The sequence below is a fragment of the Amia ocellicauda genome, chromosome 4, assembly GCF_036373705.1.
Source record: "Amia ocellicauda isolate fAmiCal2 chromosome 4, fAmiCal2.hap1, whole genome shotgun sequence".
Lineage (NCBI taxonomy): Eukaryota > Metazoa > Chordata > Actinopteri > Amiiformes > Amiidae > Amia > Amia ocellicauda.
This window is the reverse complement of record NC_089853.1, coordinates 15,588,191-15,732,369: the sequence shown is the minus strand read 5'-3', so window position 1 is coordinate 15,732,369 and position 144,179 is coordinate 15,588,191. Positions and strand designations below refer to the sequence as shown.

At 40.2% G+C, this 144,179-nt stretch overlaps 6 protein-coding genes and 1 long non-coding RNA gene across 20 annotated transcripts in view; 5 read left to right on the top strand and 2 right to left on the bottom strand.

Annotated features, from left to right (window-relative positions):
* Positions 1-5,889, bottom strand: part of LOC136747844 (GTPase HRas) — a 36,467-nt gene extending 30,578 nt beyond the window's left edge. For 2 of the 4 annotated variants that reach the window (XM_066701096.1, XM_066701095.1), the window contains exon 1: positions 5,623-5,888. The gene's annotated coding sequence lies outside the window, so the exon portion shown is untranslated. Of the gene's footprint in view, positions 1-5,618 lie in introns of all 4 variants that reach the window. The other 2 variants (XM_066701098.1, XM_066701094.1) reach the window with 2 other exon arrangements.
* Positions 5,890-6,428: 539 nt separating this feature from the next.
* lrrc56 (leucine rich repeat containing 56) lies at positions 6,429-31,624 on the top strand. 2 transcript variants are annotated; one of them, XM_066701093.1, is made up of 13 exons: positions 6,429-6,506; positions 8,401-8,563; positions 10,880-10,967; positions 11,572-11,632; positions 19,043-19,139; positions 19,847-20,044; positions 25,734-25,911; positions 26,098-26,313; positions 27,150-27,214; positions 27,969-28,108; positions 28,484-28,680; positions 29,091-29,451; positions 29,987-31,624. In XM_066701093.1, exons 2-13 carry the CDS (start codon positions 8,417-8,419, stop codon positions 30,174-30,176), a joined length of 1,938 nt encoding a protein of 645 aa, XP_066557190.1. In that variant the 5' UTR covers positions 6,429-6,506; positions 8,401-8,416; the 3' UTR covers positions 30,177-31,624. The 2 variants fall into 2 exon arrangements, with proteins under 2 accessions (XP_066557190.1, XP_066557189.1); XM_066701092.1 differs by having other exon boundaries at positions 8,397-8,563.
* A 313-nt stretch (positions 31,625-31,937) lies between these two features.
* On the bottom strand, positions 31,938-47,370 carry LOC136747842 (lamin tail domain-containing protein 2-like). The gene is made up of 12 exons (XM_066701091.1): positions 47,304-47,370; positions 43,175-43,273; positions 41,105-41,203; positions 40,227-40,297; positions 38,815-38,996; positions 38,163-38,277; positions 37,321-37,507; positions 35,690-35,809; positions 34,706-34,890; positions 33,305-33,444; positions 33,067-33,155; positions 31,938-32,465 (listed from the first exon to the last, which is right to left on the bottom strand). The coding sequence occupies exons 1-12, from the start codon at positions 47,307-47,309 to the stop codon at positions 32,331-32,333; spliced, it is 1,428 nt and encodes a 475-aa protein (XP_066557188.1). The 5' UTR covers positions 47,310-47,370; the 3' UTR covers positions 31,938-32,330.
* Positions 47,371-49,866: 2,496 nt separating this feature from the next.
* On the top strand, positions 49,867-97,850 carry rassf7a (Ras association domain family member 7a). Of its 6 annotated transcripts, none has more exons than XM_066701087.1 (9): positions 49,867-49,979; positions 58,484-58,656; positions 66,485-66,564; positions 69,196-69,277; positions 88,510-88,659; positions 89,870-90,717; positions 94,676-94,835; positions 95,667-95,774; positions 97,621-97,850. In XM_066701087.1, the coding sequence occupies exons 5-9, from the start codon at positions 88,557-88,559 to the stop codon at positions 97,650-97,652; spliced, it is 1,251 nt and encodes a 416-aa protein (XP_066557184.1). In that variant the 5' UTR covers positions 49,867-49,979; positions 58,484-58,656; positions 66,485-66,564; positions 69,196-69,277; positions 88,510-88,556; the 3' UTR covers positions 97,653-97,850. The 6 variants fall into 6 exon arrangements, with proteins under 6 accessions (XP_066557184.1, XP_066557183.1, XP_066557182.1 ...); XM_066701086.1 differs by having other exon boundaries at positions 69,098-69,277; XM_066701085.1 differs by lacking the exon at positions 58,484-58,656.
* Positions 97,851-100,147: 2,297 nt separating this feature from the next.
* Positions 100,148-106,563, top strand: LOC136747841 (uncharacterized). The gene is made up of 3 exons (XR_010816547.1): positions 100,148-100,228; positions 101,053-101,182; positions 105,532-106,563. It is a non-coding gene; the product is annotated as an uncharacterized LOC136747841 (long non-coding RNA).
* Positions 106,564-110,057: 3,494 nt separating this feature from the next.
* phrf1 (PHD and ring finger domains 1) lies at positions 110,058-130,214 on the top strand. Of its 5 annotated transcripts, none has more exons than XM_066701081.1 (18): positions 110,058-110,142; positions 113,295-113,412; positions 113,849-113,971; positions 114,320-114,516; positions 115,081-115,164; positions 115,743-115,864; positions 115,975-116,066; positions 116,612-116,793; positions 117,303-117,435; positions 117,636-117,766; positions 118,342-118,535; positions 118,749-118,874; positions 119,805-119,959; positions 120,079-122,781; positions 123,305-123,378; positions 127,039-127,302; positions 127,466-127,594; positions 127,872-130,214. In XM_066701081.1, exons 2-18 carry the CDS (start codon positions 113,319-113,321, stop codon positions 128,025-128,027), a joined length of 4,959 nt encoding a protein of 1,652 aa, XP_066557178.1. In that variant the 5' UTR covers positions 110,058-110,142; positions 113,295-113,318; the 3' UTR covers positions 128,028-130,214. The 5 variants fall into 5 exon arrangements, with proteins under 5 accessions (XP_066557178.1, XP_066557177.1, XP_066557179.1 ...); XM_066701080.1 differs by having other exon boundaries at positions 118,746-118,874; XM_066701082.1 differs by having other exon boundaries at positions 113,846-113,971; positions 116,612-116,778; positions 118,746-118,874.
* Positions 130,215-131,239: 1,025 nt separating this feature from the next.
* LOC136747839 (malignant fibrous histiocytoma-amplified sequence 1 homolog) lies at positions 131,240-143,257 on the top strand. Its single transcript, XM_066701083.1, has 11 exons — positions 131,240-131,536; positions 134,615-135,482; positions 136,100-136,397; positions 136,632-136,818; positions 137,348-137,532; positions 140,084-140,577; positions 141,126-141,277; positions 141,550-141,718; positions 142,131-142,198; positions 142,338-142,441; positions 143,198-143,257. Exons 1-11 carry the CDS (start codon positions 131,449-131,451, stop codon positions 143,222-143,224), a joined length of 2,640 nt encoding a protein of 879 aa, XP_066557180.1. The 5' UTR covers positions 131,240-131,448; the 3' UTR covers positions 143,225-143,257.
* Positions 143,258-144,179: the final 922 nt, after the last annotated feature.

The following is a 144,179-nucleotide window of genomic DNA, read 5'->3' as shown; positions in this document are numbered from 1 at the left end:
GATTAAGACAATCATACTAGCCTTACCAAAGTCTAAACTGGATGGAAATACATGTGATTTGGCTATTTTTCACTGTAGCGATATTAAATGGTTGAATGCTTCACTGACTGAGTGGTTTACTATGAAGAGGTATGGCTAGCAATGGAAGATGTAAGGTTCTTGTGTAGAAAATTAAATACAAGTTAGCTACTATTTGGTCACTAATCTGTATTTCCACTTAGGACTGTGCGATATGACGATATATATCGTATGACGATAGAAAAACGTCTATCGTTTCATATTATGCTCTATCGTATATATAGTAGTGTCGCAAATCGCACTCTTTACGGCAGTATTTTTCGTTATTAGGACGCTTTGCGTTCTTCCCGGTTCTTCCACACGTGTCAGATGCGCCAAGAAATGAGCAGAAAAACAGACAGACATGAGGAGAGAGACCCGACACACAATAACACACACAACCAACAGACACTTTAATGCGCAAGCGCACACGGTCCGCCCCGCTCTGAACTCGATCTGGAAGCAGCACCCCCCCTACCCCCGCTAATTTAGACGGATATCATTTATATAAAAATTAAAGAATAATAGTTTGTTTGCATTTTAATAAATTGCAAAGCAATGCAAACAGATGCAGAAAGTTTCATTAGATGGTTAAGTGGTACAATAGTTGTTAATAATAATAATAATAATATTTATAACTATTTTGTATTAACACGAGACGCGACAGTCAGAGGAGAAATGTCTCTGTCTAGCAGATGTTAATGCGCCACTATAAACCCGGCTGTGGTAAATATAACTGAATCTGTACCTTTACAGCACATGTGTTGCGGGATTACTATTACTTGTGTTATTGTTGTTATGTGACAGTAAATCATGTGTATATGTATGCATGTATGTATGTGTGTATATATATATATCCCATAACATAACACACGTAATAGTAATCACACACCACTTGCGATGTAATATGTTGCATTCTGCATATATTTACCAAGACAGCCTGCATGTAGTATTTGTTATTTTTGCATATTTAATGATTAACGAAATACTGGTTGTTTGAATGTCTTTGGTCTTATTTTGTAGCTTGATTGGATAAGAAAAGGAAAGAGAGATATTTCGTGTATCGCCCACACTTCTAAAAATAGAGATTTTTAAGTCATATCGCCCAGCCCTATTTCCACTAGATAAATTAATTGAAAGAGATTGGAAAATACATTAATTAAATGCTCACTTTATGATTAGATACCACTGCAATGTGAAGTGTATACAGTAAAGGGAGCTTGCATATCAGACAAATGTATTCTTATTGACCTTCCTTTCCATTTAGATTTATAAGGGTACATAAACATGATTGCTAAATTACAAAAGGATGCTTATAATAAAGTGTAATATATTACTGTTTAATTGCTACAGTTCAAGATAAAGGTGATTTAAAAGAAGTAAGTGTATAATTTGTTAATTTGGTGAAAGAATGCCTCATCCTGAATATCCATGTTAAACTCATTGGCACAACTAGGATGACAGATTAAGCTACCCGTTTGGCATTAAAAGGCAGCTGCTTAATTATATTGGGTAGTGAGAATGATCCTGCTCGAGAAAGGCACTTGTGTTCAATATATAAGAACAAAAAGGCAAAACGCCATACTTATCATTCTAGACTATTCAGAAATTAAATTCAGACAAAGTCTCTTGAAATCACTTGCCATTTGTTCCTGATTTAGCAGCAATCTCAAATCCTATCTCCGGTCATAGCCAGGTTCGAAACCAGGATCAGAATGCAACAGGAGTTCACTGACTCGGAAACCTCTCACTGCCTGGCGATAGCACTATCCAGGAGGGTCACCATTCCAGCACCACAGATGGTGGGGAGATGTTATGGATGCATTACACTCATAAACATGGTCATAATAAGAGCCCATAAGTATTGGAAGGAAGCTAGGTTTGCCACCTGGCCCAATAACCACAGGAGACTAAGACAGCATAAGCTTCTAATGTGAGGTTTTTCCAACGTTTTTCCCCACTGTGTGTGTGCTCGTGTGTGCGTGTGTTGTCCATTTCAGTAGCCAATTTAAAATGTCCCTTCATTTCTGTGACCCGAAACCCGAAAGAGTACACATTCACAAAGCCAATGAAACACACTAACATTTCTAGATTTGCAGATTGGGATAAGCACACAAAATCAGCATTTCGTTTATTTCCTGTCAGTCTCAGAATCTGATCAAAAGGGTTTTCGTTCCATTTCCCCCTTCTTAAATACTAAACAGCAGTATGGTGAGTCAACCCTTCTGGTCACATGAATTGAAGGACTAGATCATATACATACTGTTATTTTTTAATGTACGGATATATTCAAAAATAAAAAATATTGTAAACAAAATTCTACAAAAGAGGATTGTGCATACGTAGTAGACAATGCTCTCCATGTAGGTCTACACTTCCTCCAAATCAGTTAAGTATTTTGATGTAACTTGTTAGAACAGCCCACTAACGAGTCTAACCAAACAAAAATAAATAAAAGATCACAAAAAAACATTAATATGGAAGACATTGAGTTGCCCAGGTTATCATGGGCACTTGGAAAAGATCAGCATACTTTATTTTGTGTCATTACCAAGTTAGCAGCGTCATCCTGTCTGCTAGACTAGAACCACCATGAAATAGCCTAACCCCAACCAAAGCTATATGGTTTAAAATCACAGCACAAAACTGAGCAAAAACTATGATGTTACAGTGAAAAGTTTTGGTTGCAATAACTGTTCTTTATTACTTAAAGGCAGATTCGAAACAACCAGTACACAGATTTAATACATGATAACTGTCTTGCTAGATTGAGTTTTTCTAACAATCCAAACAAAGAGTTTCAAAGCCTGAGATTATACACTTTCACTGCAAGGCTGTGAAACACCAGATGCATGTAAATTGTATCCAATACACCAAGTTAAAAGGAATTGATGACAGTCAGTCACTTCAATATAAAATATGTACATCTCCATAAACCACAAGCAAGAATGTGGTTTTATTTTCTCACAGTGTACTGCAGAAGTCAGGGTTTTGCCTGGGTGCTTTTCATAGGCCTGTAACCCACAACTACAGCTAAACAATTGTCAGCACAAAACCTTTAAAAAACAAAAAGAAAAAGGAACTACTCTTCCTGTACACCACACAACATCTTGACAGACAGGAGGTTCGCAGACCTGAAGTAGATAAAACAGATTCCCCCCTCCTCCACCCACTGTCAGACATCAGGTGCTGTATGAAAACCAAAAACAACTACTTTCATACAAACCCGATACATCCCAATGAAGCTCAGATATGCAGCGGGGGCTATATAAATACAGCTGCCTCATCAACTCTTCTTAAGAGTAAACTGTCACACTAATACAGTTTATTTAGATAAAGTACATAAGGGCACAAAATGCCTTTTTATGGCACAAACCTAGAGGAGTGATATCACTGCATGATGCGTGATGCTCCCCCCGTCAAACCTCCGCAGTGACCACGGAGACTGGGAGCATCACTCCGAGATCGGAGTCACAGCAGCACTGCAGCACACGTTTGGTCTCCAGCTGCTGTCCTGGGCACACCTTGGCATTCCTTGAATCATGCATTGCAGACTGGCACCAAACTCACTAAGCCAAAACAATACTGGTGTAGGGGATGTGCACACTCTTCAAAACCCAGGGCAATGATGTCAGCACAACACACGCCGGTACATGATGAGTCCTGCTCTGCATCTAAATTGCTTTGTCATCTCCATCTACACTTCAACCCCTCCCACACAGCCCTGAGCAAAGCGCTGGCTAAAAGGAAAGTATTGTTTTTCAAAATGACAACAAATATGTATGCAAGGTTCATTATATACCTTAAACTAAGCATTAGATGCTAGGATAATAGCATGGGGGAAAAGTACTATCAAAGATTCATGTTATGCTGTGAAATCCAGTCGACCTCGAGCTTCTCTTGGTATATCATATTCAAACCTAGTCTTGAATCAAAACCGAAGAGAAAGGAAATGGAGACTTTACCTAGTTGCCCTAGTGGCAAACCAAATGGAAATAATCCCACTTCTGACCTGCCACAGTCATCCTGCTTGTAGAAAGGACAGAAATTGCAAGCAGATTGAACAAAGAAATAGAAAGCCAATGTTGAAACACATAATTGAATAAAGTGTACACAACTGTCATGTAAAACATAAAATAAATACTGTGCTGACAGTATAAAAGAGTGTTGTAAATATTATACTTTAGTGTAAAATGACTCAATATTTTCATGAAAGTCTCAGGTGAATGGGGGTCTGACTGATTTGCAAAAGGAAAGCAACATTTAATTCTGTATTTCAAGGAGTCTGGAATCCATTCTTCTAAAATTCATGCTGAACCGTTTCTGTAAAGAAAATCTATAAAATAAAATAAATAAAAATATGAAATGAGTAGGCATTTCAGTTTTGAAAAAGTAAACAGCACACTAAGCTACCAACCGAATATTGGTCATGTGTGTGACTACAGCACTGAACCTGTGACGACAAATTACAAAGGGTGCTGAACAAGATGTTACTAAGCATCCATTATCATATGTTCCCCAAGTAATGACCCAACTATGAATGAATAATGCGAATAGCTGTATTGGCTGGGATGCGTCTATTATATGATGTGGTGTAAACTTTCATCATTCCAAATTATAGCCAGACTGCAGAAGGCTTCACCCAATTTTATAACCCTCCCGTTTCTTACGGTATTATAATTCATAGCATGCAAGGTGCAGATACATTTAGTTAAGCATTTTATATTTAATTGTGACACAAATCTGTGCTACAACGTAATCGATTACTAATACATTTCACCGCCCAAGTGTGTGGATTTCTGGACATGTCACATTATTGTTGCCATTGATCTCGGTGCGGAAGCTACATAGTGAACATCAAAATAACGGAATCAATTGGAAAATCAAAAATCCAATGCTAAGTGTAGGAATGCGACTTCCGCAGTGCTACAATAATAAGCTTTCAGTTTTGCTCTGGCGGGGCGTCACCCTGCTCTGTGCGCTACTAGTGCTACTGTGCACATCCACTGATATTATAAAGCCGCATAGGGACAACATGCAAACTGGCCGTACACACAGATGTGTCGCCGCAATTCAACAGATCATCAATGTAATAACGGTAGAAATGAAGTGCGTTTGATTTTCTACCAACCGTGGCTTGGGTTTTGCATTGAATGTATGCAGCCGGGGGTTGTAAGTTGTAACTGCTGTAGCGCCCCTGCCAGCGCAAGTTAATTGGAGCAGTGAGTGAATTCGGAGAGCATTTGGTTCAATTTGGTGCTTTTAAATGACTCTCAAGCCATCTACCCAAAACTTGTCTCGTTTATTGTGCATTACAAAATATGCAAGGTCAGGTGCGCATTAAACAAATACATAAATAAAGGACATGCGAAAATGCACGGTGTAAATGGAGGCGTTATCTCTCAGAATTAAAAAGGTGCGCCCTCCTTCCTATGCCCGTTTTGATTTTGGCGGATTCCCGGTTCCCCGACGCACAGAAATCCACATTTACCAAGATAAACAGCGAAACGAAGATGCCTTGTGTAGCATCATTAGCTCACAGACACAACAACAACACTTACTTACACTCAGCAACACCGTTTTCCTGGGCACCAGAAGCGCTGCGGTCCCCTGGAGATCTCGGAGTCACAATGTTTAACTAGTAATCCAATGCCAATGGCCGAAGGGTTGCTCCGGTCCTGTTGTTTGTCTCGGCAACGAAGAGACGCAAAGCGCACCGGTTCCGTCCTCTTCTCTCTTCCCCGCCGATGCCCCCGTCCCCGAGCATTAACCCGTGTGTGGCACTGAGGTGTTACAATGTGGCTGAACAATGTGCAAAGACACCACGACAGCCCACGCCCAGCCCGTGACGCGTGGCCGCCCCCACTGGCACATCAATCACGCCTTGCGAGCCGCCGTAGGAAACGGCACCATTGGCTGGTTCCTTTCTGAATTAAAAAGCGGCACAAAGGCGGAGGGTTCAATTGGGCGTCTCCTCATGACAGGGGTAGTGCCGGTTTTAAAGCCCAAATGCCACATTTTGTAAGCTGTCGGTTTGTAGTACATCCCGCAGCCTCGCCTTTGACGTCCGTTATTATTACAAAACATGTTGCATCATATTATCCTGTTTCATTTAAAACTGCGTATGTATCATGCAGGCTTTTATCATTTTTGTCCATTCATTTAATTTTAGGTTCACCAGTCGATCAATGAGACTTTCATTCGTGTTCATGTTTTGTAACACTTCCTACTTGATACGGTTGCTAAAACGCACAGCTATATTTAATTATGAGATCCAGAAAATCGCTTTCTTCATCGTGCATTGCTGGGTGTAAGACTACACCTCCCATGAAGCATTGCGTGCCCCAGTCTCCAGGAAGTCAAATCCTGTTGCTAACCAAACGAGTATAGCCACACATCTCATACTGATATGACAATAAAATGCGTTAGCTTGACTTTGAATTTGTAAGGTAAGACAATTGTATATGTCTATTTTGTTTAGTAGTATTTCATATTATGGAGCAGATGTGCAGATTTCGTGACTGGCAGTAAGCACTGCACGCCACATGTGCTTCAGGGTTCTTGGTGAACTGTGTACGTTCATTTGTTTTTTGATGTATTGTTTCTCATAAATATAAAAGCAATGCGGAAAATTTAACAAGTCCTTGTGTCATGTATTCTCATGTAAGCTATTCATAATACGCAAACAAAGAACATGTTAATGATCAAATTTAGATTGGTGTTTGCTTAAAATATTAACATGTTACAGGCAATGCGCGTCTAATTTCAGTTTGATTGATATGATGTAATGATGTGTGTATAACTGCGACATGTATGGTATATGATCGGTTATGTTGGCTGTACACTAGTGTCCCTATTCTTATGTGAAACACTGATATATAGTTATCTGTTTTTGTGAAGAGCATTAAAAGTGTCATTTAAATTAATTTCACTTACTTATTACATCTACTTAATCACACCTACTTATTGTCGATTTGGAATGGAATTTAAATGGAGAAAAAATAGTTTTTCTTATCAATATAATGTACCCATCATTCATTTACATATATAATCTGATGGTTTCCTTTTTTCTTAGCAGCATATACACAAGATGATTGATCCATTAATCAGATCAATCCAATGGTAGTGATCCATCTGAGAAAGAACCAGATTTTTAAATCTCCCAAGATTATACCACCAATATTGGTATACATTGTTTTAGGCTATACACATACAGGATTCATCACCTGTGAGCAGGAAAAAATAATCTTACCCAGCATTCCTAAATTCCAAATAGACAAATGATAAACTGTGTGCAACTTTGGAATAACAAGACAAGAATTTGATGCCAGAGATTTACCTGTATTTCTTCATTCTTCAAAACCATTAAATGATTTTTGGAAGTCATTACTGTTTATCAATCTATATTAAACAACAATATAGAGCATTTGACCAGTTTTATAATGGATATATAACAATCCAAATAATTCTATTTGTTTTTACGCTTTGGGAAGCATCTGGGAATGGCAAACGAAACTGACTTGTGCAAAATCAGCAACGACCTACACATCATCACACAGTTAAAGCTTCTTATTTTCAAATAATCAGGATCTCATAGCACATGCTTTCAGATTTAATTGGTTTAAGTGGTGACTTTATCACAGTACATAGACACTTTATTTTTCATTTTCCAGCGATGTTCACGATAACCATAATGTTATGTGATATTGAGAAGCTGAAGTGCTTTGTCAAGGTTTAAAAGTATTATTCACAGTCATAGGCCTGTGTTCTTCAAATTCAGCCCTTGAAGGCCACAATCCTTCAGGGTTTATATATATATTTCAGTCATGACCTGCATTAGACTTAGGGGTTTAATTCAGTCATGGTTAGCAAGTATTTGCTTAAATGAATCCATTAATAGCGGAATGAGATACAGAGGATATTCTAAACCTTATGACCTTATGCAAGTTTATCCTGGTTTTACAGTGGCTTCTTATGGTTTGAACATGCCTTCAGTGTACTTAACCACAGTCTGCCATGAGTAAACCATGGACTCCCATAGCAAACATGCCTTAGTTCGAAGTAATTATCATGGAATTCCCGGGGTCCAGTGTTGTAAAGCACAGTGATGCCATGCAGAACATATAGGATACCAGTGTAAACTATGATAATCCTACAGTTAAACCACATTGGAAGTTCAAGAATCCTATGGCAAATGTACTAGGGTAAACCTACATAAGGGCGGATTAGAAAACAAAAAAACATAGGCTTTCTTTTTGATGGAGATTTTGTATTCCTTGGGTAAATGTTGCATAAAGACGCATGTGTCTGAGTTACCCCGTATTTTTTATTGTCCAAAGACAGGTACTGCAGTAGTGTGATGCAGGATTGTCTGTCCACTATGCGGCCTGTCACAGCACGGATGAGGGTGACAGAGTTCACGGGATCAGACCGGCTGAACCCCAGCCCTCTGGTTTACGAAGACACCGACCTGCTAGTGGAGCAGTATCTGACTCCAGACAAACTGGTAAAGATTGAACAATCCCTTCGTAATCCATGAACTCATTTAAACTACTGACTGGATTGATTATATTTAGAGTAATTTACCCAGGTAGAACGTTTATTGTTTATTGCTTTTTTTGTGTCCAGTATTATTTCATATGAATTGTTAAAGATCCAGCACCCAAAGTAAGTGCTCACAACCGCTGTTAGAGCAGCCATCTTCTGGCCCCGATCTGGAGATCTCCAATTCAGTTAGTTTTATAGACCCTTAATCACCCTATCCATGGACTGGGAACACACATTAATGATTGATCAAGCAGGTGACTTGTTCAAGTCAAGCTCTTGATGTAAATGATCTCTTAACATTTGAGATTTAAATCTCATCAGCATGTGAGCAGTGAAAAGAAAACTCGTAGGTGTTGGCAAAAAAGCATTATTGTTTCACAATCCTATTTCTGTTGTGAAAATTGAGCTATTTCTCTCATGGTAACTCTTCTAAAAAGATCTTCTTGGTATTTTGCCACCATTATCCAAAAACCATAAGATCAAGCTAAATCTGTTAAACATATTAGAGTTACAGTGTTTGAACACTACAGCGGGATTCCTTACAGTGGTGAAGTAAAAAAAAAAATCCATTAGCCTTTTTACCTATTTGTCTCACGGGGGACGAAGACACTCAAATACAATGTTTGGCCAGTGTATGTCTGGGATTATCATTTGTTAACCTTGAAGCTGTAGAAAGTTACATTAAAGCACTGGAAAACTGCTCTCCCCATTAATGTATTATAATAATATTCAACGGAGGTGAAACGACATACTCTTTCAGCCTCTTTCAGTACACTGATGTTTTAGTGTGTTTATTTGTCCCCTTTTCTATTAACAGAGATCCCTCACTGTCTTTTTTAAAAAAAAAATCAACTTATGAATCAAGTTCAGAAGTGCTGGAGTGGGGATGCCATTAGCCACTTGTGTAAAATTGCTTTCTGGGGACTAAGGACAGCTGAGTACAGCGATAGAGATCTGGGCATTTAGCCGTTGGGCGATGTGATTTATTATCAGTCCACTACCTTGCTCTGCCGATAGCAAGCCGTAAGGCATGCAGTACTGTTCCACATTAGTGAATGAATCTTAAAAGGCACAGTAGGCTGATATATTTCACAGCAAGGATTTATTGTCTTCCAGTGTCGATTTTAGAAATTAAAGTCTCTCTTTGGAGATTAATATTTCTGACAGCTAAACGATTGGTGGTGGGGATGCAGGTGCGATTTGTAAATATTATACTACATGAAGAATAAAATAATAATAGTCAAGTCGCAGCTGTGAGCTTCAGTTTGGTAACCTCCATTCACAGACTGCACTATGGTCTATAGAGTAAGTATTTCCAGTGGATGGATGTCAAACTTGGAACTTTATTTTGTGTTTGCAATATGATTAAATCAATTTAAGTCCACTACTGTTTGTTAATATCAATTGATTTACCGTTTTATTAACACTTCATGTGCTCCACTGGTTTGTACCAGTGAATAATTGCATTAATTCCAGGAATATATTCAATGTTATTTATTTATTTATTTATTTATTTATCTGACCCATCCATGCCTTTTCAATACATGCTCTATCCAGTTCAGGGTGAGCCAGAGTCTCACCTGGAAGACACAGGGTGCATGGGAGGGTATACTATGTACAAGACACCAGTCCACCAGACTTATTGATTTGTCTATTAATTTAATTTTAAGCTTTCAGTGGTCAACAGTATTTCACATGGCATAAACCAATAGCAATCTGGGTAGGGGTAGTATGGGTAGAATCAATGTGTAATGTAAAACAAGACCTTTTATTTGCCATAAGTGACAGTTCAGTTTCATGTCCATAAAAAATGGAAGCCTACATATTCAATTACACAAAGGAAACATTCTGTACAATGTAACCTGTGTACTTGAATTAGGTGTAGCACAGAATATCCGGATACATTGAGGAGCTGCAATCACAATAGTCCCACTGCATTATAATGATCTAACTAACTGAAATTGCACCACTATAGTAATGAACAAACAATGCAATTTAAGAATGATAAAGTAAACAAACATTTAAGCACACCAGAGACATTTCAGTACTACTTTATGGAATGTCAGGGAATTTCTAATTTGCAGATTTTTAGTGGATCCTTAAGTATTAGTATCCTTTCATGGGGATGTAAACAACTTTTGCTGTTTTTTGTATTTATTTTTGTTTTTCACTATAGCAATGACACATCGATGATCAATAATATTGCAGCAACTCAGCAAACCAGTTCATGACTGCATCTGTTTTCATCTGTATCTGTATCTGCTCTCTTCCTCAGCAAGCCTTGACAGGGACAGAAGATCTACAACAAGTAAAAGTCCTGGACATGTGTGTGGACACCCGAGAAAACACTCTGGGCAACTTTGGTGAGAAATATCCCCAGCTTTATTTTAAAACGTAGAACGAGTCGAAGACTACATGTCTTTGGAGGAGCAAGACAATACCTGCATAGCTTTCAGAATACAAAACATTACTTTACAGTATAGATCCCTGAAGCACTGTATAAAACCCATTAAAAAGTTACAATGTAGGCAACATTTAAGGCAATAAGGTTTGAGAGACAAGAAGAAGAAGAATGTTTCCAACATCCAGTGTTTAATAATGTGTTTTATGGGTAAAACTGTTCCCTTTATATGAGCAATATTTTATGTTATGGAAAATGTAAACCTGGAAATGAGAATGAATATAAACAAATTTTGGGTTTTGCTGGTGAGGTCACCTGGCTCCTATCTGTTACTGCAAACTGAAGAAAATGTTTTGTTTGTTCCACCTGGACAAACAGGAAAGATGCAGATGTAAGAGATTTACTTTAATGGTGCAATTGGTAGTAACTTGGTCTATTTCATGGTGATCAAGATGTGCAGGCATCTGAAGAATGTATAAAGAAATGCCAGGGGTGATCTATTTTCACTTGAGTCATTGCGTGTTTATGATATTTAAGAAATGCTTCCTGATCTTGAAATCTTACAGGTATCTATTTGCCCAGCCTTATCCAACTGAAGATGAACAACAGTCTGATAGTGTCTGTGAGGTAAGATAATCACGGAGCATTCTGCTGAGAGGCACATTTAGTTGCACCTTAATGATCCACAGAGGTAACACTTGGGGACTATAAATCCCTAAAGTGGAATCCAGTAAACTAATGTTAATGGTTATTGAGGGCCTATTGTTAATGACTCTTAGACTTTGTAAGTGAAGTAACCCAAACTAAATAAAAATGTAGCATTTACAGTATGGTTTATATTTATCTGAGAACACATGCCTTTTAAGTAATTTTTATTCACAGAATTGCATCTTTACTTTCTAGAATATTTTTTTGCTCCTTATACTACAAAACATCTAATCCCACAAAAGCTGATCCATGTTATTTAAACAGGTTTTACTATGGACATTAACTATACAAAAATTTGCAATCTAGCCGCTTTGGAACTATATTGTCACCTGTATGCAGTGGCTAGAAAATAGAATTTTCTGGGAAATCTGACATAGTTTTATGAAGTGTAGTTGTTGGTGTCCCTCTGTACTGTCTTTATGAACCGATTCATGTTTGAGAAGTTTTCTACAAAGACATGAACTACTCTGGCAGCTCTGAATGAGTGTGAGCTCTCTGGCCTTTCTCAAATACTTGTACACTATTTTTGACATTAAACTGATGCATTTGTATGTTGCGTACATAAGTTAGAAATTAAAAAAAATCATTGTGGTTTCAGTTGGACAATAACCTACCTGTTCAGAAACATAATAGGGGGAACCACAGAAATATATTTTGTTTCTGAGGTAATCCATGAATTGTGAAACATAATGCGCTTTCAAAAGTGTCTGTGATTTTTTTATTTTATTTTGTTTTACCAATCACTCTGTTCAAGACCAGACACATTCTCCCAAGGCAACCACATTCATCATTTGCACTGGAGCCTCAATGCGCTTTTTGAGATCCCAGGAACGTTTTACGTGGTTTTTGGCCTTTAAGAAAGCTAATGGCATAAACGCAGTCTGCGGTCTTATCGTGACTCTTTGTTGGTGAGCGCATGCAGGAATTGTAATGTCTCATTGCAGATGTTGTACAGGTGAACATCAGCACATGGGGGCGAGTAGGGGCCTGTAACATTCTTTGTACAGGAGGAGCAGCTAAAGTAGAATTCTCTTTTTCTGCCTTCTTGCTACACAGCGTACCATAAATCATGTGCTTACATGTACACTACTGTTCAAAAGTTTGGGGTCACTTATAAATGTCCTTGTTTTCCATGAAAACATACATCAAATGAGTTTGAATAGGAAAAATATCTAAATGAATAGGAAATATAGTCATTGACAAGGTTAGAAATAATGATTTTTAATTGAAATAATAATTGTGTCCTTCAAACTTTGCTTTCGTCAAAGAATCCTCCATTTGCAGCAAGTATAGCCTTGCAGACCTTTGGCATTCTAGTTGTCAATTTGTTGAGGTAATCTGAAGAGATTTCACCCCATGCTTCCTGAAGCACCTCCCACAAGTTGAATTGGCCTGATGGGCACTTCTTACGTACCATACAGTCAAGCTGCTCCCACAACAGCTCAATAGGGTAGAGATGCGGTGACTGTGCTGACCGCTCCAATACAGACAGAATACCAGCTGACTGCTTCATCCCTAAATAGTTCTTGCATAGTGTGGAGCTGTGCTTTGGGTCATTGTCCTGTTGCATCAAGCACTCCTCTATCGGCTCAAATTAGCACCATAAGTATCGCATTCAAAAAAAAAATTGTAAACAAAACAAAAACACACACCTCCAATTCTGATAGTGAATCATGTCCTCAGTGGGACGGACGCTTACGGACACGTCCAGCAGCAGCAAGTTAACCGGCCACAAAACACGGCGCGTCCAGCAGCAGATATTTAACCTCCACAAAACACGGCCGCTTATGCCCCGTTTCCTCTGGCTGAGGCTCCGGACGCGCCGTGTTTAGTGGAGGTTCAATATCTGTCCACTGAGGACACGATTCACTATCAGGAGCCGCGGTGTGTGTTTGACTTGAGACACAGGAGGACAGCAGACACATTGTGTCGGAAGATATAATCTCAAGTGCCGAGTGCGATCACGAAGAAATTACAGCTTTATTAGCAGCATGGAGTGAAATCCACGTACAGAGACAATGACTGATACAGTTCATATCAGTGCATTAAACGCTGTGATTCACAGACTAGTTACAATAAACTGAAGGATAATAATCCTATAGTATTAATACTGTATGACAGCTGGCCGGTGTTCAGGCTGTGTGTGTGAATGTGTTCAGGACAATCAGTATGAAGGCGAACACGATTCAGTTAACGTGTCCATTTACAAGATACATTAATGAATAAATTAATACAGCAGATCTGGGTTTCCCTCTAAAACATTAAGGACTGGATTAATAAATGCGTCCATGAACGCCATGACTGAGACGCGCACTTTAGTTCAATTAAAGCTGCTATATTGTATCCGGATGATTAATGTGAAACGTGTGGATTTTGTTTCAACTGTAACTTTCCCGGGTTAAGGACGTCTGATAAGTACATTATTAATAAGACGGCAAATAGCATTACAAATCTGTAGTAAGAGTAATACATTTAGGGAGTCGCGCTGTGCCGTTTAAAATACATCTATACTAGCACAAATGATGACGATAATAATAACAGTACATATTCGCTATTTAGTATTATTGTTCACATGGAAACGTATTCTTATGGGAACATGCTTGTCTGAATATAATGTTGTCTACACTTGCAGCTCTTCCTGGTATCTCTGAACAGAAACGCGTGTTTATTACGCTGCTTACAAGCATGTAAAGCACAAATAATAAAACAGACACACAAGTCCTCTCTCGTCAGGCTGTGTCGCTCGCAGTGTCTCTGTCTCTGTCTTTAACACAAACACAAACTGCTGCTCATCAGAGGGACGGATTCACTGCGGCCTGCTTTACAGACACAGCTCTGCGACTCCGGCGCTTAAGCCAGCGGAACCGAGGCACAAGATCACACAGCGCCAGACTGATGTACATCACGTTAGCAAGAGGCAAATGGGGGGCATCGTATTCATTAAGAGCATGTGATGTTCCAGTTTATGTTTAGGTAAGAAACGCACACACACACATACACACTATATATATATATATATATATATATATATATATATATATATATATATATATATATATATATGCACAGTCACCTACAAAATTACTGGCGCCATTGATAAAGATGCGAATAAAGGCTGTATGAAATAAACACATGTAATATATAGAAAGCGATTGTCCACAACTTTTATTAAAAGCATGCTTTGTTAATAATTAAATTCTATGTAGTTGCTCCACTCAGTCTGGGTCAGTCAGCGCTGAAGTCAGATGTGTTGCAGAGTGACTGTCAGACCAGCCCACCTGATCACTGATTGGGTCAGGAAGAACCGTCACTCAAACTACCTGGACCAATGGATACACGTGATCCACGCCTCCATGGAAATCCCGCCCAAAACAGCGCCAAAACTCGTAAACGAAAAAAAATCAATTGAAAGCAAAGAAACCGGCGGCGAAAACAAAAATTGCAGCATCGCAAGCAAAGACAGCCACTGCAGACGAGTTTTGCTATGGTTTTTTTTTTTTGCTTTCGATACATTTTTTTTTTGTTTACAATTCTATACATTTTTCATTCGATTTTTTTTTGATCTCAACATCAATTTTTTCTCAAGTTTTTTTTGTTTACAACTTTTTTTTTTAATGCGATACTTATGGCGCTAATTTGAGCCCATACTCCTCCATCTTTTCATTTGGTCTGCGTCTCAAGAATGTTGTTCTTTGTGATCCGAACACCTCAAACTTAGATTCGTCTGTCCATAACACTTTTTTTCAGTCTTCCTCTGTCCAATGTCTGTGTTGTTTTGCCCATCTTAATCTTTTCTTTTTATTGGCCAGTCTGAGAGGCTTTTTCATTGCAACTCTGCCTAGAAGTCCAGCTTCCCGGAGTCGCCTCTTCACTGTTGACGTTGAGACTGGTGTTTTGCGGTACTATTTAATGAAGCTGCCAGTTGAGGACCTGTGAGGTGCCTGTTTGTCAAACTAGACACTGTAATGTATTTGTCCTCTTGCTCAGTTGTGCACCGGGGCCTCCCACGCCTGTTTCTATTCTGGTTAGAGCCAGTTTGCGCTGTTCTGTGAAGGGAATAGTACACAGGGTTGTACGAGATCTTCAGTTTCTTGCTAATTTCTCACATGGAATAGCCTTCATTTCCAAGAACAAGAATAGACTGATGAGTTTCAGAATTAAGTTCTTTGTTTCTAGCCATTTTGAGCCTGTAATCAAAGCCACAATTGCTGATGCTCCAGATACTCAACTAGTCTAAAAAAGGCCAGGTGTATTGCTTCTTTAATCAGCTGTGCTAACATAATTGCAAAAGGGTTTTCTAATGATCAATTAGCCTTTTAAAATTATAAACTTGGATTTGCAAACACAACGTGCCAGTGGAACACAGGACTGTATATATCTATATGTTGATATTCCATTACAAATCAGCAGTTTCCAGCTACAATAGAATAAATATACCAGAAAAACTGTATTTCTGATCAATTTGATGTTATATTAATGGACCAAAAATTTGCTTTTCTTTTGAAGGAAATGTCTAAGTGACCCCAAACTTTTGAATGGTAGTGTACACTCACCTAAAGGATTATTAGGAACACCTGTTCAATTTCTCATTAATGCAATTATCTAACCAACCAATCACATGGCAGTTGCTTCAATGCATTTAGGGGTGTGGTCCTGGTCAAGACAATCTCCTGAACTCCAAACTGAATGTCTGAATGGGAAAGAAAGGTGATTTAAGCAATTTTGAGCGTGGCATGGTTGTTGGTGCCAGACGGGCCGGTCTGAGTATTTCACAATCTGCTCAGTTACTGGGATTTTCACGCACAACCATTTCTAGGGTTTACAAAGAATGGTGTGAAAAGGGAAAAACATCCAGTATGCGGCAGTCCTGTGGGCGAAAATGCCTTGTTGATGCTAGAGGTCAGAGGAGAATGGGCCGACTGATTCAAGCTGATAGAAGAGCAACTTTGACTGAAATGACCACTCGTTACAACCGAGGTATGCAGCAAAGCATTTGTGAAGCCACAACACGTACAACCTTGAGGCGGATGGGCTACAACAGCAGAAGACCCCACCGGGTACCACTCATCTCCACTACAAATAGGAAAAAGAGGCTACAATTTGCACAAGCTCACCATAATTGGAAAGTTGAAGACTGGAAAAATGTTGCCTGGTCTGATGAGTCTCGATTTCTGTTGAGACATTCAGATGGTAGAGTCAGAATTTGGCGTAAACAGAATGAGAACATGGGTCCATCATGCCTTGTTACCACTGTGCAGGCTGGTGGTGGTGGTGTAATGGTGTGGGGGATGTTTTCTTGGCACACTTTAGGCCCCTTAGTGCCAATTGGGCATCGTTTAAATGCCACGGCCTACCTGAGCATTGTTTCTGACCATGTCCATCCCTTTATGACCACCATGTACCTATCCTCTAATGGCTACTTCCAGCAGGATAATGCACCATGTCACAAAGGTGGAATCATTTCAAATTGGTTTCTTGAACATGACAATGAGTTCACTGTACTAAACTGCCCCCCACAGTCACCAGATCTCAACCCAATAGAGCATCTTTGGGATGTGGTGGAACGGGAGCTTCGTACCCTGGATGTGCATCCCACAAATCTCCATCAACTGCAAGATGCTATCCTATCAATATGGGCCAACATTTCTAAAGAATGCTTTCAGCACCTTGTTGAATCAATGCCACGTAGAATTAAGGCAGTTCTGAAGGCGAAAGGGGGTCAAACACAGTATTAGTATGGTGTTCCTAATAATCCTTTAGGTGAGTGTATATTACACATTGCATAGGGAAAGCAGAGGAAGCTTGCATTTACCCAGGCTAGTTTTCCTTCACAACCTGATATCGTAGCACTGCTTTGCTTTTTCAGTTCCACAGCCAATTTTAGTTCAATTTCTTTAAAGAAGGGCTGAAATTAGCTGTTTTTTGTATGAGATTAATCATGGCTCCACAAGGCTAGTTCAGGGAGGGGAAAATAGCACATGGTTTCTTGCAAGTCATAAAGTAAGCTTGTATCAATGAGGAGAAATGCATGTCATTAACAAGTATAGTAAGCAGCCTTTTTGAAAAAGCTGACACATACTGAGTAATGCTGGAGGTGCCCAAAAGTAGCCCTATTGCTTGAACTATGCACATGTGAGCTCATCAGTCTCATTGGAAAGCATGGGTGAAAGACAGCCAACAATGCTCACTGCAGACATCTCTCTGTGCCTGTTTCAAAACAATCCCTGCTCTACAGAGATACTTGGGTAATCCAGGAAGATGGTATTGGTATTGCACAAGGAAGCACTTTGGGGAACCATAGCTCACAAAGGACTAGAAAACAGGAGAGGTGCTGCAATGTCACACTCTGGCCTCACTTTTAGTTACCCCTCTTTGTAAATCCTCTTCATTGCTGCATCTGTTTTCTGAGGCAGTCCAGTTTGTTCAGCAGAGCCAATAAGTGGCCATACCCTATCTCCAAGTATGAGCACCCTGAATATTCCCGAAACTCGTTTCCAGTTTAAGTTGGCAATCTTCCTTCCTTGTTGTAATGTTCATTCTTTTGGCCTGTCTTATTTTTGATGGTAAATGAAGTTACCCAAGCAAATGTCATGGTCACCCCATCAGAGATGTCTTTTCTGTTAAGACACTCTTACTGGCTCATATTCTTCTCCCTTCTCCTGTTCTGCTTTGAGTTGTGTCTTTTGTAGAGCCCTTATCAGACTGTTCAACTTTGAAGCTGGTAATCTCCACTTACAAGTGCCATTCATTTCTTTCTTTCACAGTACACTGGGTGTAAGTCTTGTTTAAAGGAGATCTGTCTCATTCAAGCTCCCTTAAACATTCCAAGTTTCCCTAGCTAATTGCTTTTGCCGTGCTGCTATTCCTTTGGGATAAAATAAATACATACATCAAAGAATCTGCGTCAGTTGGGCAGTTTTCTTGTTACACACCAAAAAAGGCATGTGTTTCGCAGCTTATGGCAATAATACACTTCCTTCTTCTAATGGAGAGGTTAATGCCAGTGGGAATGCAGTTCACTGAGCAGACCCAGGTTGTACGAGCAAACAGATGATTAGAGACAATGAACAATACACAGCAGAACCTCGGGCCGCCCCCGTCATCTCGAAGGGGGCAGTGGATAGTGTTCACCAGACGGACAGACAGCCTATCATCTTCTCCAGGACGACCCTCAGAGAGTCCGGTCCACATGCTTGACCGGTGATGTCTTTCCTGCGAAGTTAAATAACAGGAAGTGGAAGAGAGCCCATATGGACGGGGGGGGGGGGGGTATCAATAGGACAGTGTGAGAAGGGAGGTACGTTGCTCATTACTGCAATGTCTCCTCAGGGACCTCGGAACAACCCTCTCCCACCTGCAGGTCTTATGGATGGCCCGCTGTGGCCTGGCTGACTTGGATGGGATACCCTCGTTCTCTTCTCTGAAGGTATTTTGAAGAAGTAAATAGTGCTGTTTTTATGGTGGTCCATTCTCATTACTGCAAAAGTCCCACAGTGTTAATTTGCTCTTATTTATTTCTTAGTAGAAATCTTCTCACCCTCACTCAGGGCAACTTACGGTTGTCACCAAAAATACTTATTTCAACAAAATTGTTTACAACAAAGCAAACTACAGCCTTGATAAGATTTATTTAATGAATTTACAGTAAAATGTTATGAAACAATTGGATCTCTGTCACAACAGAGGGGTTTAACAATAATGAATATGACTATGTTTTAGTGATGACTCCCTTAACTAAGACTCTGGCAATAATTTGTACTAGTGTACATTCAAAAACAAAATACATAAAATAATGTCACTTTCTGACAATACTAATGTGTTAAGGTTTTCTGCTTCTTTGTAATCTTTCGTAATATCCTTTAAATACTCTTGCATTACATATTTTTAAACAATTGATCACACTAGAAATGACAAAGATTTGATTCTCCTCCTAGGCAAAGTTGAGTTTAGTTAGTATTGGATTTTAATTACACAAGCTTCCCTGAGAAACCCGAAACCCAGCTGGGACCTCTCTATATACTATCACTGTCTGTTGGTGTACTGCAACAACTTGCTTCACAAATAGAGCATTTTCCTCTAACCACCGTCTCAAATGTAAGCAAAAGTTGTCTAATGTGATGCTTTACCTGTTAGGAACTGTACCTGGCCTACAATGACATTTCGGATCTGAGTCAGGTGAGCTTACTGGACAACCTGGAGATTCTGGATCTGGAGGGGAACAACATCGATGACATCACCCAGGTTCAGTATCTGGGACTGTGCTGCCAGCTGAACACATTAACCTTGGAAGGCAATCCAATCTGCTCACGACCACATCCAGATTCCCCTGAGGTACACAGCAGCTCCAATATACGCAGTGGTGTAGAGCAATAAAAAATCTACAAGAACGTGGTTGTACACGAGTGTCTCAAAACAGGATGACAGAATTCTGCCTTCTGCAATCATGTCACCCATGATCACAGATCAAAGTGGGAAGTTTAAGATCCATAGCACTGACACACTACACACAACATCTGTGTGCATCTGAACTCGGCGCTGCAGTTGTGAGCTCAAAGCAAGAGTGTGAGTCGACTGTTGTTTTTTTTTAAAGACCAATCTCGACTGCGCATTGAAAGAGTTTAAATTGCTCATAATGTGCTGTGAATCCAGAAGGAACTGTTTCTCACTGCAGGGTGAATTTAGCGCAGACATGTTTAGCTTGAAACTGATTTTTATTTTTAAGAATATAGTGACTACATTTCTCTTGGTCTACTGTATATGCTCACTCTGACTATTCATTTGGTCCCAGCCCAAAATTAGTAATCATTTTAAAGCAGTCCTTGCTCGCAGTTATCGATCAGAGACTGCATGAGATCATCGTGTTTTAATGCTGTGCAAAACAGTCTTCAGCGCTCACAGGGGACAGTTGAGCTGCTTCTCTCCTTTACACACCAGAGAGCGAGAGAGGCTCCGGTGCAGTTTCACAGGACTTGTCTCCTAGACAATAGGCTGACAGAAATGATGTAAAGGCACTTTGCAGCACTTGAGCTGAATCAAAAGGAATCCTGGGTGACATTTTGTTTCTCTGACATGAACTAAACAGTGAACTATAATTTATCTATGGTGGATGGATGTGGACCAGAATCATTATTATTATTGTTGTTGTTGTTGTTGTTGTTGTTGTTGTTGTTATATTTATTGATTGATTGATTTCGCTGCCATGTTTATCTAATAAGGCACTTATAGTATAAATTGATAGGCAGCTTTCAAATACTGTAACAATGTACATGACGGTGATGCGAATATTGGACAGCATCCATCAATAGTAACTGAATGTTTTGTAGAGCGGTGCTGGTAGCACAATGTTGGTAACAATAGTCTGAAGAGATGAGTTTTGAGGAGGAGCACCAGGGTTTTCCAAAGGCAAGAAAATAAGCATATTCCCTCTAGATGTAATTATGCATGAGAGGATGATGACAATTACAGCAGCTTAAGCATAATGGAAAGCGGCTGTGTTAGGAAACACATGACCTTCTCCTAGTATTTGCATGGGGATTTCACTGAAATTTGATCAGTTTTTGTACAGTTTAGTGCATCTCAAATTTTCTAACACATAATTGTTCTATGATAATGTAGTGTGACTGTGAACACAGATAAATAAGAAAAGGTTCATTACGGCACAGAATGGGTTTGTTCAAATAGACTGTAAATACTGCAGATAGAATCTCAAGAATCAGTTTTAACTGATTTAAACACTGTCATTTTCTAATAAAACAATACAGACCTGCTTTGTAAGGAGTCCACCTTATAATGCTTCAGTTCTTATACAGATAAAAACAATACACCAGACTTGTGGATCTGCTTATGGGTTTATTTTGGGCCTTCCAGTGTGCCTGCTTTTGATGCAAGAATCATTTTAGAACCATTTAACCTCTTTCCCTCTGTCTCTTTCCCCTCTATTTCTCTGAAAAAATATGAAAAACAAGAACAAGATCTGTCCATGCAGTCGGAGTCAGTTCCCATTTACACCTACACAGCACTCCAGTACAGAATCTGACAGCCCAGATTTAGACTTCCCTTGAAGGAAGTGATGCAATTGTGGCAACCCTCACTTGGGGCTCTGATTAGCAGGGGCCTATACGAGTGTACCGGCACTCAGAGGCGTTTTTTGTGCACTTGGGAACCAGATGGCTCGATAAAAAATAACAGTTTGAGCCTTGAACACAGAGTATCACTGAGAATTAAACATCCCAGATTGTCGAGATGACATGGAAAAGAGTCTCAGAGCAAGTAGTGCCACGTTGGCTTTGATATTGACGCCAAGCTGGTTTTATATGGGGGAAAAAACAAACATGACAAAACCCTTCTAAAAAAAACACCATACAAGCTTCTCAGTAAGTCAGAACTGAGCACATTGGATGAACTGTAACGAGAATTAATGCATAATAATCCGCTTCTTTGTTAGAGTGTAATTTAGGTGCAAGTGCAGACATAACAGTGAAATTTTCAAAAGGGGGGGCATAGGAGAAGTCACAGTAAAACAGTAGTGCCAAAAAAATATAGCCAAAAAATATAGTAAGCAGAGTTTAATAAAGATATGTGTTGTGTTGCTTTGTGACAATACGCAATAATGCTGTATGATCCACCTCAGAAATGAAACACATTAACAACAACCGACAACAGTTGTTTAGTTTGAGTGTCAGATCATAAGGATCCTGTCAAAATATAATAATCATAGTTTAAATGAACTGGAACTAAAAAATATATGTATTAATCAAAGCCCACCAGAACATAGATTACTATAGTATGTATGATGGATACAATCAACCTTTTCTAGTCCTGCATTCAGAAACCAGTGATTGTGCTTCTGTAGTGGAATTATATAGCCTATATGTTGTGCAGCAGGAAAGTACTGAGATAGTGGGAGGATTGACTTATACGTGAAATGGTCATGCTCAAGTCACGTGATTTATCAGTTCCCTTTTGATACAGATTCTATCACCAGGTAGATGAATATTGAAATTTCAGAATGAGCAGGGGGACATGTGTGACTGGTTTTGAGTGGGAAAGATATGCACTCCATTTTCTACCTTCAGATTGAGTAGTGTTCTAAACATTTCCCAGCGCTGACTCACCTATAATTGTACGCCTCTTTATTATGAAGTATTACCTTTTCAGCACTGAAGGCAGGCACGATTTCTATTAAACACCTTCTTGTATCTAGAGTATGGCTTCTTAGCATTGCCTTCGCCCCCCCTCCCCTGCTGGGTAAAGAAATTGGCCATAAATCAGGATTTTAAAGTATATTTCAGTATAGTTGTCTCTATGATATATAGACTGCAGTCATTGTTCAGATTGGGTGTAGGAGGTCCGAGAGATTTGATATGCTGTCGAAGATTTATTGTCTCGAGTCAAGGATGTTTCCTTGTGTCCTCTTCAGCTCCATTTCTCTGCGCTGGGAAGGCAAAAAATACATACATTTAAAAATCGACGTTCACAAAATCCAATTTTTATTTTTATTTTTACATGAGATGACTGAACGTGCTGAAGCCACGGATGCCACATTCATCACCGGTGGCTAATTTTATATTTTTCTCCAAGACAAAATAAGACTCTGTAAAAGAAAAAACGCACACACACAAAATAACCCACAGAGACTCTTAATCTTAATTTCCTACAAAAGCATCCGACAGGTTTATACAAACCCGCCTCAAACCCCTGAAGAAAAAAAGTGGGCTGCTTCATTAGATTAAAGGCCTAAGCTCACCCATACATCAGCGCACTCTGATCAGTTGGGCAATGAGCTTTTGCGGATACCCTCGTGGGTTTTGGAGATAATTCGCAGAGCGGGTCATCAAAATGCAATTACTCACTTTAGAACATGAAAGCGCTGTCTGATCTGCCATGCAAGTGTGAAGAATCAACTATTCCTGCTTCTTGGCAACTGGCTGCAGCTACACCAAAATTAAACACTCAGATGTTTAGAATTGTAATGTAATCATGAAAAATACATTAAATAAATCTTGTTTTTAGATTACCAAACACAGCAGGTCTAATAATAATAATAATAATAATAATAATAATATGTGATTATTATGCCATATAATAATAAGTCTATCATAATATGAAGATGTTTTGAAGCAATCATTGTTTTCTATGATTACATTTCTGTTATAAATGTCTGTCATTGTATAGCATCTGTAGTTGTTGGAGTTGCACTGCTTGCAAATTTTGCAGTGTGTATGAAATTGATATAATGCAGCATATCATACCCTTCTTCTTGTATTTATCTTATCCTTTGCTTCTTTGGTTAGGAAATGCTTTGATAATAATAAAAGCTATACACGTAATGAAATTGTTATAAATAAATAAAGGATTCCCACATAATAATAATACATTTAGGATAAACAAAAATGAAGGATATATGCAGATTAATGATGAAGATATTGTGAATGTATGTATTGTGTTAAGCAGGCTTCTTATTGAAAATCCCACACTGAACATGATAGGCCTTAGCCTTCCTCGGCCCAAGATGGGCTGTATTTTCAATTTCAAAGGGGAAAGGCTTTGAATATGCATAAGGTTTATGGTGTATAGGAGGCAGAAGTACAATACAATGAGATCGGGTCTTTCTTGTAGGCTCTTGGGTCTCTCAGCCACAATTGGTCACAGCTGCACGGAAGCAGTTTAGCACTAATTCAATCCCAGAGCGCCGTGTCATTAGCAGAAGAAGCCAGCGATGGTGTTTCCATCCCACCTGCTCGGTATTATTGTGAAAATAATGCGTTTAACACTTCCATGCTCCCTCTATCCTCCTGCCATTAATCTAGCGAAAGGCTTCCTTTGTAATAGGGTTGGTTGAGTGTGGTCAGCTCTTACCACAGACGTGCACAACAAGGGGAAACACTAGACATAGGAGTGTCAGAATTCAATGGCAAATCATCAGCTACAGGTTAGAGTGCGGTTTATGACACAATTGACACGTTAACCTAGGAATTAAAAATGGTGTTTTTGTTTGTGATGCCTCTGGGTTGAAACCTTTCAGTGTTCCGGTTCATTTTGATTTGTATTGATTCATTTCAGCCTGTGAATTCGCCTAGCTCTGTTCTTCATGAGGCACTGTGACGTTCCACCATGACAACATGTTTTCTGCCTTTATCATTGGCATTAAAGGACATTAAAAGCAGGGCTGCGACTGTGGAAGTTCACATTTTTTATCTAGTTAAAATAAATTGATATAACCCATCACTCTCAGTTAAGGTGTCTTCGTATTATTAGCTACAAACACATAAACCCTTTTTATTTTTCCTAAACAGTATTTATAGATTTACTGTTGCAGAACCTGATTAAGAAGGGCCCAAAGGGAGTTGGTTTCTTCAGTTTTTCACAAATTGTTCTGGATTTTATATTAAACCACATGCATCTGTTTTAAACTTGCTTTATCATCAATCAAGATTGCATAGACAGTGCATTCACTCACCATGTTCAGTGAACTAAGTTAATGCTAACAGAACATTTGAATGATTCTAAATGTGCTTGTCTGATTGTTTTAGAAAATATACATCTGTACCAGAAATATATTATTATTTTCCTGACATGTACATTAAAATTCCTTACAAAATATGTTCTAATGAATGGTACTGGCAGGGTGACTTTCATAGAACAGATTCTGCCCTCTAGTGCCCATTTAATGTTAATTCTGTAAAAATGCAAATAATTGTTTGGTTTATCTGACATACATTTCTATGTAAATCCCTCTAGATAGTTAAACAAATGATAATTTAATTCAGTGTATTCTGCGCTGTGGTCGTGGGAACCCTAGCATGATTTGTGCTGTTCATCAAGTCAGTCTTAACCCTGAAAACCCGATGAGCAGACTGTCAGCCCAAACTTAGTATTGATCGTAAAGCATTAGCAGCTGACCAATAGGGAGGTGAGGGCTGCTGAGAAGCAAGGGGCTTATCAGCTTGAAACAGCTTAGAACTGCTGTCATTGTCTTCTGATGTGGTGCACCTGGGTTGATTTGTGTTCTTCTGTGTAGTCCCAGCAATACAGCTACCGGGTCGCTGTCAGAGAGCTGGTTCCACAGCTGCAGTATCTGGATGATGTCCCTGCTGATCGCATGGACCTTCTATCCAGGTGCACCACCAGCCAGGACTGGGTTATAGTCAAAGAGTCCATCAAGGACAGCATCTGGCCAGACGGTCTGGATGTACAGGGTAAGAGCACTCTTACCTCTGGAACACTGTACTCTGTGCTGAGGGATCTCTTTTTTTTTTTCCCAGTGGCCATGCGCTGGTGTTAAAGAGTGTGTCAAAAGGAAAGCTTTTCAGACTCACAGGTGATGGGCAGTTATACTGGACAGTGAAGTTCCTCAATGGTGATACACAGTTTTTCCTTCATAGAAGAAGCTGAAGCCACCATCTCTGGCAGGCCCTCCACCGGTCTGCGACCAGGCACCGGTCGCCCCAGCTCGGCCTGCAGGGTTTTGGCGACTTCCAGGCCTCTCAGTGCCAGCCGCCCCAGCAGTGCCAGGCCCCTCTCCTCCCCCAGCTCTCGCCCAGGCTCCTCTGAATCCGACACGGCATCTCTCGAGCAGGATGCCAGCAGTCTAACCCATGGTGAGCGTTCTTTTCAACACTGGACTTAACTACAATTGACCATCATCCCCCATAGGGCTCAGAACATCTGTATGCATGTATAGAATCATTCAGGGACACTACTTAGAACTTCACATTCCCCATAATACTATGAAGCCATTGTTCTTCAAAATCAGTTCTTCAAGGGTCTTCTGGTTATTTGAATTAGTTATTCACTAACAGAACTAAACCCCTTTCCTAGGACTAACACCAATCATGATTTTAGGAGGCATAGAAAACCTCCAGGATTTTGGGACTCGAAGATTGGGTTTGAAGAACTACTACACTTTATTTATTTTGACATATAACATGATTTAAGTTTGGTTGTGGTGGCTAAGTAGCCTACATCTAGCTGAGTGTTTTCCCGCATCATGTTATTGGTTGTTATAGGCAATCTGTAGGTCATTCATGAAACCTAATTTATGAATAATTGTTATACCACAGAGGACATTTTTGCATGGTCAACAGTGTGGCTTCCAGATATCAAAAATGTAAGCAAACTATTCAAGGACTCTTCAGTCTTAACATGGTGGTGTATCATTGTTTTAATTTAGTACTGGTTAAATGAAGAGAGCAATGACTAAAGTGAAAAGTGTGTGCTAATTTCACTGAAACTCTTTAAATATTTTTGCTTAGTCTCATAATGGGCTGAAAATGTCCCTAAAACAGACTTGGCGCTTGTTTTGTGCAGATGCTCATTCATCTGAAGTTGACGGCCAATTCATGTCAAATCAAACCTGAACACACCTGCTGTCATTTGACCACATCTCATTCATTAGACCATAGCCTCTGACGTGTGAATCTTATTTATGCCGTAGGTGTCGGAAGGGTAATTTGTGGCAATCCTGTAAAAGCTCTTTGCGCGCGGAGGCAGAAACTGAACGTAAGTTATGAGCATAAAAGCTACAAATTTAAATCCAGGTTAAGGAGAGACATAAATATCCAAAAATTTAACTTTTTAGACAGCAAATATAAGAAAGAATACATGCATTTTAATTCTGTAAATGCACCAACTACCCTCTGCCTTATTTTATGTGGCAGTTTTTTGGCGTACAAACTTTTTGGGTGGAGCATACTGACATACTGTAATCATAATGAATATGGTTTTGATATAAAAACCTGGACAGTGTCCATTTTTCCTTTTAAGTGTATTATATTCAGCACTGTAAAATGTATAGATGAATATGGTTATGTGTAAAAAGCTAACAGTGTCACAATTAAAGATGATTGGTCATTTTGCATCGCTTTACTGGGATAGTGTGTGCTGCTTTCATTGTGTTTCATTAGAGTACCGCCATTAAGTGAGTCATTATGTATTCCATCTTGACTGAGGCCTAGACCAAATTCGAAACTTTTACCTGGCTGCCGATTTGCAAAATACAAACCAGTACCCTATCGCAATTCAGTTTATTGACAGAAGACACTTTCTACACTTTCTTCTAATGAAATCGTCATGGGGTAGTTGGTAATTCGTGATTTGTGGTAGGTCAATGTTTGGATTTGGTGTTCCCTCAATTCATATTTTTTTATGTCTTTGATTTCACGGGACACCCTTACAGTTTGTAATTCCAATCCATTGTCGTATTACCGCTCTGCGGATAGTCTGACATGTTTTGACACATGTTCTGTGCTCTCAGCTTTCTTCCAGACTTCACTCAGACCCACTGGCACCGCACAAGTATATTCCAGAGCACACCTATAGCATCGAAGACCTGGAAATCAAGAACAGAGAGGATTTGTTTGCCGAACTTAGGACGTGGAGAAAAGAACACATCAAGTACTGTATTTATATTGTTGTGTTTGTACTTATTAGTTCACTTAACTACAAGCATCTAGTTTTCTGTTTTCTGAAGCATTGCCCTTTGTAGAGTGTGCGCTCATAGCCCACCTATTCGGATTTGAACCGCCATCTCTTGGGCACACCTCTGAGCCCACTATGCCAAAAGCCCAGTTCCCTGACATGGGGTTTTTTGTACACTTGTGTGCCAGTAATAGTAACAATGCCTTCCATTGTTTAATTCCCATAATATCTTGGAATTGACACATTGTATATACATATGATTGCATTATGTGTTTCCAGAGCAGGTGGCAGTACCTCAGTATGTCATGTAGTGGCTTCTCTATGTGACTGTGTTTTTGGGATATATAACAGACGTCTAGAAGCCATTCAAAAGGAGCGAGAGCCCCAGATTCTGAAGATCTCCCACAGTCCTGAGGAAGAGGGGGCCGGCAGTCTCAGTGACTGCAGTGAGGAAGGGGAGATCAGCGGAGCCTGCGGCAGTGACTGGTCCAGCAGGGCCTCGCCAGACTCCGCTTTCCAGTCCCCTGAGTGCCAATCCGCTTACCCAGGTAATGTGTACACACCAAGGCTAGGATTGACTCGGAACACAAGCCTGTGGGGATAGACCGAATCTGACACAAACTCTGCAGGTTGCTGTACATTAAAGCCGATTCGCACTCTGAGGGACCAATGCATTGTGGTGAAAGCAAAAGGCAGATTGAATAGTACATGTGTATACAACAAATACTACAAATATTGTTCCCCTGATCGCCAAATTGGGCCAAATATCACTTAAATAAAAACTCCCTTTTAATTTACTAATGCTGTACATTGAGAGTGATGATACACAATAAAATGTTTATTTAAAATATCTTGACAGTAAATATTTAGATTGTTTTTTTTATTTCTATTGGTACAAACTGAATTAATAGGATTTTTTGTAATTACCTATGTATGTATTCTTTAACTATCCTATCAGAGAGAGTGGTCACATCCCCTGAAGTCCTGCGCCAGTCTGTATCGCCGGTGTCCCCAGTGTCTCCGTCTCCCCCTCCCCCCCGCTCAGCGCCCCCTGCAGTCCGTAGGGTCTCAGAGACCGGGGCGAGACGTCTGCGGATCCCCGTCTCACAGCAGGAGCAGAAGAGCCCCCAGTACAGAGACTCTGCTGTGGCCCTGTGCCCAGATGAGGAGGTTACTTTGCTGGAGCCACAGAGAGTAAGCCCAGAGCACAAGACAGAGTGGTACAAAGCTCAGCAGGGCCGGAGAGTGGGGCCTGGCAGTGGCGCTGACTCCCTCAGACCAGAGTCTGGACCAGCAGCTATAGGGGTCAGCAATCACAGGTACATCTCTGATTTGAATTGTCTTCTCAGTGCTGAGGTTACAGTGGATATAGGAACAATTCCTTATATAATCGTAGTACTACTACTACTGCAGAAAAGTGCTCAGGTTATGTATTGTAGAATGATATATCAGAAATACACAACACAATGCACAAATTCAAGGGGACAATGAATCAAGTGCTGTGTGGGGCTGGACGCGGCATCTGGGCTCTAAGGTGGGGTTCAGGAAACACAAAGGCAGGATACCGGGCAAAAACGTGATTTGTTATTGATAGTGCGCTGGTGAAAGTAAAGCAAAACAGACATACACAAAACATAAACCAAAACTCCTCTTTGAGCCTCATCTAAACACATAAAACAGGTCAATCTCTACACACACAACTCATCCACTAACAAACACTAGTCCTTAGTCGATCATCACAAATCTAAGACCAGTCGATCAGTTCTGTTCTGTTCTCATGCCCCACACAACATCACATTTATATCATATGATAGTACTCTAATGCCCGGCCTCTGTGTGTGCTTTGTGTGTCAGTGCTCAGGCGGAGAGATCGTCTGTAAAACACAGTGACCGCCACCAGCCCATTATCCGCTCCTCGGTGAAGACCCCAGAGGGAGCTTTGCCACTGTCCCCGGCCCGTCCTCTCACAGCCAGGGCAGTCCTGCAGAGACTGCCCAACAGAGCGCCACTGCTGCCCAGCCGGGGCAGCACCACCTCCAGCTGAGAGCAGGGGGTCGCCACTCTCTGAGACTGGCCTCAGTCCCCAGGGCTGGGGTACAATACAGAAGTGGTCTCCAGCCCTGGTCTTGGGGAGCTGCAGTCCAGTACGTTTTCCAGATCACCCCTAAACCATCAGCTTCCAAAGACGGGCAACACTTGTTAGTTATTCATCAGTTAAGCAAAGGGGTTGCTCTATAAAGGACACCCTGGTCCCTGAGGGCTGAAGGCACAAATGCAGGTGATCTCTGAGTTATTGAGGTGACCAGTCTTCCCATTAACATTTTCATTTTTCGGTCCATTCAGATATTTGAAGTTTGAAACTCATGAATTGACCCAGTGTGCGTTTCTTTAGATTAGACAGCTGAGCTCTGGTTGTTAACAGCACTCAAATGTACCTCAGTACCTCAAATATATTTATTAAAGTTGCCAAATTTCAGTGATCTGTAACATCTCAGTAAAGGTAACAAACCAAGACAATAGCCTGGATTTAGCTCATCTTGGACCCATTTGTCAGATGATTTACCCAGTACTTGGACAGCTGGTTTCACAGACCCAGATTAGCTCTAGTCATGGACTATCTATCCGATGTTATTACAGTAGTTCTTGAATTGTGCTCGTTGAGCTCTGTGTAACCAACCAAAAGACTTCTAACCCATGGCGATCCTCCATCAAGTACTGGTTAGTCAATGTTTAATTGGCAAATAGGTCCAAATCAGATGATTTTATTTCTGCAGCATAATGGTTCATCCCAAGACTTTTTATTTGTCTTATTTAAGGGTGCGTCATCAGTTCAGAAGCAAACCCTGCCATGGAAAGCTTAAACACATCTGGAGTGTGCAGGGTGACAGGGATTGCAGTCACAGTACTGCTAAAACATTACTTGTCTGTTGGTTCCAATTTATTTAATCGATGATTTTTCGGATTACTTTTACTAATGGTATTTTTATATTTATTGTTGTGACTCATGTTAGTGCACGCTATGTAATTGCTCTGTCATGACCCTGGTAATAAATTTGTAATTTGTCTCATAGAAGTGTGAGAGATTAACTAAAGGATAAGATGTTATTGTTTGTCTTTCATCATGTCTGGCACACTAGTGGTATAAACTGCATACACCTCTCACTTCTGTCTCTTGGAAAATAAATATAGAACAACATCTTCAACAAATGTGATGGATCACCTGTCTATAAATGTTATGACTAAAATGATTTGTATTTTCTGAAGAAGAGTATTGATTTATATATAGATATAAATATTGTATACATATTGTTGTTGGGATAGCTGTGTTAATCCTTTTGAAGGAATTTTAGCATCATTCTAACTGTTAAAGTTTTTAAATTGATCTGAATCGAATACTTTTTGTTTGTGAATGTTTTTGCCCTAACCTGGGTCCAGTGCATGATTTATTTAGAAAACAAAAGTCCCTCAATAAAGAAACATTTTTTTATGTTATTTAGTGGCTGCTTCAGTTGGTGTAAACATGACTTCTCAGAATTTGGATGTGGGGTAAGGAATGTTGTGTGTTTGTGGGTACCATGAAACAGAAATTAAATTACAGTGTATTTTCAGTACTTTTCATTATTTAACACCACAAAAATATTACACAAACTATATTTCACTTGGGAAGCAGGCTCTTCAAAAGCATGCAAAGAAATCTGGGCAAGCAAAATGTCTAGCCTTGTGTCCCTATAAAAACACACACAGACACACACACACAAAAGTAGCACATTTTATTCAATATTAACAAAGATTAAATTTTGTTAACAATTAACAATCTGCCTCCTTAAGTGAAAAAATGTGTTTCTTGTATAAACAGACATTTATTTGTGTATAAATGTCTAGAATGATTGAAGTTGATCTCATTCTAATCCCTTGATCATATCAGCCTCAGCTGTAGAAGCATCAAACAATTGTGAAGCCAGGCCGGGCCTTTCAGATCTCTGGGTGAGGTTCAACTGCCCTTGTTTTCCATTATGGTAGCTAAGTTTGGTGTAAAACAGACCGAGGTCCCTTAGACTGCCTGCATTCTGTACATTTAATGTTTGTTGTGTAAATAAGAAGAAGCACACAGTGGATTTTTTCATAATGTGCTAATAAGCTGTGATGAGCCACGGCATCCTCCCTATCCAATATCAGGAAAAGACAAAGCAGGGCAGGGCTATCTTCTGATAACGTGGATATCGGCAGTGATTGGAGGGTAGCTCAGGAAATTGAAGCCATATTTGGAACGGGCAGTCCTTTGAGCCGTCAGCGCCACTAGGGGACACTTTCTGTTCAGTCTGGGCTGGAACACCTGTAAAGACGACAACGTGCATCGAGAGTGAATGGCAGTCTGACTTTGATTTTATTTCACTATTTAAATAAGAACGGAAGAAATTATGCTTTAAAAGGGAAAATGCCTGCGTTTACAGCAACAATGACTGACCCCAATTCGTTTCCCAATTTGCTGACTCAACCCGACACACCCTCGTACATATGTTGTGTAAGTTTTCACAGCTAGGCCAATGAGCATCATCCTGCCCAGGCCAGATAAGCACAGGAGTGTACTGGAACATTTAGTAGGAAAGAATGTGTGAGTAATATCTTTTATTTAACCTGGTAAAACTAGTTCTTTGGAGGTCAACTAGATGACAGTACCTTACATTCCAGACTTAAAATAAATAAATACAATCTTGAAGGTTGGGTTCAGTCCACACAGATTATAACAGGAAAAGTTTTCAAAACGGCCCAACATCTTAACTGAAGAGCTGCCTATTTTTGTATTACTTATTACCGCACACATCATAATATATGAAGACTTCTATTGTTGTATTATTTGACCCACCTCATTCAGAGCTTTTCCCCCTTCCTTCTCACGAGTATTCATTTCTACCCCACGTAATGAAGACACTTACACTGTGAGCCGTTTTCAAAGCAGATCTGGGTGGTGCCGACCTTGGATGAGAACAAGTGGTCTCTGAAATTGGTCTTGAACTGCCATTGCCTAAATTCAGGAAACTTTGCATTACTTGACATGAAACCTCAGCTGAAATCACTGCTGTAGATAGTCGTCACAGCTACACAACATTTTGAAGAGGCTGTCGAAATGAATGGAGAAACTTGGAGTTCCAGTTCAATGTCTTCAGAGCTTACCTAGCTGTGCTCCAGATGGAAGTGCATTGACAACGGGATCAAACTCTTCCACACTATAGGCATCGTCAACGCTGCGCTCCATACTAGGATCTGAGTCGAGAGGGGAAGGGGCTCCGAAGTGAGAATTGTATTCCTGCATCCTAAGATTAAATAATGGGTTTACAGTCAGAAGAATGTGCACAAACCCACGTGAGAGAGAAAATAAAGGTCTCTCTTTGTTATGGATCTTTATTAAGTGCAGCCAAACTCTGGCCCATCGAGAGGAAGAGTATATATAGAGTTCGGTGTAATCCAATGCAGTGGCAGCTTGTGCACTGTAGGCAACAAGAGAGTCTTTATTGACATATCAGCTGCTTTATCAGTACACTCGCTGAGAAACAGAGCGTAAGGCTTTTAAACAATCACAACGTATTGACAGTTGATTCGAGTAACGCATCTGATAGGGATGAGTTTATTATATTTGCTTATTGAGACCATTGAATCTTGCCATTTTTAAATAACAACACAAGCCACTTTGTATGTGCAATGCAGCCTTCCCACCCTAACGAAGAACAACCGAGACCACAAACATCTGTAAGTGAGCATCCAATGCACTTCTGAGAAAAGTGCGAGCGGCAGTTGGCTTGTACAACACAGCTACTCCGTGAGGTGAAATAAAACAGCATGCCATTCAGGCAGATATATGGGGAAGAGGAGGAAGTGGTCTGTATTTACTGTTGGCAGTCGATGTCTTAATTTCCAACCAGCTGTCACACATAAAAAGAAATCACAACCAGCAAGAAACATGCGACTTTGCCCTGGAGTGCCAATATATTAACATAATTAGCACATCAGCACCTAGATAACGATCTGTCAGATAGATTTACCAATGCGCTCCTTATTAAAAAGAATCAATCACATTTATGTGGCGTCGAGCGGCTCAAATACACAATAACTAATGTCAGGCATTGTTGTTGTGCAGATCAGTCAAAACCGAGTCCTGAATTAAACATTAGGCTTTGGGGAAATTAGAGGAGGCATTTCTAACACTGTTCACACATTGAAAGAAACTTGTTGTTTTGGGAATTACGGCCTATAGCCGGGTAAGCACTACTGATGAGTGGAAATTTGTTTTATATAATTACTAATGAGGCGATTTGCAGACATCCTAGAGACTAATGGGACTGCATTGTTGTCTTAATCAAGAAGCAGGACACTAATGAATGAGAAGCAGTTTTTTTTCTGAGAGGTCAAAGCTAGGATCATTCTTCAGAAGAGGCGTTGGGTGAGGTGGTGGCCTTTTTCTCACCATTTCAGAACACTTCTAGACTGAAGCTATGAGGTCCAACTGGCAACTTTACAATCAGTTACCAGATATCCTTGCTTCAAATGCAGACCAAAGTAGACCCTCATGGGTTTTACCGCTTTGCTTTTGAAGAGAACATGCCCCTTGTGTGCCACTGTTCTGCTGTGACTGGTTCACTGTGTGGGGAATCTGCAGCTGTGGGCTTCTGGCCTCGGCTTCTTTTCACATTGGAAGCCACTGCCGCGCTGTCAAAGGGGAAGAGGCTGGAGGGCTGATGGGTGGGCACGTGCCAAGCGACAGCCTTGTGGGGGAAATACAAATTAAGACAAACTAAAAGTGCGTACAAAAGAAGAGCCCCAAATCCCAGTCGCATTGCATAAAAATACATTAGGAAGTTGAGGAGTTGAGGAGATCTGTGCATTTAGTGACCTATTTACCTTTCTGATCCATTTGTTAGCTAGAACATTAGCTAGACACTGCAGAAGGTTGAAAGTTAGGTGCTCTGTGCTGTACTGACACAGTGTGAGCACAAGGGGGCAACCTTCAGCAATCACTGTTCAGAATTTCAGTGGTGTTGGGTCTATTCTTTACCAACCCACTCCTATGGCCATTTCCCACACTTTAACAAAATAAATATTGCACACTGTGTTTGGTTTTACTGTGCACAAATACCATCCATTTTCGAAACCGCTTATCCTGGTGAGAATCGTGGGAAAGCCGGAACCGATCCCAGCAGGCACAGGGCACAAGGCAGGAATACACCCAGGATGGGACGCCAGTACAAAAGTAATACTGGAATTTATATATATATATATATATATATATATAATGTTTAAGTTATGGGTGTTTTAATACCCTGCTGAGATTGGTAAACATCATAATTCGAGACCACAGGCTACTATTAAATGAAGGAGTCAGAAGTAGTGTTAATCTTAGTGAAATAGAAACCTTTTACCCTCAGAATAGATTTACTACTTCCCCGGCATCATCATATGGAATAATGCATTCAGGCAAGATTGTTTAGAATGCTTTGTGGAGAGCAATGATAGGGTGTCAATAATTGTATAAAAAGGGTATTTTTTCTTGTTGTTGTTTCCCACCTGGCCACTTGGTTTGCACAGGACAGTGGTGCATTCTGTGCCTGTCCGAAATCTCAGAAGTTCTGCCCACACAAGGTCTGAGGGAGGGCTGTGAGACACCCTTGCCCCCCCTGCCCAAATCTGTGGCAGAAAAAAAAGAATACTCATCACTCGTCAGAAACTAACAAGAGACGAGAGCCGAGGCAAATCCCTGGAGGAAGGTCTAGCAAAGCCAAGTCATAATGCAGACAATAGTAACAGTCAGTGAGGGAATGAATGAGGTCACTACTTCATTTTAGGTTTCAATGGGGGGGTTGCTATTCTACCTTTAATACATTGCTTCCTAAAACTTTCCTTTCCTGGGATGACATTTAAATACTGGCAATTTGTTCTCTGATTTTAAAATGTTTCACAAACAGGTTCAACATTTATCTGTCATTAATATTGCCTTGCTGTTTAAACTTAAATTTTACAGTGTTTAAAAACATTTTAACTTGATTTTATATTAGATTTCCAAAAAAATAAGGAAAAAATCGGAAATCCCATTCCCTTACAGTGCCGACCTCAAATGTAGTCAACACCCCAGAGTTGGGACCCACCGCTTTAAAGGTTTCTAGACTGGTAGTTTATTTAACCAAATTCTTGATTGACCTGGTTGAATGGAAGTTAATCCTTCTTAATACTTCTCACGTTCAAAAGAAACAACAATCTCTGCTGGGTTTTACACTGAGAAACCCCTGTTATACTCACTTCATGATTAAACACTGATGTGAACTACAGTACATCAAAAAAACTGTCACCTTCTTTGTGGTCTACATTTCGGAGTGCCAGTACAAACCACACAACAGTCCTCTAACAGGAAAAGTGTGCGGATAATTGGAGAGGCAGAGGTGACACAGCCTGTAGAATCATAGAACTACAGCATTCCTGATTTTGAATAGCACTATTTAAAACAAATGGCTGAAGTATGAGTGTATTGTCTGAACACTGATTTCAGTTAGACATTGACTAATATGTATTCATTACAAAGGCCTCCGTAAGATCAAAACTTTGTCTTACCCATGAACTCTGAATAACAACCATGGCTTTATTTACGAGTTGTAGGAAGTGGCTACCGACACTAAATTAAACCACAATCGGGTTTGTGTCAGCAATCTGGATAGGTCAAAGTTTTGATTTGGTCTAGGCCTTGGTCTTGACAAGATTTAAGCATTTTTACAATAATGAAAACTTCATAGAAGGGGCATAAATCACACTGATCACCCTTGTTGCCTTCAAATATAATCATTAGTGCTATGTTGTGGAGTCTAATGAACTGGGAGCTGCTCCTAATTCAGTCTGACACTGGAAGAGAATCATTCAGTTTAAAAACCCTAAAAATTGCGAGCTGGGGTTGGTTAAATGGCCTGTTCTGCTCATGATGCAGGGATCTTATAGTGCGTAACACATCTCTCAGGGTTTTCCATTGATTCTCATCTGAACTCGAGCATAACAATAATGAACACATAGTCCCCCATAAGATAAATCTGCGGCTCTTTAAAGAAATAGCATGGGGAGGTTTTCATGCAAAGGGAATTCTCGGACCAAGAGCACTAAATGGCACAGGTTCCAGTTTGAAAACCAGCATCCACAAGGTCCTAGCAGTAATATACCGTGATGCACTCGCCAGCGGGCATCCAGGTGTGTTGTGGGATACGGTAGACAGCCACCGGACAGCCCCCTATTCGCTGTTGCAGCATGTAGCCACTCAGATCCAGGTTGCTGTCCACTGAGGTATTGTACAGCCGGACAAAGTGCCCCGCAGGATTCACTTCTGTCACTCGCAGACAACCAGCAGAGCTGCAACAATGCCACGTGTTAGGGATTCGAACAATGCACCAGACATGAGGAGACACTGAAACAGCTGAGGTGACTTACAACACGAGATTTGTTTTCCCAACTAGCTCTCTCCTGGGTATTTGTAAATTATTTGAATCATGATAGATATTGTGTAAAGAGAAATACTGAAAAATGGGACAAACTGCCCTACATACCAAAATAAATCTAACTGGGCGTACCTGCGTCTAACCTATCCCCTGCAGAAACTCCTAAATGAGAAAAGAACCGAAGATTATAGATACGGTTGTTGTAGATGGACATCAAAGGAGGACTTAATTGAATCCTAGACTCCAGGTCTTTCCAGGAGACTTTGAGTGAGTATTTCTACACAGAGAACCACATAAATATGTGTGTATGTATACTTCTGTAGGCCTACAGTGTAGAAACACATAAACACACTCACACCTCTATACACATATAACATTCAAGCATGCATACTCTCACATGACTTTCACAAATCTGTGATCAAGCTGTGCTGTGTGATGGGAATATAATTAAATTAAGTTGTTTTATTGTTGGTGGTGATTTCTGGAAGACGCTATATAACAATCAATTATTATTATTAATCCAAGCAGTATTCCTAGCTCTTTTAGGTCCTTGAATGTGGTACTGTCACCTGGTTAAGGCCGAACCCATGGAGATTACAGTGGCCACACTTCCTCCTGACTCGCTGATGTCATCTCTTGTCACGAGGGATGCTGTGCCGGAGGAGTCCTGCAGCATAGACAGATCTGAAAACAATGTAGCATTAAGAAACATTATTTAAAAAGCTTTAGCCCACAAATAAAATTAAAAAATATATAACAAATGGTAACATAACTTTTTATGAGCGAGGGAGATATCGCTCATTGCAAGTTCCTTCTTATTTTCCTCCTACAATATGTCTGATATAAATATTCTACTACATTTTGTTTATAATTAGATATCTAGTTTTTCCCCATCCCTGTTTAGAACCTGCCCCGATGTTGTCAGATGTGAGAAGAAGTGGTGTTTGGACTGGATGGAAGTTGTCTGTTGAGAAGACAACATTAAACCATCTATTTTGGTGAGTCAGAAGAGGCTAGGGACCCTGCTTTTCTGAGATGTACCAAAATCTGTGTCCAGTCATTAATTTAATTCTGCTTTAGAACATCCTGTCATGGAATGAGTCATCGCACCTTTCTACATCCAGACGAGAACATACTGGAAAACTGAGCTCCAATGTGTAACTATACCTGCATCCCAATTCAGTGTGTGCAATTGTGTCAGCTTATTCCACATGTATTTACCAGAAAGGCCGTCCAAGGGAGTGTACGGAGATGCAACAGGTCCTACTATGTTGTTGGGCTTGCCAAACTCACTGCCTCCAGCAAACTCAGTCTTGTAAGTAGGTTTGTCTTGAAAGTACTTGGAAGTGGTAGGAGATAGTGATTCACTGCTATTCGAAGTCCTAGAACAGGGTTCCAGTGTCCTAAATCATTGAAAACAATCAGGGTAGAGATAGACAGATAGACATAGAGAGATATTTAAATATATATACACTGGAGCGGTTTCAAAGAGCTTTATTGTTGTTTCATTGTTGGTGATTCAGTGTCTGTCAAAGTGAAATCAGCTCTCTCTCCAATCAGCTCCCAGCAAGAATAACATAGGTTTATATTGTCAGTTGTAGTGAGAGATAAACATCTGCTGAGATTTCAGCATTTGATTTGTTTTGTCAGGGCTCTGCAATTTGAGTGACGGGCCTAATAGTGTGTCATTGAAGGACTCGGTTACAGCGCCACGGTGCAAGGAAAAATAACACTGCGGTTTCTGACGGGCTGAAAGACACTTTGTCAGACTGGAAATTCTTACAGAACTGTTTGAGCTTCAGCACTCACGCCCCCACACATAAAACAACAAAGTGCTGGATACATAAATGAATTAACTGAAGTTTGTGATAACAGCACACTAGACAATGGTGCTGGTATATATGATCTAATAATTTGAGAAGTGTAGAAGGTGTGAATAAATATTTCAAACAAAAGCCCTGGGTCATGTAACTACTATAAATTGTCTTAACAATGTTCAAATATATATTTTTATATATATATACACACACGTTATTTTAAAGCTAGGATAGTTTCACAAAAACTGAAAAATGTCTAAAAACTGTCTAAAATGTGATCCTGTTTAAAAGCATCAGTTGATTCCTACATGAAAGTCATTGGTATTCCACACACATATACTGACATTCATCAAAAGCAATGGTTTTTACATTGAAGGAAATTTGCTGTGACTGCATCAGACTGAAAACATCAGACTTTTGTCCAATCCCAATTTTCCAATGAACATGGTTTCACTTCTTTATGCGCGTGTGATGTTTTCAAATTGCCAGGAATGTTTTCCATTTAGAGCAATTTCACATTGACAGACACTGAACTCAACCATGAACCAGCTTCTGTTTTCTTCAAAAAGGCCTGAACTGAAACGAAAAAGATCACGATGACATGTTTGTTTGTTCTTCTGCAGTTAGCAGCCCTGCCTGGTTGAAACAATAAAGAAGGGTTTTCAGTGGGAGGGAATCGGAGGGAATTTCTAAGGACGATACAGAGGGAACTAAGCAATAGGCCTTCACAGGTGAAATCCAATAGCACCTTGGGAAAAAAAAACTAAAAATGTTACCATGTAAACATTTTTAAGAAAGAAGAAAGGTGCTGTGTACTCTGTGTGGGTGGTGAGGCACTCCTGCAGTTCTCTCTCTCCAATCAGTTGGTGTAGTTCATCCTCCATGTGCTAAAAAGAAAAAGAAAAAAAAAACACACAGACACACATTTAACGTGTTCGTGTAAGTGAGAAAAATGAAAACTGAAAACCCAGTCTTCTTTAAGCCATCTCTCTGAAACTCTTTTATTTGTAGAGAGTTTACATTGACTTGGCACACTGTAGTGAAACTATATCACTGCATAGGAAACAGAGAGAGAACCTGCAAGGTAATCTAAACTTTACTCATGTAGCAGACTTCATCTAAAGACTATCTAAAGCAAGTACAGGATCTAAGTGGTGAACCTTGCATTGCCGATTGCTGTTATAGACTGAGCCACTTACATAAAGAACAAATGTACACAAACAACAAAGCACAAAGAACAATGTGTTGTGCATATAGTACAGAAAGTATAGAAGTACAGAAAGGTATGCTATTGTGTTTTAATGTATCGTCAGATGCCACTTTCTACTACTTATACATCATAACACAATAGGGTACCAGCAAGTTTCTGGTAGAGTTAATAAAACTGTTTAATAAATGATTCACCACGAGATAAAATAGGTAATTGAATGCATTGTGTATTGAATTTCTGTAGTTGGAACGATCACATTTCTTTTCTGTGGGAGGGGTGTGTTTGCCGTGTGGTAACCGGACATGATTCATGCTGTTCGCGGGTGGGGGGAAACAGTTCAGTAATGTAGTGTTAATATCAACAATAAATGAAATTCATGAAAATTACATATGTAATTTAATGATTAAACTTCTGTAGATATAGCACTCATGCGGGTCATGCACCTCAGTAGTCAAATGAACCAGCTGGGCTGCTTCACACTCACCTGAAGCCGCAACTCAAGCATTTCCACCTGCCTCTGATACCGATGCTGGTTGCTAACGGCCTGCACAAGCAATTTTCTCTTCTCTTCTTCTGATAGGATCTGCATTTGATTAAAGAGAAACCAGTTGAACTGTTATTTTCAGCTGCTGTAGTAGGGATGCCTACGCCATTCCCAAGCAGTGATCTCCATTCCTGGTCCTGGGGAGTCAGTTTTTATATACGTGTCAATGAGAGACTGAAGGTTGTGTTATTCTTGATTAGTGAAACAATGCTTGTGTATTGGACTGTGCAGCTCGCCTGGAGAAGTTGCACGATGAGTTGAATTTCCTCCTCTCGTTTGTAAACTTTCTTATGTTCTAGTTCTGTGGATCTCTGATTTAATTATAGTTAGAGCTATCCTGGAAACTATCAGAATAAATGATTATGAAGCATTCAACCATAGTCATCACTTTTACATTTCAATTTCGTTTTGAAATAAAAATATATATCACCAACAAGCAGGGAATTAAACAAGATGGATGGATAAATTGTGTGTTGTTGTTGTTTTTTAAGTAATTTTATTCCGTCCAGCCCTTTTTTTTTAAAGCCACCACTCCTGTGCATTGGCTTTTGATTTTCTCGCTATCTTGTATACTTAATCAGATTATATCTATGATGCGGGACTCTCAAAACAATTGGAAGCTGCATCGTGTTTCAGATCTAATACACACATGAAAATGCGTACAATTAAACCTTGAACAATAGAGTAGATTACATTTCCTCTGGAGCTGAGTAGACGTTATCAGCCAGGCCACTTTAAGGAGACTGGAGGCGCAGGTGTGTGGAGAGCTGACAGCTGGATCCTGACAGCGTGACAGAGTGCTCCATTGTTAACATGCCACCTGACTCACGGCCTACACAAGTCGGGACTCGGGAGCGCATTGACAGACAGCACGGCAACCGACATTGCATCCATCGCTGGGTTGTGTTCGGTCTTGCCCATGGTGTGTAACAGAGGACGAGCGCTTGCAGTCTGATAACGGAGTAATTGTGAAAGCTCACTCCAGAGTTAAACATCCACCACATTTTGTGATTGTAACCATAAAGGTTAGATGAATAGATGTAGCAAGCGACAGCAAGTTGAAAACATTTTCATAGTTTTCACAGTGTGTGATAGCTCGTCTGTAAATCTTGAACATTTTTGTAAGAGCATAGCGTTTAGTGTCATCGGTATCCTCTGGTTTCTGTTCTGAGCAAAGGTCAGGTTTGACTTGACTTTTAAGCCTTTCTGGATTTTGAGCACTTCTTCTCCTCATTCTGTTGAGTATGCATTTATTTTTGCCAAAGGAAATATTTTTTTTAAAGCAGTATAGAAGACAGAATAGAAAACAATATCTCTTCCATTTAAGTATTTCATAATCATTACACAATACAACATGTTCTTGTTCCTGTGGGACTACTCAAAAGAAAAACTGACTGGTAGGACTAAAGCCTTCCTTATAGACAGGTTTTGTTTCAGTATTTCTCTGAAAAAACATCTCAAAAGCACCTGATAACTCTGCTGTCCTTTATAAAAAGCCTGCACACTAACGACCTAGAAAGTAGATAATATATTGTGGTAAAAGAATGACAGTTTGCCGATGTGTACAGCCTCCCTCTCTTCACGTGGCACAACGCAAAAACAGGTGACGTACAAACTGTCAACAGAATGAAACAAATTCTTCTGCAAGCTTTGTCCTGCCAGGGGCTCCCCAGGGTGATACTCCACTGGAAAGACAAACAAGACATTCGGTGTCGACTCTGTACTAAACTCCAGGAACGCTGGGGAACCACAATGTACAGCCGAGACACATCAATCAAATTCAATTCAGCATTAGAGACAGGTATAGACATACAGTGGAGCCGACTGGGCGACCCGGCCCACGAGGGGAATCTACTAAGAGAACCTGCTGAAGCAAAGAGTTTAATTTCACAACTTCTTGTGTGTTTGGTTAAATACACATGTACAAATGCAAAACAAAGTGGGCTCTAAATAGACTGCATAATATTTTAATTTGAAGAAAAATGAGGTTGAAAACATCCAAACACATACCTGTTCTTGCACATGTCTGATTTGATTGTGTAGACCTTCAATTTGGTGCTCAATCTGCAGGCTTCGGTGTTCAGTCAGGCCTTCCATCTTTGCCAGTGTCTTTGTTAAAGCAAAAAACAACAAGAAATCCATTGTAAAGCTCTTGAGCACAGAGATTTTAATCATGTTTTTTAATCTGAATGGCGCTAGGCATTAATAATGTGGTATTCTTTAGAGTTACTGAAGCAAAACATATGGAAATAACTTCAGATTTCCTTATGACAATAAGCATCTTGTTTGCCACAAAAGCCCTGTCAGATTTCATCCACACAGTAAGATCAGATCACTTATTACACTAAGCACTGTGATACTTTATCTGTCAGAAAGGACACTTGAATTATTTGTGGCCCTTGTTTCTAGTATAAATTATATTCCAGTGACTGAAATAATTTGCATTTTTTGTAAGTAATTTCATTTGTGGGGAAAATTACATTAACTGTTCCTTTCTTTTGCTCTCAACAAACTGTAGTGTAACTGTCTAGAAATACAGGGCAGTTGCAATCTAGCCTACTACAGAACTATTTTAAACACTTTCTGTTACTCATGTAAAAACTGTAAACTGCTTTCCAAGAGCAGCTTCCAGTCTGAAATGACAGGCCAAGCTCCCTGTTGTGATGCGTGGTTATATTTATGTTGTTCAGGTTCCTGTGGGGGACTAGTAGGGAGTATTCCTTATCTTTAGCACCAGGTCTACTTGGTCAATATCTGACATGTCATCTAACCCAGTGATGCACAGCTCCAGTCCAGAAGGCCCAGAGTGTCTTTAGATTTTCATTCTACCTGAGCTGCTAACTACCTAATTCAGCTAATTATTGGCTTCACAGACATTTTCCCAGTTCTTCAGAGACTGGTGCTTTTGAGAGACTTTAAAAGACTGCTGAACTGAGGCTCTACAGGACCAGAGGTGCCCAGGCTTGCTCAATGCAATGAATCGACCATACAACATGTTTATTTAAAATTATTGTGGTATAAACCCAAAAAAGCCATGAATGGCTTTTGGTTTATCCAATTTGACTTGGCCATTGGATTAATGTGATCTGACATGGATGTAGTGCCTTAAAATAATGTTAACTCTTGTAGGCACAATATGTTCCAGAATGGGATGGGTCGATTCAATTGGGCAACAAGCTGGTTACTATAAATATTGGAATTCTATAACTCAATGCAGGACAGGCACGCACTGCTCCTGTGAAGAGAGCCGTTCAAACGTGTCTGTACGTAGGCTTCATGAAGGAAAAGGAATGCTCCTGAGGGTACATATTTCACATTTCTCATTAAGGCAGGTGTACAGTACTGCTGGAGAACATAGTAACAGTTCTCCTCAAAGCTCACATCCAGCCAGTGCCCCTTGAAGGTGCCTCCATTACACTTACATAACCCAGTGCAGCCAGAGTTTTACCACATTGCTCAGCACAGGGACAGTATCAACAACTCTGGGCCTAACTGCAACCCAGACGCTGATTTAATTTGCATGTGCCTGCGTTCATCACTTCAGCCTGCTGTTTGCAAAACTGCATCCATGCAACCCCCACCAATTTCCTCAGTAAGGAGACATCTCCCTAGGGAATCAGTTATATACCAAAAATGCAAAGTCTAAATTACTGGAAATCTGGTGTGGAAACAGCACTGCATTTGGATTGGTATGCAAAGTGTTCTTATGACAATCTTTTAAAAATGGTGCAGAAGAGTGGTAAATTGAGCCTCCAGCCCTGATAATGAGAGTGGAAAAATCTCTGTCTTGTTGGTGAATGTTGTGAGAAGGAAAAAAGGAGGAGCTTTACAACCAGAGAAAGGGTCATCTGACTGCAATAAGAGATATGCTCTGTTACATACACCACATTACCAAAAATAATACAACGGGCCTCTTTCTGTCTTTAGTGGATTCTATCAGGGATCCTTTGCTATGCATGGGTGGTTTGTTTCTAAGGACACCATGACTAACATGACAAAAAGTTCCTGGAGGAAACTGGGATTAATCCACATGGCAAGATCAAATCACTCATTACACTAAACCCTATGATACTTTATCTTTTAGAAATGATGCTTGGTTTTTTGTGGGTCTTTCATTTTCTCTCTGATATTTTGGACAAGTGTACACGCAGGATTGGTGGACTTTTAAGGTTAGCACCCATACATCTATCAATATGAAAGTACACTATATGGATCAAAAAGCATAGAGTCCTGAGTCCTTCAGTGTCGTTGAAAATGGGAAGGATGGCACAGCATATAGCTGTCTAATCCAATGGGTGGCAGCACACTAAAAATTCAGTGTCTTGTAGTAAGTTTCTATTGTCCCTATACCATTGGCTATACAGTCTAAGTATAATTCTTTAATGTTTCTGTTTCTGTTTCTGTAAGGATATTACCACTGCTGTGAAGATTCACACGCTTTTAAAATAAGCATATTCACAAATATATAAAAACTGTTCCTCAGATAAAATAATGACACCCAGTGAAAGGTGTAAATGTGATTTAATAAATGCTATAAAATAGAGAATAAAAAATGTACTTAAACTTCATTCTTTTGAAAGGCACATAAAATAGATTCTAATTGGTCACCTGGGTAAAAAGAAGAAATAAACCTGTGCCTGCTAGCTTTAAGACATTTATTGTGTCCCAGAGTTTTATGTATGCACCAGGAATAACATTAAGCAATCCCTGCTGTGCTGTATATCTATGTTTGATTCAAGCATGATAAGGTTGATTTGCTTGTGATTTGTGACTGATGATTAAATAAATCATTTTGAAGGACTGTAGGTGAGGTCCCAGCTGCTGCATGATGGCATTTCTGCCCTAAAAACACAGATCCTTAATCTTACTATTAAATTGTGAGGAGAAGAATGATGGATATCTGGGAGGAATTGGCTGGGGGAGTCATTAGAAAATCAGGTGCTTTAGGGACATGGTTAAGAAATGCTTCATGTGTTGTACAGATCATCGCTTGAAATATAATTTTGATTTAAGGTGCACTTCCTGTAACAGAATGTTTTTGATTGATGGTTTTGATTGATCCAAATAATCAGCTAATCAGACCAATTAAGTTACTGGGAGCTAATTTTGCACAAAACTCAGGAAACATTGTGGCCCTTATCTGAGATCTCCTTTTCATAATTTATAATTTTATATATATTGTTTAATCGATTTCCACACTGGGCACCTTCAAATCTGCACGTTCTTTTTTGTTGTTTCTTTTTGTGTAAGCTGAAACAAAATGTAAACTCCCAGCTGTCTCAATGTCTCTCAAAAACCCCAATTTCTTAATTAAGAGAGGAGTGTGCAGACAGCGCACTGAGCATAGCTACAGGGCTCGTAAGACTGCCCTGAAGTTGGGCTCTAAGACAGAGATGGGGAACAAGGTTAGTAAGGGTAAGAACTCAGATTGAGGGAAGACCAGAAAACAGCATTTGAGAATAGGCTATAAAATGTCCCCTACTGTTTATTACAGAAGTAATTTGATCCATCCACTCACCTACTCTATCCTTGTAAAATAAGAAGAGGAAGAAACTACACCAATTTAAAGCCAAAGCCAAATCCAAAGCCAAACACCCTATGAGAAAACAACATTTTAAATTCAAACACAAATACTAACAAAGAGAATGTATTAAAAATGTATCAGCAACTTCAACAAATAATGGAAACACAAGATAACACAATTCTGCAATTTGTAAGAGTGAACTGTCACACGCTGCATGTTGCTTTGTGTGCAGAAATGTCTAAGGAAGAAAATGTTTTGATTGTCTGTCTTTTATAGTTGGATTATACTGCCGGTTTCCCACAGGGTATGATAAATGCATATGAGGGCCATACTATTCATATGTTTTAAGCTTGCACTGTATCAGACACCAAACAGATATGTACACAGCTTGAGATTTTACAGATGATAGGAAGTAGGATAAGAATGTGGTTTGTAGAACTGAAGAAAAAATATAATCAGAAATGAAAGTATAACAGTTTCAAAAGAACAACTGAAGTAGCATGATTTTTTAAATGGTGCCCTTATACATTATCACGTGGGTGAAGTGAATGCATTCTTGTATTACATTGTTGGAGCGTTCCACTATTTATGAAGGCCCTGACTCCCTAGGAATACCTGCATGACTTCATAGCAGTGAAGTTGTTCTCCTTGTGAAAGCTAGATATTTCAATACAAAAAAACAGGAGTCATAATATTTAACTTGCCAAATAAAAATGAATTAGTTTGTATCTATAACTTTACCACTATATTTCATGTCTTCCTTTCGAGGACTTATCCCCTCCTAATAAACAAATACAGAAAAACAAGTATAGTTTGCAGACATTTGTTTTACAATTGACAGTTTTTACAGTGCAGTGTGTACTAAACTGTTAATAAGAAATACCATTGTAGATCCATACAAACTAATCAACAATAGATGCAGTTTTAACCACTACAGTCATTGTAGTTTCAGTATACCTTTGTTTTACTGCAGTGTTTAAAAGGAGTAGTAGTGTTTACCAATGGAAAACTGTAATTTTAAGGTAAATGTACCTTAAATAAAGGTACTAAGGTAATTACAATGTTTCATATATAACAAAAAGGCAACTACATTACATTAGTTCTATATACTTTACAACACAGGAAAGGGATTGCCACCAGGTCAAACCTTTGCATCTGCCATCAACTTCACTGTGAGTTACCCTGAATAAGCTACTGAATGTTCTACCTGTGCAAAGTACTTCCTGCAAAAGACAAAACTAAGGTCCTGCTGTAAGGGACCATGCAGCAGCAGTGACTGAAGCATAGTTTATCCTCTCTTCTGTATTAGTTGAAACCATACATAACTGATTTATAATGATTTGATGCGGTACTGATTTGAGGACTGCCTGCAGTACTCCAGACACGAACACTTTGCAGCTGCACTTACCCCCCCCCAATGCGTTTTTGTGATTCCTCCCAAGCTCGATGTGTTGTGTCTGGGATTTGATGTGCTCTACTATGTTGCCGCTACTATTGTTTACTGTTGCCAACAGAGATCCCTCAAGCAGTGGGGGGGTGGGGGAGTTAAGGGGAACCTGTTGCTAGGGACCTTTAACAAGTGAATTAAAGGCAAGTGCAGGCCTTCTCCTAGAGTTTAGCTTTGAGGCTAAAATTATTTTTTAAAATCTTGTAACACATTCCATGTGAGGAATGTTTCAAAGAAAAATATTAAATGTAGCCTTTGAAAATGCAGTGTAATATGGTTTTCATGGAGTGTACTTTAATGCATTTCTTTTCTTGTCACAAATGTACAGCTCAAATGATCTCTTTTCCACACTGCAGTACAGCTACAATAAAATGACCCCTTCACAAGAAAAATAAAATATGACCGGTTTATTTTTATTCATCAAGACGCTGACCTTCACCCTTGTGCAATATAAAGGAAAGACATCACGTGTCATTGACTCATATGTAGCAGGCTGGATCACTGTTGACACCTTTAGGGGTTTGACCCTGAAACCTGTCATCTAATTATGCAGTAGCAGTGCTGGGCCTGCAATAAAAGGAACCTGTTGTAATCAAGACACGGTGGCTCAATCTCACCAGTCCCCCCCCAAAACAAAACCCAACTGTGATGAATTGTAGACATGGAAGTACTCCTGAGGGTTGACTCTAATTAGGATTTGAACCAAACCACTACCACTCTCCTCTGCTCCAAACTAAAGCATCTCAGCACCTTTCACCTCTTTGTCTGGCATTTACCCTGCTAAGAGTTTTTTTAATCTTATTATCATTATTATTAACTAATTTGACAAATGCCTTCTTCAAGGTTTGCCAGGTTTACCAGAGCAAAGTATAATGAGTAAAGCATACTATATTATCAACATTTTGTGTGTTTACATAATGATACACAGAGTAATACTGGAACACATTCAAAAATGCAAAGCAATATGATGAATACAGAGCAAGTCGTCCAAATTGATATAGGCGTAGATGACAGTGCGGGCACACAGGCTGTCAGAAGAGGGGGAGATGTGTAGGGTGCAGTCTGGACCAATGAGGTTTGAGGATAGAACTCCCCATCAGATATGTTATGTTTTTGTGGGGTATACCCATAACCTTTTGGAAAAACCTCTTCACATGAATACACTGATGAATGAACATCATATCCCAAAAGATCCTGGTGGCAGTGCAGCAGTTTGACTTCTCCCCTTGTCAGTACAGCAGTTACACAACAGTGTGGTCAATTACCCAAAGGTAAAACTAATGACTTGGACTTACAGTGTGCTCTGTATAAGCTTCATTGCTGTTAGTCAACTGTTATCAACCTCAAATCCTGAAAACGACTAAAATGAGCTGAACATGTGTGGCTTTCGAGAAATCTTGTACGTATGAAGTCTCTCCCGAAACAATGTATCCTCAGTCATGACGCAGTTATTACCAAACAAACTAACAAAAACTCTTCCAGAAAATGCAACTCCCACCAGGGAAATAAAGCACGCATGCACTCAAACTGTGGTTATTGTTTAAATATAACTATTGAAACGAGTTTTTGTACAGTGAGCTCTAGTGGAAATCCCACTTGGCAGCTCAAGACACCGCCTCAACCGCCCCAATCACGCAGCTGATTAATAATCGGCTGACCCCTGCGTACTCAATCATCCCTTTAAGATGCCGCACTCCGTGATGTCAGAGTGACACAGAAAGTGTGTCGGCAACCCGGAGAGCACAGCCGGCGCCTCCACAAGCTGGCTGCGTCTTTTGATGCAGTTACAGTGTTTCTGCTGCGACTGTGAGGCGCACTTCCCAGACCACAGGAGCCCTGCATCGGTAAGACTTGTTTTTTGGGAGAGCACAGTCAGATTAAACTCATTTCCAGGTAGTGTTCAATATTTCGTCTCTATAGGCTACTCTGCAGAAGAGATCGTGCCACAACAGCGCATACAACTAAGCCCAACAAACAACACTAAACATGCCAAGCAATGTCTACATCGTTTTGTGTTCAGTACTGTCATGCTGCTGAAATTGAATTAACTTGAGAAGTGCAGGGAGGTTGAATGGATCGGAGACATCATACGTAAACGCACCTGCTATTGGGGAGCTACACAAAAGCAGAGGACTAGTGCTGTGTATCAATGACTTTTCCTCATTCATGTGTTTTTCTTCTTCTCGTAACAATGTGCGCACAGAGTTTCGGCAGCATAAGAGACAACCCACTGAGCCCTGGAAGTGTCTAAAAATGAAACCCAGAAAGATTTGCGCTTGAATGCACTGGTGTGTTGTAGCAAAGGAGATGAAATGAACCTGTAGTGTAGCTTGGAAAGAGTAATCGCTTTTCTTTGACAACATGTTTACTGTATGTTGGGACGTTAACACCGCAAACATGCGCATCGGTATCCATGTATTGTATAAATTCCCACACAGACTTGTTAAACTACATTTAGGTTTTATTCCAGCGGCGTGATCTCTGTATTTCCACCCTTTTATTGAATGAGAAGAGACGACTCGCATTCAAAGCGAAATTGATGTCTCAAATGCTTGGTGAAGTGGGGGATATGTGATTTTGCATTATTGACGTTTTACGTAGGCACGTTTGTGTAATTGAAAGAAAAAAGTTTTACAGGTAAGTATTTGTCTTGTGAAATGTATGCATAGCGAGTTGATTAGAGAATGATGCTGATAAAACACAACTAAATATTGCACAAAGTGTACCCCACTCAAAAAACTAAAACACACACACACACCTAAATGTTTTACCTGCAACAATAACAAGATTGCCATCCAGTTTTCTCCCAGCTCCATCTGCTGCCTCCCTATCTTGGCTAATCCTTTCTTTGCAATCAAATTCACTAAGTGTTTGGTTCTTTGCTTGCAACAAAATTCTTCAGCTATATCCTGAAGATTTGGATGCAGGAAAAAAAGTGACACTTTGTAGCTTTTGGCATCGAAGACGGAGTGAAATCCTGCAGTGTTGTATACTTCAGATACTGCACAAGCCTCTCATCAGGCAGGTGTTTTATGCCTGACTCTCACAAACTCTATCCCTGATATCAATCTTGTGCCTTATGCACATTTTCGTGCATGTCAAGTTACAGATTTCACATTCTCCCTTTGAGCTCATCGGTCTGTGCTTCTGTCAGTGGAATATTATTTGCAGCTGGGTGCTTCATGGCAAATTGAGGCTGTTCTTTTTAAATGCAGCATTTCAGAAATTCCAATGCAGGTTTTTATATAGTCTATTTAGCTTGTATACAGCCAAGTCTCTTCCTTTGAGCAGGATCATAGGATATGCAGGATATGACCCGGTTGTGTTGCGAGAGCATTGCCATTGCCACTTTTTCCAACACTTCGGAGCAGGTTGCGTGAGTAGGCGAAACAGCCAGAGAAGACTGGAGACACCTATGCCTGAGTCTGTTGAGGGTGTAGCCACCTCTGTTGCTTTAGTTTTTTAAGTTTATTTTGCTCATCATTATCACCACTCTTTGCTGCCAAGCATTAATTAATCATTGATGTCATTCTTGTTTTCATGTGCTGGTCACTCCACTTATCACAAGACCCTATATTGCCAAAGGACAGCTGTTTAGAATGCATTGAATGGAGAGCAGGCCAATCCCTGACCTAAATGACTCCTGTAATCCATTTGAGAGACAGGATGAGAAAAGAAATGCCACTCTTGAAGCTGAGCAATTCATACCGAGCAATTTTAATCATTAGTATATCATGCCTTTCAAACCATTTGTATTTATTCCTTTTTTGTCTTCAGTGTAAGCATTGAGTTGATCTATTAAATATCCCTATGTGATCGTAGTTGTTAATTTGAGTCATACCATATGTATCCGTAAATATGTTCGTTTTTTCCCCAAACAGCAAATCGGTGCATGCATTGTGAGAGGGTGTGTCTGTACATTGTGGGAATGTGTTTTCTCTTATGATGCTGATGGTTTGAGGCAAAACACTCCACTGGTAGCTTGTGCCGTTAGTCATTGTATAATTAAGTTACAGGCAGCACCCTGATGCCGTGTGATTAAGTGACTGAAGCATTGTTTTGGTACTTGTTGTAAACCAGACTTTTTGTGGGGCACCTTTCCATGTATTTGAGTTACAAGACCCCGTCTGTCAGTTAAGACCGCACATGCCAAATACCTTAATCTCTGAAATTGAGTTTGAAGGTATTTTGTAGATTCCTGTTCTGAAATTCATTCCCAAAGGGCGATGACTGCAGTTCTGGTCACACCAATATTTGTTCAAAGGCTTGTGCAATTATTGCCCTGAGCATCTTACAGATTCCAATATAAGCTTGTTAGTCTTGTAAGTGCAAGTTTTTTTTTTCAATTTTAACCTTCTCCCATGTTACCAGTTTCAAATGAATATAAAAAAAGCCATTATTCTATGCTGTGATGATTTAGTGCATTTTACTGATATTGTGCTTTCTTAAGAGTATTGCTTTGTGTTGCATATTTGTGTGATAATTAATGTGAGTTAGAGCATTGCAGTGCTGTTGACCTCCTTCAAGCCACTTAGTCTGAGCCAACTCTTGATTTCCTTTCTTCACAACTATATTTCTTTGTTTTCTGTGTACTATACTGGAGCTTTAGGCTTCCAGATTTTTTTTTTTCCTCCAGACATATTATTTGGGAATGCAATACTGTTACTAGTGACACTAAATCTTGAAGGGGAATTCCCAATCCATGGTATTTCAACTGCACTATCCTGCTTTGCTGAAATACTTTCCAGGAAGAAAAGCAGTCCAGATACCACCTTTCTGAAAACAATCACTCATTGTTCAAATGTTTTTTTTTTTATATAGAGGTACCAGTGTGAATTACCTAATGGTCAGAAGGAAAACTACCCAGGTAAAACTGCAAGTGTCCATGCTTTTGCAGCCTCAATATGTCTTGGTTTTACATTAAGTTTGAACCAATTATGTCAGCCCATGGCAGACTCTGGAGACTTACCATGGAGTGTGGGCGAGCATGTGTGATCCATGAGATACACTTCGAGTCCCTTTCCACTGCACCTGCTGTCAGTGTGGTGGCACAGCACCACACACTGGACTGAACTGAGGGCACTTAGAGGATGTGAACTTGTAAAAACATGTGAAATAGCATTTAATACAGATTAGACTCGTGCTGTGCCTCAGCTCTGTTCAAATTGTAATGACTTTGTCTCCTCAAATCTAACAGTGTTATTTTCTTTTGTACTTTTCCATCTAACTTGAATTTGTCTCCGTTTCATCTGTCAGTAGTTTTAGTCCATGACTATCAATGGTTATTGTTGCTCTTGCCTGGCATTGTGTTGATGTACTTTAGGCTCCTAGTGTCACTGAGTGATCTATATTCTTTCAGAAACGCACCACAACAAGATAGTTTCATACGCTGGCAAATGTTTTTCATATCATAGTATGGCAAAGTTGAAAGTGACCATTAAAATGAATCAGTTTCTCATTAAAGTGGGTTGAGTCATTCAGGGGGAGATAACTTTTCAAGTAAAAATTGAGATTATAGGAAAAAGAAAACAAGTGGCTTGACTAAGCATCGTTTATAGAACAAAAGTCTTACTAACAGTCTCTTGTTTGGTGCTTGGGTGGTTTATCTCTAGGTCCCATCCTGGCTGTGTTTTTTGTGGTGTAATTCAGCTTTTGGACATTGTCCAGCAGTGTTTTCAAACCACACGCCTGTCTAATCTACTGTCTAATCCTAACCTGAATTTGCAACTCCCAGCAAAGTAATTTAAATCTCACCAACATCTTTGGATACATTTTTAACTAAGCTCCAAGCACAGTAGATCAGCCCGTAATGTGACAACAGGAAGACACAAAATGGTAGGAATGCAACAATAACAGGGTAATTAAGGACAGTTGATAGACATACAACTGTGGGAGAAACTTTAATTAGTACATATTCATGTCAATGGCACCATGTCAGGAAAAGCTGTTGACTTGAAAAACTTGATTCTTATCTTTGAAATGTAGAATGGTATTTGTTTTGCTCAAGCATTGGCTCTCAATTGACACACTGTTAAAAACTACTAATTGCATATCAAACCGTTCTTGCACCCAGTCTCGCCCTCTCCTCCCCCCTGAAAATCATTCGAGAGTGAGTCACTGAGCCAGCTGCCTCCCTGAGAGCGTCCAACTGGAATGCAAACCACAGAAGCAGCAAAGGAGCTTAACACACAACGCTGTCCTGCAGGCACGTGGCAGATCAGGAGGAGGCACTGTTGTGCAGTGTGCAATACTTAATCATGTACACTTTTGTTTTTATACATCAGAACTGATTATTTTATTTTTATTTTTCTTGGCAGACGCCCTTATCCAACTTACAAAGTGCAAACAAAGTGCAAAAATACAGAGAAGTACAATGAGATGATGAATGACACGCAGACATACACTAAGTTCATTCCTGCTTTAAACAAGAGCTATTTTGTTCATAAATGTTTTTTTGAGTCTGTGATATGGCTAAAGAGATCAGTCTGATCAATGTCTATCCGTGGCAGAAATGAAATTACCTTCCTTATTTAGACTGTTTATGATTATTTTAGTTGGTTGTGAATGGAGAACCATGCAGTTCTCTGTAGCTCTCTTATCTGTGTGAGAAAGCCAGTAGTTTACTGTATGCTCTCTAAAGCAGTTTCAACCACAGTGCAAAGGGTACCAAGCTTCTTAACTTCTTAAAACCATAATGCCAGTATCACTCATTGCTAGCTGTAGCTGATCCCTATTAGCAAGTAAGTTCTAACATTTTGACATTACAGCCCGGATTCAGAAGTTGAAAAGAGTAATCGCAGAGTGTGTGTTTGTAACCTAAATTAATAACTACTTTGCTTAATCCTGTGGGATGTTGACACCTTTTTTGAAGGTAATAACTTATTATAGTATTTTTTTTTCTCGCCCTAATTTTGGAAACACCAATTTATGCTAATGCATCTCCGCTTGTCACAATGAGTCCCATTGCCTTCACATGGAGGGTGGTGAGGAAGTATGACTAGGCTTCTCCAACCCTGGCTGCCCATCACTTTTCACCATGCAGGCTTCACAGGGAGGGATCATCACTGATTGGAGAAGAGGCGCGAGTGCTCCCAGCCTCATTGCAAACATGCAGTCGTCCAGGAATCCACCAGGAGATGCTCGTTAGTGACGAGCTGAGAGAAGCTCTGGTGATTTAACCCACACCAACCTGAGCAGTGATGAGCCAATTGTGCTCTGAGCTCCCCCTGTCACATTTAGCTAATGACATTAGCTGGATTGAAGCCGGCGAACCTCAGCTCATAGGGCTCAGTCTGTGCTTTTACTGACTAATTACTCTTCCTAGTGATTTATTAGACAAATGTCGAATAAAACGCTACTTCTCGTTTTCCATTTCAATCTATCCTTATTTCAGTTTAATTATAATATGTGATAAAATATTTATTTTTGGAATAACTTGGTCTTTCCAGATAAATATATAATAGCCTTCTGCTTTTATTAACTTATGCACCTTCAAAGAGTAAATCCTTACACTGAATAAAGTTGTGGTTTGATACCGAATTAGAAATGTGTTTTTACATTTGCACAAAAAAATGTTTAAAAGGTAATATATTTTTAAGGCCTACATTTACCATTTATGTTTGCTAAGAATGTGTTAAACAGTATTGAGAATTTTAAACACAAGCTCTCGAATGTGTTTTGTGAAGACTATGGTTACAAACCATTATAATTTTCCACCTTTTGTGTTCAGAAAACAACCTATTTTTTATTAGTGTATTATATTCCTACTAACTCTATAGTATTTTGTCCAGACTAAAACAATTGCTGTTGATGGGTTTGTTATTGTAATTGCACAGAGTTTGCTTTTTTCATGCTTGGCAATATCTCCCTTAAAGTGCTTTGAACTCCCCTAGCTGGAACATCTTATCCCTTTTCTGCCATCCACTGAACTTTAGAGGAAGACATTTTTGATTTCTGTGGAATGGGTGTTTGCCAATCCAGTACAGACCAGTTAGTTTTGAGTTCCAAGTTCCCTTTCCCAAATTTCAGTGCAAGCAGAAGGCCAAAGCTTGTCCAAGTTGTGAGTTATTAGGTTCCCCTCATATGGCCTTCAGCAGTGTCGGTTAGACAGCTTTATTAGGGTACACACTGACTATCGTCACTGATATCCATAATTCATTCTCTGGACATCGTGCTGTCATTGCGAGGTAGCTTTGCTGTGCTTTTTTTCTACGTGAACTGCCTGTGTTTTTCGTTCCCATTATGAAGCATTGGTTAATCATTGCCGCTCCATCGGTAGGCTAGTGCTTTTTGTTCTCCATTTTGGTTTTGCCAACACCCTGATGGGGAGCGTCTGCAAGTGGACCGAAGGGGTAGGGAATCGATACTCAAACTGCAAAGCAAAGGAACAATAAGCAACAAGCAAGTATTAGTTTTGCACGAGTGTAATAAAATATGAAATTTAAAAAGAAAAAAGAAAATAATATTGTTGCTGTCATAGGGTGTTTGATATTAAAGTTCAGAAGGACTCTAGGAAGGAGAACTGCTCCTCTCTGACCGTCCAGAACTGAATAGTATCCTGTTAACTGATCAGCACACAGTCTGACCGATTCCTATGGAATCCCTGAGTATTCAATTCAGCAGCATGACTTTTCATTGCTTAACCAAAACTATTCTCTGTTCTAATTCCTACCATTTACGTAAATTGCCATTTAACCTATATTTTGAAATGGTGCCAAAAAAGCAATGTCATGTTAGGGAGAAATATGCTAAATTGGTTCCACCAGTTTTGAGGTTGGTTTGTGTTACTTGAACAGTGTGCAGCTAAAAAAAGGCTTTAGGAAATCCCTCTATAATCAGGGCTTGTCACTTCCGATGTGTCACAGAGTATCTGTCCGTAGCACGGTACAAAACGCACCTTCTAACCTGAGTCATAGTAATGGAAATATGTTGCTACTACTTGTGTGTAAACAGAAGAAATGTACAAATACTGAGAGCCAAAACGAACTGCCATTCACCAAAGCTGAGACAGCACTTTCTGTAATGGGAGAGCCCTTTTACCAAGGTGTGCATCTTTTCCTATTCATTAATCTAGTGAGCAGTTAATGATGCATGACCCTCAAAGCCCAGGCATATTAAAAAGGTTGAAATCCCTGGTTTTGCACCTTGTTGTGGCTTGGGTGCTCAAAAGTATGTCTGAGACTGGTGTGTATCCAGGGTCCCACTGTATACACTGCACAGACCAAGGCAAACACTCTTTGCTGTAGTAAAAGGCTGGTGCCTATAGCATAGGCTCAAATGTATTGTCATTAACTTAGATCTAGACCAGACCAAGACTTTGAGTTACCCACCAATCGCAAATTACATTACCCAGAAGCAGTTTGGGTTTGCTTCTACTAATTTCCAGGACTGGATTATAATTTCGGGATTAGCGGGTTGTCCATGTCTTAAAGTCATTGATTTGGTCTAAGCCTTAATGTAATATTCCACTCTTTGATGCCCTTATTAGGTACCAGAATCCTCTGCTTTAGTCTTAACCAATATTTCTTGTTTAAAGCTTCTTGAAACTTCAGGTTCCACCACAAATAAATCCTTCATTACAGGAAATTACTGCAATGATAAGGAAAAACAGCAATACATCATTACTAAAATGTAGGATACAAAACACTTTCAATAAATTGGAAAAGTTTTATACTTTGGGAGTTTCAGTGTTGGCGAACAGGTCAGTGGTGGGGAATCTTCTTTTCCTACTTCAAGGTGCTCTGTACTTCAAAGTCATGTAGCTTCAAACTCAAACATGGAAGGAGATTACCTCAGAGTTTAAAAGAAGTCTAGAGATTGAGCTTCAGAAAAGAGTCTTGTTTTAAGCAGATAGTCTTTTAAGGGAAAGCTTCAGAAGAGAATGTGACGAGGAAAGTAAGATGCCAAAAGAGTCGAAACTGCCCTACCTATTTGAATGTGGACAAGCTGAACTGTCAACATTTTTTGTCTATTTTTACAAAAGAGCTGAAACTATGAGAGGCATGTAAACACAATCGGCCTGAGACCAGCAAGAGCCGAACTGGTTTAATGTGTGTCTCTCTTCAAAGCACAATGCACAACACTACAGGCTTGTAATAAGGGATTTATTGTGGGTAGTGAGAATTGCAGAGGGGGGCGGGGGGGGGCATGATAAAAGTTGGCAACAGTGAGCAGCAGTTGTCATTTCAGAAACCCATCCTCTGTTACAAAGACAATGAGACAGGGTGGTTTGCTGCAGTCCCTTTTGTGAATCGCCACGCTCTGCTTTTGAGAGAGACCCTGCTGTCACGTGACTTGTGTCCGAGAACAATTGCCTGTGTTTTTCATTGGCCAACCTTGCTTTTGAAAGCATCCGTCTCCAAGGCGACAGAGGGCGGCTCCCTTGTTCTTTCTGGCTGGACACGTTGCATCGCGGCTGAGCACTCGGGAGCAGAGGCTCAGGTGCAGGAGAGTCCGGTCAGGGCCCAACCAGTCACTCTACGCCTGCACACAACCAAGACCGTGATCGGGGCATCAGCGGGGGTGAGTGACGGGCTATTGGTGTGTTTATGCTGGCTTGTTTCTTCCAACACTTTGCAAGAACAAAAGTAGAAAAGGGAAAGGGCTGGTTTGCCAGGAAGCAGTTTGTGGAATACATACTCTGTCATAACTACTTGAAAGCCGTTTTTTGTATTAATTAACTTAATCACTGGGCTGTAGGTCAGTGTATATGGCATGGGGAAGTAACGCCACGCATCCATAGGATAAACTTGCAGCGTACAGCTCTTTCATCAGAATTGTTATCCTCACCTGTTTCTCTTCGTTATGGCTATTTTGATTGCGCTGCTTTGTCGTGCCAAAAAGTGAAGTGACTGTCTACCAAAATGCATATGATATACTGTCTGTTAATACAGGGTTTTATTGATCAACTGTCTAGAATGGTCCTGGAGGCTCCCTGTCTTAAAATGCTCCTAATTCTGCAGCCAAGTAGAGAGGGGGTGGAAGGGAGCTCATCTGAAGACAAAGCACATGTAGTGTAGTGTAACACACTCTTGCGGTGTGGTGCCAGGTCACTTGTTGTTTTCTTTGGTGGGGAATGATACACCCGGATGCTGAGTAACACTATGCAGTCATTTGAGAATCTGCTTAATCAGCCCCCTCTTCTTTGCTCATCCAGGTGGCTAATTGTATTGGTCCACATGACGACTTTCCTAATGAAGTAGAATTCCCCCTCCTCCTCCACACTGTACAGCCTTTTCCATTGACTTTGCATGGGTCTGGCTTGCAAATTAGTGACAGTACCTGTAACCCTATTAATAGTGGAGAACCTAGAGTATGCTCACAGGCTCAAATAAAAAGGAAGCACTGTAAAATATGGAGTTCCCCGGGTTACAGTTCTTGCAGTAGATTGCAAAGAAATGCAACTATACAGATCATTATTCAGAAATAGCGAATCCTGAGATGCTGTATTGTTAACTTCAAAATAAGGCTATTTTATTTTTTAGCTTTTCATTCAACTGTGATATTTTTAACTGCCAGTGAAGGGTCTGATTTGACAAAGTTGGTAAAATATTGACTCAAGTGGAAGACCAGACATTTTAACACAACAGTAGATTTTTGTTGTTCAAATTTTTTTGCAACTTTTATTTTAATACAAATTATGAGGGCTTTTGGCATCAATTTTGTCTGAGTAGATAAGTTGTAAGTGTGTTACAGTAACTACAAAAAACATGTACTGGTCTTACTCATTAGAAAGGCAAGGTAATCCATTTCCCTATATGTAATGGCCAGAGAGGCATTGTGAAACCAATTATTATAATCAGGACTGTAGGCATTTAAAATATTTTCATGTTGTATTAAAGTTTACCCCTCATTTGCATATAAAAACATATTTTGTCTCAGGAGTGATTGACGTTTCAGGGTGAAGAACCATTACTGGGGATCATGATATTGCCAGACTCGGATGTTACACAAATTGTACGGGATTCAGTGTTTTAAGATCCATTCAACACCTCCAAAACACAATCCCAAACGTGTGGGTTTATCTCTGCAACAGCTGTGGTAGTGTATTTACTATGGTACAGTAACCCCCGCCCCCCGATAACCCACCTCTTTCAATTCACACAAAGTTCATCATCCATCATTTAGTAAGCAGTCTTTCTACTGTTCTGATGGACAGTCCAGTGTTTCATTGCACAAGGGAAAACAAAAAAGAGAGAGAGCAGACTGGAGTGACACATTGAACAGAGCTTCACGGTATGTCTGCCACCAGGATTCTTTGTCCTGAATGCAGTAACAGCTATTTGAAGACACTTGGTATTCAGAAAGGCAAGGATGTGATGGTGTTCTCCTCTGTTGTCACACTGGATCTCTCTTGTTGCAAGTTCGTATTGTTAAAGTTAAATGTGTACTGAGCATATTAAGCAGAACATGATTCTATGCACATAGTAGGTGGTCCCATATTTGTATCTATATATTTGTAGATGCAAAGCAAAAAATTAAAACTTGCCTTGCTTGAGTCTATAGGGGGTGAGATTCCCTTTTAATAAACACTGTCAATTAAAAAAATAATAATAATAGTTTTGAGTCTCTACATTATAATCCATTTGAGTTGACACAAAGCTGAACTAATCAGCAGGATACACCCACATTTGCTAGATTTTATGTTAGACAGAGAAAGTCACAGTGTTTTCTCTTTGCAGACTTTCCATGCAAAATTGTCTTTCAGAATTGCATACTGTGAGTTGTGTGTTTTTGTATGTGAATTTTTTATCCAAATAATTTTACTCCATCTCTTCAGTTCTGTTTATTTGCAAATGGCTGTCATTGACAATATCTGTTGCCATCTGAAACAGTTACGGCAGAATGTAATTTGAAACTAAATTTATAAACTCATCTCCTAGTTTTCAATAAACATTTTTTGATTTAATGATTCATAAAACATGAAATTAAATACAGTACTTACAGTAGTAAATAAAATAGTTATCTTTAGTGTATAATGACATGCAGTGCCATATAGTGTTGATGAGAAGAGTGCAATCACCTAGATGACCTCGTTTTTGCCATCCCCACCAGCAGCAAGCTGTGTGTATTTTTCTGTCCAGCTATCTCTGGTCTGCTACCATACACTACTGGCTGTTATTTATGTGACCATAATAAAAGTTCCTGACTAATTGTCCCTTATCTGCAAGCACCCTCGCATGCTGTCCCCCCGTTGTTCCTTAGTCGGAGATAGCGAAGGCAATGTATCCCTCTCTATAACAAAGAGTCTTTCTTTTGTGTTTTTTTTTTTGTTCTGTTTTGTGTCTCATCATAATTATAATCACTTTCCTGGGCTGATGGATCATCTTCACCCCCCTCCCCGTGTGTTTTTAAGGATCTGTGTGTAACGAGAGCAACTCTCTAGGAGGTCCGCCTGAGGACTGACTGAGCTTGCTTTGTTTTTATGAGAATGCAATTAAATGGGTTTTATTATGGTCCCCATCCACTCCCCCCCTCAGCCAGTGTTTTGCTATGCACTGATCTCTGTTTAATGCAAGAAAACAAATATGCAAACTTTTGCACACCTCAGAGACCATACACAAAAAAGCCCCCTAACAAAGCTGGCTGTGTGCTCAGGAGTTATAGGCCTGTTGGAATCCAACATCATGTTCAACTTGAGCTGCAGCCAAACTGAGTTAAAGCCTCAATGTACTAGCAAGTCCTTATTTATTCATATGTGGGTTTGTATTTTTTTAATTATTATATTAGTGGGATACAATCATGTACAGTCTGTTATTCAGGGAAGCACAATAAGGTACCAAATCCAGAAACCACAGCAAATTAAGTTCCTGTTTGCAAAGCTCTTGAACTTAACCCACTTGCTCCCTTAACCATGGAAAGAAAATCCCAGCTTAGATTTAGAAGATCTGCACACTGCCACAGACATGCAAGGTCTTCTTATTTTGAAGACATCTGTCTTGTGGTTCCTTTTCTTTGTGGTCTCACATGGTCAGATTCCTGTTTGTGGTGCTCTACACGAGTCATGTAATTTTCAGCAATCTTATTGCAGCAGTTTGTTTTGCTAATTTCCATGTGTCTTGAGTTTTTTTTATAACTGTATAATATTATTGCTGGGTGACCGGTACCACAAACTGATTGTGTAGCAACAGTAGTGTCTGAGAGTGCTAAACATGCAGAAGATAGTCACACTTAGAGAACTGTTAAACCTCTGCACTAATCATTAACCAGTGTTATGGACCAAAATTGCCAATCAATCAGATTTATTTCAGTTCTTTTCCATTAAAAAGCTCTCTCAGAATGCAGCCAGTCGCCATTGGAAGCTTCATAATCCCACAACATTCATTTGTTTATCCCAACGGTTAAGAAGAGATTAGTGCCTCTAGCTAAACTTGATTTTCATGGGAGATTCTCATTAACAATGAAATAATGATTCCAAATAGTTTCTCTCCCCCAAAAATGTCGATTTGAAGGCTTCACACGTTCAAGAGAAGTGGGAGCCTGTTGTAGGTTTAGTTTGTGGTTAATTTGCATGAGCTGTTGAGTTAAGATTCCTAAAATTACTTCAAAATCAAAGCTACAGATCTCAGAGAAAAAGAACAAGCAAGAAAGTACACAAGACAGGGAGCCAGATTTGCATCCTTGACTAATTAGAGATCTGAACATTTGCGTGAAGCGGTGCTTCAGCGTGCGGTGAAGGGATGCTGGCATATTATGCTGTCCAGGATTTGCACACTGTTTAAAGAGGGCCTGTCTAGTCCCACTAAATTTCCAGAGGGTGGTACAGATTAAGCTGCTATAAAACCCTCCCACAGCCATTCCTTTGTTCAAGTGACAGATCTAGATTTTTCCCCAAAAGAAACAATCAATACGCCATTTGACTCTTTAAGTCATGAAGCTTGTAATTGACCTTTTAAGAAATTAAAAAGGGAGATTTAAGGGTTGAAAGAACCATGTTAATCTGAGTACTCGCTTCATTCTGCTGATCCAGATGTTTGCATTTGTGAAATCATGTCTCTTTGCTATGGGTACACATGTAACCTATTTTCTGCTTTAGTGTGATTGTGATTTAGTTAATAATCTAGTTTGTAGTTTGATGCCAGAGAGGGCTACTATGCCAAGGCATAAAAGGTTGTGTTTGAGTGATGGAATCAACAGTCTGAAGGTTCAGGATCCTGTGTAGCTTAAAGTGAAGTTATCCAGCTTTTCTTAATGAGCAGAAGCCAGGTTTGTTGTAAATAGCAAGGGAATTTGCTCATTTCAGTTTCAGAAAACTATAAAGAATAGTGTACTTATAGGCCGGCCCTTAGTCTGTGTACCCCAGAGAGGAAAAATGTGTGTTTATCACCAACTCCTTTTGCTACACAAACTTGCCAGGATTTTTTTTAATGACGATACTGACAGGTGTTAAAAGTGGTGTTCATTCCATGTTTGGATATGGAGTGGAGGATTCCCACGACAGGCTTTAGTTTGAAAGCATGAGACTGTCTCAGGCAGTCAGGGGGAAGGGTGGGGTGGGAGGCAGGTATTTATTTTCTTGCCTTTAGCAGCACATTGTTTTTTTTGTTCCTTTCACCTGTCTGCAAACTTCCCACCAAAAAGTTCCGATGTGTCAAAGTCTCGCCCAGCTGGGCGTTTCAGCCTCCCTCGCGGGAAACGCAGAGTTCTTCATTGGTTGTGTTAAACTGCATCCATGGCCTGCAGGGTGTGGGGGCATTGTTCTTTATTTGGCTTCTCAGAATCCTGTTGACCTGGTGGCAGTGTCTAGCGTGTGCTACTTACCCCCGCAGGCCCATTGTTGATCTGTAAACCCATTCACAGTCACCCTGCGGCTTAGCTTCTCCAGCACAGGAATCACACATGGCCCCCCTCTACTTTAGAAAGTATACATCTTGAACAATAGGGACTGCGCGTTTGCGTAATTCAAGAACCGTCAACTGTTGCTAGAAAGTGCTTGCGGTGCCGAGACTGAAGAGCCTGAATGGTTTTGTGGGAGTGGGTCAGATAAAGCACAGTTTGTATAAAAGAAAGAGCGAAAATGTGGTTGAAGCTTGGCCAGATTCCTAAGATCCCTTTGTAGTGGAACTATACCAATTGCAGTATTATGCCTATAAATTACAGCCATGTACAACATCTGTTTACTTTTCTAGCACAGAAATCCATCTTTGAAGTGACCCTCAAAATACCTTCTGATGCAGCTTGAAACTCTTTCTGCTTCATCCCTTTTTGCTTAAACATACCAATTAGTACTGATGCCGGTCATTGACAGATTGACATCAGGTAGATAGCAGAGATAATAACTGGTGTATTTCCAAAAAACACAACAAACGTTTATTGTTAATTAAATGTAATTCATATCAGTGACTTGTTTTTCAAGTCTGTGTTTATTGTTGAGTCAAGTTCTTGAAGAACGATTATTACTTTTCTTTTTCATTAAAAACAAAACAAAAGTTTTCAGGTGTTGTCATCCAGACTATTACATGCTGCTTGATTTATATCTTAATACGTTGTGTGAAGTGTGTATCTTATTGTGTAAGAGATGTTATCTTGTACAGCTTGGGCGAGAGGTTCTGACTGCACAAACTACGCAAAATAACATTGGTCCAGGATATGTTGTAACCAGTGGTGTAGCTGGGAAAATGGTACTGCTTTTTGTCAAATCAGAGTATACCCCCCTCCTCAGTCATCCCTACAGCACTGTCTGTAACTGACCTAAAGTAGCTGATCTGTTTTGGTAAACTATTTATTAAAAACACATGTACATTCTGTGAAACTGGCACCACTAGCATTTAAGTGTCCTGAAACGTTGCTGGTAACTGAATAATTGTTTTAATTCTGATAATTCTGTCAGCTGGAATGTTTGGATATGCTGCTCTGTGATTGGCTGCATGATTTTATATTATTTTAATAGATCTTGAGAAAGGGGGCTCTGACAAATGTAATTTATACATTGAGACACCCTTTACACAGCCTATTAACTTATTATAAATCATACACATCAGGCTTAGACACACAAATATCTTTCCAGAACAAAACTTTTATTTTCATTACATTTAACAATTAACCTCCTTTCTCTCCATCTAAAGAAATGTTTTGGTCCAGGATCTGCAGTAACCGATCTGCAGTACTACAGTAACTTGTAACTGTACAGTAACTGATTAACTTGCATTAAATGTCCTGAAATGTTGCATAAGTGAAGAATCTTTTAATCCTGATAATTGTATGAATGGGATTACATTTATAGGAACGTTTGGAAATGCTGCTCTGTGAATGGTTTCTCGTATGTGATTTATAATATTTGAAGAAAGGCCTGTTTTGCAGTCTTCCCAAAAGGAGGATCATGTAACCATTTCTGGTCAAGTGTAACAAAACAGTAATAATTATATTGAAGCCTGAAATTAAGATTTCTACATTTCCATTAGGCTATATGATGTAAATGTACTTCAAATTCTCTTGGATAGACATGCATACTTCATGCAATAGTGAGTACTACTAATTAAGCAGAGAGATTCTTGGTATACAACAGATCTCTGTTTTTGTCTGTGGCATTACTCCATGTCAAGTTAAAACCTTGTAGTTAGCCAGTTTAAGACATTAGTGTTATATTTCAGTACCCAATGTTCAAGCTCACGAGGGTGATGCAATCCTATCAATATTAGGATGGAAGTTATATTTAGATCAGTGTAAAATAAGGTACTATTTTGCTTCGAATTGTATGTCAGTATAGTCATGACTCATGAGTCAGCGTTGTCAGAGCAAGATGTACAATGTTACTTTTTAACACCCGCGCCCCACAAAAGTCTTTTGTTCAGACTTCTTGTATAAACCTGTTATCGTTACCAATGGTTATCGTGCTTCTTTCGAGCCATAATACAGCGTGAAGCAGAACTGGAAGTAGACCACAGCAGAGCAAGAAGAATAGCACAGAAATCATTGCATGGCCTCCCTCTCAATTCTTCAGAAGATGGCTGGAGTACATTTGCAATACAGAACCAGTAGGATACCAATTTTTCTCCCTGTACTGTAGGATTAATGGTGTAGAATTCCTCTTAACTTTTTTTTTCAAGCATATACCACAAGTAGCTTTCAATATTTATGTTGATGGCGTTTAGTTAACTAGTGCTATGTATATTTGTTTTATTATGATTATAAACCATATATGTATTCTTGTCTCAGTAACCTCAAACAATGTCACTCTTCCCATAGAAACATTTAAACAAAAAATATATACGTATCAACCTTTCTCCTAAGAAGTCTTTAGGCTTGGTCACTTGATGCATACATGAGGAACAATTAGAGAAATCATTAATTATGTCTCGGGCGATAATTCCCTTCATTTACCAAAGTATTTGTTGTTTAATTATTTTTGCAGAAGTACCATTAATACGAGCCTTCATTGGTGAAAGAGCTAACCGTGATCTCACAGGACTGATCACAACACATCCTGTACAGGTAAGCTACAGACAATTCAGACAAAATGTGAATCATTTATTTTATGATTGGTCCAATGCCTATGTCCAACTGAACTCAATTTCCACACCATACCATTGTAAATGGAAGGTAAAAGTATAAGAGGTAAAGGTATAAGAAACATCAAATACAGCACTAAACCACTGTGCCAACGCTTAGACACCAAATAACTGCTAGACTGTAGGACCGTCCTTTTAGATGTATGGGCTAAGAAACCAAGGTAGAGAAAATTTAACCAGGTTAAAAGATTCATTTTTTTAATGGAAGATGTTTTACAAAGAAAGAGACCATCAAATGGAAGAACATTTTGTATATATGCATTTAAATGGATTTCACCTACTAAAAGGTGAGTCTCCTTAGTCATAAGACAACATAAGCTCTTTTGGCACCGCAAATTATTTTAGATTTGATACCATGAACGTTTTGCAGAGCACCATCCATGTGCAGAAATGCCGCTAATGCTTCTGCTGGCCATTTTGCAGCATGAACATTTGGAATTTAGTCGGGCCCCAGGTTTCAGGGCTCTTTTGAAATGTATAACATCGGGTATTACAACAGGTAACTGTGTCTATGCTGATGATAATTATCCATTCTAAAATCGCTCACCTTGAACTGTCTGTTTTTATTACGTTTTAGGTGGGTATTCACAGTGGTGGTCGAATATAGACCCATGTATCACACTACTGATTTGCTCTGGCTTATCTTGTATGAGTTTGAACGTACGGCAGGAACAAAACAAAAGGGTGTTTTCTTTTTAACTGAAGACCATAAAAATCCCATGCAGTTGGTGGTTTGTGCTCTGGGGAGGGACTACAGAAGGGCCAAGGGAACCTGAAACTTACGGGAGGGGAGGTGCTGGTGGCACCTTGAGGAGGGCCAGTATCCAGGGGCGGTCTCAAGGATTCCAAGAGAAGAAGCCAAACCCTGCATGAACAAGGCCACCTCTCTTATGACTATCCCCTGTCACACAGTCTGAACGAGAAGAAAAGCTACCTACCAGCTGCTGTACTCTGCAAGAGTCACTTTCCACTCCAGCTCACAATTCAGTCGACAAACGAAACTAAAATGAACAATATTACTTTTTTCAAGCCACCGAAGTCAGGTGAACACGTCAGGCACAAGGCTGCTGCCATCTTTTAAATGGTATTTGAGAGGAATCAAGGCAATTACCTCTTGTTTTCTTATGCAAGATATGTGATCTCATTTCTCCTTTTTTAAACTTCAATCAATTATGCCTGAAACTCTGGGATTTTCCATAGTTCTCACAGAGGGAGGTATATAGGAGGATGTAAGCCCGATTATCGTCATAGGGTCATAATTCAAAATAAATCAATCGATTGATAAAACCATTAACATGTCAGCCTCTTGAAATATATGCCACACTTCTGTAGGTGACATGATACGGAGAGACTACAAGGCGTGATGAGATGCAAGCCGTGGGATTGTATGTTTAAGTCAAAGTGTAGAATTTCACAGTGTGCTGAACCCCTCGTTCAGACTTTGCTGCTTCATACTGCCCACTACAGGAGATCTGATCATACATAACCACCTGCTCTTCGCCCTTCGGTTCTGTGTGCTCACTGCACTAGTGTGTTACATCACTGCAGCTCATGTGCTCTCGATGATGAATCTAATAAGATATTTTGCACGTTGCTTTATATTCTATATTTATTTCAACTAATTTAGCTATATAATGTGCAGATCCTTTTTTACAGTGTGAATGTGTTTTTAAATCAGTTGTCTTGTATATAGGTATCAGATAAATTCATATTATTAATAATATAATAATATTTACTTGAAAAGCTTAACTCTTTACATAAGCCTGCTCATAAAGAATGCTAATAAAAGAAGAAATGACTAAAGAAAAGTTTTGTCGAAGACTTTTAGTCCTGGAGAAGTGAATAGTTAGTTCCGGTCTGTATGCACCGAGTGGCTCCTGGGGTCAGACAGAAACCTGTCACCGTAATCATAGCAACAGCAGAACCTGAAAGGGCAGCTCCCTTTGGATGCGAATTACTTCCCTAAACAACCAACCATGGCAACAGCACTGTCATGCACCACCCCTTTAAACCATTTACATAGCGAGGGCAAAAACAGCTGTGAAGATGACCTGATTAGAAGGAAGTAAGCTAGCTGCCTAATTTGCATTATTACCTGTAAAAACAAAACGAAACCACATAAAAACCTCAGCCTTCACTTGGACACCTTGCTAAGAAGGACCCTCCTTGTTCAAGAGTATACGTCCGACAGCAGGGTTTGAGAGCTGGCTAGGAACTGCTGACTTCTTGTGAGGTTGCAAACTCTCTGGGCTGAGCTGGGGAAAGATCCTCCTCCTACCTGCAGAAGTGGGGGGGGAGGGGCCAGCCTGTCAAAGCAGTGGGGCAGGGCGGGGTGAGCGAGAGCAAGAGAGATTGCCTGGCTGATAGATGTTCAGTGTTAGCCTCTGTCAGACACTGTGAAGGAAGCCAGGAGGACTGCATTCCGTCAGTCTTTTTTTTTTTTTTTTTCTCTAAAGAGGGGGGATAGACCCCCACCCCATCAACAGCCTGTGAATCGCACCTCATCTGGGTTACAAAGCTCACCGCTCCCGTGTTTGTTCTACTTGTTTCAAAGCTTTACATTCTGACCTGAGGACGGCGTGTTGGACTATCTGCGTCAAGTGCGGGTTAAAGTGGCATTTGGACATTTCAGACAGGTAGGTCAAGTCTTTTTTTTTGGACTCTCCAGTATCACACTTTTCTGTCTTGTATATTGGAGGAATGACCGGGCTTCCCTGAGGTATAACTCTCTCGGTCATGTGCCTTTAAATCAACCTGTCAGATGGGCAGACTGTACATATTTACTTTAAATGAGCAGCAGACACACTACTAGGAAAACATCTCAAAAGGGATTTTGTTGATTTTAAAATTTGAATTCATTGTTCATTGTTCGAGGGGTGTCAAGTTGTTTTCTTAAAATGAGGCACATTTGATTTGTCTTTCTTCATTATAATCTTATTAGGACATTATGCTTAAACTATAATTTTAGTTTGAACTAAAACCCAATATCCAAAATAATAGTTTATGCTTTTTGTTTTTACGCAACCAAATGTACTTGCCACAAATAATTCTGAATATATGCTAAACAGAACTTTCATCTGTGTGTTTTTTTTGGTTCCTTTAACATATTAATACTATTTTATGTTTAATACAACAAATCTGGAGTCTATGTATAGTGAAAAAAGAAGCAAAGAGAAAATAAGGAAAATTCTACCTTTTTTCATTTTTACTATGGAATGTAAAATACCCAAGATCAGAATAATTGCTGTACATGAATTGGTAAGAAACGGATGGATTTGTCTGTTTACAGTCGAACTCAATCTGCAAGTTGTGGCAACATTTTGTTAATGTTAACATTTTAGGGTCTAAAAAATAGTATTCAAGTAAACAAAACAAATTGGAAGTAGTACCGAAAACATTCCTAACGAATAAGCCAATAGCTTTCTGTGCTTTTCCTGATTTGTTTCTGATCTAATCTGAAGCTGTGGGAATTACTGAAGCTGTGGGGCCTCAGCTAGCACATTGCAGAGTGTAGACAGGGAGGCAGGCTTCACAGCTTGAAAGCCCTTCTGATCTGAGGGAAAGCTTGCTATTAGAAATTAAACAGCCATGCGGTGATAAAAAAAAAAAAAAAAAGGCTTGCCTAATGATTCACACGTGGTCACATCTTTCATATCTCCCACAGCACCAGCCAGTGGCTTAAATGCTGATGTGTAGCACTCTGTTTTCTATCCCTCCCTTGAGCCTTGTGTATCTCCTTAATCATTAAGAGGTGATTGTTGTGGTTTTCCATTCAGGGAACCTCCATGTGTGCGTTGGCAAGACGCTGAATCTTCAGAGGTTTTGCACTCTGTGCATTGGCTGCACCTTCCTGCGCTTGGCATTCCACATAGATGAGTTTTTAACTGCAGGAGACATACTTTGCTTTTTTTTTTCACATCTGAAAATAATGGTGGAATGTGTGGAACATAGGCTGGTCTTTTTCATGATGGTGTTGAGCCATTTTCAATTACTTTTCTCTTATTTTTTGTTTGTCGCACCTGCTGCTAAATAGGAGAAAAACAATCCTCACACAAAGAACACCACAGGGCACATATTCAGCTCCACGTAACCAACTAGTATGAAATTACGGCATTGGCTAGCCTCATAGGAGGTTACCCGCTATCAGAAAAGTAACAATTGCACACTTCTTACATACTTTTTAGAGGGGGAATGTACACTTTGGTGTACTCTAGTCTCTTGATCATAAGCTTAATATTACATGTACAGATCTGTTACAAATGGCTTATGTTCTTGCTCTTCTGCATTTTCAGTTCACAACAAATTATATGTTTCAAACTTGGAGAAAAACACTGACAGGCTGTGAAATGGGCTGAAACTGGCTACACAAAAAGGGTTCTTTCAGTAAACTGATAAAGGTGTGCTGCACATTTAAGTATTGCTTTCTTCAAGTAGTTTATAATTTACTGTAGTGTATAAATGGGGCCTTTATCTGATAAGTCTTGTGCAGGTCCTTTGAATTCAACAATGGTGTGTTTGATGTCAGGCTATAACTCTTAATGGAAGTCTTGCAAGTCTTTTTCCAAAAAAAAACAAAAAAAAAACAAGGCAAGACACTTGCCCATCCTCCTTAGTTGTCTTGCCTTACTTGCCATTTGACACCATCCCTGACCTCTTTGTGCCTTTTTACAAAAGGCATACCACTGCCACATCTGTGACCTGAAAAGGGCTCAGTTTATGTGGTGTGTCATTTCAAAATGGACGCAGTTGACAAACTGCAGCAGTCAGGTGTCTGAGACAGGAAACACGCTGACCTGGAAGGTACAACAGAATTATCTTTCAATTTTCCACCTGCTGTGCGACCGAGTCCAAGTCGCCATATAATTTCACCAGGATGATTTGAGGATCGTACTGTAAATAAATGCACTGTGCTATGACCCTGTACTGAGAAGACTACAATAAAATAGCCAGAGACACCAAAGGAAGGTAGACATGCGTTCTGAGGAAGGTCTTGCAGTATTTGCAGTTACTTGTGCTGTATTTAGTTATCTAATCTTTATCCCTCCTATTCTGCAGGATGCAAATGAAAAGATAAGAGTTTCATGTTGGAGATGCTTGTCTTTGACAAAACTGCACTTTGTAAAATAATCTATGTTTATTCTTAATTTCATAATGATTTATGCAGGCATTGCAAGTATTTCCTCAAAGCAGAGAATTAAACAAAAGATCACCTCACTGTGAGAGCTAGGCAGATGGACCAGATGCAGTCTTGTTTTTGGTTTTGCCTTGCATGCAGCTGTTTTGTGCTGTTCCACTTCTTACTGTGCCAAGATCTCAGCTCCTCACAGGGAATTCTGGGGTTCCTGTAGGAGTGCTCATTGCCCTGTTCTCCTGACTGTGAAATTTGGTTCCAGTCCATGAAAAGATGGGCTCAGCGATGTCATGGTGAACAATGTGTGTAAGCTTAAAGATCTCACTGCCATTCTAAATTCTCCAGATGTGGCCATCGAGCCACCTGAAGAGTTTTGTTTCTGATCAGAACAAGAGTCATCAAGGTGTCCTAATTGGAAGTTTACCTTGATGTAACAGATGTCCTATCTTGTCTTGTGATAGCAAGGTAAACATTGAACACAGTCATTGTGAAATTGTTTGAGAAGCAAGTACGTAATCCTTTTGTAGGGTTTATGAAGTCCTTTGTTTGAGCTCCCAAACTACTCGTATGTTCACTGTAGTCAAGGTATTTGCAGTTAACCATTTGTCTATTATAAGCACAAAGTTATCAGACTACAAAATATCTTCCACCACCATGTATTTTAAGCAGGACTTTGATACTAGATAGCATATACTTTCTTTCTATTAATTTTTTCATGTTCCTTTGTAAAATCACTTTCGCAATGTGCTCTTCCTACACTGCGGAAATACAGTTGTGAAAGTCTTCTGTACTTGCAGGTGGGCAGCAAAATGTTGTCCTCTTCTAGCTTCTAACTGATTTTCCAAAGCAATGTGAAGGTATTTTAATGTTTATATCGACGCATTTGGAGTTTCACTGTTGCATACAGTTCTGCTCAATACTTGCCCCACTCTTTTTTTAAAGCAACTACAACAAACAAACAAACATGCTTTCATTCCAAACACAAATCTGTGTCTCGCTGACCTTCCTTTAGATCAATGGTACTCTCATCATCTCCACGTCCATGCTACACTAATGCACAAATAGCAGGAGTCCTCAGTCATTCTCTTGTTAATAGCCAGTCCGATTTACTCGTCCTACCTTAACTTCAACACAGAATACATTTTAACTCAATGATGACAATGATCTTGATGAGTATTGAACTGAATGAGGACTTTCTTCGTTACTATCCAGTTTCAGTGCCAGTGTTTGGTCAGTCGCAAAGCAGGATTTACAAATTCCATGCGAGGGGAAACCAGAAAAAGATGTGGTTTATCATGAATAACAACTGCTTGGGGCTGCCAATTATTGACAAAAAGGCAGATTTAAAAGCTTAGAGTGGATTCTTGTCTGTGTTGAAGGAATGTCTTTTGCATCAATCCCCCCCCCCAACCACACTTTTCTGCTATAGAAAGATTTAAGTGTACGTGATGTTTTGGCATTCGAATCTGTGTGGTAGATGTGGTGCAACCTTATTTTGTATTTTAAAGTTTAAATTCTATATTGTTTACTTAAAACGTATTAGAAATAAAGGTTGCAGATTGACCTCTTTCTTGTTGTACACAGGACAAATTCAATTGTTCTGATTTGTGTTGCTGGGTAGAATGATAGAAAGGGATCTGTTTTGACAATACTCTATTGTTGCTCACAGTAATCAGGATATTATGTAATACAATACACTGGTATCTGACCTTTGTGGTGTATCCTTGCAGGGCGTTGACCAATGTGTACAATGTGAAACTCGGAATACTTAAGTAATAAAAAAATATGTTGGTGTTTATTTGCCACGTAGTGCTTGACTAAGATCAGTATAACTATATATAGTTCTTGATTTTCCTTATACAGTCTAAAAACAACCCTCTGTATCTACTGCTTACAATATGATATACAATACAGTCAGTCCATTCTAAAGGTTCTGTGTGAACTGCAAACTTTTGAATGGCTTTAGTACCAACTGAGAGATTAATAGAAAAAGCATTCCCCCCTTTTCTCCCCATTTCCTTTTTTCTAAGACCGGGGGGCAACGGAGTTCATCATTGTGCGTTACAAATGTCTCGGCTGTTTCTTCACTTCTTCTGCACCCATTCTGAAAGGGATCAATCATGGCCACAACTTGCTTAAAGCAAACAACATCACTGGTGGGTTTTGAGCGAGGATTATCATTTTCTTCGAGCTCATAAGCCGTTTCCTTTTGTGTACTGTACGCCTGCATGAATCGTGCAGGAAATCTCCACAGAAAGCCCCGCTAATGCCTAGAGGAGAGACTCTGAGATGGTATTCTGAAGATAGAGGCCCCTTGTAGTGGAGTGTCCTGTAGCCTTCCTCTTTCACCATGAACATCCCCCTCCCTCTCAATGTAGGACAGGAGTAGCAAAGATCCTCATTGTGCTTCGTGGCACATCCGGAAGTAATCGTGACTCACAGCTCTTTCGTAGGTGGGAGCTACGCCATCAACTCGTGCCATTTCCATTCGTTTTGCATGTTCCACGTTTTGCCTGGGATGCAAACAATCTTCCATCAGTGTGCGTCCTCCTGGGAAAGGCTTCTGCAGAGCTGGAGCTGAACAGCTGCACCCAAAGGAGGAACAGAGCAGAGTTTGAATGTCGTACTCTGCCTCACAGTTTCTGCCGTCTGGGGTTGTTGTGTAGGTGATTAGTCTTGAAGGGAGTACATTAATTGTTATAATGTTAAGGAAGGAAGGATGTAATTCCCACAGCTTCAGATTATGAGGTGCCATTTAGTATCCAGGTGTGACTGTTACAGAAGACAACACTCTCAGTAAGACCTAGGAAGTAGATATGGACAGTTAAACTGGAGTAAAGACTTTAGAAAGTGTGGAAGACATAACGAGGCATTATACAATCAAAAACCTAATTGTTCAAAATAAAGGCAGTCGAGTTTATTCCGATTTAAGAAATGTTGCCGATTTGGTACAAACTCAAATAATGACGCCACATATGTGAAACTCATTTATCTTCAAATCTACATATCACTAATCATAAGGATCGTTTGTCTTTGCTAAAGAATGGATTCTGTTAGTACAGTACATTTTTACTCTCTGGAGATCCTCTTAAATATTGAGTCTGATTCCCCTCTCAAGACATATGACATCAGATATGACAACCGTAAAACCTCATCATGTGCATAATATTGTTTTCCTCAGTATTTCATTTCACGTTTTTGAGGTGTATGTATGTATTATTATTATAATGTTTTCTTAGCAACTGTGCTGACAGACTCAATCTCATACTGTACGCACTCCTGTGTGTCATATTTTCCAGGGACTATTTTGTTTGCCAAAGTTTCCTCTGCCGGTCTCCTTACAGGGATATTACCTGCCAAACTTACCTACTGATCCTCCCTGTGTAAACAGTAAACCATGTTTTCGATAGTCTGATGGCAGTACAGTATCACTCAAGGGAACAGGGGGAGGGCTTGAATTCACAGCTTGCCTGCCAGGACACCTGTTTGTAAACCTAGTCATTCTTTATGACAGAACTCACCTCCTTTGCTTTTGGGGACCATCTTAAAAGGCATTGTAGTTTTATACTTGGTACAATTGCTTTTGAACATGGGACTCTTCAGAAGCACTCGAGTCTGAAATGTTATTTTCCCATCCATGAACATTTGGGAAGGGTGCTTTACTCTGATTCCAGACAATGATGCTTCTATATGGTGCGAATCAGAATACCATTGAGCACCAGGGCTCCCAGGCAATCGTTGCGGTCTTCCATTGCTATGAAATCCAATGCTGTTACGAAGAGCTGGTGGAATTTTGACAGACTTGTAATTCTAGTTCAACACTGTGGGGCTCGTACATGGTCTTGGGTTGCTTTCTGATATGATATTGGTTTCATACTAGAAACGGTCCTTACGCTGTATATGTCATGATGTACTGGTACATGCATATATGACATGGAATCACCGGAGCACTTATACCACATTTAACATGACTAGCTTTAGCTAGTCCCGGGAACAGTGTCACATGTAAGAACATGCCTTTACTACTGTAGCTACTGTAGCGTCCTCTTTTAGTTTAAGTGCATTTTAAGGTGTAGGCTAAGTGTTTATTTATCTATTGTATGCCTTTATCGGTTGGTTTGTTTTTCATTGCAAATCCTCTTTTGCCTTTGGTTTATGCAACTGTCAGACATTTTGATCTGTATTTCTATAGATCAAGGAAACGGGTGCATTCAAAATTCCCCGTCTCTCGCATTCAGAAATGTAATGAGATTTTTTTTTTTTAAGCAGTTCGACAATATCTTGGATTGCTGAGCAGGCTTCGGTACACATTTTATTTGGCTAATAGGTTGCATGATGCATAGGAAGGACAAACGAGGACCACACAATATACAAAATATATAAACATGTATGAAATCAAGCAAACAAACAAGCAATTAAATTAAATAATGAAATAATTTAGCAGAATTTGAAGAATTGGGATCTTAAACATGGCTTCAATGCGCATTTAACATCTATAAACTGGTTTGTTTAACTTTATAAGTTACTTTATGAATGAAGTATTGTTGTTCTGGCGTGACTGGGTAAAGCTAATAATTGTAATTATCCTGCGTTCCTGACATACCAGTAAATTACTTGCCTTGTTGCAGACTTGGCTGTGCGATGCCTGTGATTTTGCTCAGGTGCAATCTGGATTTATTCCAACCGCTTTAGGGGTCCGGATGGTAGAACGACAGCTGGGTAAAACAAGCGAGTACCCACAGTAATTTGTTTGCCATTAACACTGCCTTCGAGTTCAAATAGCTGAACTGAAGAAAGGAAAAGCAGAAATAAATTTAAATCGCACACTTCAAAACCTTTGCATGATCAAATTTACAGTATCATAATTATATTATAATCGATGTGATGGTGCTAGATTATTTTTCAATTTCAATTCATTTCACTGTCAAAAGTGACATTTGGAAATTGTAGGTGGCTTGTGGGTCAAGAACAGGATTCAGTCTGGGCCCTGCATTATTCATAATAGTCAGCCTAAATGCACACATTCCTTAAATAACTTATGATATTAGGCTTAGGCAGGAGTGCGCTTAGTTTCTTTCACTAAAACTAAACACCTGATCTATATCTCGACTTATAGATATACCTATACCTATAACATTATGCGTTCTGCTTCCCAGTGTGTGTATAGAGTGAAACCGAGCATAGTGAAAGGAGAAAACTGTGTATTAAGATGCAATGTATCATATTATATAGTTGTATTGTTGATCATTGGTTGTTTCTGTCAAAATATAGAACTCGCAAACTATTTATTGTAATCTATAATCTCATTGTTTATTAACGTTACAGATCATTGTTCTGATGAAGGCCAAAACATTAATAAACTTTGAGATTATAGATTACAATAAATCGTTTTTGGAGCTTTATTAAATTTGCAAGTTCTATATTTTGACTTATCAATTTTTGACTCGGAAGCACCTGTATTTGTGGTGTGCCTGTGTTTTCAACTTTTTGTCATTGATTTGTTTTTACCTTCATTTCTGAATCCTTATCACACTGTAAAATAGAGCTGCAATACGTGGGAAAATAGCCAGGTGCTAAACTCTTATCTCCTTCTTAGTTTCGGCCAGGGTTTCAGTTGTGCAAACATTGAAGTCCTTTAATGGCCTATCCTCTAACTAGTGTTCTCTAAAAACCAATGCTATCGAGGCTGTCGGTCAGGGGAAAGACTTCACCAGACCCAGGGGTGTCTGAGTCGAGGGCTAATAACTACATCTGGTAATTTCGTAATCTATGGCTTTGTTTGATGTTTTTATGGAGGCTATGGGGGGATTTTCTATGGAGGATACTCTGTCAAGTGTAATGGAGCTGGTTGAGGGCAGAACCATTTCTGCTGATCTGTGGTCATAAGTTAGAACAGATGCTGCTACTGTCAGCATGAACTGCCAGTTTAACCAGTATAATATACAGTAGTGATGCTGACTCAGACTCGAGGTGTATAATTACACAAAGGCACTTGGTTGCACAAGTCAGCATGCACTGAAGAGAGCCATGATCCGGCTGCTATTGACACAGGAAAATTAAGAGGATCGCTGGGGAACATCTGTTAAGCAGTGAACACAACTTACTGCCTCAGAAACAATGAACAGTTGACTGAAGATTAGAACAACTCTGGCCAGTCAAGCTTCCATGTCATTTAAACTTCCTATTGAATCCAGCTTGTTTATATATGTGTGTGTGTGTGTGTGTGTGTGTGCGCGTATGCATATTTTATTTAAAGGTGGTACTTTGTTATACATAAAAACTGACCTCTGCTTCTACAACCTTTGAAGAGAATAGTTGTTCCGGCAGTTTAGTTTCAGGAGATTGCATTTGTAATCATTAACTGCAATGTCCTTTACTTTTGAAGCATGGTACATTCTCGTTCTCAGTGTTTCTAACTTGCTAACGTATTTTTGTATAGGAGGGATTTAATTGCACAGTACTTCAAATCAGGAATTGGTTTTAGTATCATAGTAACCTAAGCCTGGGTGATTATTCGTTATTGTCCTTGTGTACTTAACAGAGAATATCACATGACTACTAAAAGCCATGAACAGGAGAGCCATTCATCCAGGGCCTAGTGTCAGTTTACTTCCTGTACTGAGGTGCTGTTATCCCAGTTTCAAAGCAGTAATCTCAGGAAGGTGTGGAGCTAATAGGAAGGAAAATATACATTTCAAGACCTTTCCTTTTGCTCTGTGGACTGAGCCGGAAGGATCGGGACAGTCTACTCTGACAATTTAGTTGCCATTTTGTCAATAGCCATCTTCATAAATAGGTGGTTGAGTTTATCCCGATCAAGTCATGTTTTAGGCTCTAGTTAAAATGTAAACTTTAGAGATGGGAGTCACAGTTGGTTTGTGGCCGACAAAGACAGTCCTCACGGTGGAAGAGTTTATTAGTTTATCTCTCAACTGCTCAACATCACTCACATTAGTCAGGTGAAATTGCTGACATGCATTTTTATATAGCATTAGTTTGTATGTTCTTGTTTTTCACTTGTCATTTCTATAACTGTTTCATGCTGCCCCTTTAACTGTTTTCTTATATATAGTGTATTTAAGATCAGTAATTATGACTGGATGCAAAATGCTGTATCGTTTGAAGGTGTTAAACGAATTTTGTTAACAATTGTGATACCTAACTTCTGACATACCCTTGTTGCTCCTAGTCTGCTCAGACGAGACACTGAATGGAAAAGCAAGGAGCCATGCGAAATAGCAATCTAACAAACGGCCGTAAGTGATATAAAGTGATCCTTTAATCACTGTTTTCAGCAGGTAGCCCTGGCTGCACTGCTACTGCCCACTGTTTCCTCATATCAAATCACGTCGACAAGCTATTCATGCTCTCACGATTAATCTTTTAAGTGGCAGAATAACTGCAGCCTGAAAACAATAAACAGTCGTACGTCCTGTAGTGAAAGTGGGCAGTGCAGTTTAAGCCGAAACTCCCAGCAGGGTGGAATGCGAGGCATGCGTTAGGGGTGTCATGTCAGAAATTACGCCACGTCTGCCAGAATGTACCAGTCAATCTGCTGTGTACAACTTGGGCGTTCAAGGCTGCGAGGGCGGTCAGGGAGGTGTCTGATTGGATCAGTTGTGATTCTATTGGAATCTCATTTGAGTTTCTTTCGTAGTAGTGCAGGACTTTAAGTGCCAGACAGTGCTGTGTTTTAAACAAATATGAATCTGTTTCCCTCATTTAATAAAGATACCTCCCCCTGGTTGGTTTACTATATCAGTCCTTTGTATAATTAAGAGTATTTGAAACCTGACTTGAACTGCCATCGGAAAACAATAGGAAAGTTTAGATACTCTTGGGGGCTCCAGTATTCGTTTTTGTTTTCATCTGAAGTGCTATATGACCAGTGATAGCATGTGCTTTCAGCCTGAATAATTTGCATGCTTCTTCAGATCAAGTGTACCAGAGCATAGTTTAACTATTTATGTATATATTTGAAACAGGTGATCACAAGGGAAATATTTAATCTCGCTTCCAAAGGTATCCCAGTAAACATCCTGACACATTCTAGCAACGGAACAGTAGCACAACAAGCCAAAACACTAACCCAAACTCAATTATAACCACTCAGCTTCCGCTTATTACGTGTGCAGATTAATAGGTCATCCAATACCAAGGAATTTCGATTAATTAAGGGTATTTTTTATATTAGAGTTTAAACTTTAAACAAACAAAGTATTTTCCGCAGGCACAGTTTTATGTATGTCTGAGTTGAAGTTTCCCTTTGAAGTCAAGCCACAGCATTCTTACTGTACATTTATCACATCTGTTTATTCTTCAGTTTCAGTAAAATATTTGCAGAGTCTTGATGTAAGAGACGGGAAACTCGGTTAAAAGGGACACCATTTTGTTTCAGTACTGTTACTTTGAATTATCATAGTTTTGAGCCAAAACAGCTCTTCCTGCTCAGTAGAATTATTATACACTGGAAAGAGTTTGACCAAGCTTTGACCTGGTCTCTGTCAATCGAATGCCTACATAGTTGTGCCGTTTGTTCTTGTGCATTACGTCATTATAGACATTTGCAATTTGCCTTTCTCCATACAATTTTATGAATGTAACCCTTCAGTGCCTCTGATTCAGTAAATGTCCAAGCAGTCTTGCCCTGAAAGCTCGTGGGAGTGTGACCAGAAGCTGTCGGGAAATGACTGGGCTGCTGGAAGACAGTGTGATGCTACAGGGTGGAACTTTAACCAAAATCTAACTGAAATCGACCTTAAATTTGCTGCTACCTATGGATCTAAACAAGGCAGTACTTGGATGTGGAGGCCTCGTAGTAAAAGACAGTTGCATCTGGAAGTGATGTTTGTGCACCAGGAAGAGGGCATTCTCCCCTTTGGACCTGAAACTCCAAACCAGGCTTACATTATGATGATGGCCCTATAGAAAATGTTGCACTACACTGAGGTACTGCTTGTTGGTCTTAGAGATTTGGTGGGAATAGTGCAGAATATAGGAGCTAACAAAGTGTCCCTTGTTCAATTCTAGTTCAGGCTTTTTTTAAATTTGGCCTACCTATTCAAATGCCTCTCACTATTTCTCATACTTATCAGACACTTTAAGCATGAGCTTTCCTCCGGCTAGTCCCCATGACAGTGTACTTAGCACTACAAATACTACAGGCGGGCAAGAAGACTATTAGAAGACTATCTGCTGCGATCCCCCATCTTCATAGCTATCTCTTCAGAGCACCGCCCTTTGTGAAGTTTATTGGGGCTGAGTGTCAGTAATCTCTCACTTGGTAATAGTGGCCCATTTTGTATTGATATATGCTGGATGACTTTCCTCTGGCTGGTTCTTTGAATATTAGCAGGAAGGAGATGCAGTGATGCTGATTAAATGCAAGGTATGGGTCATTTTTGTTTCCCATCTCAAAGCTTCCATTAAGCTCTCTAAATGTATTTCATGTGGCTGGCCAGATCATGTTTAATAATCCATTGGGAGGCTTATATTATAGCATCAGATGTCTGACCTGTAAACGCTGAACTCTGCAGCGTGCTTGACCATGTCCCCAGGACAAATACAGTCACAGGTAATAGGTTTTAATATGAATAGGTAAAAACACAGGGATGTCAAGTTGACTGTCTTTACAAGATAATTAAACTGTGGATTTGAGAATCGAATATTGGGGTATGAAGACTGAGACTGGAAATAAACCATTGCACACTCATTGCACTTAATTTATATAATTTCGTAATGATTGCAAACTATTTAGTAATTGTTATGATTTTTATTTATGTATTTATTTTTATAGCTGAAAAGTAGTACAGTTAACCAGCAAAAAGACAGAGCTTTCTGCGTTTGCTTGCAGTATAACGGATACATTCTCTCATACCAAAAGAGAAATATGTGAAATTTTTGTTTTGCACACTAATAAAATGGACATGGACAGATTTGCACAATTTATTTCCATGGTTTTTCAATGTCAATGAACTTCTTAAAAACCTTTTCCTCTGAAAGATTTTAAGTACGCCAATGTTGTCCCTTTGTATTTAAAAACCACCAGTTTGAAGTATATTTAACCCTCACTGGCTCATGACCATATGCTTCTATCTATCCCAATGCAGGTGATACATACATTTAAAAAATGTAATTGGAAATTCACCAGTATGGGAGGGTGTAGGTACGATATCTGAAGGGGAGAGAAACCAGGGTTTTTGGATTAATTACTAGAGAGGGTTTGAATGTAGAAAGGTGTAGTGAACATAACTCTTACCACAGCATGTTCCCACACGAAGCCTACAGCCTTACAGACAGTTGAAACAAATTAAATCATAGACGACGAAAACGATTAGTGCCCAGAACAATTTGTGATCTGTGTGTTCAGTACTTGTTTTAATCTCTTGATTCTTGAAGTAACCAGAGGTGGAGAAATGATGAATGTAACGACAAGCTATGCATTGTAATGTAATCCATATCTATCAATCTTTTTTCCCCCTTGTCTTCCTGATGTTTACCGATATTTTTTTAAAAGGCCATTCTTGTTTTTTGTGTGGATTGTTTGTGTGCTTCGGTGTTGAGTTGCACTTTGAGTTTCTCCCTTAAAGTGAGATTCTGTGCCTCTGTTTCAGTCTGCGTTGGCACGTCTTTACGTGCCTGGAGTGCAGTGTGCAGCTGGCTGCAAATGCCAAAACCAGCATCATTAGCAACAGGCAGTGCTTGATCTGAATGGCATTGTGGCAACAGATGTGTATTCGGTGGAAGAATAACTTCCACCTTTGGGCCACTGCATGTTTACATGGTGAGAAGCGAGTCTACCTGAAGGAGCCCGGGAGGTTAGAATTGACATCTGGTGTAGGTCTCAATCGGGACAATGCGTCTCTTTGTTTTCTCAGGAGACCCACTGAAACAAATTCCTTGCTTCATTACTGAAATAATCCTCAGAAGACTACACGTTGCTGTCAAAGGGTCTGTCTGTCGCATGCATGCAGGTGTCTTCTTACATTTTACAGGGGTTTGTTGAAATCTGAAAATCTTAAATCAAACTTCATATGAATATCAGGGCTGGTGGAAACATTTGTGACTCTCCTTGATTAATAAGCTGTTTACAGATGGGTTTTTATATGGGCTTTCTCTGGGTTTTTGGTAGTTTTTCTTTCTTTATGTATCTGTTCATGTTACCGTCTTATTTCTTGGCAAGGTCTGATAGATTTAAGTTTAATTTTGACTACCTGGTTAAACTCCTATACAACATATAAACAAAATATATCTGTTCAAAAGTTTTTTTTTCTCTCTTTTTTAAGGTTGTCTAGACTATACCCTTGGACTTTCTTCAAAAGTCCTCTTATTAGAATAACTGCCATGTCAAGCATTGTTTTCTAAGGAGGCAGTAGTGTTCTGCCCAAGGGAAGATATTTTGGATTGTTTCCAATAGACGTATAATTCCCATACTATTAAAAAATAAGTAGAATAAGAACAAGTTTTGTTTTGTTTTCCAAGTGCAAAAGTATTCCGAGTTCTAGAAGCGTTCGTCTTGACATGTAATCACATTCCATGTGGTACTCCTGGGAAAGCAACTACTGTTCAGCGTGGGGTTAATGGAGTTTAATTTTGGTAAACTATAAATCATTGAAATTGTCCAGACCTTTATTTTTACTTTTAATTTGATTACAAACAAAATGAAGTGCATTCTGAAGCAGACCTTTACCCAGTACTATCAGCTTGAATCAGCCCTCAATTATGAAAGTGATTTAATGTGATCTGAAGTTTTGGGTGTGTTTTAGATGCTACAAGAGCCTGCCAAATGCACATTTATTTAGCACAAGCATAAACCCAATCATTAAAGATAATTATTTTCAATGTCTGTCCAGACTGAAAGTGCTGGTTTATTTATTTTGTTCTTAACACTGGCTGATCCTGTAGCTGTTAACAGTCATGAAAGGAACTGGCAAACGCTGTGGGTAACGCACTGGCCACCTTGACAGTGTGTAACAAGATAGGAATGCAGCCCCGGTTAATGATTGCTGCAGGGTTATCAGCGAGGGCTAAGCTAAAGTACACCGAAAGCCACCATCCCCCTTTTCATCCTGTTTGAAAATAAACAAGGTTGTTGTAACCTTTATGACGCTCAGCCCTGCTAAGCCCGGTGTGTTGTATTATTGCTGTGTTTCCCATTTTGTTGCAGCCGCCACTTCCATTAACCTGTTGTCCTTTCTGCTTAAAAATAACATGAGCTACAGTTTGTTCAGTTTGGTTGGGCGGGCTTTCTGCAGGGCGCCTGGCTTTTATCTCTGGGTGGTCTGAGAGAAAATGCTTCTGCCAGTGTGCCAAGCATCTCTCGAAACAGACGGACCATCGGTCAATCTCAATTACAGTCTGTCACCCACTATCTCAGCCATTGTCTCTGCTTCCTAATCAAGCGCTTCAGTTGCACCCCGCTAAAATAGGAGCCACTACTTTCCCAAATAGACTACACCAAAGGATCAGCTTTTAATGATGAAGAAGTTTCAATCCTGTATATAGGAGGGAGAATTTACCTCTAGAACAGTGAAACACATTTTTGAAGTATGTAGGTCTTTTATACTGTCGTTCTGTCTGGATTCCATCCTCCAACACTTTGTCAGAGTGGCATAACAGAAGTCTGTATACTTGTAATACATACGCTTTATATCTCACTTCCTAGTATTAGTAGATCAACCTCTAATTTCATAATTAAATGAAATGCAAATCGCTCTTCTCCTCTTCAGTAGAATTCCCCCAGGGCTGTTCTTCTGATGTATGATGCTAATGAAAGAATAAGTGATCTATAGTTGCCAGTAATTATAGGTCTGTATCCAGCTCAGGAACGCAGTTTTATGACATCTATTTACAGACTACAGTGTGCGGCCTGTGATGAGTGTCACCTCCCATGGACAGGACAGTTGCACAATCCCCCCCCCCAAGGCTGAGTCACTTACTGGAGTGACCCAATACTGAGCAAGGAATCTACATAGCAAACACACAGGTTTGCAAATAGTGCTTGCAGAACAACGCAAACACAAAAATAGTTTGGTGTTTTCACCTTCATATACCTTAAATTTTCTGGACAGTTTTGATTTTCTTTCTTTGTATATTTTGCAATAAAAAGAAAAACACGGTGAAGTATCTTCTCCTTTAAAGAAACATCTCATATTCTCAGGAAGGAGAGGAGGGTGAACCCATCTGCTCTGCCCTTTGATCCCTTGCTGTTGAACATATTATTTAAAAGGCCAAAACCGAACGTAACATGGCTTTGATTTACTGTACCTGAACTGGTCGCTCACAAATAACAACATGATGACATAAGGAAAGCAAAAAACGTATATTCTTTATTATACGAATCATTTAGATTTTCATAATTAAATTTTTCATCTTTTTATGATTTAGACGTATAACTATAACTTCTTGTAAGTTGGAGGGGGGAAGGAAGATGGAATGTTTTATTAGTTTATAGTTATAGTATTTGCAGGCTGCGTTAACTTGCGGCGTTGTTCCTGCATGCGTTTGAAACTATGAAGAAATAATAAATATTGATTCCAGTGACACTAACTGATGCATTTGGTTAAGAAAGGATTGTTTTATCTCAGGGGACAGACCAGTTTTCTTTACACGACTGTTGTCAGGTTTTAAATGCAGTCTTTAATCCCCACAGAATATGCCCTGAATCAGGGCCTTTAACAGACATACTCACCTCCCGATGACATAGCCAAGATACTGAGGTTTTGAAATCTTGCTTTTGAACTGTTTGACAAAGGAATTCTTCTGTTTCCATATCAGGACCATACACTTTCACCAGTACTACTATTTAATTAGGCTTATACCCATTTCCTTTGTCAGGTTTATGCATTTTCTCCTATCAAACCCTACTCAGTGATTACTTTGTGTGCGTTAGGAAGCATATGTAGGCCCTGTACCACTAGGAATGCTATAAACAGCCACTTCAGATGCAAAGTCTCATGAAAGCAGCTGCCTAACGGTGACAGGATTAAGAGTTTGGGATATCCAGTGTTGTCATACAGGACAGGTGTTTCAGTATGTTATATTCTTTGGCACCAAGGGCTCCAAGAATGCTAGAGTCTGTCATGTTACATCTTCTCATGAGTGGAAGCGGCAATGCTTTCAATTACCTCGGGCAGGTGAGCGCACTTCCTCACAGGTGACTGGGCCAGTATGTGGTGCACTGTGATGAAGAGAGAGTGTTATGGAAAGCTGCTTCTTTGTATCGCATCTGGGCTAGTACCCATGTGTCAATAACCCTGGAGGCACAAAGGAAGCCTGTTCTCTGGCTCTTCTCATAATCCTGCAAGGTAACATTCCTGACGATTCTGGCTTGACCAATACTGACTTGCAGAATGTGGAAAAATGTGACCCGACCCTCCCTTCCCCTACCCTCTTCCACCAGTCCTGTTCTTAACAAAAAAACGAGCGGATGAGAATTTGCAGATTCCCATATCTTATCCATTCTCAGACACCAGACAAAAAAAAATGATTTGGGAAGCACTGGAATCACAGTTACAAGTTCACGCACAGCCAACAGCGCTTTTATGTATTGCAAATCCTTTTTTAATGATGTGTGAGCTTCTTCCAAACTTATGTGCTTCATAGCATCATTACGGTGATGCACTTTTGTCTCCCTAACAAAGCTGTCTGTCTACTTTTGTGCCATGATTGGGCTTCTAGGAATACACACACATTTAGCATATGTCTGTGCATGCGTGCTTTGCATGGAGGGCACGCAGACCCTGTTGTTCAGCTGTTTGTTTAAGCTCATTCCAGTCATCTGATAACCTAAAGGGAAGGTTCATCATAGGTTTCCCCTCCGAGGATGCAGCTCACACAATTAAACTTTGTGTAGCAAAAGTTTCCTAGACTGCAATACTCACCATGTAGTGTTAATATAGAAACCGATATTTGTACTGCTGCAAGGGATAGCAGCAGCTGAGCAAGAATCTTTAATAATTAAAGGAAATAGAATTAGAAAGGGACTCATAGGCTTTAGCAATTCACTTACCTGCAATAGACTTTAAATTATTTACATTAGTTAGGTGATATGGAGGAACAGAACTAAACTCTTTTATTGTGTTGTTTTATACATGTATGTAGTAAATCTTTAACTCTCCGATTTTATTTTTTTATTTATTTATTTTGATTTTTTGATTTTTTTTCCCCTCTCTCCATCTGTGATTTCACTTCGGCAAGGTCATTTAACTAGGTTTAGCTAGGTTGTGTGGTTTTGTGTCTCTCTATATTCTTGGCCTTGAAACCATAACTGGAATGATTTGTGAAACACCAATTTATATTTTTGCCCATCAAATGAAAAGAATAGCTTAGATATGACTTGATGGTTAAAATTGACAGATGGACTGCATGACTATCTGTATTGACATTGAGAGTGGTAAGGTGGCATGAAGGATTTTGTGCATGCACAAGACTCAATTTAACTGCATGCAGAAAAGCCCATATGTGGTTTTCTTTGTTTCTGACTGTTAGTCACAGTACACAGAGTCCATGTTCCAGCTAACGTTTACATATCTCAGATCTTGTTTTGCTTTGACGCAGAACTCTGTTATGCCATAAACCTAGGATGAGTAAGATCTGCCTGCCTCATGTACAAGCTGTACACAAACACCAGATCAAAAGGTTGTGGTTCCTTTGGAGTGGCTGTAAAATGATGTAATTGTTTTGTTTGGATGGGCCAAAGAACTTGAACCTGTTGGATACTAAAATAAAAGGGAGAGAAGCATCAAACGCCAAAGCCGAAAGGTCATTACACCTGTAGTTTTTTTGTGTTAGTAGTAGTAGTAGTATTTGTTAGTTTTCCCATTATTTAAAAGCACATGTTTTGGAGGCTTTAGAAAGTGGAATCCTTAGGGGTGTCCAATCAGTGAACAGTGTTGTTGACGCTCACATCATCCAGCAACTGACTCCCGTTGCAAAAGCTGCGGCCCGTCTACCTGCAGAACTGTTTCAGCCGGGAACTCATTAGTGGCACCAAACCTGCAGCTGTTCCTCTGAGCATCTGGAGTTCCACGCTTAGAAAACTGCAGTAAACTCGCATGATCCAGCTGCACCTTTTTAAGATGCTGAGGGCTTGACCAAATAGAAACTTTGAATTGCCCCTGAATTGCACTGGACAAACCTGTTAATATTGAAATGTATTCTTGAGGAGCCACTTTTTTACTATTGGCAGATGGAGAACACAACAGGGTGTGTGTTTGTAATTCATGTTTTGCAGGTAGGTCAGATTTTGATGCTGGTCGAGCACTAACTCTGAAACGCATGGCTTCTGTAACGGTGTGCCCTGCCTGCTGCAATGCCCTGTGAGTTGAATCCGAAGGCAAGGCAACATCTGATCTGCTCTCATCTGATCTGGAGTTGTATTTATTTTTCTTTCTTTCTTTCTTTCTTTCTTTCTTTCTTGCTTTGATTTGATTTGATTAATTTATTCCCCACTGGCAACCTACATTCTTCAAGAAACCTATTAACTGGTCTTTCACTTTGCATTGCCTTCTGTCGCCGTCCCCTTTGATTTTGTCACAGACAGGCGGTCTGGAAATGTCTCCTCAGTACATCTCTTTTGATTTTTATTGGTTATTGACATGGAGATAAATGGAGGGAACCCCCTTCCACGCATTCGTTCTTCTCTTATGAGAAATGGGGAAGTTGAGTCCGGCTGTCTGTGAATAGCTGTGTGAATCTGCCTGTGTTAAGAGCCGCTGTGTGTGCTGTGTGTTTCAGAGTGAGCGGGCGATGGAGAGCTGATCCCAGCAGGCCTGTCTGTGCACATGGAGCTGAAGGTGTGGGTGGACGGCGTGGTGCGGGTGGTGTGTGGCCTGTCGGAGCAGACATCATGCCAGGAGGTGGTCATAGCCCTGGCCCAGGCCATTGGTAAGGCGCTCCTTATGTTATGAACCTCAGGCTTCAATGCTGCTGTTGGCATGACCAGCAGGACAGGTATTGCCAAAGCCATGTACATTCAGAACAGTATGAATCTCTCTCCACAGCAAGATGCCAAACATCCTTCAGTTATAACTCCCTCTCTCTTTTTTCAGAAAACAATGTCAGTTTCTCAACACACACACACACACACACACACACAGCGAGATAGCGAAAGCGGGAGAGCGAGAGAGAGCGAGAGAGAACGAGAGAGAGCGAGAGAGAGCTTTATGAGTTTGAGGAATATTTTGGACAGCAAATCAACAGCGGATCTTGCAATGATTTGACATGAGACAATTAACAAAATGTACGTCTCTAATCTGATGTTTCTGAAAGGTGTTTTTGCTTCCAGCAGGCTTCAATGGTCAGCAGATTTCATGGATTGTATGGTTCACATATTTGCTTCTGGATATTTTGCCATAAAGCAAGTCTGATTTGTGAAACTTGGCAATAAATTAATATCCGATCTACAGTAGAGGCAGTGCTGAAATAGCAGCCATTTCTATCACAAAGCCAAGCTGAGTTAAGAATTACTTTCAAACTGACTATCAGTGGTTTACAAAACAAAACACAATAGACTTCAGTTAATTACTTCTAATAATTCCATTATACATGCGATCTAATACTCTGTGGTCTGATCTAATTGTTTTTTATGTGACTCCTGATGGGATCCATACACTGAACTGCTGATTTAAGTGATCAGAACCATGCAGGACACTAAACGATGCCTCTCAGATATGAATGCTGACCTCTTATTCTATTTAGTACACATGCAATCCTATTGTTAAATTACTTAATAGAGCAGCTCTTCATTTTAAAACCTGCGCAACATAATGAACATTTACATTTTTACTTAATGTATACAGTTGTCCTTCCTTCCTTCTCTTAATAATGTAACTGTTATAATAGGGAAAAGCTTTTCTTTTTTTTTTCTTTTTTTTTCCCTCTTATAACAGTTTTGCTCCAGATTACAGTCCTCTGTGTATGATCCCTGATATAATGCAAATTTCAACCAGTTTAAAATCCTGACCCGTCGTCTGTGGTGGTTGAATCGGGGAGTTCTGTATTAACAGAGAGAGGGGTTAGTAGCTAAGATGAGAAATCAAACCAGGACCCCTGCGTTCTTCTCTGACTACACCTGACGATCTCCTTCTCCCCCCAGGGAAAACGGGCCGCTACGTGCTGATCCAGAAACTGAGGGACACAGAGAGGCAGCTGCTAGCCAATGAGAGGCCCCTGGAGTCCCTGGCGAAACTGGGGCAATATGGCAACGACGTGCAGTTCATCCTCAGGAGAACCGGACCCAGTGCCAGCGACAGCCAGGCGCCAGAACGGATGCACCTCTTACCCAAGCTGCCGGAGCCCGAGCCCCCTAAACGCAGAGAGCCCAAAAAGGCCTTGACCTTTAGTCTGGGACCTACAGGGCCGGGTCAGAGCTCCCCCAGGACCAAGTTAAAGGAGTACAAACAGAGCCTGAAGGACTCGCAGGAGCACGTGCCTCCCGTGGCATCAAAGGAGGACATTTTCCGACGGGTGCTGCTGCAGCAGGAGAAGCTGCATGCCCTGGAGTCCCAGATAGAGCACCTGGAGTCTGAGATCCACGCGTGGGATCAGCCACCCAGCCGAGAGCTGCAGGACGAGCTTCTGCTCATGGAGCAGAGGGTGCGGCGCAACGGGGCAGAACTGGCCCACCAGGAGTTCTGGGAAAAGGAGCTGCAGCTGGAGCAAGAGAAAGAGAGGGACATGCAGCACAGACTGGGAGACCTGCACAAGATGCTCGAGGACTGCAGCCAGAAGCTCCACGACTTCACGACCAAGTCCGGAGCCCTGGAGCACGAGATCCAGCAGGAGAGTGTAGAGAGGGCTCGCAAAAGCCAAAGCGCCAGCCCCACAGAGATGCTCTCCCTCATGAAGGCTGAGATACACAACCAGTACAGGCAGAGCACGGAACTGGAGGCCAACCTGAGCAACACAGAGAAAGCTGTGGCCCAAGCTGAGAGCATCCTGCAGGTAAGGAGGGGAACCATACAGGCCCTGGAGTGGAGGGACCAGGCAGGGGACCAGAGCTCTGTCCAAACACAGAAAGTTAGACTTGCATTGTGAACACACCAGAGAAAACTGTGAAGGCCAGCGACCAACAAAACACTAAGAAAAAATGTATATTTTGTAATGCAGTGAAAGCAGAAGTATTTAACATTTAAGGTTGTCTGTTTGGCTGACATTGTGAAAACACCTGGGAAAAATGTGAAACAGCGATGGGGGGAAAAAAAGGAAAAAAAAAATTATATATATATATATATATATGTATATCTTTTGTATTACGGTGAAAATTGAAGGATTCAGTTTTGTCCATTACAATTAAATCTGTGAAGTTATTTATCACAATGATCAAATTAAAAATATTAAAAAGGAGAAAAATAAATAAAATATATATATATAGAAATATATTTGCACTGAATTGAAAATGGAAGGATTTAAGGTTTTAATGTAAATATATATTTTTGTATCTTTTACACTGGAAGAGTTTCATCATAGCTTAGTAGTGGATGAAGGTGCCATGCTCGTTATGTAAATACCACTATTTTGTTTTATATATATATATATATATATAATGTACCATTATACGTGTTCTCTGTTGAAACTTTGGCGTAATAAACTTTGTCAATTCTGTAGAACAGTGGGTCCCTCATTAAGTGTAGATTGTATATTTTATTATTCTATACCAGCTATTTTCTCTTGACATTAAATAAACCTTATACATAGTGGGGCTACCTTGTCCAGAGTTTTATTTTTTTATTATTAAATAGATCTACCCGTCAGCCACAATTTAAGACTAGACCAGTGGTGTCCAATCCTGGTCTTGGAGAGAATCCGGAAAGTGTGAATGTTTCGTTTTAATCCACTGTCTTCCGCACATGCTTCTCTTAAAAAAAAAAAAAAGTCTACAACTGAGAACTGAGCAATGGGTTATGGTTTTAAACTAAATTAGGACGGAAACAAAAATAACATGACGCATGTATTCACGGCCTGTTTGCCACGCTCACCTCAGGCATCTCGGCAGTGTGTCAGAACTGGTCTGAGTCACCACGGGCAGGGATCTCGGAGTTAATTATTATGTAATTTGGGCCCGGTGCAGGTTTATCATTAATCTGTGGTAATCTTCAGTAGTAGGTGAAGGCACACTTATAGGTTTGCTACAGGTGGCATAGAAATGAAAGCATAACAGCACATCTTGTGTAGTGTACAGCATCCTGCAGAAAATAAAAGCTTCCAACCTTATAGATTCGGTTGTGTTACCTGTGATGAACAAAATGTTGCACTGTTCTTGTTCTTGTAGCATCTGAAGAAAATGAGCGGATACAGTACTAAATACACTGCTGGGATAGTCTAATGTGTGGAGGCACAAAATGTTGTACACGCTGATTGAGGGAGAGCACTAAATTGTTGGTGGTTCTTTTCTCTCCTCCTTTGATTGCTAGTATAGTTTTGTGCCTGAACAGACAACAGAGCCCTCTTTACAAATACAGCATAGTCATCTGTTCAGGAACTAAAAACCTATCCAAGGAGAAAGGAAAAAAGAATCCACCACTCCGTGCTCTTCCTGAATAGAAGTGATAGTGCAATTATATATATTTATACAAAATGGTTTTAGAATTGTCTTCAGGGGACCACAGAGGTAAGTATATAAACATATCTACTTTTCAGTCATTCAAAATAAGTTTAATTCTTAATGTGAATAAAGAATACATAAACATACAGGTGTATTACATTTTATGAAGTGTATTGTACAGATTTAGGATAGCATTTCACCACTTGCACTGGAAATGGCTGAGACAAACAAGAACCCTAGACCTACAGAGATTGAAACCAGTGTTTGAGATCTCAGCCTCTCTTGCCGAGATGATGTTTAACACGTTTTCTCGTCTGCACTGTCTTAGGCTGGGCAGGGAATGTGTAGACAAATGCTGTATTGGTTCCACTGTCATGCAAACGGAAATAATGGCTCTAGTTCTAATATAGGATTGAGTCTCTTAGGAACCTCCTGGTGTATAGGATTTGAGTCCAGACAGGTTTCATGGCTCAGGATAATGAACTTCTCTAATTGGGTGCATAAGAGGTGCCCCCAGGTGCACAAGAGACGTATTTGGAAATGATGCAACTGCGAGGAACTGCAAAGAAATGAAATGCAGTGTTCTTTCAAGTTCCAACCAGGTTTATTTGCACGTGAGAACTTTATACACAGTAATAAGGCATACAGGAAACCTTGACAGATTACATTTTTTAATTGATAGATAGCTGTTCTGTTCGTGTTTATGAAGGTCTGTTCTCCATACTGCTGGTGTTCTTAAACTAAGGATGTTCTAGACACTGCTGCCCCCCAGTGGACAATATGCAAATAATCCTTTACACATACAATACTGTAAAGAGATGGAGTGGTAATACAGATTTGGAGGAAACTAATTCCAATGGTTTATGTAGACGAGTGTGAATAACCATAACACCCTCACAGCCAGACTACAGGTTCAACTCTTTCTCGTTTGTTTGTAAACTATCAGTTTTAATAAATGGTGGTATTTATACCACAAGCAAAAACAATAACTTTAAATCAATTGATAAATTACTGTTTATAGATATACATATGTATGTGTATGTAAGTATGGGTGTACATAGATAGAGAGATGTGTGAATATATTATTTGTTCTAATATTAGATATTTATACTTTTAGGAGAAGTTCTTAACTTGGATAAGATTGCCTTTTACTGAACTGGGCCCATGACATGTCCAGCTGCCATGGACAAATCCAAAGACTTAAATCTCTTCCTGTGAAAGTATGCAGCTCAAAATTGTTATTCTGTAACAGCAATTTCTTTCTGGGCCTTGATTCATATTGTATGCTAAGAGGTGCTGAAAGAGATGCTGCATTTCTTTACAGTCAATTTCAAAATGAAGCATCCCAGGAATATAACCATGTCAATTTAGCAAAGGTAGATTGTGTCACTGGCATTGGAATGGGAAACCAAAGGTGAGATTATACAGCCCTTCGTAATAATACAGAAGGTTTTTAATTCTTCCCAGAACTATATTTGTATAAAAAAATTAAATAAAAAACAACCCTCAAAGCCATTCAAAAATATAAAGTTTTACTGCAATAGGCTACCATTATGAGATGATTATAATTTGGCCTTGGTCTGAAATGGAATATCTTTTGACTGAGTAGTTTTAATCTTTTTTGGCATGGGTAAAGCCAAATGAAAACCTCCATTATGGAAACTGGTAGAAAGCATTTAAAGCAAGTCCCTCAGTATGTTCTGCGGTTGCCACTCTGCTGGCACTGTTTTGGCGTTCTTAGTTCATGGAACCTGAAAGCAAGATGTTCTGACATTGTGCTTCCAGCTTCAGAGAACAGTCCTTGACAATTCGGAGTCCGCATGCTCCGTGGCCCTCAGTACGATGATCTTCTTTCAGTGTGTCCTGCCTGAGGACTTCTCTGCAGTCCCTTTCTCATTGGGGCCAAAGAGACGGACTAAACACTAAATAGACACTAAATGGCTCTGAATTGGCTGGAGAGCAGATGTTGCAGGCTAAAGCTGACCTGCTCGTTATAATTCACTTGAGAAGACATCGGAATGAATTGGGCTACTCTTCGGTTGTCAAGGACAGGTCGCTTACTTCAACATGTGACGGGCTTCAGTTGATTGATAACTAACCTGTGTTCCCACTCTTATTATATATTTTTAAATGGTGCTTTAGAGGGTGATCTATTGAACTAACTGAATTTGGGGGCTCTCCAGGACCAGGCTTGGGGGGCACTGGCTTGTACAAATGGGTGGAGGTTGAGTTTCATTTTGGCTCAGCTCACTAGCAGGGCTTGAACGTGGTCTGTTGTGTTTCAGTTCATACAAAAAGCATGTACAGTGGAGGTTTCTGAGACTAATATGACCGTTCCTCTTCATCACTCCTTCCCAGGCCAAGAAGGAGGAGCTGGATGAGCTCAACAAGGAGCTGCGCCAGTGTAACCTACAGCAGTTCATCCAGCAGACCGGAGCCCCTGCTGCCATGATACCTCCCCACGGTGAGCTGCTGGACCAGCTCGGTGACCTCCCGCCCGAGGCCTACAGCAATGGGGGTGAGCTGCCCTGTGCACACTTTTCCGTCTCCCTCGCACCCTTCACTTCACATGCGCCGAGTGTTGTTAATGTTATCAGTGAGGCTGTTTCAGAACAAAGACAATAATTGTTCAGACACTGACTGACTGTTTTCCAGCAGCTTCTCTAAGCCTTCATGGCTGCTGTATCATCAGGTGACACAACATACCGAGGGCCACAGCTAATGTATGCAAAACGTAATTAACCTTGCTGGAAAGCACTGCTGGCGATTCATCTTACAGGAGGAAAAGCTTGGTTCCCCTCTGTCTGGAGAGGGAACCTGTTCTGCAAGAGATGCCAGCAGTCCAAATGAAAAACGCTTTGCTACTTGTTTAGTTGAACGGGCAAGCATGCAGTATCCTCGTTCCTGTTTTTACTCTCACTTGTTCAAATGCACATTCGAAAACACATCTGCTTTTAAGGTTACAACAGTTGTTTGGGGGGTTTAGTGTGGTTACTAAGTTTGCTGTTAAAGGAAGGAGATTGTTATGGAATTTAATTTAATTTAATTGAAGATGCTTGTATTAACAATAACGTGGGTGTGGATCTGTCCTGGGGTGTCATATTGATTAGCTGTTTTTTGAGCCCCAGTAAGGAAACCATTCATTCATACATACAAACAGTACTATTCATTTATAAGGCTGACTTCTTCATCGGCAGTGTCTCGGCTGGAATAAGACCATAACCATGACATCACCCTGCTGCCCTGAATTCTTGAGGAGTTCTTGAGAGAGGCCAGCTGTTGTGTGGCTGTATTCCTGTGGACCTGTGAAGCAGCTGTGTTGATTATCTCCCACCCTTATCTCCGGCAGGCTCATCCCTGCCCCCCCAGGAGTCCCCCCCCCGGCTGTCGGCGAAGCAGTTTCTGGGGAACCCCCGGAATCTACAGAACCCGCTAGTGGCCAGCCTGAGCCCTGAGGGTGTGTATGTGTGAGCGGCTCTGAGCCCTGCCCAGCGACAACCCCATCCCTGCTCCCCTGGGCGACACTCTCCCCTCTCTCCTCGCTCCCTCTCTCTGCTTGTCTTCTGAGCTGATGACAGGAGCGGCTTGAGCACTATTGCAGCAGTGGTGAAACTAATAGAGGCACTTTATTTTCTCAGTGAATCCATAATTTAACGACAGAGTGGGAATTTCCACGTCGGGTAGAACAGTATTAGTGTATATATATATTTTTCATCCTCTCTCTCTTTAGAAAGGGAGAAAAAAGCAACCGTCTTTGACTGTCTCCCAAAGAGTAAACTGAATATACTTAAGTATCTAATAGGGGAGGGAGGGAGGAAAGATTTGAAAAATATATATTTAAAAAAATGTTACACGGGAAACATTAGTTTTGTCTTTTTCTTTTGTAATAATTAGCTTTGGGGGGCAATAAAAACCCATAGACATACCTATTCATATGGGTTAAAACTATAATTTCCCATTTCTACAATTTTGGTTTGTGTATCAAAGAGTGCCAATAACTCTTTGAACTTTGCTGTATTAGTCCCATTTCTTGTATTCCCCAGGAATGTATTCCTTATTTTTTACAACCTGGCAGATCAAATGCCTCTCCCCCCCCCTCCGATAATAAAACCGTCCAGCCCGCTGCTGCAATAATCTGAAGTCGCTGCTGTGTGCTCTGTGGGTGCGGTGTTTAATTCATGAATGCATTCTGACCTGTGACAACCTGAATAAATTCTAACTTGAGCTGTCAGACCCTGTCAAATCAGTAGAAAAATTTGAATTAAATAGAGAGATTTTCAAGAGTTTCAAGAGGGGGGGAAAAAAGTATCTTCATACCAGAATGACACATCATTCTGGAAGATCTAACTCCTACACAAAATGAATGAAGAGCACTTGACGTTTGAATTCAAAATTTGAACGTTTAAAACAGGCTTTGCTATTTATGGGTCTTATTGTTTTGGGCATTTGGTTGCTTCGGTCCAGTTCACTGTCAGTATAGGCATGGCCGTGATGCTGAGCTTGATTGTCAGTATTTTCTTCAGATTGCGTGTCACTGTGGTTTTTAAATGTTTATTTTGTTCATAATTCACTCTGTAGGTTTACATTACAATCATGGGAACCAAACAGGCTCACTGGGTCGAGGTTCCTCACTTTAAATAACAGAACAGCGCACAAAATAATGGTCCATATTTGCCCAAGCAACTGACACATTGACACGCTTTTTACTTGCTTAGAAAAGTATGAACGGTCCAGCTAACAGAGTAGCCCCACTGAGGTGGCCGTGCCTTTTAAAACTCGCCGTCATGTAATGGCTAAAACAGAACTACTTTTCCCGAGGAAAAAATTATAGTTTCCAGCAGTAAAATAAAATGTAGTTTGTAACAAACATGTTGACTCAGTGTTCACTATAACTATGGATACCAAATACCAGTGCTGCTGTTTCATGCACATGGTTATTAATATCTAGCACATATTTCAGTTAATGCAGGAAGATGAGCCCTGTTTTAGGTCAGGCCTGGGCCTCTGTGCCACTCGCACAGATGCACTGTCTTCTTGCCAGGGTGTGACAGCTCAGGTGTTGGTGCTTACTCTCTTTACTGGACTCGGTACACTATTGGGGCTCCGCAGCATGGGGACAAAAGAGCCATTCAGACAGCTGAACATGTGGATGCATCTCTCGGGCAGCTTTTTTCTTGTGCTTTTTAACCTAAGACGCATGCACCTCCTCTCTAAACCTGTTACCTTCCAAAGAGAATGCGTTTAAAAGCCAAAAAATTTAAAACATGCCAAGGTCACTCAGATTATTTTTGTATGTCTTGCAGTCGTGTCATCCAGGGAGACCTTGTGGAGATAAACAGGGCCAGCAAGCGGAGGATTTGTTCACTGATCACTTTATATTACAATATATTTAACCTTATTAAATATATATATTTATGTTTTTTTTCTCTCAACCACAAAATATGTACTGTATTTTGTCAAAATCTTGTATTTTAGTTAATTATTCCATATCTGTGTATATAAACATTAAAGATGGCTTACATGTTTTAGTAAATCTGTGTTTCGAGTTGGTTGTTGCACACAAGAGACTTAGAAAGACGTGTCTGCAGGAGAAATTGAATTAGAATATGCATTTCCACCCACGATGTACAATAGACTTATATTAATGGAGTAACATTAAAATTTACTGCAAGTATTGACCTTCTTTTAAGAACACGTTTTATAAGAAGAAACACTTCAGTTAAGCATTGAATGATGGCAGATTTTATTTGTACATGTTCATTTCAAAATACAATACATTTGATGCATACATGAACAAGAAACACTCCTTGCATATTGTGGAGCCATTTGTATACATGCTGTTACACAGTCGGCCCTGAGAATCAATCCCCAACCTCCTCTTGACAGTATTAGAAATACAAATAAATTGGGATCATTTTATTTTGAAATCCATCCTCAATACTGTCTGTGTCTGTAGTGAAAATGTATATGTTGCCTTAAGACCATATTTATAGCCCTAAGAACTATACACTGAATTGCTCTCCATTAAAAACATTGAACAAAGGACTCTTGCTTAATTTACATGCTCACCGTGCCCTGTGCCCTGCTGGGTTAGGCTTCGGCTTACCATGACCCTATACTGGATGTAGTGGTTGTTGGAAATGGATGGATGACTATTCTAAGAATATATATCTATATTTTAATATACATCACTTAAGGTATAAATAAATGATTTGGGCTTAAAGGTAAGACATAATGCAGAAAGAGTTGAAAGTAAAATGTAATTTTTACCTGCAGTCTTTTATGTGTGCATTTTACAATTTAACTAGCTTAGTTAGGGGAATAATTCAAGCCATGATGGTTTCAGTAAAATTCTGCTACAGTATTTTTCCATGGCTTACATTTTCACTTCAGTTTTATGTTCATATACAACTATTTCTCATTACTGTTCTGTCTTGGTTATTCTCTATACACTCACCTAAAGGATTATTAGGAACACCATACTAATACTGTGTTTGACCCCCTTTCGCCTTCAGAACTGCCTTAATTCTACGTGGCATTGATTCAACAAGGTGCTGAAAGCATTCTTTAGAAATGTTGGCCCATATTGATAGGATAGCATCTTGCAGTTGATGGAGATTTGTGGGATGCACATCCAGGGCACGAAGCTCCCGTTCCACCACATCCCAAAGATGCTCTATTGGGTTGAGATCTGGTGACTGTGGGGGCCAGTTTAGTACAGTGAACTCATTGTCATGTTCAAGAAACCAATTTGAAATGATTCGACCTTTGTGACATGGTGCATTATCCTGCTGGAAGTAGCCATCAGAGGATGGGTACATGGTGGTCATAAAGGGATGGACATGGTCAGAAACAATGCTCAGGTAGGCCGTGGCATTTAAACGATGCCCAATTGGCACTAAGGGGCCTAAAGTGTGCCAAGAAAACATCCCCCACACCATTACACCACCACCACCAGCCTGCACAGTGGTAACAAGGCATGATGGATCCATGTTCTCATTCTGTTTACGCCAAATTCTGACTCTACCATCTGAATGTCTCAACAGAAATCGAGACTCATCAGACCAGGCAACATTTTTCCAGTCTTCAACTGTCCAATTTTGGTGAGCTTGTACAAATTGTAGCCTCTTTTTCCTATTTGTAGTGGAGATGAGTGGTACCCGGTGGGGTCTTCTGCTGTTGTAGCCCATCCGCCTCAAGGTTGTATGTGTTGTGGCTTCACAAATGCTTTGCTGCATACCTCGGTTGTAACGAGTGGTTATTTCAGTCAAAGTTGCTCTTCTATCAGCTTGAATCAGTCGGCCCATTCTCCTCTGACCTCTAGCATCAACAAGGCATTTTCGCCCACAGGACTGCCGCATACTGGATGTTTTTCCCTTTTCACACCATTCTTTGTAAACCCTAGAAATGGTTGTGTGTGAAAATCCCAGTAACTGAGCAGATTGTGAAATACTCAGACCGGCCCGTCTGGCACCAACAACCATGCCACGCTCAAAATTGCTTAAATCACCTTTCTTTCCCATTCAGACATTCAGTTTGGAGTTCAGGAGATTGTCTTGACCAGGACCACACCCCTAAATGCATTGAAGCAACTGCCATGTGATTGGTTGGTTAGATAATTGCATTAATGAGAAATTGAACAGGTGTTCCTAATAATCCTTTAGGTGAGTGTATATCTGTACTTCAGTTGTTAGTTTTTTCAATTCTAATTCCCCATCACATCTCAAAGCCGAGCCCAGTCAGAGCAATTTATTGTAAGCCACATGTATACTTTCTATGACATCTTCCTGGTTTAAAAAAAAGAGGAAAACAACTGAACTGAAAACAACAAGGTCATCCATTGAACAGCGGGTATGTGCATTTTTCCATTGGGAAAGAAGACTGCAAGAGGAGAGTGCACAAAACTGACAAGTGCGTCAGATAAGTTACAGTTCGGTACTCGTTTGCAGCCTGTATGCTTTGAACAGGAGGCAAACTATATCCTTCCTGGTCTATTAATAGTTTATCTAGGCTAAACATGTCCACACCCAGTGCTCTCCATAAAGACCAGGATTAATTCAGGGAGGAACTGTCAAACATTTATGTCTTTCACTGTTTGGGGAAAAGAAAAAAACCCAACAACAACCATTTTGATTCAATCGTTTAATGTCTGTAGGGATGCTCAGGTCCAAATATACCTGGCAAAAACAATGAGGCCATGCAAAAACGGCAACATTTAATAAACTGAAATGAAATCAGTTACCCACATTGAAAATCCGGCCTGTAGCATAAAGACTCCTTCGATAAGTGAAAGTGTTCTCCATTGTGCAGCATTAGATAACTATGTATACATGTTAGTATATGTGTGAAATTGGATCATTTCCCTCTCAATGCTCTGAGCAGCGTTCTCACTAAACTCACTCCCACTGCTGAGCTGCTCTCACTTGGCAACAATTAAGTAACCTTGGGTTTTGCAGGATCAGGTGTAATTAGCAACGCTGTGATAATTTGATACGCTATGTGCTTATCATAAAACATATGATCCTGTTGAGAGAAAATTGGCCCTCAAGGCTAATAAACGCAGGTGGGGATATCAAGTCTAGCCGAATTGAAGAATTGTCCTCAGTTTACGATATTTTCCACACCATCCATCCATGCCTTTTAGTTTGTACTGTGCCAGAGTATATCTTAATTCTGTAACCAGAAATACAAGTTTAAAATGATTCTTGATTATTATTATTTTTTTATGTTTTGAGGTAACACTGACTGAAATAGACTTGTAGCAGACTCAACAGACTCAATCGCCTTAACAGAAGTCTTCAGGTCTGTCTCAAGTTCCCGTCTGGACACGTACTGCACGGTTTTGCAAAGGGGCAAGACAAGAAGGTGAGCTGCAAACTGTTTTTCAAAGCCCGATTTATGTAACTGAATCTCTTCCTTTGTAAAGGTGCAGCAAGTGAATACACAATACACTTTGTCTAAGCCCTTTGAAAAGATCTTATCAACTGAACCTAAGCCTTTTTTTTAAAAAAATTACTGTGCAACCAACTTTCAATTGTATTTAGTAACATTAGAAACTCATGCAGAAATTGCTTTCACATGCTCCTTGTGCCATACGATTTCACTCATCGAGGACTATCTTGCACATATTAATACATTAATCTTCACATTCCCAATACTTGCAAGTCTTCCCATAGTATTGGCTCTGGTTTATTCCCTTTGCTTTCCTTTAAGAATAAGATCGGCCACACTAACTAAGCTATTGAATTATTCCAGCCAAAGCAACTGCACAGAAAGCACTGTTTTGTGGGAAAGTGTCACATCGGTGTCAAACAGCAGTAGTGAAATACACTGGTCTGAAACGGTAAACTGTGACTGGTACAAAGCCTTACCCACTTATCTCCCTCTGTTTCAGACTCAAGATTTATGGAGGGAAGTATTATTTCTTCCAGCTTTGTGAAATGTTAATTTGTTTCTCCTGTTCAGTTCCTGACAATCCCTATCTATGAGTCATTTACAGAAACAAACCTACTTCTGCAGTGCAGTGCACAATAGATAAGGTCAATCTAAGATAAACACACCCAGAACTTAAACAAACACCGATTTCATTGTTTTATCGTCTTTTACTATGTATCAGTGGTCCGTGGCACTCCCTGACACAGAACTAGAACCACAGTACCACCTAAACCCTAGCCAGGTGGTATCTGCATGATTTTTATGTGTAGAAATAGACTAAAAGCAAAATGGAATACTTATTTTTCCTGCCATATAGATTTACACTGAGAAGAAATACAATCCATTGCCTGCATTCTTTTCAAGTACAAAGGCCCTTCTCTGATTTCTCCTGGAGATATTCCTCCATTTCTGGTGTTTCCAGATATTATATGTTTCTTGACTGTTCCTATTAACTCTGAACCATTAGCTCCCTGGTCTTTGGAAAAACTCCCTAAGCTGGGTGTAATTTGATCATATCAGTTAAAAAAAAAAAAACATCAGCACACACACACACATTATTCTGATACACCCACCAATTGTAAACACACACCACTCAAAAAGTGATGTTTTTTTCCACTTAATACCAATAGTTACCCCTAATCTTCCACTTTTATATGAAATCATACATTTTTGAGGAGTGGAATTTGATAGCTTTCACGATTGACAGCCTCTATTGGTTGGCCGATAAAATTTGGCCTAACTGCCAAGCAATGCGTCATGTTACGGCTTTTGGTTTTACACATTTGGAATGTGGTCACAGGCTGCTAAAATGAACACGACAAGAACTAAAACCGGCAATAAGAAACGTAGTGTGGGGAACTATTCACATGAGGGGTCTGATGAATATATACAGCTGCCACTTGTGTTCTATGACTAGGACTCTTTGAGACAGGAAGCGTTTTTGAAAGATGTGTAAAAGTATGAAACCTTTTACCAAGATAAATACTGGTGCTTAATTCCTTGAAAAAAGCAATCAGAACGTACTAATCAGCTATTTACTTTTCCTGCCTGACAAAAATGCTGATCAGTGTTATCAACTGAAGACGAAAAGAGTAAATGCAGGTTTTATCACCACTTATTATTAATTAACAGAACTTAGATACTGGACTTGGATTTATTAATGTTCACTATTCTTATTCATATCCACACACATCAATAAATAAATCATATCCGATAAATACTTAACATACAGGTATTATTGCTGTGCATAGTCATTTAGCAGGAAAGCTGAATTTCGCATCGGTGTAAGTTGTAAATGATTGTCTGTCATGACAATTCTCATTTGTCAAACTTTTCCAGAAAGACTACAAATACATATGACTCTCCTGTTACAGACCCGGATGTGTAATTTAAAGACAGGTGACATTAGGGTTCACGCATGCTCTGGTCACTCTACAAGCCCACCCTGCGCATGGAACACCACAATACTGCAATTTGTTTAAATTCCAGCTCTCAGCACACCATTTTTAATGTGTAGCTTGTTCTTTTAGTTAATTGATTGTTAGCATGTTAAGGTTAGGGGAGCACTGATTTAAGATAATTTGAAACGAACATCTGGATATCTCATTCCTCAAGGACGGGAGTTCCTAAAATGTAACGTCACTGTACTTGCATCATTGATCAATAACTTAACATGTTCCCAGTCTTTAGCAATGGGTTTATTTCAATCGAGCTGTACTGGGACTCTCTGGAGCAGGTCTGGCCAAAGGGTTCAAACTCAATTCCTAGGGCTACAGTGATTTCTGCTTTTTGTTTTAAGCAAGCTCACATTATTAACTGGGAGACTTTACTACATCTCTGTGATGTCACCAGCTTCAAACCTTGAATCAAAAGAATACATAAAGCCAAACAATTGTAAAAGTTATACAGTATACTGGATGTTATACTATATACCCAGTTCATGGAATACCATTGTGGCAACACCGTAACCGCGATCACAGAGCAATATGGTGTGGCAACCCAATTTTCAGGGGATGTTGTAAAATTACTGTGCAATAAGGTTACATTTATATAACTGCACTGCGAGGCGACGAATACATGCAAATAATACAATGTAGAGAATGAAAAGTACATACAAATGTTCTAATAAGATTATATACAGTATATGCATGCAAAATCATGCTCATATTGTAATTTATATATATTGGCAATCCTGAGATGGACAAATGAAATGTGCACAATGGGAATGTACGACAATCAACATTGTGAAGTCAGGGTAATACATTTCTACAACAGTCTTATACGTCAAAACAAACATATGGCCAACTACAACATCACACAATGTTGACAGTAGGAAATGTGTTTGCTAGGCAAATCTGATAAAATAACCAGATTAATTAAGTGATAGAAGTCCACAGTGGCATAGGTTTCGTTTCAGAATTGGGGGGGACCCTGTCAATATTGTGGGGGACTTGTGCCCTACGCCTATGGAGTCGGTCATACAAAATTGGGGGGGACAAACCCCCATTAGTATTAATTTGCTTGTTGTCCCTAGACACTGTCTTTTCTGTCCACTCTCATCTTCACTCGGACACCTGCCTTGGTGTTTTGACTGTGGGACTATGGGATATCAACACATTTGATTGAGGCACCTAATCAATGCACATGCAGCATTATAAGATCCCTGTAAAGCAGAGAGCCCCAGTCCTATGGCCAGATTAACACTTTGACCCACATACATATTAAACATCACATGCCAAAAAGAAGCCACTGAGTGTTAATGTTTGATTATGTGGGTAAGGGTTTATGTTTTGATTTGATTCCAGCTTTTGCCAGGGAGAAAAGCCCCTCTTGTTTTCCATGTCTAAGGACCCCATTCAACATGACTAAGACCTAGATGAAATCAAAACGTTGCTCTCCCTGCAAAACTATCCCGTTATAATGTATTATTAGAAGGCACTTATTTCTATTTATAAATTAAAACACGTCAGGGTACAACTTTGGAATTTGCCATTGGCGGGTGGGTCTCAGTTTTGATTTTGTCTAGCCCTAAATTATGAATTAATCAAGGCCACATTATCTAATCTGAACAGGTTTCTTCCTTACTGACCAATTCCTTCGTGATATTTTATCATTAAAAAAAAAGTCTAAAACAGAATAATAAATAAATAAATAAATAAAATAATGTATTTATCTAATGCTTGCTATCAATTAAGGTGTTACTAGATGTACTTTTGTCTCCTACTTTGTATTTGTATTTGTACTGACTTGTTTTGACTCTAACACAGTCCTTCTGTAAAAATAGTTTCTGATAAGGAATACAATTGTGTTTTCTGGTGCAAGTTGAGAGGAGAGGGGAGTTGAATAATCTAGCTTTTCAGACAAGATCTCAAGAACATTAACAATAAAACAAACAAATAAACACTTAATAACACTAATGGATTAATTCCTTGCTGAAATGTACGTTATTCTTTATTTTTAAACACTATTTTCACATTTAAAAGATAATCATCATATGTATTATGCATGGCCCAAACCTGTAGGCATTTGCTCTTTCAATCACACCCACCCTATTGTGAACAGTCGGATTATTGCTACGTGTCCATGAAAACACATCATATCTATGAACTATTTACTAAATATCACACACTGGTATCATTATTGTATAAAACATCAATGTAATAAACGAATCCAACAACGACACACATTTTAATAAACACTTACCTTTGCTGTAATGACAATAAATGAAGCTGACATGATTTAACGGTCGGTTTATTATCGACGCGCCTCTGTACACACAGGCGCCAGGCGCGTCTCGACGCTTCCCGGATGATCCACAGTGAGACGCGCCGCAGAAGCGCCGGTGTCCGGGGATATGGACATCACCGGACAGGCTGCAGCTCCTCCGGGTTTGCTCCCAGTGTCGAAAACCGCCTTGTCCCACTGCCGGCCACGGACTGCCCGCCCGGAGAGCAGAGAGGGACCCCCTAGAGACTGGTTAGCCGCTGTCACACGCACAGTGGAGTCAGCAAGCAGCGCAATGTGCGTTAGTCAGTGGCTCACCTGCCTCTGGAAAACAGGCCGGGTAGAGAGCTTCCTAAGAAAAGTAAGAATAATAGTAGTAGTAATAGTGATCACCATCATCATCATTGCATGTTTCACATATTCTATGGTACAGGCAAACTAGTACACACAATCAGAACTGTTCCTTCAGTTGAAATGGTCCCAACTCGGAAAGCTCCCTTAATAAACGCAGGACTGAATGGAGTTAATGCTTGAGGAGCACACACTCGCGGATTGACGGCATTTCAGTGTGCTGTGCATTTCCACCACAAACGCGTTATTATGGTTCATCCCACAAGCGCCAGTTCCAACTTTCGGTTTGATCGTTTTAAGGAGTATCGTTAATGAAAAAGAAATAACCGTTTGAATACGGGAATGCAGATGTCATTTTTTTATTTACATTATTTATTTTGTATTGAATAAAATACAAAATATTTTGTAAGAACAGTTAAACGAATTCGTTTCCATACATTATGGTGCTGATTGTATTAAGAAGCTATGTGTTCTATGTTATAGTTTGAGATGATTAAATTCTGTATACCAGAACATGTTCATAAATGCAAAGGCAATAATAAATATATTATACTTACCTTAAGTTTTTTTTTTTTTTTTCTGGAGGCCGTGTACTTGGAAAATAAAAGCACAAACTGATCATGCAGTTCCCCTTAATGAAACAGTGACCACGCCACGGTAGCTGTTTTACAAAGAAAATAACAGATTTTGTAAACTTACATTTCTTTATTATCGGTACACTGTAGCTCTGAAGTTCAGGTCAGTTACACTGTTCCAACCCAACCCACGCCTCTGCTACTGCAACGTAACCTAGTTATGCAAATAAGTCTTTAATTGGCGGGAGCTACACCAATGAGCTGCCAGAGCCGTGGTCTAGATCCCGCCTTGCAACGAGTCCTATCGTATTACGGCTCAGTGGGGGTGTGTCTTGCAGCGCCAATGGGTTCGGTGGATTTTCATGAGTTATAGTCGGGGTGCGGTGCGTTCGTTTCTGCACGTCTTACTTTGGGAAGAGACCATTTTCACGTCATCCATTTCCTGCTGTTGGTGACTATTCACACGAAACTCTTGACACGGTGACTGTTCCTTGTTAAAACAAATAGCTGTTCAAGAAACAGGCGGGTAGGACTGTACAGAAAAAAGACGTGAGACATTTTACAAAGCGCTCTCTACCCATGTGCGGAGTGGTTGAACTCTGTGCGCCAGTGCATCGCTGTGCCATGAGAACAGTGTCGACGTGCACGTACAGACAGTGCGGCATGACAGCAGCATCAGAAAGACAGAGGACAGGCAGCTTGCACGGCTCAACTCATATTTTGGATGCATCACTTGCAATATTTACCCCATAAGTGACCTACTTATATCACAGCAAACTGATCTATGAAGAACAAATAAATACAAACAAAACTACACTTTTAATGAGATGCACACCTGTTTTGTACTAAAACATAAAAGATCATTCTCATTTCCCCCTTTTCCCCCTTTTAAGGAAACATCATCAACAGGCAAAATCAAAATAATGAAACTGCCATCTTAAACTTAAAAATGTGTCCTTCAAAGTATTCAAATCAAGTTTTTCCATTCTTGTGATTGGCCTTTTCTTTTTGAATTTAATGAAATGGGTCAGTCTCCCTCACGCCGTTTCCCGAGCTAAGATTCCTGTATTTCTCTTGGGAATATCTGGAATGATGTAATGTTCATGCTCCACAACAAGTGGGGGATGGGGTCGAAGTAAGAGGGGAGGGGGACTAACTGACAAATGATTATGATGTCTTATCCCTCAGCAAGGAAAATACAGTGTGTGTTTGTGTACCAAGAATTTGAATATTGTCTAACTAATATGTTTTGAGTGCTTCTCCGCCTAAGCACAGAGTACAAGCAAGTTCAAGGGGTTTCGGCACCTATTTAAATGTGTAGTGTACCTGTTGAAGTAATGTAAAGATTAATTTAACAACAGCAGGGTACATTATGAGACTAAAATACGCATTTAAGAAGTGTGTCAAATGGCCACAACATATGTTTAACCTTATCATTCCTGCATAGATGTAGGGTAGGTACAGTTGCAATTCAGGTTTGTCTGCATTTACTTCCCATACGTGTCCCAAATGGAATTTAGAGATTTATCTCACTACTTTATGCAACACTAACTGGAGGCTGCCACGTGTTCATAATGAAATGTTATAATGAAAGTAATATTACCCCCATCTCTTGCCCAATTCATCTTTTTTGATTACAGTGTCTCCAACAGGTAAAATGTAACAATTACATTCTCATCAGTAGTAACTAATTTTCATGTTTTCTCTTTTTAAATAAATGATAAATGACCACTAAGGCTTCTTATTTAATCTTCCCATCTTTTAAAAATACCCAATTCTAGGTATTTTTTCCTCTCTTGGGATCCATTCTATATCTTATTTTATCCATCTTTGGTCTGTTCTTCTTGTGATGTGTCCTGCCCATTGTCATTTTAATGTTTTCACTCTTTCAATAATGTCACATATATTTGTTTTCCCGACCTTTTCATACTTCTTCGTGTCATCAAAAGTTTCTGTAACATTTTTGTGTTTGGTGACCAGTTTCACAGCCATAAGTGAGCACTAGTAGTGTGCATTGATCAAATATTTTTCTCTTCAGGCAAATTTGTAGATTTCTTTTCAAGAATGTGCTGTTTCATCCAAATGCCCTCCATCCCATTTTCACTCTTTTTTATTTCTAACATAATATCTCTGCCTGCACTGATTTGAGGTAGACATACATTTTGACTTCTGCAAGTATACAATGATCTACTTCAATTTTCTTAGATTAATCAAAGCTGTTAAACATGACTTCCTCTCTCCAATTCACAATTAGGTCCAATTTCCTAATTGCAAATAAGAACCTGCCAATTTTTCAAAACAACATCACACATACAAACAGAAACATATATGTATCATACTCCCATGTGTATACAGTGGCTATAGGAAATATTCACCCCCCTTGGACCCTTTCACATGTTGTTGTGTTACAGCCTGCAAATTGTATGCATTTAAATTGTATTTTCTTTCATTTGATTTACACAACATACTCAACACTTTGAAGAGGCAAGATAATTTGTATTATGAAACAATAGTTCATGAAAAATATAAGAAACAGAAATATCTTGGTTAAAGAAGTATTCACCCCCCTGAGTCAATACTTTTTAGAACCACCATTGGTAGCAATTACAGATGTGAGTCGTAAGTCTCTACCAGATTTGCACATTTGGATTGTGCGATTTTCACCAGTTTTTCTTGGCAAAATTGTTCAAGCTCTGTAACTTGGATGGGGATCGTTGGTGGATAGAAATCTTTGACTGGTCTATGCTAGAACATTCACTTTCTTGTTTTTAAGCCCCTCCAGTGTTGCTTTGGCTGTGTGCTTGGGGTCATTGTCCTGCTGAAAAGTGAATCTCTGTCCCAGTCTTAGGTCTTTTGCAGTTTAAAGCAGGTTTTCCTCAAGGATTTGCATGTATTTAGCTCCATGCATTTTGACCTCTATCCTAACAAACTTCACAGTCCCTGCTGCTGCAAATCATCCCAATAATATGATTTGACCACCACCATCCTTCACACTTAGGATAGTGTTGCGTTGCATGTAGGCCAAAGAGTTCAGGTTTTGTTTCATTGGACCACACAAGTGGGATTTTACATTTTTTGCATATAGGCCAGATTTGTGGAGAACCTGAGCTATTGTTGACACATGGATAGTTTCTCTCAGCCAAGGAATACTGTAAGTCTATCAGGGTTGTCATTGCCTTCTTGGTGGCTTCTCTGACCGATGCCCTTCTTACCTGGCTGCTCAGGTGGTGAATACTTCTGTAAGTTTTAATTTCTAATTGATTTGTTCATTCACTTCCTAATTTTGTAGGTTGTGTAAATGGGACAAAAATCCCTTAAAAAGGCATCAGATTTTCAGGTTGTGAAAATGTCAAAGGGGTGGATACTTCTACATCCACTGCATATATGTGTGTATTGTCTGCACTAAGGGAATTGGACATCATTTTAAAATGAAAAAGAAAAGCTGCCAGTCAAGAGCAGCATCATTTAAATCTACATAACTATAGAAATTCTGCTCTCGTTTTCAAAGATACGTTAGAGTATCAAAAATCAACGTATTCACGTCTTACACGACATATTGAAACAGTTTGCAGTAGATATTGTTGTGCGTAACACACAAATAAACGCAGCTGTGCCTTTAAGAGTGTCACCGTGATTCGGGCCCGCTAGGCCGTTTCCGCCGCTGTCCGCAGCCGGCAGTGTCACTCAAGGCACAGACCGTGGACTTCAAAACAACCGAAATAAACCTCTCAGCCGCTGCGGGTAGGTCTCAAAGACAGTGTGCAATGCAACGGAAAGCAACCTGGACGCATATTGAATAGGTGTTGAATTGCGTGGAAGTGAACGGTTGCACATGTTCCCTAGTGTGTTTGGTAATACTGGTTAAATTTAGCCTCCCATTAGTGTGTCCTAACAGGGCGCACAGTTAAAGGCCGTGTGAGACGCCGAGGAGAAAGCATGGCTCCGCTCGTCTTTTCATTATGTTCCTTGATACTTTCTCGTCATATAAGCATGTCGTTACGGGTTTCTCTTGACCGTGAATCTGTTTAAAGACACCGGAAACAATACTGCGCGTTTCCAAACGAGCGCAACCACAACAAAGCGCAACAACAACTTTGGGTTGGCGAAGACGAGCAGGGTTTTGTGTAAGCCTTAAAGTCTTATATTCAGATCATGCAAGTGCTTTTCAACGCGTTGGGTTCAGACGTGAATTCAGTACTCGACCCGCGTACCACAAATGTGCGAATCTGTAGCCTATAATATAATTATTACCATCCAACAAGTTCCAAACTATCATGTTTCATTATTGCCTCTGCTGTGTTATTTATTTAATGAAATGCAAATGGTTGTCGTTGATATTAAACACTGACACGACGGTGCGCCTGTTTGTTGTGTGGCGTGGTGTCCCTGTGCTGTAGCGCGCATTGTTCGTGCCAGAGCAGACGGAGGTGGTTTTTGTGTGTTGCTGAAATGAAGAGAAAATAAAGAAAAGACAGCCACATTATTCATTATCATTATTATTATTTACGAAAGCGAAAGATATTAACAAGTGCGGTATTGTATCACATCCATCATTGCACTGCTTTGTATATGACCGGCTGCAGTGTTACTCCGGCAGCGGTTCAGGCGAATTAGCGCAAAGTATTGAGTGCAAGGTGATGGTGCCGCGGTGCTGATCTGGAAACACCTGTCAATAAAAGCGCTGAAACATCTCCGAGGCAAATAACAACGGTGCGCTGAAGCGTGAACCGAGAAAGCTCTGTGCCCGTATTGAAATGATTGAAATGATAGAAACGCAACGACAGCCCTGCCCAGTGAAAACTTTGGAGTTGAAACCACGCCTTTACCTTTTCTATTGTATGCGTGTTTGTGTCTACAGTTTATACGAAGTCAGGTGTACAACATGTTTTATTGTCTTCTGAAAGGGAGAGCTTTAGCAGCATAATACAAATATAATATAGGCCTACTACTGCTTAGTAATGATAATGTTAACCCTCTATGGGATTAATAATGAAATAGTAGTTTTTAAAAATGAATGACTATTTATTTTAGATGTGTTTGAGCCTAAAAACAACTTTCTTATTTTGTTTTGGAACTTTGACCTTAATTTTGGCTGAGCGTCATTTATAAATGACTTTGGCCCATTAGGGGTAACATTTTCCTGTAATTAATGCAAGTCAAAATGCATTTCAATGCCTTTAAAGTAATACAATAACACATTAAATGTTCTGTACAAAGTTGTATTGACTTTGTGCTGGCTGGCAGGCACACATATTAACAAGATAGCTGATGTAATGCCCGTGAGAAGATGGGAGCAAATAAAAGCTAACCTCCACTTCAATGACAACACTCTGGACCTCAGCACTGAAGACCCATGCAGGGATTCACTGTTCAAGCTGAGGCCTCTTCTCAACTTTGCACTTGAGACAATGAACAACATTGCAATGGATGAACATCTCTGTGTAGATGAGCAAATAATTTATTACAAAGGAAAAAGCCATCTGAAACTGTACAATCCAAGCAAGCCTCATAAGTGGGGTTACAAGATGTACATGCTTTGTGACTCAGAGGGCATTGCATGCAACTTTGAGTTTGAAATGGATAATATACTACCAGTTTCTTTCACCTCATGGACATGCTCTGCATAAATGCATGCCTACTGCACTGCAGAGACCACCAATCATTGCACAGTGGAAGTTGGGTAGGCCCTTTTTTGGGTTGCTTAGGTTGTACAGATTCAGACGGCTCTTTCCTCTGTAAGGAATGGTTTGCTCATCTGCACAGAGATGTTAATCTTTAGGAATGCTGTTCATTGTCTCACAAGCAAAGTTGAGAATCCCTGCATGGGTCTTCAGTGCTGAAGTCCAGAGTGTTGTCATTGAAGTGGAGCTTAGCTTTTATTTGCTTCTATCTTCTCATGGGCATTAAATCAGCTATATTGTCAATATGCATCAGCACATGTGCGTTGCTGGAACTCCATAGATGGACATTTGAAAACAGTCCCAATAAACTGCTCCATATCTCCTTCTCAGAGCAGTTGTGTACTACACACACATCCAGACTTTAAGGTTAATTGTTTAGACTGTTTAATAAACCGTGCATGAAGTATTACAAATTAATGTCTCATTGGTGCCTGTGCTTTGGACAATGTATGAGTCACAGTGGAATCCATGGAACATATTGAGAGATATGTGGCATCTATGTAGTGGAAATGGAGCTACTATCAAAAGATTCTGCATCTAACATGAGGGAAATGGATGCTATATGGGATGAGATAGCATTGTTTTTCTTGTACCTCATCTATATATCTATTTGAAATTGGGAAGTTCTTATTGGTGAGGTCAGAACCTTCCCATCTCAGATCTTCTTGATGGAACAATAATATGTATAAGATATGAATACAGCCAAATCAAAGGTTACTGTGCCATTTATTATTTGCAGAGTTCTAGGGGGTCCACTAGGGATTTGTGTAAAAATACAAACTGCAGCGTTTGTAAAGAAGGCCTGATCAGACAGAGGAAAGAAAAACTCTGCAGAAACAAATGCTCAGAAGCTGCTTTTAAATTTGTGTAATTTAAAGAAGCATATGTAATGTACTATAGAAAAAGCATCTGCACATCTTGTGTTTAATCAATAACCAGAGCCAAGGTATATGTCAGTTGTGGCTGAATTCTGTACTTCTATGATGTAATTATAATAATAATTAAATATCGATGTAATAAAGTTTTGTTTCCCCACAATGCAACCTAATAGATTGCAATTGTGTTGAACAGTCTTGGCTATGAAAATGTATGTCACTTAAAATTGTTGAAAAAATATATTCTACATTTTAGGACCTTGCAGAATGATTTCATTAGGAGAAACAGCCTGGGCCAAATGGAAAGTAAACTGTTTTTTGTATGTGTTTTTGACAGTGGGTGGCCTTCTGATGGTTAGCCATGGACGACGAAGACAGCCAGGATGAGCTGATCAACAGGAACGCATCACTCGGAAAAGGCAAAAGACAGAGTTTGTCTGTGCTCAGTGATGAAGGTACCTACGGTTTGAAAGTTGCATTGTGGAATGTATGGATTATCAAATAGTAATAGGCTAATTCTGGTTTATATGAAATAGTTTCTTTAGTTGTCCTTTATGCCATGCGACACATCCATTGTTCAGCCTGTCTGTCACACCCTGAAGAAGAGCTCAAGATTGAAAAGCTTGTGAACGATCCCTGAAATCAAATGTTTTTGTATTTTTTGTGTCCGTGAAAGTCTAATCTGTCATATAAAATAGCCTCTCGGCCCTGCTTCCCATACAAAGCAGCCGTCGCTTTTACAGCATTTTGAAATGTCGTCATGTTCTGATAAGTCCTACTTCAACGTTACAGTGGACGTAATGCTGCTGTGTATTGGGCACCATGCCAGTGGATATGATCCTATTGTGTATTGGTGATGAATTGTGTTCTCTCCCACCCTGCTACCAGAAGAGTACAGCGATGAAGAGGGAGAGGAATCTGAGGAAGAAGAGACGGACAGTGAGGAGGAGGAGGGGGAGGAAGAGGATGATGACGGAGAAATCATTGACGAAGAGGAGGAAGACGATAGTGATGGTAAGAAACCTGCACTGTTGGGTTCCGTATCCCTAATCATGCAATATTATGCAATTTCTCTTTGACATGTAAAACCAGCATTTACATCTCATTATTAAATGTTTTAGGAACAGCTTCTTTATCAGCTACAAAAGATAGAACCTTGAATATAATAAGGAATGTTCTCGTCCATTGTGGTTGCAAATCTTGCTCACAAACCCCGTTTTCCCTTGGTTATTTGATGTATTGTGATGACTACTTTTGCTGATCATCTACTCTGATAGACTATAGCCCACAGTATTAGCAGTGTTGCGAGTGTGTGTTTGCTAGCCGTGCGTCTCACTGCTGTTGTGTGGTGCTCCCATCCAGAGGCCGAAGACGACGATGCTGAGAAGCAGTTGGGAGGGACTCCTGGCGGGGCCGCCTCCAGCATGTTGGACCTCAGCTCAGATGAGGATTCGGAGAAATGCCCTATCTGTCTCAACACCTTCCAAGAGCAGGCTGTGGGAACTCCAGAGAACTGTGAACACTTTTTCTGTCTGGACTGCATCTTAGAGTGGTCCAATGTAAGCTCGTTCACCAATTAGAGAAACATACCACATCTTCATCACCTTTCACACGAGTAAATGGCTAGAATGCATACTGGGAAATATTCTGATAGTTATTTCCCCCATTCATTGAAGTACATATTTTTGTATAGCTACCTACATATGGGGGAAAAATACTTGATTTAATTAGCTTTCAGGTGGTTATTAAGGCCACATGTTATTTTGCTTTTCTGATGCATGGTTTAGTTTACAGGAATCTCCATAAAATAATTTACTGTGAATAGAAAGAGTTGACTAAAGAGGTTTAAATTCTATGTAAGCATTGACACCGTTCTTTTAAGCAAAAGACAATCGAAGAATGTCAAAAAGTGCTCTGTGGACCCAGTTAAAGTATCATGGGGATTCTCAACACAAACTGTATCATTTGAGGGGTCAAGCCTGGAAAGCATGGACCTTCCAGCAAGAACTTTGGCCACAAATGAGTTTGTTTTCTGCTGTGTTTTGAAAAATGTCAGTTGCATTATCTTCGGTAATATTGTTTTAACGAGGCTGCCACTATTGATTGGTATGCTGTTTCTTTAGAATGCAAATTCCTGCCCTGTGGATCGCAAAGAGTACAACAACATCTGCCTAAGGTCTTGTTATGGAGGGACAATCCAAAAAAAGGTAGAGACCTATTTTTTATTTTATTTTGCTTGGTGTTTCTTTCAGTTCTTGTTGGCTTTTGATTGTCTGATATTTAGTATATTTTTTTAACTGATTAATACAGATGTTTTTTGGGGGTATTTATAAAAATATATTTATTGTTTACTTTCAAATCCACTGTGGTGGTATACAGAGCCAAAATGATGGCAATTGTGTCCATGTCCAAATATTTATGGACCTAATTGTATATACCTGTGTGTGTGTGTATATATATATATATATATATATATATTTAACCTAAAACAATGGTTTAGTTCATATGTCCTCTATTGCAGATGAAGGAGACATTGCAGAAAAGAAACTGCAATATTATAAGCTGAGAAAATTAATTACGAGATCATATCTTTTGGGCCAAATATTTTAAAAGCCTTTCCTATTATTATTATCATTGTTATTTTTAGTTTTACCAGAAGGCAGGGGTTATGGGAAGCTTAAAATACTGAGGCATGAAACAGTCTAAGATGATGAACTTAGTCTGTCAGTGTGTTTTGCGATGACTGTGTTTGGTCCTGACGGGCGAATCATGTATTTCTCTAAAGATCTCCGTACAGAAGCCCAATAAGAACAAGGAGGAGGAGGTGGAGGACCAGACCAACTGCGAGGTGTGTGGCAGGAGTGACCGAGAAGACCGGCTGCTCCTGTGTGACGGCTGTGACGCAGGGTAAGGACCTGAGTCATTCTGGGAGCTTAACGGTTTAGCTCCAGACTGTGAACAGCTCTGCCATATCTGAAGACCAGTTCAAATGGATGACCTTATCTTTGTTGGGTCAGGTACCATATGGAATGCCTCAACCCTCCATTGGACGCCGTTCCTGTTGAAGAGTGGTTTTGCCCCGAGTGCGTGGCAAATCAACCTGCTCGAGGTACATCGTTGTATTGCCACATTCGGCCCTACATTACCTGGAGCCAGTGCATGGTAGCACTGCAGTGAGAGTGGTTTTCCAGATGGATTGCAAAATTGCTGATCGACATGCTGTGCTGAATGTAGAAGTATTGTGCAGATTCTTATTTTCTGTGGCCAGTTAATATGCAGTTCTGCAGAATGCTTTGTAAAGACTCTGGCCTGGTATTTACTGGCCTGTTTAAAGTTCACATGAAACCCTCCACTTAACCATAGCACTTGTCATTTATGTATTTGATAAAGGCTTGACAGGTTTCCTTCAGTAAACTGTTTTAATACAAAAGTATTGTTCATGTATTTGAGCACATTATTGTATAATAACGATTCAGTTTCTTATTAAGATAAGGGACCAATAGGCCTGTTTTTTCATTATTTGCTGCTTATATTCTGACTGTCTTTTACATCATGCCTTCATTATTGCAAGAGTCGTCATGACATTTGAAACTTGGTCAGAGCCCAAGTCTGCGAGTGCTGGTTTGTCATTGCATGTGTGTGTCTTCCTCTCAGCGGCCTCGGCGGAGGAGGTGAGCGAGGAGGAGGTGGCGGCACTGATGGCCGACGCGGTGCCCACAACCAGCCGCCTGCGCAACACCACTGGGCCAACCCGCGCCATCGCCCGCACGCAGCAGAGTGAGAGAGTCCGCGCCAATGTCAATCGGAACCGCATCACACAGGCACGCACCATACAGGTATCGAGGCCCCATGAGGCCTTGAGCTGCAGTTTCAGATAAGGGGGTGATGAGAGAGTCCGGTATTGACCGATTGTATTCTGGGATTTTAAAAAGTGTTGTGATACGTGAGTGGTGGGGAATCCGGGAGCTACAGTATTGGGAGGGGGTAGTCGTTTTTAAATTGCCCATAGTTAAAATCTGGACACCCTGAAAATCAGATGATGTCCATCCATTGCCGAGCTAAGCCCTGAATGGATGGATGGATGGATGGATGGATGGATTGATTGATTTAATGAATGAATGAATGAATGAATTAGTACATAGGTATGATTGCGTTTGTGGACATTGGTGTGCATGCATATATACCTTGTTGCCATCTGACTTCAAAGAATGTGGTCAGTCATTAACAGATCTGCATTGTTGTCTCTCCTTTTCCACTTAATTACATGGAAGGTATACAGACTGTCTGATTAGATTACAAGAGAATAATATTCACTCAAATTGTGTTGTCATGTGTTTGGTTTCAGCACGTACCCAGGTACTTGATGGAGTCCTCCTTGCTTGATGAAACGATTAACTCGGTAGTTGCAGGCCTGAGTACAGCAGTGTACATTCGGCCCCTAACACCTCGGACAGGAACCACTAGGAGACGGCGCATAGGTAAGCAAGGCCTGGCACTGCTGAAAACCCTGGATACATACTGTGCCCTCATACAGTGCACTCAATGTGACAGTGTTTTTATCTTTTCTTCATTCTATGCTAATAGCAGTGGTAGATCTCTTGTTTTCAGGGTTCACTTTTGTGGAAAAAGTCTAGCTAGAGGTTTCAGTTATTGTTTTCCTCCTCTGTGTCATCAACAGTAAGGCGAAGGAGAACAAAGAGTAAGAAGCCACGATCAAAAACCTCTGCTGGAGCAAAGTCTACAAGCACTGGGAAGGGGACTAGAAGACGCAAGCGCCGGTTTAAGAAGAGAAGATCAATGAAGAAACTAGTAAGAACAGGGGAGGGGGAGGAAACTAAAAACACTATCAACTATCAGAAAACTTCTATTTTTTGGGAACTGTACAACACTTTTTACCAAGTGCCTGATTATTGTAAAAACTTTGTATTTTGTAACTATCACAGTTTTCACAATAAGTCATATAAAATTAGTCTATTAAAGTAATTTATGTTCTGCATATTTAGAACATTAGTTTGGTTAAAAAAAAAAAAAGCAAAATATGGGAGTTCAGTCCTTGTAAATATAACTTTCAATATTTTTTAATGACTTGTTATTAAATTAAAGTTAGTAAATTAATTATCCTATCGGTGGAAATGCAGGTTTTCACGTTGGGCTTAGAAAACACTAACTTGGTTTTAAACATACATTATATATACACACACTGCTTTTATGGGCTTTTTAAATTCTACAAAAGGACCTGTGCTGCCAAGAGTATTCCTCTGAGTTTATTGTCGGCAAAAATGTTTTTGTTTGCTCGCGTCACTATGAGTCTAATTTACACACAGCCTTACACTAAAGTATAACTATGCACGACCCATATTCAAAATCTGTCTTTGGATTCTCAGCAGGTGAAAAAAGACCCAACGTCTCGTTCCCGTATTGCTAAGAACCTGGGAATTGGCAAGCCAGTCCGCGGCGTCTCCATACCGTCTGTGTATCGGCCTGTGGACCCTAGCCTGGGCAGCATGAGAGCAGATATCGGAGCTGCTTCTCTTTCAGTCTATGGAGATCCTTTTGACTTGGACCCCTTTGATGACGGGTACTTCTCTGTTTCTTTGATCTGTAATCGGAATGAATTTGCAAAGAGGGAAGCTCAGCATTAGCCTGGAAGAAACCCATCACAATTATATTGGCCAGATGTAACAAATAAGGGCCCGTGGTCTTCATTTTAGAGCTGTAAAAGGTAACTTTAATTTGTTGCTGGTAACCTGCAGGTTCTGAGGTTTGATTCTGTGCTTCTTTTGCTCAGTAGGAATGACAACACCGAGCGGTCTTCAAGCCCGATGTCCCTGGTTGAAGTTAAGAGAAAAGGACTCTCTCGGTCCGCTCTCCGATCCCACCAGCCCGTAGCAAGACCCATCTCAGTGGGGCTTCCCAGGTGATTCCAAGTGTCTGTTTCCTGTGTTGCACAATACAGAGAGAATGTCTGTGATTCACGTCCCTCAGAAGCGATGGGGACCTCTGCACTTTCTGTAGACAATGAGTTCCAGTAAATTCCTTTCTCAGCTACTTTTAAATACAGTTAAAGTAGACGCATTCCTTGCCAAACCAGTACAGTTTCTCAATCGAGTAGAAAGACTCATACCCCTAGCCTTTGTAACCTTACAGTGATAAACATGTACATAAGTGGACGTTTAACGTTCATGCTCTGTGTACAGCAGTGGTCTTCAACCTTGGTCCTGTAGAGCCCCAATCCACTTACTAAATTTCTAAACGCATGGGAGTTATTAAAGGATTTCTTGAGAGGCTGAAGGTATTCTGACGATTGCTCCAATATTTTCTATTATTATTATTATTATTATTATTATTATTATTTTTATTTCTTGGCAGATGCCCTTATCCAGGGCGACTTACAGCATAAGTGCAAAAATACAGAGAAGTACAAGGCATCAATCATTACAAATTCAACTTAGCTAAAACATAGCAATTCAAAATAATACATTTTACAAATTCCAATTACAATTTACACAAGTACAGTAATAGACTTCCTACATCCTGGACGGTGAAAGCTAAGTGCTGTCAAGATGTAGGGTTACAGACGAGGGCTACGGGAAAGGGAGCAAGGAGGAAAACAATCAAGAACGCGAGGAGCATAATAAGCTGAAGTGCTATCTAGCAGGGATAGAGGACTAATATTATAAATATTCTAAATTACTGAATTTACCAAACCACTTGCTTAATTTTTTCGAATTAAATACTTTCAGTTGTTTATAAATTGGTGGATAGGGGCCCTTGAGGACCAGGGTTGGAGACCACTGGTGTACAGGTAAACAGTCCATTGGCTGATATCAAGTGATTTGAATTACAGGCGGGGCTTCAGTATTCCTGAGGCTGAGGTTATTGCTGAGGCAGCACCTGTTCCAGACCTGCTGGGCAGCATCCTCTCAGGACAGAGCATCTTAATGATGGACAGTGCTGACGTTGTCATCAACAGAGATGGGTCTTTGAAAGCTATTAAACCAGGTATTGAGTACATTGTTTTCTGTGTATCCTAAAATCTGTTTAAATTATTGCTCTGGAATAATATGCATGATATTGTGATGTGCAGCTGAGGTTATCACTTCTTCTTTGTCTGTTTGCAGTTGCCATATCATCCAAGACGAGCGTTTCTAGTGACTGTAATACACACTCGGCTACAGAGATTCATGCCGGGACTTCATCTTGCCCCCACACAAGTGCCTTTATCTTGAATGGAGACTTTGAATCATCATCACCATCATCATCATCATCTTCATCTTCCCACACTGTTACTGCAAGACTCCCTTCACTCAACCCTTTGGGCCCAACTGTCTCCCACTCTTCGCCAGTAACTCTAAAGTCATCCAATCAGGTGCCATTATCTCTTGATGTGCGACCAACCACGTCTGGAGCCACTACAGTCAGGCCCCATCTCTCTGTGCTCCCTAGACCTAACGCACTAGCCAGCCTTGCAGGCAATAGCAGCAAAATTAGTGGCAGTACTGCATCCGTACCACATGTGCAGTTTTCAAAGAAGCGCACAGACAGCAACTCTGATTCACGCTTCAAAAGTGCCACAGCACCAGTTAAAAAGGCCCCTCCAAAACCAGTGTGGGTTGATGTGTCTGAACTCCCTAGGATACCAAAGATCAAAAGAGAGAACCCTTCTAACTCTTGTTCAAGTGACAGCAGAAACAGTGGAATACCAGATTCTTGCATGAATAGCCTAACAGGTAATGGGGGCAGGCAGCAGTCCAAAGATCATGGGACATTAAGAAGTGAGCAGAGTGGTGAAAGGCAGAGGCACTGCCATGGTGGCTCCTCTTCCACCTCTGGCTCCTCCATCACCTCGCCGACCGGTCCCAGTCCCTCAACTGTAAGCTTTCGCATAAGTGCCAGTGGAAATTCGTGGCATGCTAGGAGGCTTGCTCATGGTGGGGCTTTCAGTAACCCTTTAAAGTCCACTGATGACAAATCCTGGCAGAAATATGCTAAAGTCAAACAGACTTTGTCTTCACAGTCAAAGAAGAAGGAGGAACCCATAAAAAGTGAAATATACGATCCTTTCGATCCCACCGGCTCCGATTCAAGTTCTTCTGAAAGCCCCTCAGATATATTTCAGTCCACAAACGTGGGCTCGGAAAGTGAATCCATGAGCCACTGTGTCCAGGATGCAGCGCGCAAAGAGCAAGAATCGCAGTCTTCTAGCTGGGATTGTTTTGAAGAGGATATAAAAGATGTTGGACACCACATTAATGTTGAAAAGCCGCTGCATTGTACTCAGGAAAAAGATGTAGAGGGAGGATCCAGTTTAGATGAACAGAAGGAATTAATTTGTACCAAGGACTTATTAGCTCATGGGGATAGTTTACAGAATACATGTAAAACTGAGAGCACAGTCGGTGAGCCTTTGTCTTCTGAAGAACAGGGCACTTCTACTAGTAAGAGAATTGATCTGTCAGAGAATGAATTGAACACACTACCTCAGAAGAATGCCTGTTCAAGATCCAGCTCAACATCCAGCTCTCACAGCGAGAAGAAAATTAAAGTGGAAAAAAAATTGGAGCCCAAAGAAAGAACACAGAGGTCAGACTCTACATCAGGGTCAGGCTCCCGTTCTGCTACTGACAAGAAAGTGAGCTCTGCGGCGGGGGGGCGGAGGACTTCTGATGAGCATGGCCGGTCCAGCAGTTCAGAAGCCGCGAGGATGAAGGCGGCCAGAATTAAAAGCAGGGAGAAGAAGCCACCACGTTCCAGATCGAGAGAGAGGAAGAGGTCTCGATCCCGTTCACGCAGCTCCTCGTCTGAGCTGTCTGAGCGATGGAAGAGGAAGAAAAGGCGGTCCAGATCGAAAGACAGGGGGCGGTCTCACTCCAGCAGCTTAGAAAGAGCCAAAAAGAAGAAACTGAAGAAGGAAAGAAGTCACGAAAGACATGAAAGCAAAGGCAGCATGCAGAGACCGAAGGACAAGAAGCATAGGCATTCTCGGTCTAGGTCCAGATCCAGAGAGAGGAGGAAAGACCGATCAAGGTCACGATCAACATCGGGGTCAAAAGAGGTGGGCAACAGGTGGGGATCCAAAGAAAGAAGGAGACCAGGATCGAGATCCGGATCCAGAGAAAAGAAAAACGAAGTTCATGGACAAACGTCCCAGTCTGTAGAAAAGAAAGGTGCAAAAGACTCTAAGAAACCAATAAAGCTTTCTATAGCATCTTTCAAAGACCATCAACAAGCAAAGGAAAAGTCTCCTCCAGTAGTGTCTGTGAAGGAGGAGCCTGGGAGTACAAACGCAGGCACCGAACCCGGCCTTAAAAACGGGAGGAAAAAAAATGATGAGAAGATTACAGAGAGCAAAATGGATATCATTTTGGAGGCCAAGATTAAAACTGAGCCTACTTGGTTAGAAGAATCTTCATGTGAGGACCAGGTCTTGGTCACTGTAAAAGAGGAGGCTGTTTCTGCCATAGCCACTGTTGGGGAAAAACACTGTGAGTCTAAGCTAGCTGGTGCTTCTCCTGGGAATCCTCCCGGGGACGCTTTCCAGGAAACAGAATCTATTCTCAAAGTGGAAGACTCTGATGAAGAGATCAATGTAGACTACATTCTGGACAGCTTAGACTTAATAAAGAGTGAAGAACCAGAACCGACAAAGGTCAGTGAGAGTGCAGGGGATCTTAACAAATCTGTAAAGCAGGAAGATGCTCCAGTCAAACAGGAGGCCGAACCCTTTGCCGCCGTGACTGTCACCTCCAAATCCAAGGCCCCTGTGAAGAGAGTGACCTGGAAACTGCAGGAAGCAGATTTACCTTCATCAGGAAAGACTGGAGGTAAGTTGAATAAATCGTTAGGTGCTTTAATTCATATGAACCCCCCACAGATAGAAAGAATAAACATGTTTGCTCTTTAAAGATAACGCCACCAGATTTTACTGTGAAAGCTTTTGAAAAATCTTGCTGTCCTCTGACTGTCGTGACCTGTTCTTCCATTTGCGTCATCCATAATGGATGACCTAAAAATAATAAAATAAAAAATAAAAAAATATATTATTTCACAATCACATTTGACAATAATACAATATTGTGTATTACCCTGAGGCGGTGTGAGGCGAAATTGGTGGTATGAAGAGAGTTAGCGAGGAACTACTGCAGGGTACAGTTAAGAATTAGACTATTGCAATCACTTAATTTTGCCACAGTACGTGGTCTGATCTCAAACAGGAGCTGTCTCAAAATGCCTTCCTTCAAAAAGATTTCAAAGTATTCTGGGAAGCAATCATAAGCTGTGAGATTTTGTCAATTATTTTCACTATGTTCATACACAATGTTTTTTTTTTGTTCCCCTCTCTTTTAGACGTTTCTTCATATAAACTGCAGCAAAGTAGCAAGGATGGATCCTGGAAGCCGAGGGATCCCATCCAAAATCAGGTGCAGTTAAATGAACCTCCTCCAACAAATTATATGATTCCTCAGCCTATGTTCCCTGATGTAGGTCCATATCAGGTTGGTGCCTGCATACTGAGTCTCATCTTAAAACTTCACAGACGAAGACACTTCATTTCATTCGTAAATGGTCGTGTTGGCTGAGATGGTCTTGTTTGCTTGTGTGCTGCTTTTCTTTCCATTTTTTTTTATTTTAAATCTGTCCATCTTCAGAAAACCTCACATGCATCACTGCTTCTCTCTGTGCTGTGCAATTGTACTCTAATACACATGGTGGCAGCAGATCTTTTCCTTCTTGAGCTGGAGTTACTTGAGGACAATGGGGGAGCATGTGACCAAAAGTGAAATATACCAGGCTCTGTGTTACTGAGGTTAGCAAGAGTAAATGAAAGTAAAAGTCAAGAAATTGAAAATACGAACTGGAAGAAGCATGACTTCAGACAATAAAAGTGCCTTGACTGTATTACTTAAATTCCCCAGACTAATGAAATCTGTGTGTTTTGATTGTGTTAAAACCAGTTCTTTCCACTTGCGGAATGATTAGTTATTTATATACTTATTTAAGTGTGATATTGCATTCCAGAAACACATAATATGTTTCAGATGACTGGACTGCAAACTTTTTGTATGTTTGATTATCTAAATTTCTCCACACCATTTAATTACTTAGTTTGGATATCTTCTTTTTATGATTTTTTGTTGTTTTCCCCTTGTTTTATTTTACAGTGTTATAATAATGAGGCTTGTTAAATCCTACAAATCAGTATTGTAAATAATGTTTTTTTGTCAGGGTTATAACTAATTCAGTGTTTATAAGTGACAAGAGTGTATAGTCCATAGTCACCTCCATATGAATGCATATTTCCCACAAAAAATCCCCCCAACCCCCCCCCCCCCCAAATCAGACACTAGTGTCTTTGCCAGTGACCTTTAGATTAAATTAAACTTCTTTGTTCGTCTTAATGCTCATCAGTATTTTTGTAACACCGCTGAGACTGATTGGCAGTAAGGGAATATCATTGCTTTACTGAGGCCACCTCTTGTTACAATGTTACTGATGATTTGTAATTTGTTATTATAATTGTTTGAGCTGAGTGAAACACTTTGAATTCCTATTCGCACAAATTGTGAAGGTGTATGTGGATAATTTATATTGGCTTTAACTACAGTAATCTTCTGAAAGTGCCGTGGCCCATCTTCCTGGAAAACAAAACGATAAACAAAGATCGTAAAACAAAACTCAAGTAAAGGGTGTGTCAGCCAAAATGTACTCCGCAAATTTCTTGCAGCAGCCCGGTTTTAAAATCTTCTGTTCTTGGTGGACCGCTTCTGTCTTGTGGGTGACTTCCACCTGTAGGACACTCCCCCCACCCCAGCCAAGACAGCATTCATTTTTAAGCTAGTACAGTGCTGTGAAAATGTATTTGCCCTCTTCCTGATTTCCTCAATTTTTGCATATTTGTCACACTGAATGCTTTCAGATCTCCATACAAAATGTAATATAAGACTAAGAGAACCCAAGTAAATACAAAATTCAGTTTTTAAATGATAATTTTATTTATTTAAGGAAAATAATTATGCAACACCACCTGTCCCTGTGTGAAAAAGTAAATGCCCCCCTGAACTTAATCAACCCATTAATCAAATTTAAATTATCATTGAATTCAATTAGAGCAGACACACCCAGGCTTGATTACTGCCAGCCATGTTGAGTCTAAACATGACTTATATAGGACCTTACCATCAATGTGAAGTCAGCTACAAGGTCTCAACAAGCAACACATTAAACCGTGATCAAAAGAAATTCTGGAAGAGATGAGGAAAAATAAGTTGTTGAGATGTATCAGTCTGGAAAGGATTACAAAGCCATTTCCAAGGCTCTGGGACTCCAGTGAACCACAGTGAGAGCCGCCATTATCATCAAATGAAGAAAACTTTGAACAGTGGTGAATCTTCCCAGGAGTGGCCAGCCTACCAAAATTCCTCCCAAGATTGCAGCAACGACTCACCCAGGAAGTCACAAAAGCACCCAGGACAACATCTAAAGAACTGCAGGACTCTCTAGTCTCAACTAAGGTCAGTGTTCAGGGTTCAACAATAAGAAAGTCACTGGGCAAAAATGGAATTAATGGGAGAATTGCAAGGCACAAACCACTGCTGACTAAGAGAATCATTAGGGCTCGTCTCACAATTGCAAAAAAAGCACATAGATGACCCCCAAGCCTTTTGGGATAATTTTCTGTGGACAGACGAGTCAAAAGTAGAACTTTTTGGAAGACACAAGTCCCGTTATGTCTGGTGTAAAGCAAACGCAGCATTTTGGAAGAACATCATACCAACAGTCACACATGGTGGCAGTAGTGTGATGGTGTGGGGATGCTTTGCTGCCTCAGGGCCTGGAAACTTGCCATCATAGAAGGAACCATGAATTCTGCTCTCTACCAGAAAATTCTGAAGGAGAATGTCCAGTCATCAGTCCGTGATCTGAAGCTGAAGTGGGTTATGTAACAAGACAATGATGCAAAACACAAGTCCACCTCAAAATGGCTCAACAGAAACAAATTGGGTTTTGGAGTGGCCTAGTCAAAGTCCTGACTTGAACCCATTGAGATGCTGTGGCAGGACCTTAAACGAGCAGTTCATGCTCGAAATCCCTCCAGTGTCACTGAATTAAAGCAATTCTGCAAAGAGGAGTAGACCAAAATCTCTACACAGTGATGTGAAAGACTGATCTCCAATTATAGGAAGCATTTGGTTGCAGTTGTTGATGCTAAAGGTAGCGCAAGCAGTTATTAAGTTCAGGGGGGCAATTACTTTTTCAGACAGGGCCAGTTGGTGTTGGATAAATTTTTTCCTTAAACAAATCAAATTATCATTTAAAAACTGAATTTTGTGTTTACTTGGGTTCTCTTAGTCTTATTACATTTTGTATGGAGATCTGAAACCATTCAGTGTGACATATACAAAAATTTAGGAAATCAGGAAGAGGTCAAGTACTTTTTCACGGCACTGTATATAAGTGTGGCAGAATGAGACAGTATAAAGTCAATAAGAATATTGTTAATATTTTTACTATGAATTACTAGTACTATAATTACTATAAAGCAGTGGTTCTTAACCTTTTTGTATGTCTGCACCCCCTGTAGTGATCGGTGGTAATCCCTCCCCTCTTTATTTCGCAGTTGTCAAAGGGAGGGGGTGCCGCCAAAGCTGACAAGTTTGTAATAAATAAATAAATAAATATGAGCATTGTCTCACACTCCCTGAGAGTGCATCTCGAACCCCCTGAGCACCACCGGTTTAAGTATCCATGCTATAAATAAAATAATTGTGCTTGAAACCAATACCAATGCTGTCAAAAACTATGGCCCAGATGGCTAAACTGCAGGCTAGTGTCCTGAGTAATTCACTTGGAGTGAAGTGAGTATTTTGCCCAGTTGGCTAAAAGGGAAAATAAAGAGCTATATATCACAAGGGCTGTAAATGTGATTCCCACACTCTCCTGCAGCCATCCTCACCTTCACATTTCCAGTACAACAGCCATTAATGTCTTTGCATTCTCATTGTGTTATTGTACACAGAGTCTATTAGGGATGCAGCTTACTTTTTTCTTTCTGTATTTCATTTAACTCTACCCATCTACAGGACTTCTCTCAATCTGCACCGCTGGTCGCTCTAGTCGGTGTGGGGTCTCCCTCTTACGGGCCAGTGAGTGAGCCCACTGCCCAGTATATACTGCAGGGGAACCTGGCCACTGCAGTGGCCACAGCAGGCAGCCAGAACTTTCCTCCAGGGTCAGAACCGAAGACCGCCGTGCCAGACCTGAGACCACAAACCCAAGCTGCTGGGCAGGAGGACCTGAAGATTTCTGATGGCATTCATGATGTGGACAGGTTGCAAAACGATAAAGTAAGATTAGCTTAAGGTTACATTTACTGAGGTTTTAAGTCCGCTTGTCACATATCTTCCATTGCCAATAGTGTGTTCCTTCAGCAGACATGATCATGCATCTCAATGTGCCTTATTGGAAACGAATTGCAACAAAGCAGTAATGAATAATCTTTCTTTGTAGTACATGATGAAACTTCATATGCAAGAAAGAGCAGTTGAAGAAGTGAAATTGGCTATTAAGCCTTTTTACCAGAAGAGAGAGATCACCAAGGAGGAGTATAAAGACATTCTAAGGAAAGCTGTTCAGAAGGTAAATATTTTTGATGTACCATAGTGAACACCTTAATAATCCTTTCAAATGTGTTTTTTTTACTTTAACCAGCTGAAATCAGATCAGGGGTAATCATATCCATAGAGTAGGAGATTATCTTTATTTTCAAAAAGGCAAAAAAACAAAACAAAAAATACTTTGGAGAATACTTTGTTTGCAAGCCTGTATGGAATTTGTTTTTAGAAAAGTTTTGTTTTACTCAGCATTTTTTTACCTCACCCAGTTGAGCAAAGAAAACTGCAATTTGTATCCACAGGTTTGTCACAGCAAGAGTGGGGAGATCAACCCGGTCAAAGTGGCTAACCTGGTCAGGGCGTACGTTGACAAGTACAAGCATGCCAGGAAACACAAAAGTGAGCCAGAGGGATCGAATAAGGAAGCTGTGAGGACCAAAGATCTTGCAAAGTCCTGAAGACCATGAATTTCAATCAGTGGGGAAAGTAGAGCTACCATCTGTCAAAAATCCTTTCTTTTTTATAGTAATGTACAACTTGTAGCAACACAAGTGTTTTGGACAGCTGTGTTCCAGTATGTCATTTTTTAATTGTTTCTAGAATCCTTTACTGAGAATGAACAATGGGGAGGAATGCATTTGAATGTTTTTCCGTTTGTTTTTTGGGGTTGTGTTCTTGTTTTTTTTAACAGGTGCTAATTTAAGATTCACATAATTTTGAAAATCAGTGCTTTTGTAAACTGCTTGAGTCTGCATCCTATTCCACATGTTTGATCCCTCCCACAAAGGCCTGCCTGCCTGCCTGCCTGCCTGCCTGCATCGCAGCAGCATCTCACTGCTTGGTTGAACAGCTGTCCCATCATGTCAGTAGCTCACTCTTTTGACCCCTTTTAGTTTGCGTGAACTGGTCATTGCGTTGATAAAAATGTACATTTAAGCACACTTCATTGCATCTGCATCCAAAGTGGTATGAATCATTTCATTTAAGCTGATATTCAGGAGAAGAAATCACAAAAATTAACACTTTTAAAAGTTGTAGGATTCAACTAAATAACTAGATCCCACTATCTTAATTTGGGCAACCTTCACTCGCAAATTCAGGTCTGTCCCCTGTTGCTCTTACACTTTTTATATTGCCTTGTTTTGGTGTTTTTTCTGTGGTTGTTTCATGTCCTGTCAACCAGCATTTCAAGATTCAATCACCATTCATTTCTCTTAAATGTAATGCCTTTCTTGAACCACCAAATGTGATCAGTTTCCTTCTTCTTGCAATAGGTGAAACCCCTTCTATCTGGTTCACTGGGGAATTAGCTTTGAAAGTGCTATACTATGAGGTCCAGGATCAAGAAAGGAAGTTCATGTCTAACCTTATATTGAAAGTAATATAGTAATGTAATCCAATATAGAAAAAGACCCCAGTTAAATGCATTGGGTAGGTAGTGACCATATTTATTTGGTCTTAATTAGTAGGAGGTTTTGAGTTGGGTTCCAATTTCTCTACAGTTTTTCAAAGGAATGCAACAAAACAAGCGGGAGAAGGTGGTCAAAAGTGACCAAATAGTTGCTTTTTCACTTCAGAACATCAGAATTAATAAAAGGGGAATGCTTTGAAAACTGCATTTCCAAAAATGTTGGTTTAATGGACAATTGTCAAATTAAGTTACTAATTTGACCAAATGAAAACGATATTGGTCCTAATTCCCTTTTACAATACGATTAATTTTCTCATACATTTAGTATTATGTAGAACTTTCAAAACTGAAAACCATTCTGTAAACTATCTTAAAACTCATTGCATAAAATACACCTGTTGATTCTGACGAGATACATGATGTATATGGTGTTTTCACTTCTTTTTCTTCGTACTAAAATAGTAGACGTGATTTTGGGGACTTTAGCAGAAGCAGAATCATTGGGTCCCCGATTACTTTCCTTTATTTAACACTCAAAGCTGTTCAGATCAGACAGAGGCCTTTATATCAATAAGATATAGGGTTCAAATCCAAAATAATCTATTTCATCCTTAAGGACACAACACAACTTCCAAAAGCTTTTTTTCTTGATTAGTCCACTAAATTGCAGTTTTAGCAGCATTAACCTATGGAAACAGAAACGTGAAACTGAAAGACATTTTGAATACTTTCGAGAGATTAAGAGGAATTTGGATTTCCGTATCACAGGCCTGCTATGTGCCGCATTTGTTTCAGTTGTGGACTTTCTTTGCAGATGTGTCATGGATTGATTTTTGTTTTGTTTTGTTTGTTTGCTTTGTTATTACTTGAAAATCATTCACCTTGGAAATGGGGGTCACAGGCTGTAATTTGAATTGTGCTTCTCTGAATACCTTGATTTTATCGATAATCGTATTAACCATATCGACTATATCCTTATTTAATGTCTGTTTAATTGAAGTTCCTTTCCTGGATTTTGGTCTGTAAATAATGTCCTGGGAGGTTGTGAGTGGCCCCAGTTGTTTCCTTATTGGATGACAAACAGTATCTGGTTGTCAAGAATACATGTACAAAGCCCAGAGAGTTCAGGAATTACTGAGAATACGTTCATGTGTTAAGTTGCCCTCATGTGCTTATTTTGTCCACTATGTTGTGAACTGTGTTGAGGCAGAATTAAAATGTTCAGAATAAGTGATCAAGGTAGAGTGGGTGTTTTGCTCTGAATGTTTTCTTTTTTCTCTGCTTAGTATTTCAAATAAAAGAAGCATGCTTGTTTAAACACAAATGAGCACATCAATGCCCAATTTGGAGGGGGGATGGGAGCAAATTTGTGTTAATTCTCTAGTCTTCTATTTTTTTTAACCCCCCCCCCCCATTTATTTTGAGATCTCACTGCTCATGAAATGCATAATAGAAATGTGAAAAACTGAACAAAACAAAAAAGTGGTTTGCAAATTCATTTTTACCCCCTCTACTGTAAAGTTTTTTTTTTCTCTCAAAAACATCTACAGAGAAAAATGTTTTTTTTTTTGGTATTATGTTGAAGAAACAATTGTGTTCATTATCGGTTGAGCCCTGCCCAGCTGGGGATTGCAAAACTATGATGATCCAGGGATGAATAATGCCTTGATCCAGCCCTAATCTTCGAGTATAAGTCTTGGGTTAATTAATCTTAGGTTAACTGTCCTAATTTAACTGTAATGTTGGAAACTTGAGGTTTCCATTTGAGTATTTGTAAATATATTTCTTAGAAGATGTCTTTAATAAAGAAAATATATAAAAAAAGTTCCTTTTTACAGAGAAGCTTATCCATTCTGATTGTGTGTGCATTTCTGTTGTTTTGTGTTTGTGTTCGTTCTTAGGCTTTAAATGACCTGAACTGTGGTGGAGGAATGAACCAAGAGAGAGCAGTGTTTTCAGGATGTAGTTTAAAATACCTGGCATGCATTCCAAAAACTTAACATCACATTTTTAATGAGTCAAAGTTCTAATACCATCATGAACATGAACATTTAAGTTTGGTTTCTATTCGGCTAATGCCTTTTATAACTGCCTGGGCATGTGTGTTACTCCCAGCTGCCGCCTTTCTGTGTAGCTCGACAAAGTGGTCTGATTACTTTTTTGTTTTTTTACAGTAAATTATGTGGCCTTCATATTTTTTTGATTATACAGCATACACTTTTCAGGGCATTAGAGAAGTGAAACAGGATGAAGGAAGTTGCATGCTTTGTTCCCAGCCTTTGCTAATAAATGGAAGATTTCAAAATCTAGATTTTTTTTTTTTTTTTTTTTTAAAGACGTCAGTGCTCATGTTACAGCCTGGGAAAGTATGTATGTTTTTGTGAGAGCTGCTCTTCAGCTGCCAGGCATTCAAGAGAGCCCGTAGTCACGCCTCTTTCAGGAAGTTCAGAGAGAAATCTAGGCCTCAGATGGCTTATGAATTTTCTGTGCACACTACTGCCGGAAAGCCAGAAGCCACATATATCAGACTGATCAACAAGATGGCTCAGCGAAATGGCAAGTACAGCTACAGTCTTTTATGATTTGTATAGCTTACAGTTGTTCTTGCTTAGTGGTGTATCAAAAAAGTGGTGTTCTGCATGTGAGTGGTTGTACTAGTTTACAATCTGGAATGTACATCTGCATTAATATAGTAGCAGAAACTCTCTACACGTAGTCTGCGTGGGTGTGTGTAATAGATATTCATAGTTAAACATTAATCGGCACTGAAACTATTAACAAATCGATTCAGTTTCAGTGCTGATTAATAATTAACTATGAATATACAGCAGGTGTAAAACCACACAGATGTAATGCATTGATTCTCTGTATAAGATGGGGAATTTCTGATTAATGTAGCTATTACAAATCATAAAATAATGTAACTGAATTACATTTGCAAGAAAAAGAATGGACAGCCTTATTCAATGTAATGAATTGGCTGTAATTTCAGAATGTCCATAGGTCTAGTGCAAAGAGGCCAATGCAATACAATCAAGGCACTGTTTCTGTGCAAAATAACAGCAGCCAGTTATTGTGAAACTCAGTCACTGCACTAGTTGGTCAAGATGCCCACCATTGTCTTTTCATCAGAAAACTCCTTTGAAACAGAGCAGCTATACCAGCCTGATCTTGTCTGATCTGAAGAGAGAGCTTGGGCCCGATCATTGCTTGGATAGCAGACATCAAATGGAAAAAACAATGCTTACTGGACTAATATGTGGCAGTCCTCCCCTTGCACCACACATTCAAAACCCAAAGTCCCAGGATGGTGACCGTGGACAGGACACTGGGCTTTACAACAACACCATCTTTGGGATGAGACCTTAAACTGAGTTCCTGTTGAATTGTGGTCTTTAAAGATGCTTTGACACTATTTTGAAATACTAGCCAGTGCTCTGGCTAAATTCCTAATATGTTCACAGTGTGACTTAAAATTTTCCACTCTAGTTTATCCCAGTCTAGAAGTAATTTCTCAACTGTCCCATCTTATTTGGGTGATGATAGATAACAGATTGGGTGATGCACATTGGTAGATGTAGAATTATGTTTTAAATTATGAATTAGAATTATGGTTATTTTGGGCTATCTGTTTATGTTTGATAGCCTCTGTAGGTGCCTTCCTGGAAACTCTCCTCTCTATTTAAGATTCCGCATTGTTTTTAGGCAACACAGCTTCATCTCTCAGTGCTTGAAACAATCTGTCCTCTTCAAAATGTCCAACAACATCAACAAGAAACCCCGTGAGAAGAAAACCTGTGCTAGGGTTTCTTCGCTAATCAATTTGAAGATTGAGCGGTCCTGGGAGCTGGCCTGTGGTGCCTGACGGGGTTACAACTTTAAAAGGGATCTGAGTTATATCGGTGTAGAGCTTTTTGCTTTGGGAGAGAAGGAGGATACGTCGGCACCTTTTGAGACTGGTTGAAGGTGATGGTCTGGAGAAATATTGGACATGTGGATAAGGCACTAGAAGTGCTGCAAGAGGGGACAAGACACCCCGAAACGGCCCCTCTGATTCAGGGCTTTGAAAGTTGTGAATGGGAAAGCTTTCAGAGTTCTGGAAGCGTTGTGAGGTGTCTAACTGTGACTGCTGACCGCAAGCTGTTGTTTAGGAGGACCCTGATTACAAACCCTATTGACAGGGTTGAGAAGGAGCAAGAAAAACAGGATACTGAAATCATGTTTGATGGTGCTGATTGGCCGTTCTTGAAAGAGGTCATAACAGATATAAATTATGGTTTTGACATCTTGATCAAATGTGCGTAACTGGATTCTGTTAATAGGAGAATATGTTGGATTATGGATTATATATCCCCCTTGAAGGATGATGATGATTAAACAAATGGATTGTGGGTGTTTGGAGGATTTGGCGGGGGGGGCAGCACTGCAGGGGCCACTCTCTCTCTTCTAAGAGGGCGGCCTGTCATGATGTAGTGAAGAGAAAAGTATAAAAAGCACATCACTCTGTTCATGGTTTAAAATTAAATAAAACATCTAGCCCTATAGCCCCCTAAGACTATTTCAGTCATTTATAAGAGCTAGACATTACCCTGTACCAAGAAAAAAACTATAAAGATCTAAAACAGACATCTAACAGTTTTATTTCTGTTCACTGTTTTAGGGACCCTGTCTTAGTGTTTAAGTCTAAAGTTTGAAACCTAGGATGTTTAACGCTTTAAAATCATTATTTCAGTGCTGGCTTTAACTAAGCAGCGGTCTTTTAAGAAACTGTTTGATTGATGGATGCTTTGCCGGGGCTTTAAAATTACTTTCTGATCCAGAACATGCGTTTTATAATAACAAGGTTTTGTTTGGTATCCAACGAGTTAGAATCTACTCAGGTCGGGTCAGGTCAGGTCTACTCACCATTCTACTGATGTTTTCTACTGCTTTCCAGAACCCTTTACTTTATTTTATGGCTGTTGGTATCTTTTGCATTTTAACCTCTGATCTCATGAATGACTGAATCATTAATATGCAATTCTTCTGCATGTCATAAAAACAATGGGACTCACCAATATTGTTGCACTATAGCTCTTGCTTTTGTATTTAGGAAAACAATCACTTGTTGAGGAAGTTAAACCTGTACAATGTTTTCCAGGATGCTCAACAAATGTATTCATGTTAATTATACTATATATTTACTTAACTAAGTATCAATCCCCAGGAGGTTTAAAACCAACAGTAATATCTCTCTCAATCTTAAAGATGAAGATCTTTTCCAACTTTGCTTCCATAGGTCCACTTTATCTTAAGACATAACTATTCAAATCTTACCTATACGAAAAGGACCATACCCAATACATGTGTATAAATGTGCCCTATAACGTAAAAGTAGGTGCAAAGTGTAGGTTCAACCCCTGATGCAGCTATGAGACATGTAAATTTCTACTGCACGAATTCTGCAATGTGCAGTATGTCACAGGTGTGCACTGAAAGAGAAATCTAGCTCCATTACATTATTACTTCTTATTTTGTCTTATTGGTGATAGCCTCTGTGCCCATCTATGGAATAAATGCAATTTACGTGTTAACTCGACATTCTTCTTTAGGGAATCTACTGACCTTAACCTGGTATTTTACATTACATTATAGGTCTTCTACAGGCCAAAATAGCCGATTGGTCAAAAAGAAAATTGAAAGTACTGCCCCAGGAAGTCTTGGAAGACATCAACATTTTCAGCCTTAACCTAGAAAGGAACCGATTTAAAGATGTGAGTGGCATCTCTAAACTGATCAATCTAAAGGAACTCACTTTATCACGCAATGAATTTGTTGAGTTTCCCTCGGAAATCCAGTTTCTGGTCAACCTGGAGAAGCTTTACTTGAACCAGAATAAGATCCAAAGCATCCCTGAAGAAATCTTCCCCAAGCTGCAGAAGTTAGAGCTGCTGAAGCTCAGCACCAACCGCTTGAGCAAACTGCCCACTGACCTCCGCTGCTGCAAGAACCTCCTACACCTCGGACTCTCCCACAACTACCTGAAGGAGCTGACCGAGGCTGTGGTGGGGCTGCCCAGCCTGCGGGAGCTCTATGTGGACAATAACCGTCTTTCCGAGCTTCCTGCCGAGCTTTTCAACAACAAGAGCCTGGTGACTTTCAGGGCAGCCTCCAACCGCCTTCGGGAGCCCCCGGATGAGGTCTGCATCGGGGGGCTGAAGCAGATCCGGAGCTACTTCAAGCAGCTAAAGTTATCCCAGCCGGATTTTGTGCGCAGGGTGAAGACCATGTTCCTGGGCTCCTCCATGGCGGGCAAGTCAACCCTGTGCCGCAGCCTGAAGGACAGACAGCCAGTGATGGTGGACGTCAAGGACCGCACTGTGGGGATTGAGATCAGCGAGGTGCAAATAGAGGGCTTCCGCTTCCTCTTCTGGGACTTTGCTGGCCAGGAAGAGTACTACCTTACCCACCATGTCTTCATCACCCCTCAGGCCCTGGTAATCCTGGTGATCGACCTAGCCAGGTAAGAGTCACCACTATATCAGACCTAGAATAACAGGTTGCACAACCCAAGGTCTAGAGGAGAAGTGAGATGTATTAAATGTGGAACTCACTCATTTGTACTCGCTTTTGTGTGCATGAAAAAGCTTTGCTTGAGTCTTTGTGATTCTTTCTTTTGCCTAACGACTCTATCACCAGATTATGAATTGTTCCCACTATTGTACAGTGCCAACTATGATCGAGTCTCAGTCTATCATCTTAGCGAGAGTGATGCCAGGTTAATGATTAAATGTAAAAACTGAACTGCTCTGCATACTTTGCATACTTTTCACAATTTGAAAAAACTATTATTTTAATACAATAATCTTAATAAAATCTATTGCATTCAAAAATAATTACCAAACAAACTACAATCTACTGTAAACTGTGCCTACAATAACATAAACCAAACAAAACTAGATACATTTTATATTTCAGTGCTAACACACATAACTACAACCTCCAAATTGAACACTTCTTTTCCCAGAAGTGGCAGGTCCTATTTTGGTTTTGTGTCAGTCCTATATTATATTAATTAGTGTAATTTACATTTTCATTGTGCCATTAACAAACCTTTTTTTGGGGGGGGGGATTTTTCAGCTACAATATTGATGACCCGCAGTCATTCAAAGAGAAAGTCAGCTTCTGGATTAATAACGTGATGATGAGAGTTCCTGATTCCGTCATCCTGCCGGTGGGAACTCACATTGACAAGTGTAGAGATGACAGGGAGGTGCAAGAGAAGAAATGCGACATTGGGGACAAAATCAAAGACATGCTGGCGAAGAGGGAACTCATGTTGGATCAACGCAGAAAGAACATCGATGACAAAATCGAGCCAAAGCTGTTTTCTGATCAGTCAAACAAACTTGATCAGGTGGCCAGCTATAGCTTAAAGGTACTTTTCTTATTACCTTTTCTATTTCCACACTTTAATAATGTCTACCTATGTATGTTAGCCAACACAATTTCCTGTTTAATCCAATTAAAAGTGATGAGAAGTTCACAATCTTAACTGCCCATCATGGCACCCTAAGAAAATATATAGGCTTGAGTTGCTATACAATATAGAGCAGCTAGTAAAGCCAATGTCGACCGGTCTGTGACTCATCTGGTTGTGTTCTGTTGACAGTGCCTCGACCTTGTTCCCATTGACTGCACAAATTACAAGGATATCGAACAGCTCCAAGAGAAGATTCTGGACTTCGTGCAAGATATTGAGACATTTCCGAATGTAGTGAAAAAGCTCCCTCATATCTACCAAGCAGTGGAGTCCGCAATCGAGGACCTCATTAAAGACAACCAATTTCCTAAGCATGGTTGGCCTTGATTTTCTATTGCTGCCTGTAGTGAAGCTGAGAATTACAGTTCTGTTCAGAAAGATAAAAGTGATAGAGTTTACTAGAGTGTGTGTGTTTGGAAAACAAAAACATGGGTAAACATGTCATAGACGTGGCCCAAATAGGATAGATGTTGTTAATTCTTCTGTATTAAGCTTTTATAAAATGGATAAATCTTCCAAAAAATAAAGACCTAAGCTAACCAACAATGGTCAATTATTAGTCCAGCACATGATGGCTTGTTTCCCTTGAATGGAAGCAAACTATCAAGGCCTATAATATCTCTATTGGTGGAAGGGTTGAATCTGGGCCAAAACATTCCTTCTTGATTTCATTAACTGGTCTTCCCTTACTCTCCTTCTCTGTTTCCAGTTTGGGATTGTCTTTTTTATTTTTATTTTTAAGATCTGGCAAATGTGCTCTAGTGAAATATACAATATACAAAAAAAACATTTGAATGCCTAGTTTCTTCAGTCTTAAAAGCATTTTTTCTGTTTTGTTGTTCTAGGCATTGTTTCCCTGACCCAACTCTTGACAGACATAAAACAGAAAGTTGGGAAGCTTGATGAAGACGACCTTAAGGGAATCTTGCGCTACCTTCATTACATCGGCATCATAGTGTGGTATGAAGAAATCCCAGCTCTCTCTGAGACGGTGTTTGTAAAGCCATCATTCCTCATCACATTGTTCAAGGTATTACTATACTTCTCAATAGTCAAAGAGGGAAAAAAAATGAGGTTGCGAATGCAACCCTGGTTATCTGAAAAAGGAAGCACTGCCCAAGGGGCAGGAACCCGATCAAAAACATCACTCTATCAAAGCTGCCATTGGCCCCTGTGCTCGTCACTCAGAACAGGTCCTTTCCCACATCCTGTTCTATAAAACGTGACGTAAGCGCAGGTTCGTCCTCTTTTGCCGGGAGCTAGGACTCTCGTGCGACCTTGCAACCCTTGGGCAGTGCTTCCTTTTTCAGATAACCGGGGTAGCATTCGCAATCTATCTTTCAAGTCGGAAGCACTGCCCAAGGGGGAGGGGTTACTGTATAAAAAAAAAAAAAAACAAGGGAGGAGACAGCAAAAGGGTGCCCCGAGGTGTACAAATAGGGGACCTCGGCAACACAACTCCAGACAGTAATCCCAGGGGCCCCGTAGGGCCACACCTGGGCCGCCCAGAAGCAAGGACTGCTCGACGTTAACTCTAACAGCCTCCGATTACAATAGCAAGGCTGGCAGCTCTACTAGTGCAGCTAGGAGCGAGGCTGTAATCTACTTGCACAATATTTGGCGCGGGCAACTTGTGGGGCCTCCACGCATTATCATGGCAGTGGACCCCTGATCCATAGGAACAGGGCCACAGACCCACTGAAACACAACATAATATATAGCTGGCTAGTCAACAGAGTAGCTGAGCTGAAAACAACAATGTATATCGCATGGCAGTGGGAACATTCATGCTGCCTCTGCACAGCACAGGAGCATCCTACTCAACTGAACAGTGCGGAGGGCTCGAGCGCCATCAGCTGGGAACAGTGGCAATGAACTGCATTCTACACAGGCTAGAGCGGAGGCACAGTCCTGCTGTTTATACATGTTATATATGTGTGGGCCACTACAAGCGCTAATTTCTCTCGAACCTGGAGAGCGGCGGGAAAGGATCAGAGGGCCAGGGGAGCTGGAGACACACCACGGCCCTCTGAATCACCGCCCAGAACTCCGGGTCCTGTCCCACAGGAGCAGGAGGGATGTCCTTGCTCAACAGAGGATGAGGGGTGGGTGAGACCAGCTCCTTCTCCATGAGCTCCGCCTGAAACTCTGAGTCTGTGTGCAGAGACGTCAGGCAGAGAAGCGGGCGTGGGAGGCACGGCCGTCTCCGAAGCTGCGTGACTGGAGGAGAAGATGGAGGGGCTCGGGGAGAGGTGGAGGTCCAGAGCCACCGAACCCCTACCGTCACTCGCCGGAGTGGGAGATCGCGGGGTGGCATTGATTGCGGCAGCACCCAGTGGGAGGCCATAGCTGACCCAGAAGTCGCAGCCTGCTGTCGGTGCTCAGTATGACGGGGCATAGGATCTTACCCCCCTAGGCAGGCAAGGTGCGTCGTCCGCAAGCGACACAATGGCGGGGGTGAGAGGAGCTCATCACCGAGCACACACACGTGCGTGACCTGGGAAACATGCCGCCGTGACAAGTGGAGCACCTACCGGGCTTGCTGCTGTAAGTGCGTCTCCACCTGGCAACGTTTATGGACACAGGGGCACTTCAACACCAACCAGACACAACCTTGCCAGACAGAATACTGTATATTCCAAGATACAGTGCCAGATACATGTGCCGTGTAGGCCCATAGGCTAAACCACACCGTGTTTGACGTGGGTCGGGGGTCTGAGGGGGCTGAGGGTAGTAGGCCACCAGGCCGCAGCTGCAGGTGCAAGCTGGCAGAGGAGCCCCTCACACAGGCGAGATCTCTTACGACACACAGAGCAAGCAGTCGGAATATATAAGGCACTATATAAACACGACTATTATTTTTAAAAGTGCTCTATTTGTAAAATGAAACTGAAACCGAAAGCGCAGCCGGAGCCCCTGTGCGCGGATGGAACAGAATCGGATTTGCTATCAATACAGCAAGTAAAACGGTGGCGAACAACACAGCCATGAAGCCAACCAACTTAAAAACATAGATAATAAGTGTAGTTCACAGACAAGACACAGAGAGCTCACATTCTCGGGTCCAGCTGAAATGGCAAAAGAAGACGAACCTGCGCAGACGTCACATTTTATAGAACAGGAAGTGGGAAGGGACCTGTTCTGAGTGACGAGCACAGGGGCCAATGGCAGCTTTGATAGAGTAATGTTTTCAATCAGGTTACTACGGAAGTGCGCAGAAACCACTCCCCCTTGGGCAGTGCTTCCGACTTGAAAGATAACAACTAAACACAGCCGCACTGCATTTTCCCCCCTACCATTTGTAAGCCTTTGTGATGACATATAAAATCAAACAAGTTATTTATTTATATTAATTCCAAATTTCAAGCAGATGGAAAAAAAAGTGCATGAGTCGAGTTGACATATTATTTGTTAGAATGCTGGTCTGTTCCGGCAGTATCGTTTTAAAGCAACATGCCTTTTGGTAGGCCTGAAACACACCAGACTGCTACTGCAACTGTATACCTGTCCTTACTTTGTATTGGTAATCCACAATGAATCTGCGTTGCGTGTATTGAAGCTCCATCTCGCTGTTGTCCTAGATCATTGTCCGGCTTGACCTGAAGGAGCAGCTGGAGTGCATTCCCCGGGAGCTGCTGTTGACCGAGAACTCCCTGGTCAAGGACAGGAATATGTGGGCGGAGGATTTCCACAGCAAAGCCACTCTCCACAGCACGGCTATGCGGTTGCTGGTAAAAATGACTCTCCAGAAGGGCAACATCTCCGAGGATGAGGACTTTGTGGAGGAGATCGCTGGCACCAGGCACGAGAAAAGCAAGCTCCTCAGCCTCTTAGAGCACTTTGAGATCTGCCTGCCTGCCACACCCACGAAAGCCCTCAATCCACAGGCCAGAGAGTTTGTTCCACATCAGCAGTGGCGCAAGTCTGGAACCGAAGCCCCGACAAAAGCCTGTCTCTTTCCCAGCCTGTTAAAACACAACTCGACAGTCTCCAGAATGTGGGGCGAAGACAAACTGACCGATGTCAGAGTGCGCATCTACTTCCTTCCAGAAATTCCTCATGGTTTCTTCCATAGGTAGGGGGAGCCGTTTTTGGCTAGAAGTCAGGCTCTCCACATGGAGATGAGGCTGCATCCTTGAACATTAAGCTGCAATTCAGATACAGAGCCATTTGTGGGTATCTGAGGTTTTTTTTACACAATGGATCTTGTTGCATTTTAAGATCTTCAGACAATTCCCCCCTATGTTATTTAAACCTAGCTGTATCCTTCAGCTGAGGTGACTTATATTTGCCAATAATTAATTAAAGTTGTAGGTTTAATGTGTTATCGCTGCTCCCAATCCACATACTGTATATTGCTCTTTGTATGAAAGGTTCAGTTCGTAGTCATAGCTGTGGACATAAAAACCTTACAAAGATTGTCGTGAGTTACCCATTGAATGACCTAACTTTGTTTCAAGTGATGTAGGGTGACTGATCAACAAGTGTGAAATTTCCTTTGTTCCTACAATATGTGGTGATGTTATGGTAGCCCTGTGCTTAATTTCAATCATCTGTCCATGCATACTGTAATATTGAGATCTGTGTGAATGACAAGGCTGTGTTATGGGCTTTGTTCTCCAGGCTCATCATCAAGGCATGCTCCCTGTATGCACCTTACTGGGTAGGACAAGAGCAGTGCCTGGTCATGTGCAACGCAAAGCCCCTGCTGTTTAAACAAAACTGCGAAGAAGATCAGTTCATTGAGATTCGCTACAGGAGACCTGAAGATAACAGTAAGATGGGTTCTGATGTTCAAGAAAGACCGAACTGGGATCCAGTTTGTAGCAGATAACAACAGCACATATACTATAATAACAGTTTGTTAAGGAAAATTGCAACACCCTGCACTTCTTACAGTGTTCTTATTCTAGCACTTAGATTATTTGTAATTGCCTTTCCTTCAGAATGTGTTTTAGCATAAAAAGCCTGATTAGGATTTGAGAAGTGATGTCATTATGTCAATATATAATAACATGTCATTATACCCCGTTCTTGCTGTCAACAGAATTCCAGCAGATGTGGGACATGATTCAGGCCATTATCCAGAAGATAAAGACTCTGATGGAGCAGTGGCCTGGCCTGTGTCAACACATATGCAGCCCTTGCACAGTGCCAAACTGTTCTGCAGACTACGAATGGACAGATCTGAGCGGATCAGATGACATCTATGACATGTACGGTGATTTGAGATCAGTGAAGGTCAGGGTAGACTTACCAGGCATTTCAAAAGATGTGCATTGCTGCATTGTGCAAGACGTGGCCAGGGGGTCTTGATGCTATTGCCTTCAGAGTTTGAGATTTCTCTTGCTGCAACATCTAAAAGACCTTGTGTATGTACTCAGCTGTAAATCTGCAAGCTGTAGGGTAAACAAATATGCATTATAATAGCAGTGTGCAAATGTTATTGTGGTACGAGATACTTTTACAATATGCAATTTGTCTTATTTTTCTTGTGCCTACATGTGTTGCTACTGATCAGCAGTTAATGAGGATTTGCTTTGTAAAACCAGTGTGCTGATGTCTTTGCATTACCTCTAAAATGTATGAATATATTTGATACGTAACAATATACCATTTTTTGAGCAGGGTAAAGGATGACAAACTGACATGTAGGAATGGCCACACAGAGAGGACTGAACTGCTATTTCCAAAAGGTATAGTACCAGTTTTATCACAAATGAATCTCCATGTAAACACTTTCCTCCAGTAATAAATTAAACAGGGAAAATATTCAATACTAAGTCAATGAAGTAGGAGCCATTCTGAAACATTGTCACTGTTGTGTTCTTGCAGTACCCAGTGCATCAGACTCTGAAGCGAAGAATGCACAAAATAACACCTTCTATATGACTGGGAATATCTCCATGGGCTCGGGAACTCAGAGTGTCAATAATCAGGTAATTCATTTGTGTTTCAGTACTATAAAGCAACACATCCCTTTATCATTCTTTCTCTAATTAAAATGTGATCATATTCAGTAAAATCAAACTAAATCTATAAATATTGTAAATCCTTAAAGATGAGCAACGCTTGAGATTTTTTTTTTTTAGAATTCATATCAGAATGCGTATTTGTAATCCACAATTTTTATTTCAGTCTGTATTTTTGTCAGTATATCAGTAAAGAATTGCACTCAGACATTTGCATTTTTCAAAAGGTGTGTTGATTGTAAACTTCGAGAAAACGGACTGGTTTGAATCACCTCCCTTCCTTTTTAAAATAGATTGTATAATACTGTTTAAATGAAGAACACAGCTATTGAAAATGTTCACTTCTGTAAAACAAGGAAATGTAGTAAATAACATTTTTCCTGCTAGAACTTTATAATACACTCTTGACTGTCATTATATTCAGCACTGGGTTGGGCTCTCCTAAACACTTAGAGCAGCAGGTTTTGAAAACACTCAGGGGCTAATGGAAGATTTAAAAGCACTGAGGTATTAAGTAACCTATCTGCCAGTTCTGACAGATGACTCTAATATAAATCCTAGGTGTTATATAAAACCAATATACAGTTATCAGCGTGTTGCTGCTTCCTATCAGACTGCCAATATTGCGGTCAAATCACCTGACTTACTTTATGGATATATGCCTGTTGTTTGCGTAATGATTTACATTTAACATATGTTTTATTTGTTTTGCTTTTCCTTCAGAGTTTTCAAGATCATCAAAGTAATTGAAGGCATTACAAAATAAATGTATTTCCTCATAAATGTCGTCTTTGTGTGTTCTTTAAACTTTTTCTCTCTTTTTTTATCACTGGGCTGCAGAGCTCTTGTGTGCCAAGACCTCTGAAGGCCTCAAACAAAGTTGTATCAAGTAGCTGACAAAATTCCCTTGACAAAGATTCAATGAATGGTCTAGATCTTGTTTATAAGATTTGTGACTTTTGTGCTTTTAAGTTCAATGAGAATGCATTCCTTTAAAACTACGCTGCAGAGCCATGCCAACACTGCAGCTCTCTCTCGCCCTCCTGGCTGTTACCCCAGGGAGATATGCCAAAGAGAACCACACAGATGTTACAAGCTGGCCAGATCACTGCAAGAGGAGTTAGCAATGACCTCTTAAACTTTCCAACATCCCTCTTTCACTTCTGTCCAGGAAGCTAAGTGATGCTGTGGTAAAGGGAAATGGATGGTCATGATGAGGAGGTTTCTGATTCAAGCCTGGCTCCCATCCCATAGCTCTGTCAGTGACTGTAGAACAATTAGTTTTGCAAACATACAATTTTACTAAAATGCATCGTACAGAAATGGATTCCCATCCATCTAGATTCTAGCGAACAAATTAGTGGATGAAATGATGTCACAAGCAAGTAAAATGGATACAACGCCCAGATCCTAGGGGAGAACAACAAACAACAATTGCAGTGTGCTGTCTTTAAAAAGATATTGGGAAGTTAACAACAGAAAATAAAACTGACAAACAGGTTACACCTTCTGGGTTACGTTTCCAAATTCCAGACATTACATTATATACAACTGCAGTATTTTAAAAGGAGGCATTCCAAACTAAAATGCTTTCCATAACATGAGAGTAGATGTTAAACCTTGAAGCTGACTTTACATGTGGCTCTCACCAACATAAGCACCAATTCAATCAATTTACAGTAAACCAATGTGATCCATCTGCAAA

Coding starts and splice junctions, on each gene's coding strand:
- lrrc56 (XM_066701093.1), top strand. CDS start 8,417: ATGCAGGATTGTCTGTCCACTATGCGGCCTGTCACAGCACGGATGAGG. Junction 19,140..19,846: donor CCTCGTTCTCTTCTCTGAAG/GTATTTTGAAGA, acceptor TTTACCTGTTAG/GAACTGTACCTGGCCTACAA. Junction 28,109..28,483: donor TGGAGAAAAGAACACATCAA/GTACTGTATTTA, acceptor GATATATAACAG/ACGTCTAGAAGCCATTCAAA.
- LOC136747842 (XM_066701091.1), bottom strand. Junction 35,810..37,320: donor CCGCTGGCGAGTGCATCACG/GTATATTACTGC, acceptor TTTCTGCCACAG/ATTTGGGCAGGGGGGGCAAG. Junction 33,445..34,705: donor TTCTCTTCAAAAGCAAAGCG/GTAAAACCCATG, acceptor ATTTAATCTTAG/GATGCAGGAATACAATTCTC.
- rassf7a (XM_066701085.1), top strand. CDS start 88,557: ATGGAGCTGAAGGTGTGGGTGGACGGCGTGGTGCGGGTGGTGTGTGGC. Junction 94,836..95,666: donor CGAGGCCTACAGCAATGGGG/GTGAGCTGCCCT, acceptor TATCTCCGGCAG/GCTCATCCCTGCCCCCCCAG. Junction 95,775..97,620: donor GGCCAGCCTGAGCCCTGAGG/GTGTGTATGTGT, acceptor TATGTCTTGCAG/TCGTGTCATCCAGGGAGACC.
- phrf1 (XM_066701077.1), top strand. CDS start 113,319: ATGGACGACGAAGACAGCCAGGATGAGCTGATCAACAGGAACGCATCA. Junction 117,436..117,635: donor CACTAGGAGACGGCGCATAG/GTAAGCAAGGCC, acceptor TGTCATCAACAG/TAAGGCGAAGGAGAACAAAG. Junction 117,767..118,341: donor GAAGATCAATGAAGAAACTA/GTAAGAACAGGG, acceptor TTGGATTCTCAG/CAGGTGAAAAAAGACCCAAC.
- LOC136747839 (XM_066701083.1), top strand. CDS start 131,449: ATGGCTTATGAATTTTCTGTGCACACTACTGCCGGAAAGCCAGAAGCC. Junction 137,533..140,083: donor TCCTCATCACATTGTTCAAG/GTATTACTATAC, acceptor CTGTTGTCCTAG/ATCATTGTCCGGCTTGACCT. Junction 142,442..143,197: donor CTCAGAGTGTCAATAATCAG/GTAATTCATTTG, acceptor CTTTTCCTTCAG/AGTTTTCAAGATCATCAAAG.